This window comes from Schistocerca americana, chromosome X (genome assembly GCF_021461395.2).
Source record: "Schistocerca americana isolate TAMUIC-IGC-003095 chromosome X, iqSchAmer2.1, whole genome shotgun sequence".
In the NCBI taxonomy this organism is placed as follows: domain Eukaryota; kingdom Metazoa; phylum Arthropoda; class Insecta; order Orthoptera; family Acrididae; genus Schistocerca; species Schistocerca americana.
In genome coordinates this window covers 978849668-978993846 of record NC_060130.1, presented here as the reverse complement: position 1 = coordinate 978993846, position 144179 = coordinate 978849668, and positions in this window count along the sequence as shown.

Genomic DNA, 144179 nt, shown 5'->3' with positions numbered 1-144179 from the left:
ATTTTATTTTTAATTGATTCCATGTTCTGATGAAGGACTATTAAATTCTAAAATGTATTATGCTACTTTTTCGTGTGGTTCCTTTTTCTTTATAACATATACTAAATGTGCTTTCTGGTATGTCAGAATCTACATAATGAGTGTATGCTGCAGAATTGGCTTAATAGATACAGACACTCTTTAAGCAAAACAAACGGTTATCTGGATTTATCCTACGAAAGACCTACTTCTCCTACCTGTGACAATAGGTGTTTGACCAGGTAACTTCATTCAGAATGTCTTCTTCAAATGAATTGTGTTTAAGTTTACAAAGTTAGTCTGTTGAATATTTTCCTAGAATCTTCTACCTGTTACCATGTTATGGGAGAGCCAGCCCTGACAAAACTCTACCATCTGGTGAGCAAGATGTATGAGACAGGCGAAATGCCCTCAGACTTCAAGAAGAATATAATAATTCCAATCCCAAAGAAAGCAGGGGTTGACAGATGTGAAAATTACCGAACTATCAGTTAAATAAGCCACGGCTGCAAAATATTATCACCAATTCCTTAGGGAAGAATGGAAAAACTGGTAGAAGCCGACCTCGGCGAAGATCAGTTTGGATTCAGTAGAAATGTTGGAACACGTGAGGCAATACTGAACCTACAACTTATCTTAGAAAACAGATTAAGGAAAGGCAAACCTACGTTTCTAGCATTTCTAGACTTAGAAAAAGCATTTGACAATGTTGACTAGAATACTCTCTTTCAAATACTGATGGTGGCAGGAGTAAAATACAGGGAGCGAAAGGCTATTTACAATTTGTGCAGAAACCAGATGGCAGTTATAAGAATCGAGGGGCATGAAAGGGAAGCAGTGGTTGGGAAGGGAGTGAGACACGGCTGTAGCCTATCTCCGATGTTATTCAATCTGTATATTGAGCAAGAAGTAAAGGAAACAAAAGAAAAATTCGGAGTAGGAATTAAAATCCATGGAGAAGAAATTAAAACTTTGAGGTTCGCCGATGACATTGTAATTCTGTCAGAGAAAGCAAAGGACCTGGAGGAGCAGCTGAACGGAATGGAAAGAGTCTTGAAAGGAGGATATAAGGTGAACATCAACGAAAGCAAAACGAGGATAATGGAATGTAGTCGAATTAAGTCGGGTGATGCTGAGGGAATTGGATTAGGAAATGAGAAACTTAAAGTAGAAATGGAGTTTTGCTATTCGGGGAGCAAAATAACTGATGATGGTCGAAGTAGAGAGGATATAAAATGTAGACTGGCAATGGCAAGGAAAGCGTTTCTGAAGAAGAGAAATTTGTTAACATCGAGTATAGGTTTAAGTGTCAGGAAGTCATTTCTGAAAGTATTTATATGGAGTGTAGCCATGTATGGAAGCGAAACGTGGACGATAAATAGTTTGGACAAGAAGAGAATAGAAGCTTTTGAAATGTGGTGGTACAGAAGAATGCTGAAGATTAGATGGGAAGATCACATAACTAATGAGGAGGTATTGAACAGGATTGGGGAGAAGAGAAATTTGTGGCACAACTTGACTAGAAGAAGGGATCGATTGGTAGGACATTTCTGAGGCATCAAGGGATCGCCAATTTAGCACTGGAGGGCAGGGCGGGGGGAAAAAATTGTAGTGGGAGACCAAAAGATAAATACACTAAGCAGATTCAGAAGGATGTAGGTGGCAGTAGGTACTGGGAGATGAAGAAGACTGCACAGGATAGAATAGCATGGAGAGCTGCATAAAACCAGTCTCTGGACTGAAGACCACAACAACAACATCCATGTTTTTTACTGGATATACTGTTGAATCTTTATTACACACTGATACAACTGGATCACCATGACCCTTTAACCATCTTTTCACTGTGGTCCAGTTTGCATCTATTTTCTTCACTACAAAATAGTGGTCCCACGTCTAATTGACATTTACTTTCCCACCTCAGTATTTGCAGGTTTAGATCGATCGTAACTAATTTCTTGTTGGTTCCTGTGGTTGCCGGCCGCGGTGGTCTAGCGATTCTGGCGCTGAAGTCCGGAACCGCGGGACTGCTACGGTCGCAGGTTCGAATCCTGCCTCGGGCATGGGTGTGTGTGATGTCCTTAGGTTAGTTAGGTTTAAGTAGTTCTAAGCTCTAGGGGACTTATGACCTAAGATGTTGAGTCCCATAGTGCTCAGAGCCATTTGAACCATTTTTGGTTCCTGTGGTTAGTCACGTTCCAGTGTCCCCAGTCTCTGCTACGTACTCTTCTTCTACAATTTCCTGTACACACTATCTATTACTCACTTCCAATGTTATTATTTCTAGCTTACCTTGCACAGTTTGTGAGGGATTCTTTTGTGAGAACACCCCCCACCCACCCACTATGGTGTACATTAACAGAGTTCCAATTCTTTTGAGTTTTGTGTTGCAATCCCAAAACTAAGTTTTCCAATTATTCAAGATATTGATCTATTGGCTGAGTATGGGCATTCATTAAACCCCATTGCAACCTTTCAGCTACGCAACTTCTAAGGACTGAAATGTGTTAGAACATCTAATGGTTGTTTTGAATGGACCAGTTGCTTCCACCGACTTCAAAAACTTGTTTCATGGACCTCCCTGCTTTCACTGCAGTAAGACCCACTCAGGAACTCATTTTGAATTCATTCTTGTCTAGTTTCAGGTCAGAAATTGCTGAGAAAACAGTTTCCAAATTCAGAACAAGTAATTTTCTTAAAAATACTTTAGTTCCCATATGCCATATCTTCTCCATCTAAAGGTATTTTACGGAACTTAATTGACTGATTATCAAATATGCCACTACATTTCTCCTGTAGCACTCAATGATAGAAAACAGAGTGATACTTATTCTCTCCTGAGAAACGTTTTACAACTACATTGCCCACAGTCTATTATCACCACACTACTTAAGTAATTTGAAGTTGCAATTTTCCACCACCGTATTCAGTTTTTCTTAATATCTGCACGATCTCCATTTTGCCCTGAGTTGTTATTGTTTGCAGTTTTATTTAGGATTATTTTAATAGAAACCCAACGTATCTGGTATGTATACATTCACTGCGACTGGTATCTGTAGTTTATGGTTTTGTTTCTCTTCCCCTTGCCAATACCCTGCCCTTTATAGCTTTGAACTTTTTAATACTTTCTCCCGTTTAGTTAGAAAACTCTTCCTGACTAGTAATAACATCAGTTCTCAACCTTTCTTCTACATCAGCCATTCCCTGTGACAAGTTCTCCACCTTGGTTGATACAGTATCCACTTTCCCTTGTAGGTCATCCGTTAATGATTCAATATTCTGGCCTACACTTTTCTTCATTGAGATCATATTTGAGTTCGCTTTTATTACATTCTCCTACATTTGTCCCACTGTGTTGATTAAGTTTTAACTAAAAGAAAAATCTTCCCTTGATCTCCTTGAATATCAACATTAAACTCAGACACAGTGCTTTGTTCTCTTTCGTCATAGCTAGTTTCAGGTTCCATTTTCTCCTCTATCTCAGATATCGTTGCACCAAAATATTATATCCCCAATAACTGCAGAACATAGAAAACTAACTAACCTGGTTTTAGGGAGAAAAGGTTGTTTATTCGCTTATGGCGAGATACTGCGGTAGTTGGCATCAAATACATGTTTGTCAATTGCCATGCACATGTAATTGCCGGGATTCTCCTGAAAACGTACTTTCTCCTTGTCACACTTGAGAGGATTACAGAACACATTCGTATTTTGTCGTTTTCCTGGATAGTGTTCATCATAAAATAACCGTAGTGTAAAATAATCTTGGTATATAGGCAGTGCCGGACTAGCCACGTAGCAGGAGTTAGCAAATGCTACGGGCTCCCCCAACTGCGAATGGCGGAGGGGGGGGGGGGGGGGGCGCCTGGGCGTGAAAACTCTTGTGATGTTAGGGCTTTTTTCTTTTTTTCGCAGTCACTTCAAGTACAACATTTATTTGTTGCAAGTCGACTAGTGAAAAAGGTGAATTATCTCACCATTTGGTTAAGTTCGCAACATTCCGCCAATTGATTAATAATGTTTCTGGCGTCACGATTAAGACCAGGGTAATGGGTGTGTAGGAGATAACCTCGGTGGCTAGCAATAGCTTCTTAGTGACATTTAGTTCATGCAATAAATCCCTTGCACGCAACCAACGCTACACGGCTGAGCAATTAGAAATATAAAAGCGCGGGAGTGTCGACGTTAACAACAGATACGCAAAAAGGGCACTCGACCCAAGTCCCGGGAGATAGAGACATCTAACAATCAGTGCTTGGAGGCTAATCGTCAACTTCTTTTACAAAGTAGAACATTATTAAGTGGGTGACATCGATTTTATATAGTAATTCCGAAGTCATTGACTGAAAAGAGGGAACCACTGAAGCATGAGGTAAGGTCCTTGTTTGTTCATATATACTCTGTTTAAACAATAAAAAAGTATGTTGATTCTCAGTATGTAACTACGTAGGAATCAGCTATTTGTGTTTGATATCATCATAAAACACTTAGTTTTTATTTGGATGATTTCGAATGCAGCAGACATTTATTTAGCGCTCAGAGTTTGTTCACCCTTAGGACTGGTAGAGACTTGGTAGTTTTTAGTACCACAATGGAAAGTCATCGACTTGAAGTCATATTTTAAAGAGGAAAACAGAACGCTGGTGAAATAACAACCTTGCAATCGATTTTGCGCCAAAACTTGAGCAATAATTATGACAGTGCGCAGCTTTGACCCTCTGTGATGTACGTTTTAAGCATTAACACGTTGCAGTACCCCACTCTTTTGCTCTGAATGTTAAGCGTGAAGCATAAACGCAGGTAACGGGATAAGCAATTATTTGAATAATAACAGGTTAATAATTTTCGATTTACAAAACCGTAGAGTTGAAGAAAGCTGTAGCTCTTGATTCTGTGCTTCACATTAATACTGCCAGCTTTACACTTCAAAGGAAGTGTTCCCTTAACGGTTCCTCTAGCAATTCTTCAAAGGATGGTGATCTGGAGCGACGTCCACCCAGCTACTCAAGACATTAGCAGCGACAATAATTCAATATTGGACATAGCTTTGCTGCATATAAGCCGGTACCCTTTCAATCATACGCTAAGTAGTTTCCACTGCATTGTGAATTTACACATGTAACAAAATTGTAACTTCAATATGTCTGTATGTAGGAGATATTTAAGAAAACTAAATATGAGGGTGTTTTTTATAACAGCTATTTAAGCGGAAAAAATTGTGTTTAGAATTTTGGTGTGTATGTACTCGCACCACGCAAAAACTAATTCACTGAATTGGATGCGATTTTCAGTTGTATTTTTGCAGGTCTAACTTAAAAATGTGACAAAGCTTTCATTTTGACACGCCGGGTAGAATCAAAGTTGTCGCAGTTTTTCCACAAAAGCACGTGCTGCTACACGCCATAGGACATTGTCGCTTGCTGCAAACAATCAAATGTGCCGACAAGACGGCAAAGCTTTGTGCGCCGTCGCCCGTACCGGCGTCTTTTATGCGCGGACGAAGTCACGGGTAAAAGCCAGACGCAGTATAAAAATGTACAAATCAAAGATGTCTCTGGCACCAGTTACCGATTAATAAAGAACGTGAACAGTCTCAAAACTGTATTTCGCGGGAAGTGGCGAAAAAATTATTGTACTGGAGAACTGTTAAGCGTGCGCAGCAGTGCCTTTTTTAATGTCCGTTGAACGGAACTACGCACACAACTGTCACCATTTAGAAAATTTTTAGCGATGGGTGTTTATTAATGTGTTGTTTTCAATCATTCGAATTTCTCCGACAACAGAAGCAAGTCCGGGGTTATCTCAGACAGTCCCTCCCCGCAATGGACAGCCCTGGATGCGGTCAATGCGAAGACAAACCCGGAGAAATCCAGACTTGTGACAACTCTAAACCAGTAAGCAATCTTCTTCCACCTATTTTTATCGTCATTACGGAAACGGCAGACTCTTTAGTTCCATGTTCTTCGTTAACTGACAAGGATTTGTGACCTGAAAACTATTACGGAATGAAAAGTAATCTACTGTAATCTTGTATAATTTTAGACAACATTTCTTCTCGCAACGTCCGTCAGTATTTCTTGTCTATAAAATGACCTTTCCGCTAAAATATGATCCGCATAAAACAAACTTTGCTCATCTCGTGCCCCTAGTATGCACGTTGCTTGTTTTAAAAGTAGAAACAAGGGCGACAGGAAGTGTTGTTCTGCAGATACCGTTGGCACGTTGTGTAGCTTTATATGGTATTACTGACTCACATACTGCGAGAGTTTGTCGTCTTTCGCCCCTTTCTGATAGGAGGACGACCATACGTGATTTCCAAAGTGAAAATATGCTTATACATATTCAGTCTATTGAAAACACACATAGGCATAGTGGCAGGGTGTCGCTGAAAAATTCTTCACACGCAGTAAATATGACTGCTTACACGCGTGTGTAAATGTTTTGTTGTAGTAAGATGGGTTACCTTTGGCACCACAGTAGAGCTCTTATTGAATACGTTCACCCACGTAACAGAATATTTTAAAAAATTGGGCTCGCTTGTGTTTTGGGTATAACGCGCAATTGCTCAATATGTTAACGTCGTGTACCATCACGTTATTGTAGCATAGGATATTAAATTTTTGTAGGTCGATTATGTTGACCAATGAAAACATTTACACACACATACATCGGTTTCTACCCTATTTACTGTTAATTTACAGACTGTTTTTGATATAATAATTAAAACATTTTCTTAACAGCCCTGAAAGATTCTCTTCTTTTTAGTCTTCCAAAACGTGACGGACCGTTTCTCATACTCCTTCGCTATCATCTCGAGCTATTACTGATGATTTTAAATCTTCAGAACAGTCTTCATTATCACTTACCTCCTCATTTTAGTGTCCATTGTCCTTTCCACCACTGGGGGTTGTAAAGAAGCATCGAACGTCAATCCATTATTTGCATCTTCATTAAGAAAGTTGTCTATGGTATCTGCTACGAAACTGAAACGTATGAATAATAAGAGCGCAAAGAAAAGCTCATACACTTCAATTTGCATGTGAAATAGCCGGAACATAACGATTTTAGTCAGTCATGTCTTTACTAGCTCTCGCTATTTTACATTCAGCAGTTTCAATTTGACCGTCTTTTCATTAAAATCCAGGAACTGCCACACTGTAGGTCGTGGGTAGCTGGTAAGTCGAGGTTACGTATGTACCTCTCGCTTAGGCTTAAACTGGCAGCAGTGTGGCAGAGCGAGTGACGAACAACTAGCGCGCACGAATACAGTCATAACTGCATACTTTCACTATATGGCCCACATTCTCAAGTTAGGTCGTTTGTGGGAGCCTACATTTCGCCAGCGTGCTTCCCTTATTAAACATAACACTGGAAGCCAAGTGGATGATGTTTTGCTGACAGCGTTAATTACATTTAATTTAAAGATGTGCAAATGGTTCAGATGGCTCTGAGCATTATGGGACTTCACATCTAAGGTCATCAGTCCCCTAGAACTTACAACTACTTAGACCTAACTAACCTAAGGACATCACACACATCTATGCCCGACGCAGGATTCGAACCTGCGACCTCAGCGGTCGTGCGGTTCCAAACGGAAGCGCCTAGAACCGCTCGGAGACATCGGCTGGCTAAAGATGTGCCTGAGTTTGTATTGATGGATGGATAACAGCTGAGAGCTCACTCTCAATTCATTTTCTTCTTCTCCCTGCATAATTTTTATGGACAGAGATTCAATAGATCTCGACAGGCGGGAAGGCGCCTGTCGGTTTCGCCCCACTCTCGTATAGTTCTAGTGAGCAGACTCTCGTTCTGCTTACATGGCACATATCATTCGCAAAAGCTGTATGAGTGAAAAACACTCATACAGTATATATAGCTTAACATTTGCATTGTCAACTGGCACTAGCTTCAATAGAAAATGAAAGTATATTTGTTTATGATACTTACGCTTTACGCTATCCTATTAAATAGTTGTATTCCATTTTCTTTTGTAATTTAGATTCCCTTCTACACAGATCGACCTAACCACTATGAGCAGCAGGCAGAGAGATACCGGACACCACTACGCTTCTGGAAGTGTGAAGTGTAAAACAAGAGATGAAAAGGAGAGGAAGACACATACTGTTATATCTAAAACACCTGAACTGTCTGAGTTTTTTAATGTTCAGAATGATTTTGCCGAATATACAGAAACTGAAGTACAAAAGGTGTAGTTGATTGTTAGGATGATGGAAATGGAAATGCCGCGCGGGATTAGTCGAGCGGTCTCCGGCGCTGCAGTCATGGACTGTGCGGCTGGTCCTGGCGGAGGTTCGAGTCCTCCCTCGGGCATGGGTGTGTGTGTTTGTCCTTTGGATAATTTAGTTTAAGTAGTGTATAAGCTTAGGGACTGATGACCTTAGCAGTTAAGTCCCATAAGATTTCACACACATTTGAACCATTTTTTTTTGGAAATGGAAATGTCATGTGGCTAGGGCCTCCCACCAAGTCTTTCGACTTGACGCAACGTCGGGAACTTGAGTGTCGATGCGGATGAAATGAGAATGGTAAGGACAACGCAACATCCGGTATTTGAGCGGAGAAAATCTCCGACCCAGCCGGGAATCGAACCCGGGCCGTTAGGTATGAGTTTCCGTCGCGCTGACCACTCAGCTATCAGGGACTGACATAAGGATGATAGTTATACCACAGAAAATTCATCAGAATATGCCACTTTTTCCGATGTAGTTACGTTTTCTACAAGTGAAACAGCAACTGAACAGACGGCAAAATAATGGTTCCAATAGCTCTGAGCACTATGCGACTTAACTTCTGAGGTCATCAGTCGCCTAGAACTTCTACATCCACATCTACATGACTACTCTGCAATTCACATTTAAGTGCTTGGCTGAGGGCTCATCGAACCACAATCATACTATCTCTCTACCATTCCACTCCCGAATAGCGCGCGGGAAAAACGAACACCTAAACCTTTCTGTTCGAGCTCTGATTTCTCTTATTTTATTTTGATGATCGTTCCTACCTATGTAGGTTGGGCTCAACAAAATATTTTCGCATGCGGAAGAGAAGGTTGGTGACTGAAATTTCGTAAATACTGTAGATCTCGCCGCGACGAAAAACGTCTTTGCTTTAATGACTTCCATCCCAACTCGCTTATCATATCTGCCACACTCTCTCCCCTACTACGCGATAATACAAAACGAGCTGCCCTTTTTTGCACCCTTTCGATGTCCTCCGTCGGTCCCACCTGGTAAAGATCCCACACCGCGCAGCAATATTCTAACAGAGGACGAACGAGTGTAGTGTAAGCTGTCTCTTTAGCGGACTTGTTGCATCTTCTAAGTGTCCTGCCAATGAAACGCAACCTTTGGATCGCCTTCCCCACAGTATTATCTATGTGGTCTTTCCAACTGAAGTTGTTCGTGATTTTAACACCCAGGCACTTAGTTGAATTGACAGCCTTGAGAATTGTACTATTTATAGAGTAATTGAATTCCAACGGATTTCTTTTGGAACTCATGTGGATCACCTCACACTTTTCGTTATTTAGCGTCAACTGCCACCTGCCACACCATATAGCAATCTTTTCTAAATCGCTTTGCAACTGATATTGGTCTTCGGATGAACTTAGAACTAATTAAACCTAACTAACCTAAGGACATCACACACATCCATGCCTGAAGCAGGATTCGAACCTGCGACCGTAGCGGTCGCTCGGCTCCAGACTGTAGCGCCTAGAACCTCACGGCCACTCCAACACACAGCAAATCTTCTCAGTTCAGTCATATCGTCTCCAAGCCAAACTGAATTGAAAAGCATAGAAAGTCCTATCGGCCCAGAGGCCTCATCTTCAAGACAAAAAGAAGTCGAAAAAATGTTACAGGCTTCTGATGTTACTGCATATTGTACAAGCGGAACCCAAAGTGGAAGTAAAATGTATTCTAATATACTGGTGAGTGACAAAACAAGTTTGACCGAGATTATTGGATTATGAAAGGAAGAAGTGAAGTTCAGCATATAAACAGTAGTCTTTTGTTCAAAAATGGTTCAAATGGCTCTGAGCACTATGGGACTTAACATATATGGTCATCAGACCCCTAGAACTTAGAACTACTTAAACCTAACAAACCTAAGGACATCACACAACACCCAGTCATCACGAGGCAGAGAAAATCCCTGACCCCGCCGGGAATCGAACCCGGGAACCCGGGCGTGTGAAGCGAGAACGCTACCGCACGACCACGAGCTGCGGACAGTAGTTTTTTGTCTTCAATGAAAATATATGAGAAGTAAGATAAGCCAAGATTCTATAGAAAATCATTTTTCACATACAAACTAACGAATAAAACTTACATGAGAGATTGGTTGTACTATTCAGAAAGCAAAGGGCTACTGTTTTGTTTTGTTTGCAAAGTGCCACATTCTGTCGACTCGCCACGATTTACGAAAGACGTATAAGATGACTAGAAGAATGCAAATATTTTGCTGAAAAAACGTGAAGAAAGCAGTTCGCATTTAAAAGCAATAATTTTCCAGTTAGTTCTAAAAAACAAGGATGTACGTGTCGATTCTCAACTTGTAAACCAAACTGAGAGCGAACAAAAGTACTAGCGAACACCCTTAGTAGGAATTGTTGCAGTTATAAGTTTTTAACCTGAGCGAGGGCTAGCATTTCGACATCTCCGGCGGCACTCCGCAAGGTTAGCGCCCTTCGATTGTGCCGTTCCAGCACTAATCGAAGTGCTAGGTTTTTCAGGTGCCAGCCAGCCAGCCAGCCAGCCAGCCAGCCGAGCAGCAGCAGTAGCAGCAGCGGTCCTGGTCCTGGCCAGCAGCAGCAGTCCAGCCGGCAGCATCCATCCAGTCCTCCTGCAGCAGCAGCAGCAGCAGCGGCGGTCCAGCCAGCCCAGCAGCAGCAGCAGCAGCAGCAGCCCCGGCCCCGTCCGCGGCAGCAGCAGCAGCTGCGGCGTTCCTGCCACCCGCCGTCGCCGTCGCCGTCGCCGTCAGCGCCAGCAGCGTGGGACTCTGGTCTTCGTCCATCTTCGTCTTCCTCCGTCTTCGTCTGTCCCCAGTTTTTGTCCTTTCTTTTTCGTCCTGTGCGTTTTTGTTTCTCCCTGTCGTCATGTCCGCCCCCACCACCACTACCACCACTACCACAACAGCCATCGTTTATACTTCCCCCTCCGCCGCCACCACCACCATCACATGGTGTGCCCAGTCGCACCCCCCTCTTTCCATCCCGCCTCTTCTCACTCTCCCTTCGCCCTCGCTCTTTGTCGCCCCCTCTTCAGCTTCTTCCTCCCGCTCCTCTCCCTCTGATCCTTTCCCCCACTCCCCCAGCCTGTCACTGACGCTCCAGCTAGGGTGGTGGCCCGTCGGGCCACTGCCCATGCCCAACTCTCCCCATCGTCTTCGCCGTCACCGCCACCACCGTCGCCGTCGCCGTCGCCTTCACCGGCACCATCTCTGGCGCCGACTGCTGCGTCCACGCCGGGACCTGCCCCTTCCCGTCACCTCCCTATAGCTCCTGTCCCTCATGTCAACACCCACCCTTCTGCCGCAGTTAAACGCCCTAGTGGCTCCCAAAAAGGCCCCGCCCCATCCTCCTTCCCCCCCCTAGAATGCCATGGATGTCTCCCCACCTGGCCCCCCTCCCTCCGCCTCCTCCTCCTCCCCTTCCTCCTCCTCCTCCTTCCCCCCTCTTTATACAAATACCACCTCTCCCATCCCGATCCTTCCCTTCTCGAGGCCCGGAATCTCTCCCTCCTCCTCCGCCAACACTTCCCTGGTGCCCCCATCTCTTTCCTCACTCCCAGGCGGGATTCCGTTCTCATCTCCTCCCCCAGCCCAACCCTCCATACTGACATCCTCTCCCGCCTCCACATCACCCGTTTTGGCCCCAACGCCTCCCTCACCCCTGCTCCTTCTCCGTCCCCTACCCGCCAACCCCAACCCCCACATCACCCGCCGACCCTCACCACCGTGATCACTCGGCTTAGTCCGACGGTCACGGAGGAGGAGGTGTTGGCGGAGCTCAAGGCGCATCCCACGCTGGAGGTGTGGGCGGTCCACTGCATTTTCAACTCGGCCGGCCCCACCCACCTTAAGCGGGATTTCTCCGAGGACGCCCCCTTCATTGACCGTCTCCTGAAGGAGGGTGCCCTCCTCTTCAACCAGCGCTACAAGGTCGGCCCTTCCCGTTCCCCTCCTCAATCCCTGCGCTGCCAGAGGTGTTTGCGCTGTAACGCACACCCAACAGCCGAGTGCCGCGAGACCCCTACCTGCCCGCATTGTAGGCAGGCGCTCTTCTTCCAGCAGTGCCCTAACCTTCAATCCCCTCCCTCCTGCAATACCTGCAATCTCCCCCATCCCACCTACTCCCAGAAGTGTAAAGCCCGACCCCCTCCAACCACTCCTGATCTCACCGTCCCTGTCCATCCTCTGGACGCCCCCACCCCTCCCGGCTATTCGCTTCGCCCACCCCCTACCGCTGAGGACGTCATCTGATTCCTCACCATCGTCCTTCAGAATGTTCATCCCTTTCAGCGCCCCCACACTCTCCAACAGATGTCCCTCACCGCCCGTTCCATTTTCCAACTCAAAATGTATGCCACCTACTCCAACAACCAGGCCCATTTCACCTTCTCCCGTCTTGACACCCTTGTCTAAATCCATGACATGGCGCGACCGCACCATATCCGCTCCCTTCCCGCCAACAAGAACCTCTTCCTGCACACCCTTACCACCCACCACGTGGATGCCTTCCTCCTCAATGAAACCTTCCTCCAACCCCACCACACTGTCCACACTTCGCCCTATCTCCTCCACCGCTCCGATAATCCCCTCCCGATTGCTCGTGGCGGAGTTGCCATTGGTCACCACCGCCAGATCCCTGTTCGGCTCCAGCCTCTCCTTCCAGACCCCACCGAACACCTGATCCTTAGTCTCTTCTTCCCTGGCCTTAGCGTTACCTGCGTCACCATCTATGTCCGCCCTAACGCCCCTATTCCCTTCGACTTCCTCTCCCACATTGACCGTACCTTCTCCTCCTACGTGATCGCCGCCGACCTCAACATCCATAGTCGTTCCGCCGCCCAGTTACGGCGGTGGCATCGGTTCCTCTCCTCCCTTCAAGGCGACCTCATCCCCATCCCCCAGCACACTCGTCCCGAATCCAACTCCACTCCCGATGTTATCCTTTCCTCCCCCAACCTCCTTGGCCGCATAACGGTGGATGTCCTGGAGCCTATTGGTAGCGACCATCTCCCTGTCCTCCTCACCGTTTCAGACGGTCGTCGCCCCCGCCCTGACCCTCGTCATGACACTCCCCCTAAGTACATCCATGACTATTCCCATGCCAACTGGAATGCCTACTGGGATACCCTTTCCACCCAGGTCGATAGCCACCCCTTCACCTACCACCACCCTGACGATGTAACCCATGCCGCCTCCTTTCTCCAGCAGACATTGTCTGAGGCCGTGGAGGCCCACGTCCCTACTGTCGCCGTCCACCCCCACCGTCCTACCTTACCCCCACAGGCCATCCTCCTCCTCCATGAATCCCGCCGTCTCTACCGTGCTTTCCTCCACACGCGTGACCCGGATACTCTACGACGCCACTGGCAACTCCGGTGACACATTCGTAATTTGCTCGCGGCTAAGAAACGCCGGGACTGGCGACAGACATGCACCCGTTTAAATGCTACCCTACCTATATACTCGTCCAAGTTCTGGTCAGCCTTCCGAGGCCTTGCCGGAACTAAACCCTCCCCCTACAATCCTCTTCTCCATGAAGATAACTCCCTTAGTAAGGCCAATCACTTTGCCTCTTACCTCTCCGATGTCTTTTCTATCCCTGATGATCCCCAGTTCAATTACTCCGTCTTCCCGGATGTCCGCGATCGAACTGACACCTCTGTCTCTCCCCTCGCTCCTGGTTTCCAGTACTTGGACAACATTGCACACACGGAACTCAATGCCCCTATCACTACACAGGATCTCATTGCTACACTCCGCACAAAATTCAACACCGCTCCTGGTCACGATCGTGTCACCTACCGTCACCTTCATGTAGCTCCTATCTCTTTCCTCTCCACCCTGGCCAGGCTCTACAGTGTAGTCCTGTCCACCGATTACTACCCCGACCTGTGGAAAACCTCCCGTATCCTGATGTTCCTTAAACCTGGCAAACTGCCGTCCGCCGTCTCCTCCTACCATCCCATCAGCCTTACCTCGGTCTTCAGCAAGGTCCTGGAATCTACCCTCACCCGACGCATCCACCAGCATCTCCGCTGGCAATGCCTCCTTCCCGTTACCCAGTGTGGCTTTCGGCCGTCCTTCTCTTCCAGCGATCTTCTCCTTCACCTCACTCATCTCCTTTCCGACCAGCTTAATTCCCATCGCTCCGCAATCTTCCTCTCCCTGGACCTCAAACGAGCTTCCCATTAACTACGTCCGTCTGATCGGCTCCTTTCTCTCCCACCGTCCTTTCTACGTCACCATCCATAACACCGACTCCTACACCATTTTCCCCTCCGCCGGTGTGCCCCAAGGCTCCGTCCTCTCCCCCCTTCTGTACCTTTTGTATACGGCGGACATGCCGCCGCCGTCACCCCTCGTCCAGTTCGCCGATGACACCGCCTTCCTTGCCATTGCCCCCACCCTGCAGCACTACCAACACCTTCTCCAATCCCATCTTGACCGGTTCACCGCTTGGTGCAACCAGTGGCTGCTCAAGGTCAATCCCTCCAAAATCCAGGCGATCATTGTAGGCAAAACCACCCCTTCCTTCCGCCTCCTTGATTTGTATCTCACCATCTATGGCCGTCCTATCGCCCTCACTCCCACCCTTAAGTACCTTGGCGTCACCCTCGACCGTCGCCTCTCCTGGACTCCCCATCTCCAGACAATCCAAGCAAAGGCACGCTCCCGACTCCGTCTCCTCAAGCTCCTTTCCGGCCGTAAGTGGGGTCTGGACCCCTCCACCATCCTCCACACCTATAAATCCCTCATCCGCCCTATCCTTTGTTATGCCCATCCGGCCTGGATCTCCGCCCCCACTTCCTTTTACAAATCCCTGCAAATCCTTGAACGCCATGCTCTCCGCCTCGCCTATCGCATCCGTCTCCTCTCCCCCACGCAGATCCTGTATGATCTCATCCCCTTCCCCCACCTCCTACTCTTCCTTGAAAGGATACGGATCCTGTACACCTCCCGCAAATTCGATCCTCCTCATCCGCTTGTCTCACCAATCCTCTCCCACCCCCGCCCGCTGTCGCGCCTGTATTCCCACGCCCCACCTGGTCTCCATCTCTCCACCCTCCTTACCCTCTCCCAAGGTGGCTTCCGCCAGCTCCCCCTCCCTGATTATGCCCTCCTCCCCTCCATCTAGCCCTCCTATCAACTTTGATCCTCCCCCCACTTCCTGTGTCCTTTCCTTTAGGCACCCTCCCTCCATTCTCTTCCTTCCCTTCTCTTTCCTTTTCCTCCATCCCCTCCCTACTCCCCTATTCCCACGGGCTTCCCCTCACCCTTCCTCCCTCCCCCTATCTCCCCTGCCCATGGCATCTCTGCTCTCCCCTCTCCCTCTCCCATTCCCCTTCCTCCTCCTCCTCCTCCTCTCTTGGCAGGTCCCCGGACTCGCACACGCTCAGTGAAGATTCGCGCGCCGGAGATCATCGCCACCAGTGTTTCGTGTGTGTGCCTTCTTTTGTGTGTAGTGTTGTTCGCCGTCACGCCACCACCGTTCACGTGCCGTCGCCATCATCCATGTTATGTGCACCGTGTCACCTAGTGTTAGTGATGTTTCTCGTCCAGTGTGAACGGCTCCATGTTTTTTCGATTTTTAGTGTCTACATTTTTTGCCCCTCGTTTTGACTGTCTTCTCTGTGCCACCTTTATGTACTACTTGTTGTTCGAGGTAGTGATGAAATTGTTGGTTCACCCTACAATGGAGATTGTTTAGGGTGTTAGAATTACTGGGAAAATTTGATGTGTTTCTGGCCCAACATACACGTATTCATGCAAATAAAGGAAATGGACATATGTCATATTTGTCAAAAACAACGTGCGAGGAATTTATCCATCTAACTGCATCACCCATACTGGATATAATATTTGCGAAATTAAGAGATCCAAATACTATTCAGTCTCATTGGATTCTACTCCTGATATATCTCACGTAGACCAACTGACCCTGATAGTACACTATGTCCTACCATCCGGATCAGTGGAAAGATTTGTGAAGTTTTTGGATATGGACGGTCATACTGCTGAATAACTCTCCCAAAGCTTACTACCATTTTTAACAGAGAATGGCAGTAATATCAAAGACTGTCTGTGGCAAAGCTATGACATTGCCAGTAACTTGAGTGGCAGGTACACCGGCTTAGAAGCACGAATTAAAGATATAAATAAGTACGCTGAATATGTTCCCTGTTTTTCACATTCGCTAAATTTGATCGCCAAGTGTGCTGCAGAATGTTGTACAGAAGCATCCATTTTCTTTGATTTCCTTGAAAGCCTCTATACATTTTTTTCCTCTTGTGCCTATCTATGGGACCTTCTTTTGAAAGCAATGAAAAACGATAGTACCAAAATTGCGATTTTGAAAAGGTTATCGGACACTAGATTGTCGGCCAGAGTTGATGCTACAAAGGCGCTTTTATTTGGTTTTCATACGGTCAAACAAGTTTTGAAAGACATATCTACTAACACGCATCAAAAGGTAGAGTGCCGCAATCAGGCTTATGGGCTGGGTGTGAAAATGGATAAGTTGGAAACAGGAATAATGTGTGTCACATGGAACAGACTGCTAGAACGCTTGCAAGCGACTAGCGTTTTGCTGCAGTCGTCTGATCAAGATCTGAGCACCGGATATGCACTTTCTAAATCCTTACGTGAATATATCCAAACAATGAGATTCACATTTTCAGAAACTGAGGCAAAAGCCAAATCCCTGACTACTTGTGAAGAATATCAGCAACAAACTTCAAGATGACACGGACGAAATAAAAAGTACGACCATTTTAGTGGGTCATTGGAGAACATTTTGAATTCAAGGTATTTCGCGTGGTAATTGACAATGTACTGGCTGCATTAGCTAAACGCATGGGAAAATACCATCACCTGACTAATGGTTTTTGGAATATTACGGGACTTTAAATCTCTTACTGCATAGGAGATCTTGAAAAGAATTCCTAATATCATGAATGCTTACCCAGATGAATTCGAAGAGTCGCTATGCGACGAAATGATACAGTTTGCTGAGCTGCTGAAAACGGATATCGCTGCTGCCATTGACAGAAAAAGGAACGAAGCTTTGGAACTACAAATTTGCAAACTTTGAATGGAAAATTGGTAAGGATGGTCTTTTCCAAATGTAGAAATAGCCTTACGCATTTACTTATCTTTAATGATCACCAGCTGCAATGGAGAATGTTCTTTTTCAACGTTAAAGTGCATTAAAAATGAATTAAGAAATACGATGGGACAGGAATGTCTAAATGACCTCAATATAATGAACATCGAATACGATTTACTCAGAGACACTGATCCAACTTGTATTATTTGTGAATTGGCCGAAATTAAGTCGAGAAAAGTTTTATTTTATATCATAAACCACACAACCTAAAAACAACCTAGAGGCCCCTTGTCAGAATTTCCTACGGGCCCCGCGCTTGCTTCATCTGGCACTGCCTATACATAGTTCCCTGCTGTGATGTTTTCAATGCTTGTATCAATAATATAAATTCGCAGCCCCATTCAATGATACCACAAATCCTATTTCTGGATTTCGTCAGTATCGTGTGATGAGTGAAACTAGCAGCAGTCATTTCCAGGTTTACTTGCCCAGAAAACTGAGCGCACTAATGCTCCGCTTCCGGGATTCAGGGAGGTGAGCCTGTACCAGATCGTATCCGTCTCGTGAATTAACGACGATGGGTGGTGAGCCAGACAACCTGGATGAGGTATTTAGATGCTTTCCCACATCCAGCTAGGTAAATATCGGTCTGATACCAACGTCCCAACTCAGATAAACACAGTGAGAACGTTCAGAAACGTTATCACACTTGAGCATGGGATTTACTCTAGACACAGATACATAAGATACACAGATTCCACCTCCAGGAGAATGTTGGCCTCAGGAAAGTCATCTGGTCAGCAGATGTCACTAACGTTGCCAAACCCGTATAACACAGCTGAACTCATAGTGAAATGGGCAGGCCAAGGATGATGAAGAAAGACAAGAAGAAGAAGAAGAAGAGGAAGAAGAAGAACAGTCAGTTCCAATTTTATAGACCTACAGTTTGCTGTCAAGTGTCTATAACTATACACTATGTGATGAAACGTATCCGGACATCTCCAAAACCTTCCGTTTTTCATATTAGGTGCTTTGTGCTGCCACCTACTGCCAGGTACTCCATATCAGCGACCTCAGTAGTCATTAGACATCGTGAGAGGGCAGAATGGGGTGCTCCGCAGAACTCACGGACTTCGAACGTGGTCAGGTGATTGGGTTTCACTTGTGTCATATATCTGTACGCCAGATTTCCACACTCCTAAACATCGCTAGATCCACGGTTTCCGATGTGGTAGTGAAGTGGAAACGTGAAGGGTCACGTCCAGCACAAAAGCTTACAGGCCGACCTCGATTGTTGACTGACAGAGACAGTCGACTGTTGAAGAGGGTCATAATGGGTAATAGGCAGACTTCTATCCAGACCGTCATACAGAAATTTCAAACTGCATCAGAATCCACTGCAAGTACGATGACAGTAAGGTGGGAGGTGAGAAAACTTGGATTTCATGGTCGAGCAGCTGCTCATAAGCCACACTTCACGCCGGTAAATGCCAAATGACGCCTCGCTTCGTGTAAGGAGCGTAAACATTGGACGATTGAACAGTGGAAAAACTTTGGTGGAGTGACGAATCACGGTTTACAATGTGGCCATCCGATGGCAGGATGTGGGTGTGGCAAATGCCCAGTGAAGGTGAGTGTAGTGACAACAGTAAAATTCTGAGTCGGTGGTGTTATGGTGTGGTCGTGGTTTTCATGGCGGGGCCTAGCACCCCTTGTTGTTTTGCGTGGCACTATTACAGCACAGGCCTACACTGATGTTTTAAGCACCTTCTTGCTCCCCACTGTTGAAGAGCAATTCGGGGATGGTGATTGCATCTTTCAACATGATCAAGCACCTGTTCATAATACATGGCCTGTGGCGGAGTTACTGCACGACAATAACATCCCTGTAATGGACTGTCCTGCACGGAGTCCTGACCTGAATACTATAAAACACCTTTGTGATGTTTTGGAACCCTGACTTCGTGCCAGGCCTCACGAACCGTCATCGATGCCTCTCCTCAGTGCAGCACTCCGTGAAGAATGGCCTGCCATTCCCCAAGAAACCCTCCAGCACCTGACTGAACGTATGCCTGCGAGAGTGGAAGCTGTCATCAAGACAAAGGGTGGGCCAACACCATGTTGAATTCCAGCGCTCCCGATGGAGGGCGTCAAGAACTTGTAAGTCATTTTCAACCAGGTGTCCGGATACTTTTGATCACATAGTGTTGTTGTTGTTGTGGTCTTCAGTCCTGAGACTGGTTTGATGCAGCTCTCCATGCTACTCTATCCTGTGCAAGCTTCTTCATCTCCCAGTACCTACTGCAACCTACATCCTTCTGAATCTGCTTAGTGTATTGATCTCTTGGTCTCCCTCTACGATTTTTACCCTCCACGCTGCCCTCCAATGCTAAATTTGTGATCCCTTGATGCCTCAAAACATGTCCTACCAACCGATCCCATCTTCTAGTCAAGTTGTGCCACAAACTTCTCTTCTCCCCAATCCTATTCAATACCTCCTCATTAGTTACGTGATCTACCCACCTTATCTTCAGCATTCCTCTGTAGCACCACATTTCGAAAGCTTCTATTCTCTTCTTGTCCAAACTGGTTATCGTCCATGTTTCACTTCCATACATGGCTACACTCCATACAAATACTTTCAGAAACGACTTCCTGACACTTAAATCTATACTCGATGTTAACAAATTTCTCTTCTTCACAAACGATTTCCTTGCCATTGCCAGTATACATTTTATATCCTCTCTACTTCGACCATCATCAGTTATTTTACTCCCCAAATAGCAAAACTCCTTTACTACTTTAAGTGTCTCATTTCCTAATCTAATCCCCTCAGCATCACCCGATTTAATTTGACTACATTCCATTATCCTCGTTTTGCTTTTGTTGATGTTCATCTTATATCCTCCTTTCAAGACACTGTCCATTCCGTTCAACTGCTCTTCCAAGTCCTTTGCTGTCTCTGACAGAATTACAATGTCATCGGCAAACCTCAAAGTTTTTATTTCTTCTCCATGGACTTTAATACCTACTCCGAATTTTTCTTTTGTTTCCTTTACTGCTTGCTCAATATACAGATTGAATAACATCGGGGAGAGGCTACAACCCTGTCTCACTCCTTTCCCAACCACTGCTTCCCTTTCATGCCCCTCGACTCTTATAACTGCCATCTGGTTTCTGTACAAATTGTAAATAGCCTTTCGCTCCCTGTATTTTACCCCTGCCACCTTCAGAATTTGAAAGAGAGAATTCCAGTTAACGTTGTCAAAAGCTTTCTCTAAGTCTACAAATGCTAGAAACGTAGGTTTGCCTTTTCTTAAACTTTCTTCTAAGATAAGTCGTAAGGCTAGTATTGCCTCACGTGTTCCAACATTTCTACGGAATCCAAACTGATCTTCCTCGAGGTCCGCTTCTACCAGTTTTTCCATTCGTCTGTAAAGAATTCGCGTTAGTATTTTGCAGCTGTGACTTATTAAACTGATTGTTCGGTAATTTTCACATCTGTCAACACCTGCTTTCTTTGGGATTGGAATTATTATATTCTTCTTGAAGTCTGTGGGTATTTCGCCTGTATCATACATCTTGCTCACCAGATGGTAGAGTTTTGTCATGACTGGCTCTCCCAAGGCCACCAGTAGTTCTAATGGAATGTTGTCTACTCCCGGGGCCTTGTTTCGACTCAGGTCTTTCAGTGCTCTGTCAAACTCTTCACGCAGTATCTTATCTCCCATTTCGTCTTCATCTACATCCCCTTCCATTTCCATAATATTGTCCTCAAGTACATCGCCCTTGTATAAACCCTCTATATACTCCTTCCACCTTTCTGCCTTCCCTTCTTTGCTTAGAACTGGGTTGCCATCTGAGCTCTTGATATTCATACAAGTGGTTCTCTTCTCTCCAAAGGTCTCTTTAATTTTCCTGTAGGCAGTATCTATCTTACCCCTAGTGAGACAAGCCTCTACATGCTTACATTTGTCCTCTAGCCATCCCTGCTTAGCCAGTTTGCACTTCCTGTCGATCTCATTTTTGAGACGTTTGTATTCCTTTTTGCCTGCTTCATTTACTGCATTTTTATATTTTCTCCTTTCATCAATTAAATTCAATATTTCTTCTGTTACCCAAGGATTTCTATTAGCCCTCGTCTTTTTACCTACTTGATCCTCTGCTGCCTTCACTACTTCATCCCTCAGAGCTACCCATTCTTCTTCTACTGTATTTCTTTCCCACATTCCTGTCAATTGTTCCCTTATGCTCTCCCTGAAACTCTCTACAACCTCTGGTTCTTTCAGTTTATCCAGGTCCCATCTCCTTAAATTCCCGCCTTTTTGCAGTTTCTTCAGTTTCAATCTGCAGTTCATAACCAATAGATTGTGGTCAGAATCCACATCTGCCCCTGGAAGTGTCTTACAATTTAAAACCTGGTTCCTAAATCTCTGTCTTACCATTATGTAATCTATCTGATACCTTTTAGTATCTCCAGGTTTCTTCCAGGTATACAACCTTCTTTCATGATTCTTGAACCAAGTGTTAGCTATGATAAAGTTATGCTCTGTGCAAAATTCTACAAGGCGGCTTCCTCTTTCATTTCTTCCCCCCAATCCATATTCACCTACTATGTTTCCTTCTCTCCCTTTTCCTACTGACGAATTCCAGTCACCCATGACTATAAAATTTTCGTCTCCCTTCACTACCTGAATAATTTCTTTTATCTCGTCATACATTTCATCACTTTCTTCATCATCTGCAGAGCTAGTTGGCATATAAACTTGTACTACTGTAGTAGGCATGGGCTTTGTGTCTATCTTGGCCACAATAATGCGTTCACTATGCTGTTTGTAGTAGCTAACCCGCACTCCTATTTTTTTATTCATTATTAAACCTACTCCTGCATTACCCGTATTTGAATTTGTATTTATAACCCTGTAATCACCTGACCAAAAGTCTTGTTCCTCCTGCCACCGAACTTCACTAATTCCCACTATATCTAACTTTAACCTATCCATTTCCCTTTTTAAATTTTCTAACCTACCTGCCCGATTAAGGGATCTGACATTCCACACTCCGATCCGTAGAATGCCAGTTTTCTTTCTCCTGATAACGACGTCCTCTTGAGTAGTCCCCGCCCGGAGATCCGAATGGGGGACTATTTTACCTCCGGAATATTTTACCTAAGAGGACGCCATCATCATCTAATCATACAGTAAAGCAGCATGTCCTCGGGAAAACTTACGGCTGTAGTTTCCCCTTGCTTTCAGCCGTTCGCAGTACCAGCACAGCAAGGCCGTTTTGGTTAATGTTACAAGGCCAGATCAGTCAATCATCCAGACTGTTGCCCCTGCAACTACCGAAAAGGCTGCTGCCCCTCTTCAGGAACCACATGTTTGTCTGGCCTCTCAACAGATACCCCTCGGTTGTGGTTGCACCTACGGTGCGGCCATCTGTATCGCTGGGGCACGCAAGCCTCCCCACCAACGGCAAGGTCCATGGTTCATGGGGGGGTCACATAGTGTATGACATCTAAATACTGATACGTCAAAACATGTATCCATTATTACGCAAAACAATTCGCCAAATAATTTCACATTAACAGCACAAATCAGCCTTTTTTGCACTACTGACAGCCTACATTTAGATGACGTTCACACAAATTAAAAAAAATTGAATGTCTACATGAACTAACACATCTTCAGCTTGTAACGGTAACACCGACTGCCTTAAACGGCAATCGATGCTAGCGTTAAACCTCTGCGAGGAATTTTTGAGAAAGTTTTGATCGTGAGATAACCTAAGAGCAATGAGACTGCGATTTTTTTCCGAAACACTACAGCAGAGTATAACCAATAGTAAAGAGGTGGATCAGGAACAGACATTCTCCCAGCTCAAAAGCAAGTTGTAATATTATGTATTAATATCGGTCGCCAGCCTAATTAGGCATTCTTGTGTCAAGTAATAACCTCCGACTCAGAGTTGAAATACTGAAAGTTTTGGCTGGTTTCGTTGTCTAGGGGCTGGGATACGTAGTTGCCGCATTACAAGCCTCATACTGCTGAGTCTACAATATACAATATGAATATACACATGAATCGAATGGTTGAAGGTTCCTATCAGTAGGCAACTGCGAATTTTTAAAGCAACATAGTGGTTTATAAATGAAAGATTGGAATTAAATAAAATCTGCAGGTACTATCTTAACGACTTTAAATGATGAGTACGACAATAGAAGTACTATTTCTGCAAAACACTTATTAGTGTCGATGGTCCAGCAATTAAATAAAATATGAGTTGAGTAACAGGGAAACAATAGATTCCTGCTGCAAGTAACTAGCGATGAACAACAACATAGCTCGCGAGATATTCACTTCTAAACACGCAATACGTCTTCATTGTAGAAGCCACGGAAATCTCACAGGTGTACAAGTCGGCACTACAGAGTATTTCTATCTGCCGTGACCACGCGCAGACCGCTCCACACTCGCCAAGTACCTCTCACGACCGTCCGTCGCGCGGTCGCGTCTCTCACTTCCCGTGTCCTGTGTTGTACTGCCCCTCACGACGCGCTGTTCAAATCCCCATTCACGAGCACTGTGATTGGCAAGAGGCTCGCGTCCTGTCTCCAAGCCAATGCACACTCATGAACATATTGGAACACTTTCGAAATACTGGATTTACATTTAAATAACTTGAATTTATATGAACATTCCTACTGCTGGACCATAAACACGCTCTAACACACATTGTTAAATACACAATCAAATCAAATAAACATATATCAAATGAATAGAAACAAAGGTAAGCCAGTAGCCTAATTCCTCTGTGCTTTTAAAACACAGTAAATATTTAACCAATTTCTTCATAAATAGGATATATTGGTTGCAAACAAAGACATAGACAAATAAACATATTTATAAGCATGCTGCTACGGCTTTTTCGTGTCACTGTGGAGTACTTATGGCCTAATGCGATAGATAGTAATCGGCCACTTTGATCTCCAATAACTCATGTACTATTCACGTTACATACCTGTAATTTATACGAAGTTAGGTTTACACTAACAGCTTTCTAAAGACACGTCGAACGGCAAAATCGGATGAACCGTTTAGGGTTTGGAAATTCGTTGCTGGGTGTTACTTGTATAATTTACAGTCAGATACCAAACTTGAAAACTAATAAAGATATTGAAAATCTGATTACACCATCAGAATCTTCGTGCAAGTAATGGTAATGTACATATTTCTTTTTGAGGTATCATGATTCATCTGGCTACTATTAATTTCTATACGAACTGTGAAGTGTCTGCCATTAAGATTTCACAAAGTTCGCATTCCCGGCATGGCTCCTTCATCGACACAGCGTCACCATGGAATTCCCAGCCACACAGCTAGACCACGCACTGAGGCTACCCTTCATGCTCAGCTAAGCTTCGGCACCAAGTGGTTGCTGCCGGGCCAAGGCCCGCTGAGAGGCCAACTCCGAACTTTATTTCCAGAGCGCCACAACTCTCCTGTAACCTCACAACACTAAACTCTTTATTTATACCTGTTCACACTACAACACAGTAACCTAAGCTTGCAGGTAAATGTACTACTAACAAGGATGTAGCACAAATGGCCAATGAGATACCAAACAGTAACATACGCCTCTCAACAGCATGTACAGGCGTGCTCAAAAGTATCCGAACGACCTAAACTGCATTTCGCCTGATTCGCATACAACCCTCATAACTCAGCTGTCTAGCAGGTCATCTAATCGCTCCTCGGTACAGTCGTTTGACTATTGAAAATGGATCCAACAAATCACCACTAGAAAACATTGCTCTGTATCGCAATAACTCAAGATGTGAAGTAATACCACGATACTACAGATATCAGGGAACACCTTATCACAGATAGGACTATCCTTAAGGCTTGTAATCTCACATTTATTACAATAAATGACATGCATGAAATGTTACCACTCTCATTATAACGTCAGAAACTTAATGCACGTAGTAAGTTCGTTGTAGTCATGATTTCCTCTTCAAAGTAACACATAGTACTTATTATTTAACGCAAAATGTCATTAAAAATTTAACTTTTTCACTAGCTGCTGGTTGAGAATATGTATGAACTTCAAATGACACGGTGAACCGTCTCGTTCTGCATATGGATTCAAATCCAGGTCATGCAGACTAAGCAAAGATTTCGTGACTGACGGAAACTAACAGTCATTCCTGACTAGGCACACAGAGAGTGATATATCTCGATTTTAGACAGTATCAGTTAGGAAATATCAACTTTAAATTACATAAAGTAAACATTTTTAACGGACGCGAATTCCTACCCAGCATCTATTGTCCCTGTTAACGATCTACGAGAGATGTTAAATATTACTTCTTCACGAGTAACTTACTTGAAATGCCGTGAGGTAAAGCTTTGTGTTGGACGGAGATTCCAACCCAGAACCTAATCGGATTGTTATCGAAGCACAATCAACTGTGACATATCGGATTTTCTCGGCAGTAGCAAGATGTTTTAACTGAAATGACGAGACGAAATATTAATTTTTCCCTTCCCAGGACTCCAACCCGGCACCTATGGCTGTTATATTCTAGAGAAAATGAACGTTAAATATGGGTTTGTTACACCAGCAGCGACATGTGAGCATTTTTGAACTAGAAATAATATGACGAAGAGTTCAGTGCTGACTGGTAATCGAACCCCACACATATCGTTGTTGACTACACGCAAAGAGACGTCAGCTACTGAATTTTTTTCCACCAGCAGCTCGGAATGACAACTTACAGTGATCTCGCAAATAGTTCTGTGTCTCACTGGGAATCAAAAACGTCAGATATCGTTAGTGTTGACAACGAATGAAAATAAATTAAAGTCAAAATTATTATCCACCAGCAGATAGGTGTTCTCATGCTAGAGCTTGACAATACACAATGAAAACTTTAGTGCCGGGCCAGGATTCGAACCCATTCACGCGAAATATGTGGAGATGTTGAGGAATCTGCAGTTTTGAACAAACAACAAATTGTAGTCGAGCTGTATTGTCACGAAGGGATCAAATTTCGCGTTAAGGGCGGTCTGTGTTGCATTCCCAGTTCAGAACCAATTTTATCGACATACAGAAGCTCAAATGAAAGATGAAATAAGTGTCCTGTGACCCTACATAGCGTCTGTTTCGTCACTAGACATAAATAACTAGTAAAAGGAAGCTTACTGGTGATAGAGTTTCTACATGTCGCCACTCCTGACTTTATTGTGGTTCAACCTAATGTCTACGTGGTAGAGAAGGAATATCATGTTTATGTGAATTTCATACCACAATGCCATTATACTTTCTTCACTTGGCATAGCCAGAAGAGAACAGAATCTGTCTCTCCCTACCGAAAATCATCGGCAGAAGTTGGAATCGAACCCAGACCATGAGTATATGAATCTATCAGCAATCAAAAAGACCACAAAATCCTCTTCCCTGTGGCTCATTTTTCTGTTGTAACGCCGCTGCGCCACACTGGAAGAGAATTCTGACACACGGGCTCCCTGTAGTGGTTTGCAGCACGTTCAGTACATTCATTTACTCGGCTGACCGAATCGCCATGAACTAGCTACCTCGGTTGCCCATTGGATTCATTCGACTCTATTTGTAATGACCGAAATAAAATCACGTAACTGCCACTTACACAGAACTGCCAACAGTGGAGGATGCAGAAATTTAAGCAGGAAGTGTTCCTTTCCAATTGAGCTACTCTATTGAGCTATCTGTTTGTTGAAAACGTCGTGCAGTGCAAAAGAAAAGCTGTAACTGTCTGTCTCTCAGAAGTCTACGTGTGGCCATATGCATTATCTCACAACACTGTGGATGGTTCAAATGGCTCGGAGCACTATGGGACTCAACTGCTGAGGTCATTAGTCCCCTAGAACTTAGAACTAGTTAAACCTAACTAACCTAAGGACGTCACAAACATCCATGCCCGAGGCAGGATTCGAACCTGCGACCGTAGCGGTCTTGCGGTTCCAGACTGCAGCGCCTTTAACCGCACGGCCACTTCTGCCGGCAACACTGTGGAGTGTGGAAGTTCTGGAGGAATTGTTCTTGACCGCTGGACCTGCTCTGGCTGCGGTTCACCTAGCAGTCTCGCCGCATCAGCCGTTCTGGGCGGACGTGTGCCGAGTTGCATGCTCTGCGATCTGCTGTGCTTCGGTGTGGTAAGTCGCAGTGCTTCTTGCATCGTTGCAGAACTTCTACGCGTATTGAAATTTGAAATATGAATCCGTGATGGCCCACTTGAACAGACAAGATACTTTGAAATTCTCGTTTGATCGTAATTACGCCCGTCCTAAACTACACGAAATCGAAGATTGGTTGGAATACGAAGTGAAAGTTGATTCAGAGGATGTCGTTGGAATGCATCTTTCGATAGTGAGCAGCGTTGTATTTATGAAATTGAGGAATGCCAAATTATGTGACAAAATAGTTGAGTCTTGCTGAGGAATTATGAAGTTTAAACATTGTGATGGAAACGTAGGCGAAGTCATCGTAACACATGCAGGGTTCGGAACACGAACTATCAGGATATTTGAACTACCATTCGAAGTACCGGCGGAACAAACAAACGCAGTGATACCGCCGTACGGTAAAGTTCTCAGCAATGTTGCCGAACGGTGGTCCAACGCGCACAAATTCCAAGTTCTCAACGGAGTGAGACAATTAAAGGTCGATTTGCACAAACATGTACCGTCATGCATCAGTGTCTGTGGATACCGAAGTATCGTTATATACGACGGCCAGCCGAGGACGTGCGCGGCGTGCAACTCTCCCGGCCACGTCCGCGCGGCGTGTTTACAGTGGCGAGTGGCGCAGCTGACGGCTGGCGAGGAGCCGCGACCGCCGGCTATGACTGCGCTGCCAGCGACTTACGCTACGGCTGCCTGCGGCCAAGTCCTGACCCCAACCCCTGATGTGAATTCGGAGAACCATCCAACCCGAGACGAAGCCCAGATTGCCACCACTGACACAACAGAAGCTAGACCACCCGAACCTAAGGAAATCGTGACAGCTGTAACGGTTTCAACACAACAGACACCGAAAGGTATTGGGAGCCACAGCACATTCTCCGATTCCTCCACTGTTGAGAATGACGTGTAAGAACCATCCCGGAATGAGCAACCTCATAGTGAACCGATTTCTCTATTGACACCATCATCCACCAAGAGCACGGTCGACAATTAGGCTCGAAACACCACCCGCTTAGAAGATTTGAAGAATGCTGAGGAAGACAACATCAGACAGCAGCCTGTGAAACCTAAACGGCAAACACGAAAACAGAGCCCTGAAGAGAAATGGAAAACCAGACATCCCCAACCCGAATGAGGACGTAGAGATGAACCTCGCCCCTCCAATAGAAGAACCAATGGACACTGTTGATCGCTGCGGATTTGATACGGGGACAGCATGGTCTGACGACACTGAATGCGCTTAGTTGGACTACCGAATGATACAGGCGTATAAAATCGCTACGCTCAATGTAAACAGAATAGTTTCGGACGTAAAGTTACAATCTGTGAAGGATTACTTATATGCCGCCGACATTGACATAGCGATATTACAAGAGGTAGTTACGACCAAAATAGCGGATGTGTACGGATATGAGGCGATCTTAAACATAGGCAATGAATGTGGAACAGGAATATTGTTCAAACACGGCATACCATGCACAGCAAAAGCAATACTTGAATCTGGACGAGGCATAACTGCACAAATATATGATCTACTTCTTGTTAATATACACTCCTGGAAATGGAAAAAAGAACACATTGACACCGGTGTGTCAGACCCACCATACTTGCTCCGGACACTGCGAGAGGGCTGTACAAGCAATGATCACACGCACGGCACAGCGGACACACCAGGAACCGCGGTGTTGGCCGTCGAATGGTGCTAGCTGCGCAGCATTTGTGCACCGCCGCCGTCAGTGTCAGCCAGTTTGCCGTGGCATACGGAGCTCCATCGCAGTCTTTAACACTGGTAGCATGCCGCGACAGCGTGGACGTGAACCGTATGTGCAGTTGACGGACTTTGAGCGAGGGCGTATAGTGGGCATGCGGGAGGCCGGGTGGACGTACCACCGAATTGCTCAACACGTGGGGCGTGAGGTCTCCACAGTACATCGATGTTGTCGCCAGTGGTCGGCGGAAGGTGCACGTGCCCGTCGACCTGGGACCGGACCGCAGTGACGCACGGATGCACGCCAAGACCGTAGGATCCTACGCAGTGCCGTAGGGGACCGCACCGCCACTTCCCAGCAAATTAGGGACACTGTTGCTCCTGGGGTATCGGCGAGGACCATTCGCAACCGTCTCCATGAAGCTGGGCTACGGTCCCGCACACCGTTAGGCTGTCTTCCGCTCACGCCCCAACATCGTGCAGCCCGCCTCCAGTGGTGTCGCGACAGGCGTGAATGGAGGGACGAATGGAGACGTGTCGTCTTCAGCGATGAGAGTCGCTTCTGCCTTGGTGCCAATGATGGTCGTATGCGTGTTTGGCGCCGTGCAGGTGAGCGCCACAATCAGGACTGCATACGACCGAGGCACACAGGGCCAACACCCGGCATCATGGTGTGGGGAGCGATCTCCTACACTGGCCGTACACCACTGGTGATCGTCGAGGGGACACTGAATAGTGCACGGTACATCCAAACCGTCATCGAACCCATCGTTCTACCATTCCTAGACCGGCAAGGGAACTTGCTGTTCCAACAGGACAATGCACGTCCGCATGTATCCCGTGCCACCCAACGTGCTCTAGAAGGTGTAAGTCAACTACCCTGGCCAGCAAGATCTCCGGATCTGTCCCCCATTGAGCATGTTTGGGACTGGATGAAGCGTCGTCTCACGCGGTCTGCACGTCCAGCACGAACGCTGGTCCAACTGAGGCGCCAGGTGGAAATGGCATGGCAAGCCGTTCCACAGGACTACATCCAGCATCTCTACGATCGTCTCCATGGGAGAATAGCAGCCTGCATTGCTGCGAAAGGTGGATATACACTGTACTAGTGCCGACATTGTGCATGCTCTGTTGCCTGTGCCTATGTGCCTGTGGTTCTGTCAGTGTGATCATGTGATGTATCTGACCCCAGGAATGTGTCAATAAAGTTTCCCTTTCCTGGGACAATGAATTCACGGTGTTCTTATTTCAATTTCCAGGAGTGTATATGCTCCCTTCGGATCCAGCGGAAAACGAGCAAGGGGCAACCTGTTCCGGGACGAAATTGTCCCATTAATAACGGATTCTCGACTGCACATAATTTTGGGTGGAGTTTTTAACTGCGTATTGCGTCCAGAAGATCAAATCCCGAACTTCAACTTTTGTGAGGAGCTATTGATGTTAATTAACGGACTAGATATGATAGATGCTTCGCCCGCACACCCGAGGATACACGTACGTATCCAGTACTTCGGCAAGCAGACTAGACAGGCTGTATGTAACGAAAAGTTTTATCCATAATGTAACTGACTGTGAAATTTGGCCTCTTAACTTCTCGGATCACTGCGCATTTCATATAACCGCGAAGCATACTAAACAAAAAACATTCCTGGGAAGGGTCTTATGGCAGCTAAACGTGTCACTTTTGGAGGACGCAGTACTGAAACAGGAGATCCATGATACATGGCAGCGTTGTCTACGGATGCAATCCAGATATCCAACACGCATCATGTGGTGGCTACAGTCTGCGAAACCGCAGATAAAAAAATGCATCGCACGATATGGTCGCATGAAAGCGTACTGGCGAAAACGCACCTTGGAGTATCACTTTCTTTGCCTCCGCGAACTATGTGATGACCCCATGGGATTAGTAGCAAACAGCTCTAGAATAAAACGCACTAAAGCAAGAATAACAGCTTTGGTACGACAATCACTAGAGGGGAAAAAAGTTCGATCGCGTCCTCCGATTGAACTGACGCAGGAGAATACGTCCTTATATGACGTGATACGGGAAGCCAAGAGAGGTAAACAAAAGTTAATCCACACTCTCAGTGATGAACAGGGGAACGAATACGATCAACGAGTCACAGTAAAAAACTAGGTGGTGCAACATTATACAGATTTTAACTCCGCATCGGCGACTGATGCGATGGTAAGTGAGCCGCTTTTATCCAACATTCAATCCACGGCCCATCCGACTGACAACGCCGACCTTGTAGCCCACATAACTGAGGAAGAAGTATGTACCATACGCCTACAAGGAAATCTGCTGGTTTAGATGGCCTACCCATAGAATTTTATGCTTATGTTTGGCACGTCATAGGACCGGAATTCAACAAAATATGCAATGAATTATTGGGAAACGTGCAGATGCCATCGCAGTTTACCGAAGGAATGATTGTACTGATCCCCAAAAAACCACGTAGCACTACGCTGAAGGATTTTCGACCACTAACACTGCTCAATTCCGACTATAAAATCTTCACCCGACTCATAAACTGTAGACTGAAGACGGTACTGCCGAAAGTACTTGGCCCCTATCAAATGAGTGCTGTCCCAGGGGGTTCAATGTCGAATGCATTATGTGAATATAGAGACATAATATATTTGTCGTGGCTATGTAAATGCAATGTTGGTCTCATGTTTTTAGACTTCGATAAGGCTTTTGACCGCATCAACCACCACTTTCTACTTACTGTAATGCAACGGATGGGATTCAGTTCAAATGCTTCAAATGGCTCTGAGCACTATGGGACTCAACTGCTGTGGTCAACAGTCCCCTAGAACTTAGAACTACTTAAACCTAACTAACCTAAGGACATTACACACATCCATGCCCGAGGCAGGATTCGAACCTGCGACCGTAGCAGTCGCACGGTTCCGGACTGCGCGCCTAGAACCGCGAGACCACCGCGGCCGGCAAGGGATTCAGTGCTCATTTTATTCAGATCATACGCAAATGTATACTCGGAACTTCCTCTCGAATCAAAATTAATGGTCAGCTAAGTTCACCAGTCCCGATCAAGCAATCAGTGAGACAAGGCTGCCCCCTTTCTATGGCACTATACGCAATCGCCGTAGAACCATTACTGTTAAACCTGCATCACAGGTTACAAGGTCTACAGGTGTTGGGTACAAAAACCGTGTGTCACCCTTATACTGATGACGTCAGTGTAGTAGTTAACACGCACTCAGAAATGGAAGTTGTTCAACAAATAATCCACGCTCACGCCACTTCTTCCGGAGCCAAACTCAATGAACAAAAATCGAAAATTTTGCCTGTCGGACCCGATATGGAGAGCATTCAAAGAACATGGCTACAAAGGACAGAGAAGACGAACCACTTAGGTATGATTCTAATGGCCAACCCAAGAGAGATGACAGTAGCCGACTGGGACCATAAACTACATATATTCAGGGCTACTCTCCGTGAACACAAAACTAGAACGCTCAATCGGATACAGAGAGCTCTATTGATTAACAGCTATGCGCTAAGCAAAATATATCACATCGCAGCAGTGTAACCAGTACCCAAGGATACAGCGCAAAAGCTTTTAGCTGCAGCGTATGGGTTCATATGGAGCGGAAACATCTTTAAAGTCGCCATGCAAACCATAGTGTTAACCCGCGCCGCTGGTGGTTTGGGCGTCAAAGACATCAAGAACCAACGCACTGCCGTATATATGGACCGAATCCGCAAAATACTGCAGTCACCCCATCCGACAATTACGAAAACGTTATTCAACAGGTTAGCCCCAACGAGCAAAAAGGCCCCAGTCGATGTTGGTCGAATCAGCGCTCAACTCGATCACGTGCGGACTTACTACCTGGAAATGAGCTATATTCAAAATACTTCACAGCTGCTTGACACCAGAAGTACCTATTACCACCTCACGGGACACCATAGGCACCAGCGGTCAACTGGAGTAACGTCTGGAAAACATTAACAATCCCATCCTCCGCTCCAAAGTAGTGTACACGTGGTATGACATTGTAAACGAGAAGGTCCCCACAGGTGAAAAGCTGCACAATATCAAAATGAAGCAGAGTCCGTACTGCGATCATTGCCATACTGTAGATACCTTGGCACATATTCTCATCTGCCGAGACCAATACTACATATGGAACTGGACTAGAAAAAAACTCGCAATAATTACTAGAACCACAGACTCTGCTATAACACTTAAAGATGTACTTCAACCAGACTGCCATTTCTTTCCTGCAACAAAGCACAATAGCTACACTTGGATTATCGGCCAGTTTGCATATTTTGCAGTTACGAATACACTTGCGAGTATAGACGAGTACATACAGTATATAATGGAAGAGCACCACAACCTTAAAACGAGTCGGAAATACAAAGCTTTGTTTCAAAATTTCTTACTTCACACTTTGCCATAATGAAGTGGTAATTTTTTGGTTGGTGTACAACACTACAGCGAGTCAGTATTAATTTTGCTTCATTATAATTAAGCTGGCATTTATTTATTTATTTATTTTTATAGTACGGCAAGTCAAAGTGCCTCAGGAAAACTAATTTTGCCAGAAGCCGTAACATAAAACAAATCAGAAGTGCTTGATTGATCTCGTGTTCTTCTGTTTTATGGGTATTGGACAGTTTGTCACGGCAAGAAGATTTATTCAGTTTCTTTATATATTATTTTAAAAAAATAAAAAAGTAGGTTAAGTTAGGGTGAAAGTGGCGTGGCAACAGAGTGTTCTTTTTTATTTTCATTTTTTATTTATTTTATTTTTTTTATTTTTAGGTTAGATAGGATTTTGACGGTTATATGGTTGATAGGGGCCAAGGCCTGAAGTGGAAGAGGTCCAGGAAAAATAAAAATAAAAAAAGAAAAAAAAGTTGGTAGAGATAAAAAAAAGTTGCCCGGTGGTACCGCCCGTGTCTCGGGTCAGAACGACTCAATCAGTCGTCAGTTTTCACCGTGGTAGGGGCCAGCGTGTGCGAGCTTTTTTTTCTGATATATTTTACGGAGCTGCGAATTTCCAGAAAAAATTCTGTATCGCAAAAAAACAAAAAAAAAGTTTTTAGAGCACTTCCCCACGAAACGCAAAGGTCCCGAGTTCGAGTCTCGGTCCGTTAAAAAAAGTAGTATAACGGTAAGTCTATTGCACCATAGACGAAACGTCACGAGTTCAAATACGTTCACTGCTACAAAAATTTTAAAACTCAATTCTGCTGTCTGCTGAAGTTATCAGTCTAATGGAATTTTGAACATAATTCCGTTCACTTCTCAACCCAAAATAGTCGCATGTGGAAAAAGTGCCAACTACTGCGACATTTTGTTCTTTTCAGGTTTAATAGACGGCCAGGCAGCAGATGCATCTTGCAACTTTTGTATTATCGCGCCAAAATACGTCAGAAAGTGTTTCCTACATTATCTGCCGTGTGGTAGTGGCATTTTATTCTTCTTCAAACCTTGTTTGACAGTTATAACTTAGAACAAGTTTCTACATGTAATCAATAAACTGCATGTGCATTGTCAGACTGTTAGAGATAACATCAGAGAATTCGGATATATCGTTGATGACTAGTTTCTCTCTCATGTCTACAATTGTTTAAACAACACTAAAAGAAACCCTACGAAAATTTGCACTGCATTATAAGAAATGAAATAAAACTACCCATGATAACCTTACGACGAAAGTCTGTTTTAATAAACCTGAGTATCTGTACACAAGCGTGCCTCTACCGGACAGGATTAATAAAATACTACTCACTTAGATTTCGATTGGGTCTGTGTTTAATTGGTTTACCGTGTCATACTCAAGAGATATGCACATGTAGCAATTCTTAAATAAAGTTATGTATTCCTAGAAACCCAAAATTTGCTTGTCGGCAATGGAAAGAGGCGTTATCTGTTGTGCAGCATTGTAAGTTTTTCACAATTGAACTATGAGCCGAAAGTATTTTCTTGCGTTTTCCTTATCGATGTTTGATCTGACTGCTTGTAGCTCTTTCACAGAAGGGATAAAAAAGTCGCAGCCAGCGAGACTTAAAACGCGAACCAAAGCAGACGCTTATTTACAGATTAGCAGGTTACCACAGGGCTAGAGAAGTGGTATGTGTCTCTGCTTCCTGTTACGAGGCTAATTGTGACTAGAACTCGTAAATCGTTATTTAAAGGACAAGATTAGCTGGGATTTCCACGTTCAACGACTTTCCTGGGCCAAAAATCGTGATTTTACAAACTTTTGTTACACCTCAAGCGATAATAACTCAGATTATTCAATGGAAATGACAGGAAAAATCAAGTGAACTTTGAGGCCTAATTCCGTGCACATCAGAAAGTTACTCGTCGATCACAGAGTTGCCAAACATACCTTGCCTTGTTGCCAAATCTCAGTTACAGTACCAGCAGGACGAAGACGAACCAATGTGTTCCTACAGAGGGCTGGGAAGTGACCACAGCTGGTATCTCAAAAACGCGGCTGGCACGGCCTGGAATACGTAATGCGTCTGATTCGCACTTCTGTAACTAGGTTTAGGGACTGGAGCGTAATTGCTAGTAATACTCAGAACTGACTGGAAACTAAGCATCATAAATCAGTAACTGTCATAGTTGTTTTTATATTTGTTTCGTAAGTGTACTCAAAACTAAGAAACTCATTCATGGACGTTTTCTTGCCTGCCCGATAGTCGAGAACCACAACAAATAAAAATAAAAATCAATTGCGAGAGAGAGAGAGAGAGAGAGAGAGAGAGAGAGAGAGAGAGAAATATAAAAAAGAATGAGTGAGAGAGAGGAGATGGTATGTAAAGAGATCTTTCATTAAAATGTAAAATGACACGTTCCACATCATTACGAAATGTCATATTCATGATGTATGGAACAAATATTAATCGAATCAAATCTAATCTAATCATACTGCTGACTAGCCATGAAGAGTCATGAATTACCGAAATTTTCGCCAATATCAGTAATCAAATCAAAACTTGAAAATAAAAGACCACAGTTTTTGTAATAAATCGGGACTCCTATCAAGACTCTTTCGACTCTGTTAACTAACCACGAAATATGTCTGATATACCTCCATTCAGAAGTTACAAAGTCTGCATGCATTTAAAGATGAAGCGCATGATGTGAAGTTCTGTGATGAAGATCCGAACCCAACACGTAATCGACTTGTTACCTAAATAAAATAAAGTCTTATGTATCGGTTTTTCTTACCAGCTGCTAGGTCTTTGAATCTAAAATAAGGATACAAGATTTTGTGCATGAGCGACAATCGAACCGCACACCTACCGTCCTTCTTTATCTTCCACGAGTATAGCTTAAGTATCAATTGGTTACTCACCAACAGTAAGATGTGTGCGTGTTTGACCAGAAATAACGACACCTATTGCCAATGTTGGCAACACATGAACAGACATTAGAAATGCATGTTAATTTTTACTAGCAGGCTGGTGTGCACGTGACAGGGCTTGAAATTAAATTATGAATATTTTTGTACTGGATCAGTATTCGGACCCACATCTTATCTTTGGAGGAGACCCGGAGAAGATTGCAGTCTTGGGAAAAGGAACGAAATGATTGAACTATACTGTTCCGAAAGATTCAGATCCTCGAGAGAGGAGATACGAATTCAAATCAAAGTCCAGCACCAAGTTTATCAACGTCTGTAGATCAATCAAGTACAAGTAAAATAAGTGCCCTGTTCCTTTAAATGGCTATCGGTTCATCAAATAAAATAAAACTTTCTAATGTATGTAAGTTTACGCTGAACAATATTTCTGTTTAAAATGAATTCCGCCTATGTCTTTTCCCAACGTAAACCGACTCTGCCCAGTTGGTAATGAAGGAACGTGATGTTTAATGCGGAGTCTGAATTATAACGTCTTTCTCTTGAGGTACCAGAGGTAAACTAAATCTGTTTTTGCCTCTTAAGAGTAAACGCCTGAACCCACGCATTGCACCTGTGATAGTTCGTTCCACCACATCATTGTGGCCACATTTCCCAGCCCCAGGAGTGTGTTGTAACGGATCATATGTTTAGCTTACAAAATTAGTCACGGTGGAAAAAATGCGAGTCTATTAAAGGGTTAAGTAGAAGCAAGATTCTGACGTGGAGATTATGCTATTCTCACGTCAGCAGGATGTAAAGATTCTTCTAGGCATCACAGCCTCGATGTGAAGCCATTTGAAATTTTCACTAATTCAGCGAATTTCCTAGTTCGAGAAAATTCACTGTGATGTGTGAAGTTACCAGATAATTCGATCATTGCCGTCATTATTACTATCATTTTCTTCATACCGCTGCTGCAGCACATGTGTTTGAACATCATGTAATGCCTTTTGGTCATTGTAGAAGTAGTTGCCCAAGAACAGGTACCTTCCCTGTCTACGGAATTCTTTTCATGTTAATATCAAACATCAGCAATTACTCGTAGATTACATTAAAACTGAAGTAATCGATGACGCCGTCACTTGATAACAAAACAGCGCTGACTTTCTTCATTTACTTGCGCCAAGAGATGGCGTCTGTAATGTGGGAAAGTATTTCACAGTTGCAAAACCCGCATCCGACCCATTCATTGACCTTACACTAAAAGTCTCTCTCTCTCTCTCTCTTCACACACACACACACACACATACACACACATACACACACACACACACACACACACACACATTGATTTTTATTTTTATTTGTTGTTGTGCTCGACTATCGACCAGGCACGAAAACGTCCATGAATGAGTTTCTTAGTTTTGAGTACACTTACGAAACAAATATAAAAACAACTATGACAGTTACTGATTTATGATGCTTAGTTTCCAGTCAGTTCTGAGTATTATTAGCAATTACGCTCCAGTCCCTAAACCTAGTTACAGAAGTGCGAATCAGACGCATTACGTATTCCAGGCCGTGCCAGCCGCGTTTTTGAGATACCAGCTGTGGTCACTTCCCAGCCCTCTGTAGGAACACATCGGTTCGTCTTCGTCCTGCTGGTACTGTAACTGAGATTTGGCAACAAGGCAAGGTATGTTTGGCAACTCTGTGATCGACGAGTTACTTCCTGGTGTGCACGGAATTAGGCCTCAAAGTTCACTTGATTTTTCCTGTCATTTCCATTGAATAGTCTGAGTTATTATCGCTTGAGGTGTAACAAAAGTTTGTAAAATCACGATTTTTGGCCCAGGAAAGTCGTTGAACGTGGAAATCCCAACTAATCTTGTCCTTTAAATAGCGATTTACGAGTTCTAGTCACAATCAGCCTCGTAACAGGAAGCAGAGACACATACCACTTCTCTAGCCCTGTGGTAACCTGCTAATCTGTAAATAAGCGTCTGTTCTGGTTTGTGTTTCAAGTCTCGCTGGCTGCAACTTTTTTATCCCTTCTGTGAAAGAGCTACAAGCAGTCAGATCAAACATCGATAAGGAAAACGCAAGAAAATACTTTCGGCTCATAGTTCAATTGTGAAAAGCTTACAATGCTGCACAACAGATAATGCCTCTTTCCATTGCCGACAAGCAAATTTTGGGTTTCTAGGAATACATAACTTTATTTATGAAATGCTACATTTGCATACCTCTTGAGTATGACACGGTAAACCAATTAAACACAGACCCAATCGAAATCTAAGTGAGTAGTATTTTATTAATCCTGTCCGGTAGAGGCACGCTTGTGTACAGATACTCAGGTTTATTAAAACAGACTTTCGTCGTAAGGTTATCATGGGTAGTTTTATTTCATTTCTTATAATGCAGTGCAAATTTTCGTAGGGTTTCTTTTAGTGTTGTTTAAACAATTGTAGACATGAGAGAGAAACTAGTCATCAACGATATATCCGAATTCTCTGATGTTATCTCTAACAGTCTGACAATGCACATGCAGTTTATTGATTACATGTAGAAACTTGTTCTAAGTTATAACTGTCAAACAAGGTTTGAAGAAGAATAAAATGCCACTACCACACGGCAGCTAATGTAGAAAATACTTTCTGACGTATTTTAGCGCGATGCGCTCTCCCCATACATAATACAAAAGTTGCAAGAAGCATCTGCTGCCTGGTCGTCTATTAAACCTGAAAAGAACAAAATGTCGCAGTAGTTGGCACTTTTTCCACATGCGACTACTTTGGGTTAAGAAGTTAAGGAAATTATGATCATAATTCCATTAGACTGATAACTTCAGCAGACAGCAGAATTGAGTTTTAAAAATTTTGTAGCAGTGAAGGTATTTGAACTCGTGACGTTTCGTCTATGGTGCACTAGACTTACCATTACAAAACTAGGTGAACTGCGGCCAGAGTAGGTACAGGAGCCAAGAACAATTCCTTCAGAACTTCCGCATTCCACAGTGTTGTGAGATAATGCATATGGCCACATGTAGACTTCTGAGAGACAGACAGTTACAGCTTTTCTTTTGCACTGCACGACGTTTTCAACAAACAGATAGCGCAATAGAGTAGCTCAATTGGAAAGGAACACTTCCTGCTTAAATTTCTGCTTCCTATACTGTTGGCAGTTCTCTGTAGGTATCAGTTACGTGATTTTATTTCGGTGATTACAAAATAGAGTCGAATGAATCCAATGGGCAGCCGAGGTAGCTAGTTCATGGCGATTCGGTCAACCGAGTAAATGAATGTACTGAACATGCTGCAAACCACTACAGGGAGCCTGTGTGTCAGAATTCTCTTCCAGTGTGGCGCAGCGGCGTTACAATAGAAAAATGAGCCACAGGGAAGAGGATTTTGTGGTCTTCTTGATTGCTGATAGATTCATATACTCGTGGTCTGGGTTCGATTACAACTTCTGCCAATGATTTTCGGTAGGGAGAGACAGATTCTGTTCTCTTCTGGCTATGCCAAGTGAAGAAAGTATAATGGCATTGTGGTATGAAATTCACATAAACATGATATTCCTTCTCTACCATGTAGACATTAGGTTGAACCACAATAAAGTCAGGAGTGGCGACATGTAGAAACTCTATCTCCAGTAAGCTTCTTTATACTAGTTATTTATTTCTAGTGACGAAACAAACGCTATATAGCGTCACAGGACACTTATTTCACCTTTTATTTGAGCTTCTGTACGTCGATAAAATTGGTTCTGAACTGGGAATGCAACTCAGACCGCCCTTAACGCGAAATTTGATCCTTTCGTGACAATAAGCTCGACTGCAATTTGTTGTTTGTTCAAAACTGCAGATTCCTCAACATCACCACATATTTCGCGTGAATGGGTTCGAATTCTGGCCCGTCACTAAAGTTTTCATTGTGTATTATCAAGCCTAGCATGAGAACACCTATCTGCTGGTGGATAATAATTATGATTTTAATGTATTTTCATTCGTTGTCAACACTAACGATATCTGACGTTTTTGATTCCCAGTGAGACACAGAACTATTTGCGAGATCACTGTAAGTTGTCATTCCGAGCTGCTGGTGGAAAAAAATTCAGTAGCTGACGTCTCTTTGCGTGTAGTCAACAACGATATGTGTGGGGTTCGATTACCAGTCAGCACTGAACTCTTCGTCATATTATTTCTAGTTCAAAAATGCTCACATGTCGCTGCTGGTGTAACAAACCCATATTTAACGTTCATTTTCTCTAGAATATAACAGCCATAGGTGCCGGGTTGGAGTCCTGGGAAGGGAAAAATTAATATTTCGTCTCGTCATTTCAGTTAAAACATCTTGCTACTGCCGAGAAAATCCGATATGTCACAGTTGATTGTGCTTCGATAACAATCCGATTACGTTCTGGGTTGGAATCCCCGTTCAACACAAAGCTTTAGATTAGATTAGATTAGATTAGATTAGAATAGATTAATACTAGTTCCATGGATCATCAATACGATATTTCGTAATGATGTGGAACGAGCCAAATTTTCCAATACATGACATAATTAGGTTAATTTAACAACATACTTAAGTTAATATAACAACTTTATTTTTTTTATTTTTTTTATTTTTTAAAATATTTTTTTCTTTTTTTTCCTTAATTTATATCAAAAAATTCCTCTATGGAGTAGAAGGAGTTGTCATTCAGAAATTCTTTTACTTTCTTCTTAAATACTTGTTGGTTATCTGTCAGACTTTTGATACTATTTGGTAAGTGACCAAAGACTTTAGTGCCAGTATAATTCACCCCTTTCTGTGCCAAAGTTAGATTTAATCTTGAATAGTGAAGATCATCCTTTCTCCTAGTATTGTAGTTATGCACACTGCTATTACTTTTGAATTGGGTTTGGTTGTTAATAACAAATTTCATAAGAGAATATATATACTGAGAAGCTACTGTGAATATCCCTAGATCCTTAAATAAATGTCTGCAGGATGATCTTGGGTGGACTCCAGCTATTATTCTGATTACACGCTTTTGTGCAATAAATACTTTATTCCTCAGTGATGAATTACCCCAAAATATGATGCCATATGAAAGCAATGAGTGAAAATAGGCGTAGTAAGCTAATTTACTAAGATGTTTATCACCAAAATTTGCAATGACCCTTATTGCATAAGTAGCTGAACTCAAACGTTTCAGCAGATCATCAATGTGTTTCTTCCAATTTAATCTCTCATCAATGGACACACCTAAAAATTTGGAATATTCTACCTTAGCTATATGCTTCTGATTAAGGTCTATATTTATTAATGGCATCATACGATTCACTGTACGGAACTGTATGTACTGTGTCTTATCAAAATTCAGTGAGAGTCCGTTTACAAGGAACCACTCAGTAATTTTCTGAAAGACAGTATTGACAATTTCATCAGTTAATTCTTGTTTGTCAGGCGTGATTACTATACTTGTATCATCAGCAAAGAGAACTAACTTTGCCTCTTCATGAATATAGAATGGCAAGTCATTAATATATAATAAGAACAACAAAGGACCCAAGACTGACCCTTGTGGAACCCCATTCTTGATAGTTCCCCAGTTTGAGGAATGTGCTGATCTTTGCATGTTACGAGAACTACTTATTTCAACTTTCTGCACTCTTCCAGTTAGGTACGAATTAAACCATTTGTGCACTGTCCCACTCATGCCACAATACTTGAGCTTGTCTAGCAGAATTTCATGATTTACGCAATCAAAAGCCTTTGAGAGATCACAAAAAATCCCAATGGGTGGTGTTCGGTTATTCAGATCATTCAAAATTTGACTGGTGAAAGCATATATGGCATTTTCTGTTGAAAAACCTTTCTGGAAACCAAACTGACATTTTGTTAGTACTTCATTTTTACAGATATGTGAAGCTACTCTTGAATACATTACTTTCTCAAAAATTTTGGATAAAGCTGTTAGAAGGGAGATTGGACGGTAATTGTTGACATCAGATCTATCCCCCTTTTTATGCAAAGGTATAACAATAGCATATTTCAGTCTATCAGGGAAAATGCCCTGTTCCAGAGAGCTATTACACAGGTGGCTGAGAATCTTACTTATCTGTTGAGAACAAGCTTTTAGTATTTTGCTGGAAATGCCATCAATTCCATGTGAGTTTTTGCTTTTAAGCAAGTTTATTATTTTCCTAATTTCAGAGGGAGAAGTGGGTGAGATTTCAATTGTATCAAATTGCATAGGTATGGCCTCTTCCATTAACAGCCTAGCATCTTCTAATGAACACCTGGATCCTACTATATCCACAACATTTAGAAAATGATTATTAAAAATATTTTCAACTTCTGACTTTTTGTTCGTAAAGTTTTCATTCAATTTGATGGTAATACTGTCTTCCTCTGCTCTTGGTTGACCTGTTTCTCTTTTAATAATATTCCAAATTGTTTTAATTTTATTATCAGAGTTGCTGATTTCAGACATGATACACATACTCCTGGATTTTTTAATAACTTTTCTTAATATAACACAGTAGTTTTTATAATTTTTGATAGTTTCCGGGTCACTACTCTTTCTTGCCGTCAGATACATTTCCCTTTTCCGGTTACAAGATATTTTTATACCCTTAGTAAGCCATGGTTTGTTACAATGTTTCTTACGAGTATATTTAACTATTTTCTTGGGGAAGCAGTTTTCAAATGCATTTACAAAAATGTCATGAAATAAATTATATTTTAAATTGGCATCAGGTTCATGGTACACCTCATCCCAGTTTATCTGCTGTAGGCTATCCCTGAAATTTGCAATTGTTAAATCGTTGACTGAACGTACTACTTTGGAGGACTGTTTAGTATTGCTGAATGGAGCTATGTCATATATTGTAACTAGCTGTGCACCATGATCAGAAAGACCATTCTCAACAGGCTGAGCATTTATCTGGTTAAACTTATCTTGGTCTATAAAGAAGTTATCTATCAGTGAGCTGCTATCCTTTACCACCCGAGTAGGAAAATCAATAACGGGTGTCAAATTGAAAGAACCGAGTAATACTTCAAGGTCATTTTTCCTATTACCCTCTTTCAGAGAATCTACATTGAAGTCCCCACAAATAATAATTTGCTTCCCTCTGTCTGACAGATAGCACAACAAGGAGTCCAAATTTTTCAGAAATAGATGAAAATTTCCTGATGGGGACCTATATACAGTTACAATTATAAATGTGCCTTTATTTAATTTAAGCTCACAGGCACATGCTTCTATATGTTTCTCTACACAAAAATTTTTTGTTTCTATACTTTTTGCACAATGATAACTTTTGACATATATGGCAACTCCTCCTTTCTCCATATTTTCTCTCATTACATGTGCAGAGAGCTTATATCCACTTACATTTACCCTATCCATATCAGTAACAATGTGATGCTCAGACAGGCATAGTACATCTATTTCATTCTCAGCTTCTAAATCTTCTAAACAAACCAGAAGCTCATCTACTTTATTCTTTAAACTCCCAATATTCTGATGAAATATACTTACATTATTTTTAATTATACTTTTCTGAGAACCTTTCCTTATTCTAACATTTGCAGTACTCTCCTGTCTGAGTTTCTCATTGTGCTTAGGACTAGTTCCTATACCAGTGGTCACACGGTGTTCAGAGAGGCAGATTATGTCAACTGGGTTGGGTGACTTTAATTCATCAATGCAGTTACCTAGGACTGAGATACAACTTGGTGGAGATAAAATTTCTGGTGATTGGTGAAAATTTATAATTGATAGCTGTGATTGGTGATCCAATGTGCTAGAATTGTGCTGTTTAATTTCTTTCCTAAACTGAAGATTTGTTTCAATCCTGACCTCTCGTAGAACTTGACATCTTTCTGTCTTACCTATCCTAAAAAAGGTGCTGCTCCAACACCTGTAACCACTGGTATTTTACCATTCATGGCAGTGCCTCCCCCCCCTTAAATTTCCTGCTATTACCCCAGCCAGTTTCCCCTTCCCTTTCCTGTTGAGATGTAGGCCGTGCCTGGTATAGTCCCACCTACTGAGATCATCAACAGGAACCACACCAATATGAACCCCCGCACCTGACCCAAGCAGCCATTCCAACTCCAAATTAACTCTCCCAACAGAAGAGTTCAAATGAGGCCGGTCATGGCGTCTCAGGACAGATACAAATTCAACATTGGTGTGTCTCGATGCCGACGCAATCTTTACCAGGTCACACTCTATATTGTACCCAGGATCTCTGTCGATGCTGTTCCCTGGCCCTCCCACAATAACCACGGTGTCTTCCCTGGTAAATCCTTTACAGAGTGAACCTAAATCCTCTGTCACCTGATCCAGACTAGCACTTGGTTTGAAAAAAATTGTGACCTGGTATTCTGGTCCTAATTGCTCCTGCAGAAGTTGGCCTACACCTCTGGCATGAGAACTGCCTAACAACAAAACTTTCTTCCTTTTCAATGACTTTCCTACATTCTTTTTCAATTTCCTATTGAAAGTTTGTTGTGTCCTGTCTACACCTACCTCTGCTTGAGGCTCATCAGTTTCTAACTGAAGCAACAGGTCAAACTTATTTTTGACATTCACCACAAAACTGTCAGACTTAGTTCTAGGCCTGTTCCTTCTGCTACCTGTTGCCACTTCCCACCTCTCTTTGCCCTTCTCCCTCCTTAACCTGTCCAGATCTTCCCTAGCCTGATCTAGCTCAGCCTGAAGGGCAGCCATTTTCCCCTCCTGTTCCACTATCTTCCTATCTCTGCTGCAAATCCTACATAACCACTGATGAGCCTGATCCACTTTCCCAACACCCACGCCACTGCAGTCCCCCCAGTGAAAAAAACTACTGCATCCATCACACCAAACCCCGGAACTAACAATTCTACGGCATGTCAGGCACTTCTCACTCATGGCAAAAATAATACTTTAGCTACAATAAATCAGTTAAATTACCGAAAATCAAAAAAGACGTTACAAGAATTAAGCCTATTCACGAATGTATATAAGCAAGTTTCTGATTTCAAATTCCGCTGTTTTTCTGAGATCTGTATTAAAACAATGAAGGTATACGCTATTTATTATATATTTCACTCGATGGAATGAAAAAAAGGACAATTAAACGAGATACTTTAACTTTGATTCTCCAAAAACGTTACGAGAATTAGGCCTATAAAACAAATGTATATAGGCAAGTTTCTGATATAAAGTTACGCTGTTTTTCTGAAATCTGTATAAAAACAATGAAGTTATACGCTATTTACGGTAGTTTACTTATTTGTTACCGAGAAACTAGTTAAATTACCGTGAAACAAGAAACAAACACGTTTACAAAATTTAAGCCTAAGCGCGACTTCGCGAAGTTACGATCTTTTCGTGTTTTCTAAAAAAATACGCAAAGAAAAGTCAAACCTTTAATGGCAAGACTAAACGATACACTAATGCACGTGTTTAATTTGCTGTCGGCGTTAAACTAAATTATATTCCTGTCTAAATCACTTAACTTTCTGGAAATGGTTTCTGCCGTCACTTACTCGGCGGCCATCTTGGACTGACCTTTACCTCACGGCATTTCAAGTAAGTTACTTGTGAAGAAGTAATATTTAACATCTCTCGTAGATCGTTAACAGGGACAATAGATGCTGGGTAGGAATTCGCGTCCGTTAAAAATGTTTACTTCATGTAATTTAAAGTTGATATTTCCTAACTGATACTGTCTAAAATCGAGATATATCACTCTCTGTGTGCCTAGTCAGGAATGACTGTTAGTTTCCGTCAGTCACGAAATCTTTGCTTAGTCTGCATGACCTGGATTTGAATCCATATGCAGAACGAGACGGTTCACCGTGTCATTTGAAGTTCATACATATTCTCAACCAGCAGCTAGTGAAAAAGTTAAATTTTTAATGACATTTTGCGTTAAATAATAAGTACCATGTGTTAATTTGAAGAGGAAATCATGACTACAACGAACTTACTACGTGCATTAAGTTTCTGACGTTATAATGAGAGTGGTAACATTTCATGCATGTCATTTATTGTAATAAATGTGAGATTACAAGCCTTAAGGATAGTCGTATCTGTGATAAGGTGTTCCCTGACATCTGTAGTATCGTGGTATTACTTCACATCTTGAGTTATTGCGATACAGAGCAATGTTTTCTAGTGGTGATTTGTTGGATCCATTTTCAATAGTCAAACGACTGTACCGAGGAGCGATTAGATGACCTGCTAGACAGCTGAGTTATGAGGGTTGTATGCGAATCAGGCGAAATGCAGGTCAGGTCGTTCGGATACTTTTGAGCACGACTGTACCTTAAATGACCTGTATGCAGCAGTTTATAGAACCAATCAGCAATACACATAAAACGAATTGCAATACTAGACAGAGAAGAGCAAGAAATGGTTTTGACTTAATCAGGGGGTCTGTTAATGAGCAAAATCTATAACATCATAGCTTACTACAGGGTCTCTGAGCCTCTGCATTAACCAACTTACTGTAGAATATCTAACACAGTAAATATTAAAACTTCCTGGCAGATTTAAAACTGTGTGCAGGACCAAAACTCGAACATGGGACTGTTGCCTTTCGCCGGCAGGATCTCTATCTGGTAAATATTTCTTTCTTAAGCTCAGTTTGAAGCAATTAAACAGTATACAAGTCTAAACACTGTCGTTGAAGGAGCCTTTGCTTTGCTTCATTAACTAACTAGCCTAGCACATGAGGGCCCTTAAACTTTCATAGTTTGAAGAACCATGCTCATTTACAAAACTGTAGAAATATTTATGGGAGATGGTAAGTATTCTCATCAGTAATTATTAATTAAGTAAGGAATAGCAAACTATAAAGCTTTAAATAACAAATGTGCTTTGATAAGCAGTCTTTTCATCTACTCAAAATATAGTTGGCTGTGGAAATACCCCACACAACATTAAATTCGAGTTCAAAAACTTTCTCATGAAATGAACATTGATAAAACTTAGTAATTCTGATCAAAGTGCATAAATGCAACAATTAATGATATTTTTCACGTCAGATCGATGTTATTGTTCTTATAACTAACAACTTTATTATTTTCTGACAGATTTTCAAGTAAGATAAATTATTTAAGAAAATGACTGCAGATTGATTTAAAAATTCACTGGAAGTGAAATATTTCTCAAACTATAAAACTGGGTTTTAAACACTATAACTCCACACATTATAAAGCAATCACAACTTTTTTTTACAGCTGCCGAATAAGTCTTTCCATAATAAATTAAATTCACTCGGATAAGTTTTTCAATTGAGATAATCACGGGTGTAAGATAGAGCTATTAGCAACACAACAATTATTATTAAAATCAACCAGATTTCACAAATACCTGGTCCAACGATGCAGTCATGGCAGTACTGTTGGCCTCGCCCTGTTACAGATCTTCTTGGGGTCGGAATTATATTTTTACAGGGCCAAAACCCGTGACATGATAGTAGTATCACTAAATGCAGCACCCGAGGCCCATAAATGCTGCTCTTAAGCTCCTGTGGCCTCAACTCCAAGAACATGAGCCACAATGATTCGCTACTGGTAGCGAGATGTTAACCACCCCACTGCTCAATCCAGACTGCTTACCCATCACAAACAACAAGTTGTCACTTGTGGGCCAACCACACCTTTTCCAATCTGTCAGGCTACTACCGTAGCTATGCAACTTCCCCACACCTTTTACGTTCAACCCTACGTTCTCTAACTATGGACCAAGTCATTTACGCTACATCATATAGCAATCATTCTAGTAGTTACCTAAACCCACAAGCACGGCTTAAACAACATTGTTCAAAAAGTTCACATAACTGAAATATGTATACTAGTCAAAGAATTTCCATCACAGTACAACACTCTACAGAAGCAACATTAGAAATTGAAATGACATAGAAATATCGATGCAGATGCAAAATAGTCCGAAACTAGATGTTACGAGTTTACTCGGAACTGCGCTTTGGCGTCTGTCTGAAATCTATTTAAAAGATATCCTTCTTACTACTAGTTTAAGGGATGCCAAGTCACAGAATGAAATATAAATATCTACTTCATATTAGAATTAAACTGCCTGAAGGCTAATTTTATTTGAATATTAATCTGGTTGAATGTACAGGGTGATTATAATTAAAGGTAAACTTTCAAACCGCTGTAGAAATAATACCACTGGTCGGAATATTATCGGAGAAGCGGGAAAACGTATGGGAGAAGAAAAATAAATAGTTACAAAATGTAGGAATAGATGGCGCTGTAAGCACGATAATTTAATAGTGGTCGACTACAAATGACAAACGAATCATAAGACAATGATTAAGGTGTACGTTTGACTCAAACAAACTGTACTACTTAGTGTGCATGGGTGTACATGTGGGAAAAATCGGTTTTTAATCGTCCTGAGGCCAAATACCGCATAAAAAGCATGAATCAAAATCAAATCGGATTATTAATTTCCGTATGACTGGCGCAAAATATGTTGAATATGCTGTCCTTCGTTTTCTGCAACAAGTCGAAATCGAGAAACAGCGTGCTCCACAACTGATCGAAGTGTTCCCGGGGCCACGTTGAGAATGTGTTGCGCAAAGCGTGCCTTCAGTGCAGCTAAATTTACAGTCGGAACACTGAACACAATATCTTTCAGATAGCCCCACAGCCAGAAGTCACAAGGATTAAGATCAGATGACTGGGAGGGCCAGGGTGTAGGCAAATGGCGGCTGATAGTTCTAGCATTTCCGAAATGGCCCTTCAGCAGCTGCTTAATTGGATTTGCAATGTGCAGAGGTGCGCCATTTTGCATAAAAATGATGCCATCGGCACATCCTCGCTGTTGGAGAGCTGGAATGACGTGGTCGCGCAAAAGACGCACATAGTGTTTACCAGTGACGGTAGAGGTAAGAGGACCGGAAGCACCTGTCTCTTCGAAAAAATGTGGTCCTGTGATAAATGATGCCGCAAACCCGCGCCACACAGTGAACTCTTCAGGATGAAGTGGTACTGGTTGATTTACGTGTGGATTTTCCGTTGCCCATAATCGACAATTCTGTGTATTGACATATCCTGTCAGATGGAAGTGGGCTTCGACTGTCCACAATATCTTCCACCGCCAATCATTGTCCACTTCCATGTGGGCATGAAATTGTAAAGCAAAGGTCTCTCTTGCTGGCAGGCCAACAGGAAGCAAATAGTGCACATTAGTATTTTTGAGTGGATACAAGGGAGGATGTTTCGTAGGATTTTACGCACCGTGCTGAAGGGTATGTCCAATGTTCTGGCAATTCTCCATGCACTACACGTTTAAACACCATCACTCGTCTGCTCCTGCATTGCTGTGGCCACTGCTTCCACTGACGTCGAATCAATTCGTTTCTTCCCTCTACCAGGTTGCACACCGAAAGAACCCGCCTTCTCGAATTTCCGAATCATTTTCTGCAGACCCACGGCAGTCATCGGACCAACGCCTTTTTTCAAATCCTTCGGTTTGCGGAACTTCTGCAGAGCGACGTGTGCACAGTCCTAATTCTTGTAATACAGCTTTACAAGCAGAGCGCGATCCTGCATTGAGACAGTCATGACGATTGTCGCAGACTCCAAAGGAGGAAAAGCCTGTACCCGGCGTGTTTATACCAACTTCAATGAGTCGTGATTATGACAGGTATTTTCATTTACGTATTCTGACACAGAGAGTGCCATCTATTGATAAATTTTCACACTTTTCTTTTTCTTCTGCCATACGTTTTCCCCCTTCTCCGATAACATTCTGTTGTAATTTGACGTCATTCTGACCAGCGGTGTTATTTCTACAAGCGTTTTGAAAGTTTAACTTTAATTACTGTCACCCTATATGTAAATGTGGCAGTAAACATGCTTGAATCCACTGTTATTTCCAGAACCCTTTTTGCCACCTTAGCGAATTAAAGTAAATTTAATTTCTACAAAATTTTAAACCATAGCCAAAAGATGTGCAAAGTACCTCTTCTCAGCGAAATTTTCAAGCTGATTCCAAAACTGGTCTTAGATCTTACTCGCCTGTAATATTTTCAAAGTTATGGATAATTTGAAATTATGATTTATATTTTAGTAATATTAATTCCTGATTTGCTTGGATTACAGCGTGTGTGTAAAACATGATCGTTTTTCCTCCAGCATCGGCTGAATAGATGTTACTTTTCGAATCAGTCACTTAATCGATTTTGAATATTGCTGTACAGTTATCTTTGTTAACACGTGATACAGTTTTGGTATTAGTGAAATGAGTATGTCCCACATGAAACATATTATACTACTACTGTCTTTAGTTGTTGTATATCCTCAGATCACGATAAGAAAATATGGGGTGATCCATTTAAAAATTTTTGTGAATATGGTTACTGCATGCTACTATTAATTCAGCCCAATTATCCCTGGTAGCGGAAAACAGTGCTCCTGCAATGGTATTTGTTGCTTGGTACACAACAGGTTTCGACACTAGAAATATGGATTCCTTACAGCAAACCCAAAATACAAATTCAGAAGGCTTGTATGATACCTACGAAACCAGCAATGTTGAACTGTTGTTATGAATGCGTCCTAAGCAGAAGAAAAGAAATGGAATTCACGTGATACAAATTTAGACAAGAGTCAAAGAGTTTCTTGCTAGGTATTGAGATCGAATTTGTTTTAGTAATCAATAACCGACTATGAAATTATATCATAAGCTGTATATAAATATTAGTGTTGGTAGTCGAAGGAAAATGCTCATCCATGCTGTTCTGCTTCTGGAGTGAAGTGGCGCAAAGATTCATTATCATAAGGAAAGGTATTTCTTCTCGCATGGCGACTGAAGCGCAAAGTAGGATCCATATCTGTTTCCCAGGAGTGTCAGCTAAGAACATTGGCGAACGTTTTCTGGAAGCTGGGCATGGAAGAAGAACGTCGCCCACTGCAAAACGCCTTGCAGTGCCACTCTGACATTGTAGCGAAAGTTGATGGAGGCACAACGTCTTGCCCTTAAATGATGGCGATACGCCAGTGTCATGACCTGGAGGTAATAATTCACTGAGGTGTATCAAGGAGCTACATACAGGACCGACACCATACATCGTGATGTCCTATATCACAGCTTGTAGCGATCGTACGGCTCTAGTGTTTGTTGAACGATTACTGAACGGAACATGATAAACCAAGAACATCTTTAGCACTAAAAACCGCTTGTTCAACCCACATTGTCCTCGAATATATTCATCATCCCCGACGATCCACACAAAAATACCAATAATGAGATCCATTAATCGTAACTGGGACGAAGTGGTATGGCTCCTGCTTAAGCTCCCACTTGCAGCAGTATTACTTGGCTGTTTGCGACAAAAATGTAAATAGTTTGAATGATTTATCTCTCACGATGACACCCAACAGCTCTGCGATCGCCTGTGTGACTTCATAGCTACATTGCACCTAGAGCGAGGCTATACATGATTCAGAAACTGTTATCGAAAACAATCTATTCATAGGTATTTGACTCCGTGAATATGATAGTACAGAGTGTACTACCATATAATATGTGAGTTAAAAAAAATTCGTGGGACACCGCTGCAACAGGACATTAATTATTCACTATGCACAAGCGTTTTGTTACTTAAGATATTTTTCTCAGGGAGGCTAGCGTTGTTGTAAGAGGCCTGTTTACGGCAAGGCAACCAACAAAATATCTACCCGTAAGAGTAGCCACAAGCCATAGTCCGACAACATGCCTTTCTCGACATGTGGCATAAAGGACTGTCGCAAAGGTCTGAAGTACGAGGGCTGTCCCGAAAGTAAGTTACGATCGGTCGCGAAATGGAAACGACTATGAAAATCCGATAAAGCTTTGCAAAGATGTGTTGGGCAGTGTCTCTAGTATGACTCTAGGTAGAATTACGTCGCTCTTTTCATTCCTGAGCTCTTAGTGAGCGCGTAAAGATGTTAAAGAAAATAGTGTCTCCCGCCAAGTAGGAGGGCCTGGTGAGAATTTCCCCTGAAGCTATGCAACCAACATTACTTAACTATCGTGCGGTTTCTTCTTCAAGACAATTCTCAGCCTCATTCTGCAGGGGCAATGAAGATGTTCCTGCATGGTTTCAATTGGAAATGTTTGATTACCCACAATACAGCCCGTAATTGTCTCCCACTGAGTTTCATCTCTGCTCAAACGAACCGCTGGCTATGAAGACAACATTTTGGCACAGGCAACGAGCTTTAGGCCACCGTAGAGAATTGGCGGAAAGCACTAGCGGCTGCCTTCTATGATGAGGGTACTGGAAAGTTGGTACAACGCTAAGACGAATGTCTGAGTGAGAACTGCTACTACGTAGAGAAGTAGCTGAAATGTGTAGTTAACTATTACAAATGAAACATTTCTGATTTTCACTGTGATTTTCATTTCGCGATCAATCGTAACTTACTTTCTGGACAGCCCTCGTAGTTCTCGTCTGCTTACACCAGTTTTTAGTGTGGGTGGATGTCAGGAAACCATATGCTGTGGGGTTTAACTGAAGCTTCTCATTCTGTTTCTTCAGCTAGATACTACCTATGGCATTGCCGCCTGAAATACACTGTCCAGTCATATTAATGCGACCCGGGGTCACAAGCCTAAATCACCACCTTCTGTAGCGCGGACCGCTTCGAGACGTGCAGAAACAGGGTGAGTGAGTTTCTGGAAGGTAGAGACAGGGATATGGAACCTTGCCGACTGTACTGCAGTGGCCAGTTGCGCTAGGTTTCTCGGTTGAGGATCCATGTCGCGAACAGCCCGATCTAGGTGCTCCAACAGATTACCGACTGGGTTTAAATAGTTTGATGACCAACAGAGTACGGCAACACATCCACGTGCTCTTCGAACCACGCACATCCGCTGCCAGCTTTGTGACAGTGTTATTGTCGCATTGTCCTGCTGGCAGATGGTATCGTGCTAAGAAAAAGCAAACAGCATGTAAGGGTGGACACGATCCTCAGGGATAGATGCATATTCGTCTTGCAGAATGTTCGCTTTCAGACGTTTCATGCCGTAAAAACCAAGGGCCATCTGTCTGATGGAGCAAAAACGTGATTCATATGAAAAGGCTTCCTGTCGCCACTCACTGGACATCCAGTCGCGATATTAGCGTGCAGATTCCCGCCTTCGTCGCCGTTGAAGAGCAGTCGGCATTGGTGCATGAACCAGGCGGCTGCTGCAGAGGGTCATATGTAGCAACGTTTGCTGAATCGTCGTTGAGGAGACACAGTTGGTAGCCCCTTGTCTCATCTGGGTGATTAATTGACCAACAGTTGCATATCTATTTTCCCCTACATATCTCCGCAGCAAAGGACTTGGAAGAGCTGTTGAACGGAATGGACAGTGTCTTGAAAGGAGGATATAAGATGAACATCAACAAAAGCAAAACGAGGATAATGGAATGTAATCGAATTAAGCCGGGAGACACTGAGGAAATTAGATTAGGAAATGAGACACTGAAAGTAGTAAAGGAGTTTTGCTATTTGGGGAGCAAAATAACTGATGATGGTCGAAGTAGAGAGGATATAAAATGTAGACTGGCAATGGCACGGAAAGCGTTTCTGAAGAAGAGAAATTTGTTAACATCGAGTATAGATTTAAGTGTCAGGACGTCGTTTCTGAAAGTATATGTATGGAGTGTAGCCATATATGGAAGTGAAACATGGACGATAACTAGTTTGGACAAGAGGAGAATAGAAGCTTTCGAGATGTGGTGCTACAGAAGAATGCTGAAGATTAGATGGGTAGATCACATAACAAATGGGGAGGTACTGAATAGGATTGGGGAGAAGCGGAGTTTGTGGCACAACTTGACTAGACGAAGGGATCGGAGGGTAGGAGATGTTCTGAGGCATCAAGGGATCACCAAGTTAGTACTGGAGGGCAGCATGGAGGGTAAAAATCGTAGAGGGAGAGCAAGGGATAAATACACTAAGCAGATTCAGAAGGATGTAGGCTGCAGTAGGTACTGGGAGATGAAGAAGCTTGGACAGGATAGAGTAGCATGGAGAGCTGCATCAAACCAGTCTCAGGCCTGAGGATCACGACAACAACATCTCCGCAGCCGTCGTTCACCCCTGTCATCTATGGCCACAGTTGCCTCGGCGCCAGTTTCGGATAGCGTCATTTTGCCATGCACAGCGTTCCTTAACCATGGATACATTTGGAAAGTTTACAAACTTAGCCGTTTCAGATATGCTTCCACCCTTGTCCGGAAAGCCAATGATAATGCCCTTTTCGATGTAAGATGAATCTCTCCTTTTCCCCAGTACGACAACTACTACACTGTTTTCCGTGTCCCCAACACGCTTTATACACTGTCCAGTGTTAGTGCTGCCAACTACTGTCTATGAGGGCTTGTTACACCTATTTTCTATCTATTTCGTATCTGTATCGATATTTTTATGACAATTTGCAGCGTTGCTAATGTAGAGTGTTATAGCTGTCATGGAAATTCTTTGACTACGTATACATATTTCAGCTATGTGAATTTTTTGAACGATGTTGCATAAACCGTGGTTATGGATTCAGATAATTACTGGAATGATTGTTAGATAACGTACTGTAAATGACTTGGTTCATAGTTAGGGAACGTACGGTTGAATGTAAAAGACGTGGGGAAGCCCCGCAGCTACGGAAGTAGACTTGCGGAATGGAAAAGATGAAGCTGGCGTGCAAGTAGCAACTCGTCCTTTGTGATGAGTAAGCAGTCTGGACTGAGCACAGTAATGTGGTTAACATCTCGCTAGCTCATATTCTTGGAGTTTTGAGGCCAGAGGAGCTTAAGAGCAGTATTTATGGGCCTCGGGTGCTGCATTTGGTGATACTATTATCATGGCATGGGTTTTGGCCCTGTAAAAATATAATTCCGACGCCAAGAAGATCTGTAACAGGGCGAGGCCAACAGTACTGCCATGACTGCATAGCGACCATGTTAATAGCCACTGAAAATTACGCCACCAGTGCCACCAGCGTTCCACTAAATTGTTTATATTTGGCACTCTGTAAATTGACCAGGTATTTGCGAAATTTGGTTGATTGTCTTACACCCGTGACTATCCCAAAGCACATACCTGGACAGGAATCCTATACTAGTGAATTTAATTCCGAGTGTCTTATTTTATTACAGAGAGATTTATTCGGCATCTGTAAATATCTTTTTGATTGCCTTCTAATGTGTGGAGTTATAGTCTTTAAGGTTAAGTAATATATTTCAGAAAGACTCAACTACCTGTGCAGTTTGAAATCAATCTGCAGTCATTGTCGTAAATAATTTGCGTTATTTGAAAAGGTGTTTGAAAATAATAAAGTTGTTAGTTAAAAGAACGATCTGAAATGAAAAAGATTATTAATTGTTTCATTTAAGCACTTTGATCAGAATTACTAAGTTTTATCAGTGTTCATTTCACGAGAAAGTGTTTGAACCTGAATATAATTTTGTGTGGGCATTTGCACTGCCAACTATATTTTGAGAAGGTGAAAAGGCTGCTTATCAAAGCACATTTGTTATTTAAAGAATTATAGTTTGTTGTGCTTTACTTAATTAATAATTATTTCTCATAAATACTTGTGTAGTTTTGTTAATGAGCATGATTCTTGAAACCATGAACGTTTAAGGGCCCTCATGTGTTAGACTAGTTAGCTAATGAAGCAAATAGAAGGGTCCTTCAGAGCCACTGTACTTAGATTTGCGTTCAGTTTAATTGCTTCAAACTGAGCTTAAGAAAGAAATATTTACTGTGTTAGCTATTCTACTGCAAGTTGGTTAATTCACAGGCGTAGAGATCCTGTAGTAAGCTATCATGTTATAGATTATGGTCATTAATAGACCCCCTGATTTAAGTCAGAATCGTTTCTTCCTCGTCTCTGCCTAGTATTGCTATTAGTTTTATGTGTGTTGGTGACTGTTTCTATAAACTGCTGCATATAGTTCATTTAAGGTACATGTTGTTGAGAGGAATATGTTACTGTTTGCTATCTCATTGGCCATTTGTGTGACTTCGACTTTAGCAGTACATTTATATGCAAGGTTAGGTTACTGTGTTGTAGTGTGAATAGATATAAATAAAGAGTTTAGTGTGTGTGTCAAGGAAGGTTAGGTTAGCCTTAGCACTGCCTGCTGCTTGATTATATTGCTTAACACCAGAATGCCTAATTAGGCTGGTGCCCGATATTTTTACATAACATTACGACTTGCTTTTGTTCTGGGGGAAACTCTGTTCCTGACACACCTATTTTCTGTTGGTTATACTCTGCTGGAATGTTTCGTAAGCGAACCCATGTCTGAGTGTTCTGTTCTCATTAGGTTATCTCAAGGTCACAACTTTCTTTCCTCGCAGAGTTTTAATATTTGCATCGATATCTGTGTAAAGTGGCCTTTTTTACCGTTAATGGGTCATTGCACGCTGGCGTGAAACATAGGCTGTGATTACGTTAATGTGGCTGACCACGTACACTGAGGTGGCAACGGTCATCAGCTAGCGATTTGCACATATATAGATGGCGGTAGTATCACGTACACAAGTCATAAAGGGGCAGTTCATTGGAGAGCTGTCATATGTACTCAGGTGATTCATTTGAAAAGTTTTCAGTTGTCATTATGACCGCACGACGGGAATTTACTATGAACGCTGAATGACAGTTGGAGCTAGACGCATGGGCTATTCCATTTCGGAAATCGTTAAGAAATTTAGTATTCCGGGATCAGCAGTGTCAAGAGTGTTCTGAGAGTACCAGGTTTCAAGCATTAATACCACGGACAATGCAAGGCCGACGGCCTTCACGTAACGACCGAGAGCAGCTGCGCTTGTGTAAAGTTTCCAGTGCTGACAGACAAGCAACACTATACGAAATAACACAGAAATAAATGTGGGATGTACAACGAACGTTCTCGTTGGGACAGTGCGGCGAAATTTGCGTTAATGGTTCTATGCCAGCAGACGATCGACGCGAGTACCTTAGCTAACAGTACGACATCGCCTGGAGCGCCTCTACCGTGCTCATGATTATATCGGTTAGACCGTAGACAATAGAAAAACCGTGGCCTTGTCGGATGAGTCCCGATTTCAGTTGATAAGAGCTGATAGTAGGATTCGAGCGTGACGCAGTCGCCACGGCCGGCCGCTGTGACCGAGCGGTCCTAGGCGCTTCAGTCCGGAACCGCGCTGCTGCTACGATTGCAGGTTCGAATCCTGCCTCGGGCATGGATGTGTGTGATGTCCTTAGGTTAATTAGGTTTACGTAGTTCTAAGTCTAAGGGGCGTATGACCTCAGATGTTAAGTCCCATAGTGCTCAGAGCCATTTGAACCATTTTGAGCAGACGCCACGAAGCCGTACACCCAAGTTGTCAAGAAGGCATTGTGCAAGCTGGTGATGATTATGCTCTGTCTGGCGTCACTCGTGGGTTACCTGCTAAATCTTACGAGACGGTTCGTTTCGTCTTCTCCAATTTATGATCCCACCAACGCATATGGATGCCAAGCAGTCTACGCGACACAGCCTAGCAGTTTCATCATGTCCTGCCTAACACCAGTGACATGGACAGTAAGAACGGGGCAGGAAACCCTACTCAGCTGCCAGATACAAATATATACCGTATACATACAATTTCATTCAGGAAAAAATTGTGGGTAATTAATGTATAGTAAATCTTCCACAAAGGCCAAGATCTCTGATCATGTATAGGAAAATTGTTTTATTCCCTCATTTCATTGAAAAAAACATTTTGTTTGCATTAATTGCTGTGGTTCCATAACAGACGCTTTTCGTTCATGCAAACTGTTCCCAACCCCATAAATTTGACCATTGTTGCCATATTTTCAGCAAACGGCTTATAGGAGAAAACATGGCTGCCATTCACGCGGAGTCGGCAGAAGTAATCACGATGTGATACGTTAAGTACTTCACAGGATGGTGATAAAATTAAAAAGGAAAGGAAAAAGAAATAGAGTATACATAGGTTAAACATTTGCAACAGTGTGTTGGAGTAAGTTATAGATTACAGCGTAAGGTTTTAAACATTTGCGAAGGATTCTTCTACAGATTAAAAACAGTGTCATACAAGCAAGCCTTTTACTTAAATTTAAAAATAAGTGTTAATCATTCGAAGTATGCAGTTTTCGTAGTGTCTACTGAAAACGGACACTGAAAAATACTTGCATTTACATCGGTTAGGTAAATGTTACATAAGCGTAAGTTGTTACGCTTCCTTTCGTTTGCTGTTTTAACATTCCCGGAGTTAATACTACAGTTCCTTTTGTATGAATCTTTTTTATTAACCGCAAGTCCTTGGGAATGCTTTTACATGCTTTTACTTCTGATTTCGTGACACCGGGCTTGGCGAAGTTGGCAATCAGACACCTTAGATCTTCCTGGCCGACCATTTATGTGATTTTGGAATCTACAGACTTGCCTCAAAATGCGGTACCGTAATCTAACTTATTGCCTATTTGGTAAATGGCGCAAAATCTCCAGAGAATACGTGCTGTGTGCGAGAGCTTCTGGTGTTGAACACCTGCTGCGTTGTGATTGTCCTGTATCTTGTCTTCCTGGAGTAACTGCTTGGCACTTCCCGAACTCGTCAGGGTTTGAGCCCTCCAACTAACCATTCGATAATTGCCACCGATTTAATGTACCGTTGACATCGAGGTCATTAGAGACGGAGCACGAACCCGTATGGCGAAGGAAGTCGATCATGTTATTTTAAAAGAACCATATCAGCATTTAACTGGAGCGATTTAGGGAAATCTTGGGAACCCTAAATGTGGATGGGTGAACGGGGATTTGAGCCGTCGTCCTCCCGAATGCGAGTCCAGTGTGCTAACAGCTGTACCATCTCGCTCGGTAGGTAGATTTGAAGGAAGCAGAGAGGAAAGAAATAATTTCATATAGTTAAGGGAAAGAGGGGGGAGGGGGCGGGGGAAAAGAAACGATAAGGATCTGAAGGTTTATATTACAAGGCAATGAACTGGAAGAAACGAAAGAAAATTCACACAAAGTCCTATTAATGTTGTTGGGGACGATGTAAACCGTTACCATTGCTTGTAAAACGATAGACAATCTGGCTTATGGAGGAGTGAGTAAAGAGTTCGCAATCATATCGGAATAAGTTCGGACGAAGTACAATCAGTGTCGCTTAGAAGAACTTACTTGTTTGCTTCATTCGGTCCGTGATTACCCGCACTTTTGTGCGACTAAAACTCAAGGCCCGCATCATGCGTCGAGTTCTCCTAACGAGACGGTATTCTACTGAAAGACCCGGAAGCTTCTGGGGAGTTGTTATTCTTCCTCGCCTGCGCAATCTTGTTCTCAGAGGCGCTATCGTACTGTAATACCTGCAAATAAGTGGCGATGAACGAAGTATTTGCTCGTTTAAAAACTTCCCTACGTTCTAACGGAGTGATGTTTCAGTGTCCTGTAAAATGGGGATTAAAATCAACAAATTGGAAAAATACCAGATGATTATTGAACTAAAATATAGTTGTGCAAAATTTTTGTGAATAACTTTCGTGTATTATTAAGTTCACTATCTGCCCAAGAGCCTACTGGTAAGTATTAAATGAGAGTAAAGAGTAAAATTTAGCTTGATTGTTAGAGTATTCTGTTCCTTAGAATTAAGACGGCCACGAATTTTGTAGATGCAAAACTATGCATCTTTAAATTACCTAATTCCGAATAAAAAGGATATCGAATGTAGTTAATGAAGCTGGAAAATGTACATAGGTGGAAGAAAGCCGTTAATGTCTTATGTCTTTGTCCTTTTTCTATTTATTTATCAGCTTCCATGGTACCAATTGGACCCCCGACACCCGGTAATGGAACGGTTCACTATTCAATTCCCTGCACGCTCGTAAGCATTTAGTAACTACAATATTAAAATATAACATTAAAAAAGTTTGAGAGTGTTGATCTCTAATCCAAACCAAAAACACATTACAAGTTCTAAACTACCGTGACGTCCTCTATTACACAGATTGATTGAGATAGTTGTGCAGCTAGCCTCAGAGATTTCGTGAGCTGTTTAACATATCGTAATTTAGTTTACACCTAAAAGAGTAGTGGAATAGTCCTAAGTGAATAACAAATCTTCTACTTTCATAGCTATATTAATTACAGAGATATTGATTGCAAATCCTCTTTTTCTTATTGAGGTACATTAATTTCTGCTACCAGCATCGTAGTTCTAAAATAGACAAATGCAACGGTAATGCGATTAGTAATTTCAAAAGAATTACACTATTTAGAATTTGGTATTTGTTTTTTTGGTATGAAATAGCTTGCTATCTTACGCGGAATTTCATGTTGATGGACACGACTAGAACTGTCTTGTCAGGCTGATGGGGTTCTCCAGATTGACGCAGCTAAGACTGTTTACTCACGAAAGCGGAACAGTGGAGAAAAGTGTCATTTGAAACTGATACTAATCACTCTTAATCACATTTGGTTGGACCAACACATCAACTGGAACCAAAGGATGTGGAATCTAATGATGACTTACCAGCTAAGTACTATAACAGTTCTGCTCTATTTTTCCTTAGAACCAGGAAGGAAATGTGGACGTCAAAGACTGAATGGATGTCTAATACTAGTAACTGAAGTATCAAGAATGTTAAATAACAATCTTGCGTCATGAGATTACTGTAGAGATACACATTTACATTGCAAAATTACATCAGCAACAGGAACAAAAAAAAAAAAAAAACACAGAACATCGTGGTCTAAAACACTTCCTTAAAATTCCATTTATATTATCAAGTGTTCGAAATGCTCACCGTCCGCCACAATGCACGTTTGCAGGACGACTGAAAAGACTGAAGATATTACATCAATATAATTCCAAACGTTAAACAATCCTATATTTTAAGTCCTCTTGGGCGTCAACACTTGTGTATATAATTCACTTTTGTATTTATCCCAGAGAAGCAACTCCAATAGCGTCGAATCAGGTGAACGTGCAGTCCTACCTATAACGCCTTTCAGCAACCAGGAAAAAAAATGGGAGAGCGCACTCCTAGCCACAAGCTTGTGGGAGCCGGGCTCCCAGCCTATTGCCACCACATACATATATGCATTTCAACTGGTACTCACTGCAGAAGAGCCAGTAACATTTCAGTAAGAAGCTGTAAATATCTTTTACCCGTTAAGGTTTCTCCAGCGATGTAAGATCCAATTACTCAGTCTTCAATAATCCGGCATCCAACGTCCACACTCCACTGGCTCTTAAACTGAGCTAGTGCGGATTATCTGAGGCCCTATAATGTATATTTCTTACATTCAGCTTACAGTGATGTCTATAGGTAGATTCATCGTAAAACGTGTTTCTTTTAACTAATTCAGGTCCCATCTCCTTATTTTCCTACCTTTCTGTAATTTCATTAGTTTTAACCTTTAGTTCATGATCAATGTCAGAGTTCACATCTGCCCTTAAAAAGGAGATGAAGTTTAAAATCTTGCATTACCACTACATAAGCCATCTTCGAGTCTCCAGATCTCTTCCTCGTATGCAACCTACGAGAGCTTGACAAAAAGTAATTCGTCCGAATTTCAAATATGAAACCTCTTGAAGATTTTTAAATGAAAGAAACGTTATTATCACTCTACATCTTTTCCTTCATCTCTACATATATATATTTCTCAACGTAATCACCCTGGCGACGAACACATTTCTCCCAACGAGAGAGCAGTTTGTTGATACCCTTAGTAGTATTGTTGAATTGATGACGAAGCCACAACCGCACCACTGCTTACACCACTTCATTGCTATCAAATGTAAGTCCTCTCAGATGATCTTTAGGTTTGGGAAACAGATAAAAATCGGATGGCACCAAGTATGAAGGATGATCGATGACAGTGAACCCAAGGCGACAGATTGTTGCAGATGCCGCTGCGCTTGTGTGTAGTATGGCATTGCCATGCTGAAAGAGAGCGTTCTCCATGTTTTATGTGTGGACGAGCTCTTCGAATTAGATACTCGATTACATCACACTGTTTCTCAAGCACCGATATAGTTACGTTATTTCTCAAGCACCGACATAGTTACGTTATACTTCGCCATGTTACACGCTGCAATAGGCGCCGCCTGCCGTCAGAAAAGTGAAAACATGTAGACGTGAAGAATAAAGATGTACGAGTTTCCACATAAAAAATTTTGGACAATTACTTTTCAGCACGCCCTTATACCTACATGCCTCTCAAACCAAGTGTTATGAATTATTAAATTAGGCTCTGTGCGCATTTGTACCCGGTATTGCCCCAAATAATTCATTTCCCCTGCCAATTTTCTACAATCTTTCCCTTTATTCCTTTTTCTACTATCGAATTCCAGTGCCCCATCGCAATTAAAATTTCGTCTTTCTCAGCGATCCTAAAGATTTGATTCATCTCATTATACATTCTATCAATATCCTTAGCAGCTGGTGAGACTGTAGGCATATATACTTCTACTACTATGGTGGGTGCTGGCTTCATATGTATTTTGATAACGATAATGTTTTCAATAAGCTGTTCTTAATGACTGACCTACAGGTGGAATTTTTTATTCTGTATGATAGGTGCTCCTGCATCACATCATTAAGAAGAACATTTATGTACTAGGCGTGAGCACTGGTGCATTTTAGTCGTTTAATTTACTACAAAAAAGCGAAATAATGATATTAGGTATTATGAAGTTGATGTGCGTAATCAGTAGCGTAAACATCATTTCAATCAAGGCCGAGACGAATATAAACGCAATGGACGCTCGAATCACAAACGAAAGCAAGGACGTCCATATCGGGCGGATCACGGATCGAGGTACCGATCGGTCTTTAAGCATGCTAAGATTCACGAAAACCAATTAATCTAAATTCTGTGGCTATAATACGCCCAGAATGTGGCTTCACTGTCAACGGATAAAGAAAGTAATGCTACACCTTGACCCCAGCTCATCGGGATTGGGTGCTCACGGGCTCATCTTCACACGGAAAGGCTTTATTGACACCAAAGCTGTAACTGCGTCTCCGTGGCGCCAGAACTACTGTGTCCAACACAACAAAAATCCACGTGTTTCTGGTTCCCAAAGAGTTCTGTGCTTCAGGAATGTCAATACCAACACTGAACCTTTGCTTCAGCAGTTACTTTTTTCCTGATGGATGAGAAAGTACTAGAATATTGATGAAAATTAGTGTGTTTAATGTTTCTTGTTGTTCACACAGGCCACACAACAAAGTTTCACCACCCTGTAATCCATTCGAAAACTATTAGGTAGTATGTTCATTGTTACGCTAGATGACAAGGGGCCTTACAAAAATTTTTACAAGTATCACTTAAATTCAGTTTCAGTTTTTTCAGTTTCAGTTTACTGCCACGAATTTTTATCTGTTCTCTGTAAACTGTAAATCAATCGTACATAGTCAATAATCTTACATACATAGTCTATACTCAAGTTATATTTTGTATGTAGTAGTAAATTTTGTTATCAGCATCCACTGGTAATATCAGCGTAGAAATAAAACAGAAAATTGAAAATAAGAATCAATTAAAAAATAAAATAAATCGATTTAACTCAAGTTCCAAGTGAATAACTTCCAGTTTATATTAGTAGATATGATAGTGGCAACGTCGGAATAACTAATTACAATTATAACTGCTTCTAAACCTATTGTTGCTGATATGATTGTGCCTCGACAGTTCTCGAATCTACTCATAACTGTATGGATGACCATAACATTATTTCTTTCTGTCCTACTTTGTAAATGTTTCTTATTAATTTATATATGTACGCATTTTGAAGTTTCTCTTAGTTAAATTTATATGTGCGTATCACTGTCTATAATGGAGGAAACGCTTCTTGCGGTTTGGTGACGTTATTTTCATATTCAGAGGGTCCACTTGATCTTACAGATTGAAGGTTAAGCAACTGCCTTTTAGTTATTCTATGTGAAAGTATATGAACTGTAGTTCACAAGTTTTGGTCACTTAAAATTGTCAGTCACTCTCTATCTGAAAAAGGGGTCAACTGAAAACGACATGATCAGTGAAACCTTCCTCTTCACATTCAATCGCTGGTGTGTTACTACATCCCACTCTATGCAAGTGTTTGAGATACGAAACGTGACAACACTGCTGTGGAGACACTATGCAATGGAAACTACTATTGTCGCTGATAGCACACGTTGTTGACATACCTACCTTACCTCCGAGCAAATGGACTCGCCCGTCTCACGTCACAGGCGTGCTCACAATCGAGGGAAACAGTCCGCAGCTTCTGGTCTCGTGGTCGCCTTCTCGCTTCCCGAGCGTGGGGTTCCGGGTTCGATTCCCGACGGAGTCAGGGATTTTCACCTGCCTCGAGATGACTGGGTATTTGTGTTGTCCTAATCATTTCATCACCGTTCATGAAAGTGGCGAGACTGGACTGAGCAAAGGTTGGGAATTTGTACGGGCGCTTATAATTGCGCAGTTGAGCGCCCCACAAACCAAACATTATCGAGGGAAACATAGTCACTTGTGAGCGAGCTGTCTAACGACTGTGATGGTGTTATCCTAACGCATTACGTTCCTCGACGGCAGACCGTCAATGCACAGTATTACTGTTCGTTTTTGGATCATCACCTGCGACCAGCTTTACGAAAGAAGCGGCGACACTTTCTGCTCAATCCACCCATCCTTTTGCACGACAATGCGCGGCCGCATACAGCGCAAGCTGTGGCTGCTCTGTTCGGTCGATGGGTTTGGGAAGTATTGTACCATCCACAATGCTTCCCGGACTTAAATCCTTGTGACTTTGATTTGATTCCGAAGATGAACGAACCACTTCGTGGCATTCGCTTCAGAACTGTTCCAGAGATTGGACAGGCAGTGGACCGCTCCATTTGGACCATCAACAGAACAGGCCCTGCTAACGGTACACTACGCCTTCCAGATCGCTGGCAACGGGTTCTACACAACGCTGGTGACTAGTTTGAAGGACAGTTACAGGTGCAACTATGTAACTCTTTTGTATCGGTTGTAAATAAATAGTTGTCACTATTTAAGTTCCAACCCTCGTATAAGTGATATGAGTTCTTTTGTCCTCGTACACACGATCGTATTGTCAACGACCAAACCAATACAGCGCTGCCTGTAACGTACGACGATGTCCGTCGGACATATTTCGAGACTCAGCAGTAATCCCTCGGCAGGTCTAGTGCGAAGGGCACCGGTGAGCGCCAGAAGTACGCTCCGCTGAATTCCTCTCAGTATTGTTTCGTAGCTGCACAATCGATGACAATGTGACAGCGAAGCCCACAATGGCGTTGCAAATAACTTCGTGATATGGTCGCTCCATGTGCAACGGTAATTGATAGCACAGGCAATCTTATGCATAATTTTAGCAGCTCTCTGAGTAACAGGTTTTACGTGTTCTATAAAGTTTCTTTTCTTGTCCAGAAGAATGCCTAAACATCTGCAAACAGTGCTCTGATTTACGGTGATTCACTTCGCTGTCGAATTTTCTACAATTTGAGGAGCTGTGATAATCGCATCACCTCTAGACTTCCTGTTTCTGAATCCATATTGACAATGATTTAGACCCAAGAGCTCCCTGAACACCTGCAACCGGTCACTGAGCAGATGCTCCTGAACTTTGGTCAAGACGTTTAATAAGGAAATGGTTCTATAGAATTTCAGTGATGTATCTTTATCCTTTCCCTTTCAATCCGATGATATGCTATTGCTTCGTCATGTCGATGATGTAGCCTTGCTCAAGGACATATTGAATTGCTTCTGTCCTCTCTCTGTGGCCAGCATTAATGATCGGAAATGTACCCTATTATCATTGCAGGGTTTTCAACTCGTCAATCCATGGCCAACCGTTGTTGCCACAAATCGTTGGGAAATACCATGGATCGCTGCCCGATGAAAGTGGCTGCACTCAATTGCCGTTCCCTTAGCCTTCTTCACAATGTGCCGATCTTAGATTTCTACATGTTTAGCAAACTAAACTATGTTGCCCAAATATTCCCGCTCCCCGAGATGATGGCGCGCAAATTGATGCAAATCCAATCGTTTCCTTTGGAAAAGTCATATTTTTCTATTTCGGTATGAAGTGATTGCAAGGCACCGTCCCCTTGAAGGGTTGGCACTTACCAAGGTCAAAGTGAAGGCTTCGGCATTATTAATACGGCGTCCCGTTTTAACATGTACTAGAGCAACTCATTCTATTACGTCTCACTTATTGACGTGTCTTCAATTGGTCAGTCTTATTCCCCCTGCCGATGTTGGCTGAATCAACTCTAAACTTCGGCACGTACGCGAATTTTATGTTGTAATAAGTTGTCTGGGAGTTGAAATTTTATCAGTGACGCACCTTACCACCAGATCCTTGCTTTCTCGTTGGGGAGTACAATCATCCGTCTCCCCAGCTGACATGGTCGTGCCATTGGTATCCTGGAAAATAGTGTAGTTTCATGTTAGTCTTTCCATTCTCCCGATGGAAGTCGCCTAATTGTGGTATAGGGTCATTCACAATCTGACGCCTCCATCGTTTTGGTCTTAGTCCGACTGGTCTTTGCGTCACATGTCACCAGCCTGATACATTAGCACACAGGTTTGTCTTTTGTGGACGAGAGCACAGGCACTGGATTCGCCAACAACTGGTTTTCCTCACGCGATCAGCAGAAGATGCTTTCTCGGTTGATATTCTGTGTCCAGATTTTTCCGTTTTCCCTCGGAGCAAGACTAATGCGATCGTATAGCTCCTTGGACACCACTCCCACTATGTAGTCGGTGTAACAACGATCCCGACCCACTTGTCTTACGCGAAAATATGGTGAATGCTCATTGGAAATAGCAGGGATTTGCACGTTATCGTGTTTTATTTGCAAATACGTTGCACCTTGTCTTTAATCGTCAAGGAATTGGGTAGCTTTATTTTCTCTCTGGAGCCTTCGCTCATTGTGTTCTACCTACACAAAAACTTATTTTCCTTTCGAGTCCAGGAGTTGGGGAATTTTTGTCTGTCAGGTTTTCTTCTCAGAAAACAAATTACAGCCACAATGAAGAAGCAATTGAAGGTAATATAAAAAATAATGAATTAAAATAAAGTAAAATATAAAAGCGAAATACAAAAAAGCCACTAGTACCATGCCCATGTGAGGGACCAGCACAGTGATAGGCGGGGAGATAGGCATGGTGCTCAGGCCTCGACTTTCGACCCCTGGCCACCTCGTCTCCACCCGGCCTGAGGCTGACTGTGTCCTTTCATTCCTGTAAAAAAAAATGAAAAAAATACAATTAAGGAAACCGCTCGCGTAAAGTTCCAAGGGAAAGAATTATTCATTTATTTGCTGTTTACTTTCGTCCACTATGGATGTAGTGTTGAGAAAAACCCTCAACAAATCTTTCATTAATCCCTGATAAATTAATATTTTCATTTGAATCAGGCAATGGATAACGCTATGGCTTCCCCTCGACCATTTCCATGTGGTAAGCAATTATAACAGATTCAGTCACATAGCCGTTTCAGGAACCTGTTTGAGAAACAGTTCTTGGATTTGAATATTCTAAGACGTGATCTGATGAGTTTGAAGAAGGGCAGCAAGTATGTAAGGTGGGATCGAACATGGAATTACGCATAGCTGTTTACCACCACCATATACTTGTCACTTCACACAACAAATCGAACATTCCACCGACAAAACATTAACTGAAATTGGTCCTTTAACATACATGGGGGTTCTGTACAAGGTACTATAACCTATCAGCGTGATCACCTCACAAGAGGAACAGGGTAAGGACTTCAGAAGTCTCCAAGAGTAAAATATTTCTGCGTCATGTTTCGTTTCCTTATTCACACAAGGAAAGGTATTGTGATATCTACCAATTACACCATTGTAAGAAAACTGTTGGGCAGGAGATGGGATTCGGAAAGCTAAAGTTAAATTCAAATTACCTTACATTTGGTAAATTCTCATTTATGGAACCACCTCCCTGGAGAAATTTTGGCGGCCCAATAACAGGAGAAAACCCAGGTGTCGTCGTTATGAAAATTCCGTATGGAATAATCAACGGCGGGAGAGAGTGCCAGTGTTAAGAGAAAGGAGTGCGCCCACAAGTAGTAGATCAGCTGTAGACATGGCAGTAGAAAATACATTCACTGTCAGTGAGAACAATTTAAGTAGTGTTCCGGAAATCGATTATAAAGTGGCAGCTGTAACACCCACAGCGAAACTGGAGATTGAGTTTAAGAATGATTCGCAATTGTTGAGAGAAGATCAGATGTCGGATAACACGTCCGTCATCGAGCGAGGGGATGCAGAGAGGGATGAGGTCTGGTTAAGGCAGTTCGGTCCCTTATACGACGAACTAAGAGATTATAGGGGCCTGTACGGGAGAAGTGTTTATGGGGAGCTCGAGCTAGATTCCCGCAGGAGTTGGGTGTTGAAGTAGTAACGGAAAGTTCTGGCCCTGACCGGCAGATTTTACCGAAAGTTATAGCGGTAGAAATAGCTGACCCATCCGACGCAAACTCCAGTTTCAACAATGCGAAAGTATTAAGGAGAAAGATTACGAGAATTGTAGTGATAGCCGGACACGATTGATAGAAAAGCACGTAGATTAAAGCGTGTATGAGGTTAGAGCTAACATACGGTCGGACGGTAGCAGTGTGGGTTACGCAGATCCAGAGGAAGTAATTGCAGATACTACTGGGCACATGTCTCCAGGTAGATTGGCAGATGAGATCAATCTCACCAAAGAGGAATCAACGAACGTGACAACTAGTGAACTGATAGCAAAGCAACACTCACTAGTTGACGAGTTACAGGAAAAGATTTCGGTATTGGAGGCGAAGCTACAGACTAAGCCTCAGGACAAACGTGTTGAAATTCAAACTGTATGTGAACAGAGGCTGAAAAAGCCGCCAGATAAGCCGGTTTTAGGATCAAAGCTGGATTTTTTTTTTTTTTTTTTGAGTAACCTGGATATAGATGAGGATTTATTGTGGGAAAATAAAGAAACAGTCGAGGATAAGTGTCGACAGATAGTAGTGTCTGTTAATATGCACGGCCTACAACTAAACGTGTTAATTGATACCGGTGCAGAATTGAGTGCCGTATCTGGGAAAATATCTCAGTTACTGAAAGACAGACCTGGTATCGTAGTTATGCCAGTAACAGGAGTGAAAATTATCGGTGCTACTGGGAAGGCCAGTAAACCTATCACAAAACAGATTTTTGTCAACTTCGAGATATGTGGAGCACGATTTGAACAAGAGTTTGTCGTCGTGCCAGACTTAACTACGGAAGTAATTATCGGGTTAGATTGGCTATTAAAGTACCGTGCAGAGATTAATTGTGAAAGCAAAACTTTGACATGTACGTCACAAGATAAAACAATAGTAGTTAGTTTTGGCGAGGCAAGAGATGGTGTGCATCGGCAATACCAGCCTACACACATTGTTAACTGGCCAGATGCCATTGACGTAGGTATGAATTTGAACTACTGTAACGTGAGGAATCTCGGGCTTGACAATAGTGTAGAAAGTGAATTGGAAAGTGTTGTAGACGGTGTGTCAAGCGTAACACACGAACAAAGACGAGGCCTGTATGAAGTAATAATGAGGAATAAGAGTGTGTTTTCAGACAAACCGGGACTTGTGGAAAGATATAAATGCAAGTTGCATGTAATTCCGCACGAACCATTCTTTGTGAGACCGTATGCTATACCACTGTCGAAAAAGGAAGCAGTGCAACGGGAGATAGATAAGATGATCGAATGGGGAGCGATTGAAAGAAGTACGAGTCCATAAAATAACGGTTTGGTCATTGCAGGAAAACGGGATGGTAGTGTGCGTATTGTGATTGACGCACGCACGTTGAATAGGGTCATTCAACGCGAAGCAGACAGACCAGAGAGTACGGAGGAGATTTTGCAGCGGTTTCATGACGTTAAGTTCATGACTAGCCTCGATCTGAGAGCTAGTTACTGGCAAATAGAACTCGAAGAAGAATCTAGGCCATACACCGCCTTCTTGTTTGCGGGCGGGTGTTATCAGTGTAGAGTACTGCCGTTTGGACTTAATATATCTGTGTCCGTATTCATCAGGGCCCTAGATACAGTGCTAGGCCCGGTTTTGAGTTCAAGATTAACTGTGTATGTTGACGACCTATTGTTGGCCAATGTCACTTGGCATGACCATTGTGACCTGTTAGATGAAGTTTTTAGAGCTTTGCGCCGTGGCGGAATGACTCTAAAGCTAAAGAAATGCGAATTTGTGAAGCAAGAACTGAAATTTTTAGGGCATGTAATTACCACTGCTGGTATTACGAAAGACCCAGAGAAACTAAAGGCAATAAGGAATTGTCCTCCACCCAAGTCTAGGAAACAGTTAAAAAGTTTTCTGGGGCTCACAGGATTTTACCGTAAATTTGTAAAAGGACAGGTGTTTAATGATGAAAATTTGAATAACCTCTCACGCAAAAATGTTCCATTTGTGTGGACTGACGGGTCTCAGGCCGCTTTCGAGAGATTAAAAGACGAGTTGTTAAGATCTAACATACTATTTCATCCTGATTTATCGCTACCCTTCCATCTGGGGACGGATTCGTCGAATTACGGGGTGGGGGTAGAACTGATCCAAGAAGTTGGTGAAGGAGAGGATAAGGAACACCGGACGATAGCGTTCGCGAGTCGGACTTAAACAAAAAGTGAGCGAAACTACACGATTTCTGAGAAGGAGTGTCTCGCTATCGTGTGGGGATTCAAGTTCAAGGGATACCTATGAGACCGTAAGGTGATTATTCATACGGACCATAAGGCGCTCACTTGTCTGAAGGATTTTAAACTACTTCACGAAGGACTGACTAGGTACTCGCTGTATTTACACCAATTTAACTATGACATCTGTTACGTAAAAGGGACCGACAATTGCGTAGCGGATGCGCTATCGCGGTTGCCCGAGTCTAATCAAGATGTATTGAAAGATGAGTAAGTTGGAGTGGTCAAATTATACTATTTTAAAGAAGTTGAGGGACGTAAATTAATAGTGAACATCTGTAAGATTCTACGTCGTCATCAGAACGCGGTTTCATTTTTCACTGTCATTAAGATCGATAAGTGAGAGTGAGGGAGGAGGAGGAGACTAGTGTTTAACGTCCCGTCGACAACGAGGTCATTAGAGACGGAGCACAAGCTCGGGTGAGGTAAGGATGGGGAAGGAAATCGGCCGTGCCCTTTCAAAGGAACCATCCCGGAATTTACCTGAAGCGATTTAGGGAAATCACGGAAAACCTAAATCAGGATGGCCGGAGACGGGATTGAACCGTCGTCCTCCCGAATGCGAGTCCAGTGTGCTAACCACTGCGCCACCTCGCTCGGTGAGGGGGGGAGATTATAGGTTGTATGGAAGAGCCATTCTTCTAGTTTTCAGGATATGATGCTGGCCCACCCTAGAGCGTTTTAGGTTCTTTTGATGGCTTGGAGACGGGAGTGACGTGAGAAGTAGCAGGCGAACAATCGGAGAAGGTCAATTGTTCATTAATAATCCCTTAAACCTGAAGATTCGTTTGGGTGCGCTTTAGGCTTCGGCGTGATTTGACGTTAACTCGTGATATTTCCATGCAGCGCGGTGGACGAGGCATGTGTTTAGCGTCGTTTTGCAAGCATTTGTGTGTGTGTGTGTGGGGGGGGGGGGACGAGCTGCCTACATGGGGATGCGCTGACATGACAGTAGCATCAGGGTAGTTCAAATGGCTCTGAGCACTATGGGACTCAACTGCTGAGGTCATTAGTCCCCTAGAACTTAGAACTAGTTAAACCTAACTAACCTAAGGACATCACAAACATCAATGCCCGAGGCAGGATTCGAACCTGCGACCGTAGCGGACTTGCGGTTCCAGACTGCAGCGCCTTTAACCGCACGGCCACTTCGGCCGGCCCATCAGGGTAGTGGCTGCGGCTTTACTGTATACACAAGGTGATCAGCGGGGTCTTCCAGTCACGACATAAAGCTTGGTTCCCTTCAGCTCATGCCTCAGAGCAGGAAGCTGTGGAAGGTACGTCTGCGGGCGGCTCCATAGAGGCGGCGGCACTGTTGGCTACCAAGGGACTGGGCAGTCGGGCGGCGGGCGTTGCTTTGGATCGCATGGGCTGCGATGGCCTCTGCGTCATAGTTAGGTCTAAACTCCAAGACTGCGACAGGCACACACTGGACGCAGCAGCGTTGTCCAACTGGTCGACCATACTCGCCCTTGCCGGACGGCCAGCTTTTTAAATGTCCGGGCAGGTTTGGTAGCCGCAGAGGTCACGTACACAGGCTGCCAAGTGACATTTAAGTGTCTCGCAATGCCGGTTATTGCCCCAACGTCCTACTCGTAGTTGCTGAACCTCTGCAGGGCTTAAGTGCTGAGCTTTTGATGTCTGCGAGTGCCCATATTTCTGCAAAGTGCCCTACGTCCTACACTTCTGCCTTCTTGGAATAATTCAGCCCACCGAATTCATTATTGGGTAATTTAGGATTAAACAGAGTACGATGCATTTACAAAGCTACACTATTTAAAATCTAAATCAAAGCACAAATTCGTAGTAAAACCTTAGGTTAACTGCGGTATGATTATACCCTTCGTGTCATTTTTTATATTTACACAACTTGCAGTATCTCACAAGCACTCAGTTTCTGCGTCTGTTTTTGTACTTTCTTCACTTCAGTCTCACTTTCAGTGCTGCTAGCAGCTTTGTCATTCCACACAGTGGCCATGAAATGGAAATCAGGAAGGCATTGTGATCCAATAACTATTTGTATGCTAAAATTCGCAGTTCCCACATTCTCAGATTACTTACGACATACCCCTAATAATTCGAATGAAAGTCTCACATTCAACGTTAATTCATACGCTGCATTTACATAACCAGTATTACACACTCTCCAGCTATAACATCAACAGCCAGGCTCTTCCTCACCTGTACACTTCTCTTCCCGTTAATTCATATGCGTAATACCCTGTTATCATGATGACCTGTCAAACAATGCAAACTACCTACAAAAGGAAGCGGGTCAGTGTCTGCATTATTTTTGTCGCATTCTCAATCGTATTGACCGTGAACACTCTTAAGACTGAGTGAACGCCATTCGTAACGTCTACGTCTGTATACATACTCCACAGGACATCATATGGTGCGTGGCGCACGATGCGCTGTACCACTGGTAGTTATTTCCTTTTCTGTTTCAATGGCTCTGAGCACTATGGGACTTAACAGCAGTGGTCATCAGTCCCCTAGAACTTAGAACTACTTAAACCTAACTAACCTAAGGACATCACACACATCCATGCCCGAGGCAGGATTCGAACCTGCGACCGTAGCAGTCGCGCGGTTCCGGACTGCGCGCCTAGAACCGCGAGACCACCGCGGCCGGCCTTTTTCTGTTTCATTCGCAAGCAGAGCGAGGGAAAAATGACTATCTATATGCCTCCGTACGAGCCCCAGTCTATCTGATCTTATCCTCATGGACGTTAGGCGAAATGGTACGTTGGCGGTGGTGAATCGTTCTGCAGCTACCCTCAAATGCCGGTATTCTACATTTTGTCAATAGTGCTCTTCGAAAAGAACGTCGCCCTCCTTCCAATGATTGCTATTTGAGTTCCGAAGCATCTCTGTAATACTGCCGGTCAGAGTGCCCGAGCGGTTCTAGGGGCTTCAGTCTGGAACCGAGCGACTGCTACGGTCGCAGGTTCGAATCTTGCCTCGGGCATGGATGTGTGTGATGTCCTTAGGATAGTTAGGTTTAAGTAGTTCCAATTTCTAGGGGACTGATGACAGCATAACAAATCTACCAGTCCGCCTCTGAATTTCTTCGATGTCTTCCTTTAATCCGATCTGGTGAGGACCTCAAACACTCGGACAGTACTTAACAATGTGTCGCACTAGTGTCCTATATGAGAGACTTTACAGATGAACCACAATTTCCTAAATTCTCCGAATAAACTGAAGTCGAGCATTCGCCTTCCCTACTAAAGTCCTTACATGAACATTCCGTTTCATACTTCTTTACAATGTTACGCCTAGATATTTAATCGACGTGATCATGTCAAGAAGCACACTACTAATACTATATTCGAACATTATGGGTGTGTGTTTCCTACTCATCTGCATTAACTTACATTATTCTACATTTAGAGCTAATTGACGTTCATCCCACCAACTAAAAATTTTGCCTGTCATCTTGTATCAAAATGGTTCAAATGGCTCTGAGCCCTATGGGACTTAACATCTAAGGTCATCAGTCCTCTAGAACGTAGAACTACTTAAACCTAACTAACCTAAGGACATCACACACATCCATGCCCGAGGCAGGATTCGAATCTGCGACCATAGCGGTCGCTCGGTTACAAACTGAAGCGCCCTCAACCGCACGGCCACACCGGCCGGCCATCTTGTATCCTCCTACAGTCTCTCAACGACGACACCTTTCCATAAACCACAGCATCATCACCAGACAGCCGTAGACTACTGGTTACCCTGTCCGCCAGATCAATCATGTATTGGAGAAAATAGCGCCGGACCTGGGGCTCTCCTGGCGATACCATTGTCTCCGACGAACACTCTTCGTCGAGGTAAATATACTCGCTTGTGTTTCTTAAGAAGTCTTCGAGCCACTCATGTGCACTGCAAGCTATTCCATATGCCCGTACCTGCGCTAACAGTCGGCAGTGTGGCACCGTGTCAAATGCTTTACGGAAATCTAGGAAAATGGAATCCGACTGTTGCCCTTCATCCATCGTTCGCATGATATCATGTGAGAAAAAGGCAAGCTGTTTCGCACGAGCGATGCTTCCTAAAACATAGCATATTTGTTGAAACAAGCTTTTCCTGACAAGCATATTCATTACATTCGAATTAAGATTATGTTCAAGGATACTGTAGCAACTCGATGTTAAAGATATTGGTCTGTAATTTTGCAGGCCAATTCTTTTATCATTCTTATTATTGAGTGGTACTTAAGATAGGTAAATAAATTAGTGAAAGCAATGTGAAGTGAAGTAGAAATTAGAAAATAAATGAAAAACTTAGTTTAGTTTAGATGAGTTACACACTGGCAAACAGCAGACAGAGCAGCAGTGACAGAAGAGCCAATGACCATGACGTCAGCACGTTGAGAAGAAGCCATCGCTCTCCCCACATAAGCGGACGCTGTCGATTCAGCCGTCAGGGCATCACCCGACCGGCTCACGTGTTTCTCAGTTGTCACATGTGAGCAAAGGTCCTCGCCTACATTCCAAGAGCCAATGACCGACGTTAAGAAGATTCTTCGAGAAGCTTTTCAACGTGACAGAAGAGGCAATGACCGTGAAGTCGTTCACCTCCAGTGAACTGAAGTGAATAAATACGCGAGACGCAGTGGGCACGGAGAGAGTAGCAGTAGTTATCAGTCAGTTTCGGTACTGAAGACCGTCATGCAAGAAGAGACTACATCATACACAGATGCACCAAGTCCGCCGCTGTAATCGAATAGCAAGCAGCAGCCTCGGCGCCAGAAGACAGAAGTTAAAAGGTATTTGAAGTCTGATTTTTACGTACCCGGGTGACTCGTGAGAACGGGAAGGAGACGGCCTCACATCAGCAGTCACTTGTGAGCTGGGATGAAGATCTGACAGCCGAAGACTGGTAAGCGAGAGTCCGTTGTTCCAGTCCGGGACGCTGGCCTTCCCCCGCCGCGCCGCTCCGCTGGCTGACGCACAACACTGACACACGCGGCCGCTTAGAGAAGAGAACCACAGGGACGCCACATCCAAGGTATCACCATCCGACGCACGACTTGGCTCTCAATAATTAAACGGGCCACAGCGCGATGCGCGTCTCCAGTCAACTGGGCGAGACTGTGACACGAGATACACACCGCCACGCGTAATCAGACGCTGCCACTGCAGCAGCAGAAGGCTTCGCAAACGACACAGCTGCCACTCTCTGAGCCAGAACATCCAGTAAGGTAACAGTTGTACAAAACTTTCAATAAAAGATATCTCATGTAAAAATGCTGTTTCATTCTACCTCATACCCGAGCCAAGGAAGAAGCCACTTTGCCCACATGTTGTTAAGAGAGAAAAATTAATTCATTTAGTATTTTCACCCTGACATAATGCTTTAGAATCAAATGCCCTTTGCAGTAATGCTCATCCTGACAATTGACTAGCATCAAAAGAGAAAACCCAGTTACATTTAGTGTCAGAAGTGTTACATTTGGTGTCAGAGAAAAAACCCTTGGCTCAATATGAGGTGTGAATGACAGTGACTAAAGGTCCACAGTTAGTATCGTTTAATGTGTGAAAGGATAGGGGTTTGTATAGCAGTCATAATATTTTCTTTATTTGGATGTGTATTCTTCCTCATAATTTTAAGAGTTGGTCGAAAATATTTAAACATCTTTTTAATGCAGTGTACTAAGATTGTGTAACTAATAGTTGCTAAAATGATGACACGAAATCGTACAAAGTCAGAATCAGCACCACAAGCGGTTTCTACTGAGAAAGCTATTCAGATCATATTTAATCAAATAGCACAGCTTAAAAATGATAATAATACATTATTTGAACAGTTTTGTAAGGTTAGGCAAACCGGTTCAATCCATCCCACCCTAGATTCCTCAGCAGCAGCCTTGGTAACTCCTTTTTCAGGTAAACCTGGCGTGGACATAACAGCCTTTTTTGATGATTTAGTAGCAGCTGCAAAGTTAGGATCATGCTCAGATGAACAGCTCTTACAAATGACAAAGTTAAGATTGATAGGAGTGGCTAAAGCACACGTATTATACCGTGAAGAATTACGGAATGCTCCAGCATTTGAAGAACTGAAGAAAGGATTACATCAACGTTTTCAAAAACAGAACAGCTGTAGATTTTATAGGGAAAAAATTAAACATTATCACTCAGAGGCAAAACGAGTCGTTAGAAAGCTTTGTAGATAGGATTAGAAAAGTTAATATTAACACCTATCAATTGACAACTAGTCATGAAGCAAATAAAGTTACAAAATTGTTAAGGCTTTCGTGGCCACTTGTTGACAAACTGCCTATTGGCTTCTGTCTCGGGTTCTTCGGCCGACGTTCATCTAATGATTTTTCTGACGTTTCGCCAGCACGAGTGGCTGGTATTGTCAAAGCTTCACCCTCCATTGCCGGTGGTGAACTGGAGCCGAGCTCGCGGCCGCAGACTATATGTACCCGGCGCGCCAACGTCCGAGGGCTTCTCCGCGGTCATTTCCGGTGCGGTTCTCCTCTTGCTACCTGCGACGGTCGTTCGCTGCAGTACGGGAAGCCAGGATCCGTTTACCTTAAGGCTTTCCTCTTTCTTGTTGAAACTGTTCGCGTGTTTTTGTATTTCTACAGCTTCTCTGAACAAGCGCGTGTGATAGTGCTTCTCTACAGCCAGAATTTCCGTGTCGGCGAATTTTATTACGTGGTCGGTCTCATTCAGCGCGTGCTCTGCCGCGGCCGATTTCTCCACCTGCCCCAACCTGCAATGTCGCTTATGCGCTTTGATCCTGGTGTTAATTGATCGTCCAGTCATTCCGACATAAACTTTTCCGCATGTGCATGGTATACGGTATATTCCCGACATTGCAAGTGGGTCTCTTTTCTCCTTCGCCGATCTAAGACACTCTTTGATCTTCCTTGTCGGTTTGAAATTCGTCTTTACGCCATGTTTGCGCAATAAAGACGATTTTCAAACCGACAAGGAAGATCAAAGAGTGTCTTAGATCGGCGAAGGAGAAAAGAGACCCACTTGCAATGTCGGGAATATACCGTATACCATGCACATGCGGAAAAGTTTATGTCGGAATGACTGGACGATCAATTAACACCAAGATCAAAGCGCATAAGCGACATTGCAGGTTGGGGCAGGTGGAGAAATCGGCCGCGGCAGAGCACGCGCTGAATGAGACCGACCACGTAATAAAATTCGCCGACACGGAAATTCTGGCTGTAGAGAAGCACTATCACACGCGCTTGTTCAGAGAAGCTGTAGAAATACAAAAACACGCGAACAGTTTCAACAAGAAAGAGGAAAGCCTTAAGGTAAACGGATCCTGGCTTCCCGTACTGCAGCGAACGACCGTCGCATGTAGCAAGAGGAGAACCGCACCGGAAATGACCGCGGAGAAGCCCTCGGACATTGGCACGCCAGGTACATATAGTCTGCGGCCGCGAGCTCGGCTCCATTTCACCACCGGCAATGGAGGGTAAAGCTTTGACAACGCCAGCCACTCGTGCTGGCGAAAGGTCAGACAAATCATTAGATGAACGGCGGCCGAAGAACCCGAGACAGAAGCCAATAGGCAGTTTGTCAAATAAAGTTATTTTACAAGAGGCAGAAGACAGAGCTCTGTATACACTTTTACGTGGGTTACCTCCTGAAACGTCGCGTCGTGTCAGGGCAGAGTTTCCTAAAAATTTAGCGGGAGCTGTATCTGTGGCGACGGCTTTCGAAGAAATAGACATTGCCACCAGATACAAGGAGAAGCGAAACGTATTTTCAGCAGGAGTACGATGTTTTTGGTGCGATCGACAGGGACATATAGCAAAAAACTGCAGACAACCTCAATGCACTAATTGTCAAAGAATAGGTCACACATTCAAGGAATGCAGGTCTAAGGAAGTTTTTGGAAATAGAAATCAGTTAAACTCAAACGGGATTGTCGGAGCCGCCGCCAGGCGTTCCCAATAAAATTTCATGCCATTAAGGCGAATGTGAAGGCGGGATGCTGGTTATCTGCTACCATACAGGATAAAGAGGCAAGGATACTGGTGGATACAGGCACAAACGTATCAATAGTGAGTAATGAATGCATTGGAGAAAAGAAGTATGACCCTCCAAGGTATAGATTGAGTGATGTGGGAGGAGGTACAGTGAAGTCGTTAGGATGTACATAATTGATTTTCTATATTCACGGTGTACAATTTCAAGAAGATGTAGAAATGGTAACAAAGGTAACTGATGGGTACGATGCGATCCTAGGGCTGGATTTCCTGAATAAACATCACGCTAAAATCGACCTCAGACAGCAAACTGTAGAACTTAGCGGAACAGTGTTTCAGCTAGGTGACACCGCTGCAAAGGGCCCGCTGCCACAAGATTTCCCCAACCGGAAGGCGAAATCAACTACACTGCGTGCAATGTCCTTGAAGGTTGATTCGCGAGATAAGATACCATTTGGCTCAGGAAAACTTTTCTGGATGGCCGTTGACCCCGAGGTACCTACAGATACAATGTGTCTAATAGAGCCATTAGAGGAAAATGAGGAATTAGATGTATCACATTTTTTTGTACGTAGAAATGTTGTACGAGTTCAAGATGTTGAGGGAGAAAGAAAAGTACCGGTACATATTGACAATTTCGGAGTGGAGGACAAAGAGTTGCATAAGGGAATATTAGTAGCTACAGTCAGTACCTTTGAAGAAGAAGATTTCATTTGGTCAGATATTGCTGATGGTCAGAAACCAGACGCCTATAAAACCGCATTACGCCAGAAGATTGAGCATTTGAAAGGAAATGATAGAGACACGATTGAAGCAGTTTTAATTGAGTTCCAAGATTTATTTACTGCAGAAGGTCCACTGCCAGCAACAGACATCATATAGCATAGGATCCCAGCAGGAAATAGCCCCCCAGTTTATAGGAAGCCTTATAGAGTTCCGCATCACTCACAGCCAGTACTGGATGAATTTTTAGAACAGCATCTAAAAGAAGGAATTATAGAATATTCTAATTCGCCTTATAATTCAAATATTGTAATTATTCCAAAGAAGTCTCCCGACGGTACGAAACGATATAGATTTTGTTATGACTACAGACACCTTAACAAACAAACTATCTCAGATGTTTATCCTCTTCCAAACATTACAGATACCATTGACAGTTTGGGTAACAGTAAATACTTTTCAACAATCGATTTACGTAGCGGATATCATCAATTGGAAGTTGCACCCGAAGATAGACATAAAACAGCATTTTCTACCCCTGGAGGCCACTGGCAATTTAAAAGAATGCCTTTCGGTTTGAAAAATGCACCAGCAACTTTTCAAAGACTACTCGATGGAGTATTGCGAGGACTCAAAACTCAGCAATGTTGTGTATATCTCGACGATGTTATTGTATTCTCCACAGACATTAATGAACATGTTCTGCATCTGCGTAATGTTTTTCAGAGACTTAGAAAAGCTAAATTAACATTAAATATGGAAAAATGTAGTTATGCATTGACAGAGGTTACATACCTAGGGCATGTCATTAGTGAAAAAGGAATTAAAACAGATCCTCGATTAATTTCGGCAGTTAAGGACATCCCAACACCACAACACATTAAGGAAATACAAACTTTCATTGGTCTCGCATCGTATTACCGAAAATATGTTCAAAATTTTGCTGAAATTGCCCAACCCTTAACCCAATTATTGAAAAAGGGTGGAAAATTTCATTGGTCTGAAGATTGTGAATCAGCATTTCAAACCCTTAAATGGTTCAAATGGTTCTGAGCACTATGGGACTCAACTGCTGTGGTTATCAGTCCCCTAGAACTTAGAACTACTTAAACCTAACTAACCTAAGGACATCACACACATCCATGCCCGAGGCAGGATTCGAACCTGCGACCGTAGCAGTCGCACGGTTCCGGACTGCGCGCCTAGAACCACAAGACCACCGCGGCCGGCTCAAACCCTTAAAGATAAGTTAACACACAGTCCAGTATTAGCCTACCCAGATTATAATAAAGAATTTATTTTATCCTGTGCCGCAAGTGGTCATTCAGTAGGAGTTGTTTTGAGTCAGAATATTAATGGGGCGGAACACCCCATGGCCTATGCTTCGAGACAACTAACAACAGCAGAAAGAAACTATTCCACAACAGAGAAAGAATTGTTAAGTGTTATTTATGGGATCAAGTACTTTAAATGCTACTTGTATGGTAGGAAATTCAAGGTTATTACAGACCACGCAGCTTTAAAATGGTTACTTGGGTTAAAGGATCCATCTAGTCGTCTTACCCGTTGGGCCCTATATCTTTCCGAAATGGATTTCGAAGTTATCCACAAACCAGGCAAAAAACACACGAATGCAGATTGCCTAAGTCGCGAAATAGCACTTTTGGAAGCAACAGGTCGAGATACTGAGGACTAGAGAAAGGCACAAGATGAGGATACAGAATGCAAAAAATACGCAAATCAAAAACAGTTTTGCTTTGAAGATGGTGTATTATGCCGTAAAACAAAACTTGGACTGCGAATTGTTGTTCCCCAACACCTTAGACAAGAAATAATGGCAGAGGCCCACGATCATATCCTTGCAGGACATGGTGGACAGCAGACAACCGAAAGACGCGTAGAAGAGCGATTTTGGTGACAAACCAGAAAGCAGAGTGTTGCGTAGTACGTTCGTAATTGCATTGCGTGTGCACAACGAGCTGAAGTTTCTCGTTTAAAAATACCCTTATAGAGGCTCCCCGAGGCTTCATGTCCATTTCAAATCTGTGGACTGGATCTCTATGGCCCATTTCATAAAACACCTGCTGGTAATAAGTATGTTCTTACGATTATAGACCACTTTTCACTCTATCTAGCTATGGTGAGTCTCCCAGATCAGCAAGCAAATACAGTTGCCCAAGCTTTAGTTAGCAACTGGATACTTAAATTTGGCGTACCTGAAGCTATTATCAGATCTAATTTGATGTCTGAATTAATGAAACAACTATGCCACTTACTAAAAATACGTAAATTACGCACAACTCCGTTACACCCTCAGTGCAACGGACGCACAGAAAGAGTTCATCGGACAATTGACAAGATGCTTAGTTATTATATTAATGAACAACATTCTAATTGGGATACATATTTACCAATCATGGTGTCGGTATACAACGCATGAAACAACTGGCATGTCACCTTATGAAGTAGTCTATGGGAGAAAAATGCCGTCCCCTTTTGATGTAATCAGCCAGAAACACGGAAAAGTCGGAGAAACAGAAAAAGATTTCTGTCGAGTGATGAAGGATGTATGGAAAAAGGTTCAATATTCTAATACAAAGGCTTTGGAACGACAGGAAAGATTAGGTAATGCCCAAGCTAAATATCCAAATTACAAAATCGGTAAGTGGGTGATGCTGTCAACCCCAGACATTTCGAAAGGAAAAACGAAGAAATTTGTAACAAACTACAAGGTCCTTATCAAATTATTGAGATCACGTCACCAGTCAACGGTAAACTGCAACTGCCCACCCGAACTACTATTGTCCATGCAAGTCGTTTAAAACCTTTTAAGGGCGCTCCAGATGTAATTCCTTCAACAATAGTGTCTGCTTTTCTGAAGGGTGGAGGAAGTTCCCAAAAAGGAAAAAGAGTGGCCACGCCAGCACAACATAGAGACATGGCACCATACAATCTCCAACCAAGGGTGCGAATGTAATAGTTGAATCATAGTAGACAGTGGATAGTATACAAATGTAAATAATTAATAAATGATAATGGTTTATTTTCTTAAGAAAAAAAGATGAACGTAGAAACATGTAGATATTGTAGTTAACAATATATTCCTTCTGTTCTTTGTTTTTGTTTTACAAGCATTTCCTACACAAAACCTATCCCACCTCAATGACTCCCTTGACAGTTCCCTTCTGAAGTCATTAGATATGTTCATAAACTCACAGCAAGGCAAAATTGATGCCAATGCTATGATGCAACATGTCTTAAAATTAAAAAAGTGAACACAAAACTAAAATTATAATGCTAGGAACGGGTATATCTGCAACCTTTGTGTTGGTGTTTCTGCTTTGTAAAGTTTTGTTTTATTTAAGACGAAAAAATAAGCCAAATAATAATATACCACTTCGTCAAATCCCTGTTAACTGGATACCACACGCTTAACTGGTATACTTCAGTGGTTACCTTTGAGCATTAGTGTATTAATTTTGTTTATTGTACTTCAGTCTGTATTAAACATTCTCATCTTAAAATAAATAATACTGTAGACTAGATATTCTTGCATTAAAATAGGGTAGATTAAACAGGTGTTGCTATGTAATTGTGTAAGTGTAAATCTATTTTTGTTTATTCATTGTCATCAAGATTTGTTACACTTATTACAACGATTTATGTGTGAACTATGTGATTCATGAGCGTACAGTGCTCTAGTAAAGTGATAAAGTCTTTTCAACATACTTAATGTGAAGCGTGTGTAATCTTCTAAGTCGAGAGTTTTCATTGCTTGTGTTAGTGCTTTTGCCGTATGAAGAGTGGAGGAATGTTGATGGTAAATTCGAGGGCGAATTTCTTCGAAGAGTGGAGGAATGTTGAGTGGTACTTAAGATAGGTAAATAAATTAGTGAAAGCAATGTGAAGTGAAGTAGAAATTATAAAATAAATGAAAAACTTAGTTTAGTTTAGAAGAGTTACACACTGGCAAACAGCGGACAGAGCAGCGGTGACAGATGAGCCAATGACCATGACGTCAGCACGTTGAGAAGAAGCCATCGCCCTCCCCACATAAGCGGACGCTGTCGATTCAGCCATCAGGGCATCGCCCGACCGGCTCACGAGTTTCTCAGTTGTCACATGTGATCAAAGGCCCTCGCCTACATTCCAAGAGCCAATGACCGACGTTAAGAAGATTCTTCGAGAAGCTTTTCAACGTGACAGGAGAGGCAATGACCGTGAAGTCGTTCATCTCCAGTGAACTGAAGTGAATAAATACGCGAGACGCAGTGGGCACGGAGAGAGTAGCAGTAGTTTTCAGTCAGTTTCGGTGCTGAAGACCGTCATGCAAGAAGAGACTACATCATACACAGACGCACCAAGTCCGCCGCTGTAATCGAATAGCAAGCAGCAGCCTCGGCGCTAGAAGACAGAAGTTAAAAGGTATTTGAAGTCTGACTTTTACGTACCCGGGTGACTCTTGAGAACGGGAAGGAGACGGCCTCACATCAGCAGTCACTTGTGAGCTGGGATGAAGATCTGACAGCCGAAGACTGGTAAGCGAGAGTCTGTTGTTCCAGTCCGGGACGCTGGCCTTCCCCCGCCGCGCCGCTCCGCTGGCTGACGCACAACACTGACACACGCGGCCGCTTAGAGAAGAGAACCACTGGGACGCCACATACAAGGTATCACCATCCGACGCACGACTTGGCTCTCAATAATTAAACGGGCCACAGCGCGATGCGCGTCTCCAGTCAACTGGGCGAGACGGCGACACGAGATACACCCCGCCACGTGTAATCAGACGCTGCCGCTGCCACAGCAGAAGGCTTCGCAAACGACACAGCTGCCGCTCTCCGAGCTAGAACATCCAGCAAGGAAACAGTTGTACAAAACTTTCAATAAAAGTTATCTTATGTAAAAATGCTGTTTCATTCTACCTCATACCCGAGCCAAGGAAGAACACACCCTGCCCACATGTTGTTAAGAGAGAAAAATTAATTCATTTAGTATTTTCACCCTGACATAATGTTTTAGAATCAAATGCCCTTTGCAGTAATGCTCATCCTGACAATTGACTAGCATCAAAAGAGAAAACCCAGTTACATTTAGTGTCAGAAGTGTTACATTATATACAGGAGTCACCCTCGCTTTTTTCCAGTCACTTGGTACATTGCGTTGGGAGCGAGATTCGCAACAAATGGAAATTAAGTTTGGGGCCAATAGTGTGTACTTTTTGTAAAACCAAATTACGATGCCATTAGTACCTTTTGACTTATTTGCTTTCAACTCTTTCAGGTGCCTGTCTACACCAGCGATGCTTATTATTGTGTCGTCATACGGGGGTCTTTGTGATGGTCAAACGACGGTACGTTCGTGTGATTCTCTTGAGTGAACAGTTTCTTAAATGCAAAATTTAAAACTTCGGCCTTAGTTTTGTTATCTTCAGCTGCTAAACCAGACTGGTCAACGAGTGACCTGACAGAAACCTTAAACCCACTTAACTATTTTGCGCAGGACCAGAATTTTGTCGGGTTCTCGACATGATCTATTGCTAAGATATGACGCTGGTAGTTCTTATTAGCTTCACGCATCGATCTTTTTACGGAAGCACTAATTTCTATTAACTTTTGGATTTCGTCATTCGCGCTTTCTCCTTTGAAACGAGAATGCAGGAGTCTTTGCTTCCTCAACATTTTCAGAATTTTCGAATATATTGTAAAACAGTGGGTCTTTTCCGTCCTTAATCCTAATACAAACATCACCCTCACAGTTCATCAATAAACGCGCCTAATATTTCACACTCCTCAGAATTAAACCTCCATGCTTCATATGACACCTCATTACGTCCACTACCCGTTACCTCCCACCCCGAGAGACCTTAAGTACGAGGGTCGTTCCATAAGTAATGACCCACATTCTTTTAAAAAGCTATTAACGTACATAGACAAACGTCCTTGTTGGTGCTTCACATCTGATGTTTTTTCTGTGCGCCGGCGAAGTTTTGAACCGTTCAGGCAGATGGCAGAGCCGTAGTACAGCGTCAGAATGGCGTCTACGTACGATTCACGTTACTAGCAGCGTGCTGTTATTGAATTCTTGTGTGCAGAAAAAGAAACCGTGGTGAACATCAATAAACGTTTGTGTGAAGTGTATGACGATCCTGCAGTTAATAGGAGAGCAGTTAGGCGATGAGGAAAGAAAGTTACAGCCTCAGGAAATGCAGAAATAGAACTCTATGATCAGCCACACTCTGGACGTCCTGCCACAGCCACTGCTCTAAACATGCTGAATTGTGCGGATGCTATTATTCGTGCCGACCGGCGCATCAAACTCGACAATTGTCACCCACACAAAAGTCTGAGAACCCGGGAACATATCGACAAATTGGGTTGGACATCATTGCCTCATCCACCTTATAGTCCAGACCTGGCACTCTCGAACTTCCATCTCTTTGGGCCGCTTAAAGATTCTCTATGGGGAACACACTTTGAATATGACGAGAGTGTCAGTCATGTAGTGAAAACATGGCCACGCTAACAGGACGAGAGCTTTTACCAGCAGGGAATACATGCTCTTCCACAACGTAGGTGTACGGCCATAGAACGTGGTGGGGACTATGTAGAAAAATATGAGATGGATAAGACATGATGCTGTATATTGTCGCCAAATTCTGACTGTTAACAATAAATATGTTCTGAGAACAAAAAGTGGGGCATTACTTATTGAACGACCCTCGTATTCTAATGACCCTACATTATGAGCTCACTGATAGCAGGGGTTTATTTCCTTGGTCACAATCGCTTTTCAGTTACCCCCCTGTGCCCATAACACACCTTTCCAAAAGTCCATAAAAGTTCCTGTAGTACCCGAAATGTTTTTCCGCAACTTCAAAACTCTGCCGATTTCTTTGGCTGGTTGTCTCTTATCTTATGCGCTGTGTTCTAGCAAACATGGTGTAGTTTAATTTACCTCATCAGTGTCAGTGACTGGTCTCGCATCTGTATGGTGCCTCAGTATATTGGTGCCTTGGGCCAATGTCGCATTAGGTAAAAAAAGGAAATCTGAACCATCCGATTCCGCTGCAACTTATAGCCCATGCTCTAACTGGTGAGCACTTGACTACCGCTGATTACCTCTACCTTATTATTAAACACGTTAGGTTCCAATAATTCACATATTCCATGTAACATATGTCTAATGTAAAAGCTCCTCTAATCTCTTACCTAAATTTTACTATTTATAGTACTCGCTCTACTTTACAAAATTGTTATTTACATGAAAAGTACGGTTACTTTGGTCTATCCGTGAGTTCTCTCGGTGTCCATGATTCCTTGTGTCGCAGCCAGGTATACTCACGGTAATAGCTTGTCTTATAACGTTTGCTGTAGCAAGCCCAAGAAATTATTTTGTGCGATTTCGTGGACGGGACTGTGTGACCCGATAAATCAGTTTGCGTATATGTTACCTGAGTAAGTGGTTCTACTCTCGGGCCTTATATAAATAAAAGCGAGTGTAAACTATACATTGTGAGAAACAAGGATAGAAGAAACCAAGAATAAAGAAGATTCAACGCTTCCAGACAATATGGACACCACGAGTGAAATATAAAAGTCTTCACTGCTACTCACATATGTTGCAGTCCCAAATGGTTGCCGGCCGGAGTGGCCATTGAAGACTGCTGTCATCAGAATGAAGCATGGCTTTCTGTTAGGGGAAACTCTTCCCCCACTGGTTCCAGAATACAGGGGGTAGCAAGATGGACGGCGGCATTCACGTTCCCTGTAAGGTGTCAAAATGGAGCGCCGCGGTGGGGCCCTGAGTTGGGTGCCAAAACGAAGCGGGTGAAAGGTGCAGTGAGCACTAAAGATGACGGAAGAGCGAATGTCCATGTTTTTGGGAAGCATGGGTCCTCCCACCCTAGGGCATTGAGGGATCTTGTGACGACTTGGAGATAGTAGTGACGTTGTGGAAAGCTGGAGACAGACAGTTGGCGAATATAAAAAGTTCTTTCTTAACCCAGTAAATCCGAAGAGTCATTCGGGTGCACTCTCGCCTCTGACGCAGTTTGGCAAAATTCAGTGTGGCGGACAGGGCAGGCTGCTAGCGAAGTTTTGCACGCTGCTGCGAGGCAAACTGATTACAAGGGGATGTATTGCCTTGGCTGCGGCAGCTGGAGCACTGGTCGTGGCTTTACTACTGATACAAGGCAGCCAGCAACGTCTTCCCGCGTTGCAGTGGTCACTGAGCTGGATGCCCGTCCGTTCTTGCCTCAGAACAGGCGGCAGTGGCAGATCAGCGAGCTGTCCTGTAGAGGTGGCGGCAGAGCAATGGCTGCCAAGGGCCTGGGCACGTGGACAGTCAGGCAGCGGTCATCGGTTCGGAGCCCATGGAGGCGGTGGCATATGCATCGTAGTTAACACGTAAACTCCAAGGCTGCGACTAACAGAGACTGCATGCGGCAGCGTTTCCCAGCTGCTTGACCACGATCGGCCTGACCAGACAGCCATATTTGTATGCGCCCGGGCTGGTCTTGTGGTGGAGATCACATACGCGGCCGGTCAAGCGCCTCTGAACTGTCTCGAAACGCCGGTGATCATCCCAGCATCCTGCCCATCTTGGAGAGGCGCTGCATGGCACAAGTGCTCAGCTTACAGTGCAAGCAGGCGCCCATACTTCGGAAACAGACCCTGAATCGATCCCTCGTCGCTACAAAGCATATTATTCTAGCTAAAGTGTTTTTTCCAATTACAGAATATAACGCAGACAATTTATGTGTGGACATATTTAATTAAAGGATCAATTGTAGCCTCCAAAAGTGTGGTACAATAATCAAACTACGTTCATTGATGGGCAACGGCCTTGCCGCAGTGGATACACCGGTTCCCGTGAGATCACCGAAGTTAAGCGATGTCGGGCGTGGTCGGCACTTGGTTGGGTGGCCATGCAGGCCGCTCTGCACGGTTGCCATTTTTCGGGGTGCACTCAGCCTCGTGATGCCAATTGAGGAGCTACTCGACCGAATAGTAGGGGCTTCGGTCAAGAATACCATCATAACGACCGAGAGAGAGGTGTGCTGACCCCCCACGCCCCTCCTATCCGTATCCTCCACTGAGGATGACACGGCGGTCGACTTGTAGCCTGAAGACGGAGTACGTTCATTGACAAGAGCAGCTTAACCTGTGAGTCTGATCAGTAGTAGTGTCATATGTACTTTGATAAATAAGACAGACACTTAAGATCTGATAATATTCAATTTTAGCATTGCACTATACCTTGCAGAAAGTGTGGTATAAAAAGCGAAATATTCCTGTTGGTAAGTGCAGCTTGAACTATAAGTTAGATTGACAGTGGTGGGACATGTATTTTGATAAACAAGACACACAGTTTGGAGGTATAAACATAAAACTTTCGCGTTCCATTGCGACTTGCACCAGGTATGATACAATAATCGAAGTATGCTTGTTGACAAGGGGGAGGTAGAGGCAACATAGATATGGTTAGGCTGTTTCATTTTAATGACTGGTAAAAAACTGGGATGTGATTGTCTCATTGTAATGGTTGCTAAAAGTACGGGGCTCTGATCGGGAGATCTAAATGTGTGTGTGTGTGTGTGTGTGTGTGTGTGTGCGTGCGTGTGTGAGTGCGTGCGTGAGTGCGCGCTCGCTCGTGGGAATATTGTATAGTAATTGGGTTCACGCATGTTTGGTAAATAATCAAATACTTTTGAATGTGTCGTAAAAATTCAGATCATTCGGATACTTTTGAACATGACTGCACCTTGGACAGAAACGTCAAACGGCTTAAAAATCACAACTGGGCTAATTCACCATGTTGGATGTTTTTTTGAATTTTCTATTATTTAAGACTTTACATAACTGGTCTTGTTCCGCCATCTCGGATTTCTTTTTAAATTTTCAGCTACTGCAGCTACTGGCATCTTGAATCTTTTACATTTCCTGCCACTGTTACCATGGATTTTTGTAATTCACCCCCCACCCTCTCTCCCCACTCTTCCCCGCCCTTGCCATCTTGTATTTCAGCGACTGCAGCGCCGATTAGCTGCGGGCATTTGAATTGTGTGCTAACGTCAATACAGCCATTCTACTCGTATGGTAGGGTCTCCATTGGAATCTCGAAGCAAAGTTTGAGTACATGTTTGAAGCAACACAAAAGTCTTTTTACAGCTAGGGAAAGTAGATAAATCAAGTGTCTCAGAGCACGCTCTTCAGTCAGGAAACCATGAAATGAAGTTTCGAGATTGGGCGTTGAAATTTCACATGAATGTTTGAACTTCGTTGACGTTTTGTGGTAGATTCGTATTGATAACACCAAGTCTCATCACGTGTGGTGATTTTTTTTTTTCAGAGATGAATTTTTCATGTTTTGCGTTTCAGTCAAGTGAAGGTGGACGTTCACGTAACATTGTTTTGGTGCAGGAGTCAAGGTGTCTGGAACAGACTTTACACACACTTTTCATTTCTTCAAGACATTCTGAAGAATCCTGACCACTTGATTTACGGATGTTGCTCCATTGCGATTTGTGACAAAACAATGTTGACACTGTATGTCCACTACTAAACACTGCCTGCTAACAACTCACTGCTTGAATGCACATTTGTTGTTTACAGTTGTTAGCTGCGAGCTAACATCCCAAAGATGTTCGGGCGCACATGCGGTTTCTCTTCGTCGAAATGACTAGGCTCAAACTCGCCTAGGGGTTGAACCGCACGTGTCGCATTACACTCCTTAAATTAGACACTTGTGACCCTTTTGTTAAATTGTCTGGCTGATGGCAAGTTTGTGAAACCCAAAGTTAATATAAGGTATAATAACAGTAATAGTGATAACGGGAACTAAATTAACGACCCATAAATGATGTACGACACACAGTTGTGATTTGGTTAGAGTAATGTTTATTCAGAAAGCAAACTAATAGCTAAAGCGGCCGTATTTAGAATTATTATTACACTCGAGCGCATATCCCTTTGACACAGCTCGATCGTTCACAATCTCATCTCGAATTAGAAGTCCAATACTTCACCTCGTTGACTATGCGAAAAGTTAATTCACACCAGGCGCGCGGCTCAGAGACTAAGTCCCGTGATACCATACAACGCGAAATTTTCTAAGCCGTTTCACTTCCTAGCTGCCTAAAGACCGACCGTCTGCCTTCGCGTCTGCATCCGAACTGTACCCTTTGGTGTCTCCAGCTGAACTGTCCACTTTCGAGCACTGTCCTCTGCCCGTTCCCGGCCGCGTTTTCCCGCGCGCCGATCATTCTCACTGAACTAACTAGTGCAGATCCCTTTCCTGAAGCCGTCCATTTGATTGGCTACAGCTTATTCTACATTATTTTACATTTTAATTTATTTAAATAATCAAAGCTTGACCACTTCCACGTTCTAAATAAAGTAACAGCAATAGCCATTGCTAAATTCTTTTACATAAAACCAGTACAATTTCCTTCTTAACTTTGAAAATCACGGCCAGTAGCCTTGAACCAATGTGCTTTTTGATAAGTAAATGAAGAAGAAAGGTAGCTATTAAGCACTACACTTTACAACAAATATTCTATCACCCGATGGTTCAATAAGGTGTCATGCTGTCATCGTTCAATGTGTTTTGTGTTAAGGAAACGATGATCTGATGCTTAACTGAAAATACTGATAATTTAAATTTACTATATCTTTTAAACAAATGAAGATACAGAGTTGATTTTTACAACATTTGTCATTTTAATGATGCGCTTCTATACGAAATGCCCATCGTTAAGATCGACCAAAGCGTTCGTTTTTTAGCATTCAGGTCTTTGTTACAAGCACTTTAACAGTAAAATTTAAACTATTACAGAAAAGATCAATATTCAAGTTTTATTGGGATCACCATGAAAATTTATGGAGGATGGCGAATTAAAATTACTGTGGCTTCATTCCCCACATTAGTACAGAATTAAATAGTTCCCATAAATGCTTCCCTTTATAGCCGATAGTAGGTCCGCCATATTTACCACTGCTACGTCTCCTCGGCCACAAACGGATTCCACCGGGTTTTCCTATGACGTAGATTCTCGTCTGTCTCGCCCGCACACTACAGCGCTTAGGTCTCAATAGACAATAGGCGCCTGTGAATTTCCCCATCTCGTGGTGAATCTGCGCCTTATGTGGCACACGGTCCTCGGCGATAGGATTCGTTTCACAATTCCTGTAGGCCGACTCTTTCGGCCATATATTTAAATGAGAGCGCAATGCTCGTTAACTCACATAGTTCAAGCTGGCACGCTACTGCGGTGAGTTCGCTTACACACCACGAATAAAACCAGTCTCGGAACTCTCTGGACGGTGGTGTATATTAATTATTGTACCATTTTCTGTGTTAGGATTATTTGTCATAATTTCCTATATTTAAAATTTAGGGTTCGTGATATTTTTAATTATTGTAATTAAGATTTGGTTTCGATCGGCGCATCAGTACTCAACCAATGATGCTATTGTCATGTTTCCAGAATAATTTTATCAGATAATTATATGTGTAAAGACATGGAGAATAGGGGTCCATTAGCAAGAGATATGTTGGGAAAATGCTTCAGACAGGCTATGAGAAGGCAGTTTAGCGAGTCAGTTCAGGTTACAGTTGCACTTGGGTCATGACGTACTGTAGTGTGGGCGCCGATAATGTCTCTAGATTTCACCACAGCAGGCACTGAGTTTAGTTAAATAATGGTGAACGCTTAACAATGTGAGTGTGAACAATTTGCGAACATTCCTACCACAAAAAATGTTCAGATGTGTGTGAAATCTTATGGGACTTAACCGCTAAGGTCATCAGTCCCTAAGCTTACACACTACTTAACGTAAATTATCCTAAGGATAAACGCACACACCCATGCCCGATGGAGGACTCGAACCTCCGCCGGGACCAGCCGCACAGTCCATGCCTGCAGCGCCTGAGACCGCTCGGCTAATCCCGCGCGGCTTCCTAGCACAGATTAGGCAGACATATTCAGCTCAGATGCTCTGAAATGGCTGATTCGCTATCGGGTCATGCCACTACAGTTAATGCTAGATGGAATTGAATAAATAGGATTAATTATGTAAATAAACTATTGCTGATTAAAGCAATTCCACGCATGTCACCTTCACCAATAGAAGTTTCATTTGGCTGTTGGTAAAACCTAGATATTAATAAATCAAGATTGGGTACAAAATTATGCGTGCCTCTTATCATCATCATAACCACCAGATGATGACAAAGAGTAGACAACATTGCGTTCAGGACGTTTACACCTATGAAAGCACACGCGATCTACGGAGTTGACCACATTATGTGTAAGTGAATTAGAGATTTTTTTTCGTCCGCCTACGCAGCTGAGAGTCAGCGCGGCTGACTACCATGCTGGGCTCCAGGTTCGATTCCCGTTACTGCCACAAATTTATCCTTGGTGGGAGGACTGGTACCGGATGCACTCACTCTCCTGAGGCCGACTGAGGAGAGGGGTGTGCAGATCACGAACCTTTCCATACCGCATCCTAATACGCTACCTCCAGAGAATAACACTGCGGTCGGTAGGGACCGATTGGACCATCTAGAGCTAGAACGTGCGAATGTGCAGTTGACAGCAAAAAAAGTGGGTCACTGCCAAATACAACCAACATAACGTAGCTGTGTTGCAGGTCCGCTAAACACCAAAACTCCGTGGGATACAGTCTTTTGACTACACACAATGGGTACTGCAAGAGACTGCTAGAGACCAAAGATCTTTATGGCAGTCAGTCTAAGTGTCAAATAATATCGTCATTCAATATACACTCCTGGAAATTGAAATAAGAACACCGTGAATTCATTGTCCCAGGAAGGGGAAACTTTATTGACACATTCCTGGGGTCAGATACATCACATGATGACACTGACAGAACCACAGGCACATAGACACAGGCAACAGAGCATGCACAATGTCGGCACTAGTACAGTGTATATCCACCTTTCGCAGCAATGCAGGCTGCTATTCTCCCATGGAGACGATCGTAGAGATGCTGGATGTAGTCCTGTGGAACGGCTTGCCATGCCATTTCCACCTGGCGCCTCAGTTGGACCAGCGTTCGTGCTGGACGTGCAGACCGCGTGAGACGACGCTTCATCCAGTCCCAAACATGCTCAATGGGGGACAGATCCGGAGATCTTGCTGGCAGGGTAGTTGACTTACACCTTCTAGAGCACGTTGGGTGGCACGGGATACATGCGGACGTGCATTGTCCTGTTGGAACAGCAAGTTCCCTTGCCGGTCTAGGAATGGTAGAACGATGGGTTCAATGACAGTTTGGATGTACCGTGCACTATTCAGTGTCCCCTCGACGATCACCAGTGGTGTACGGCCAGTGTAGGAGATCGCTCCCCACACCATGATGCCGGGTGTTGGCCCTGTGTGCCTCGGTCGTATGCAGTCCTGATTGTGGCGCTCACCTGCACGGCGCCAAACACGCATACGACCATCATTGGCACCAAGGCAGAAGCGACTCTCATCGCTGAAGACGACATGTCTCCATTCGTCCCTCCATTCACGCCTGTCGCGACACCACTGGAGGCGGGCTGCACGATGTTGGGGCGTGAGCGGAAGACGGCCTAACGGTGTGCGGGACCGTAGCCCAGCTTCATGGAGACGGTTGCGAATGGTCCTCGCCGATACCCCAGGAGCAACAGTGTCCCTAATTTGCTGGGAAGTGGCGGTGCGGTCCCCTACGGCACTGTGTAGGATCCTACGGTCTTGGCGTGCATCCGTGCGTCGCTGCGGTCCGGTCCCAGGTCGACGGGCACGTGCACCTTCCGCCGACCACTGGCGACAACATTGATGTACTGTGGAGACCTCACGCCCCACGTGTTGAGCATTTTGGCGGTACGTCCACCCGGCCTCCCGCATGCCCACTATACGCCCTCGCTCAAAGTCCGTCAACTGCACATACGGTTCACGTCCACGCTGTCGCGGCATGCTACCAGTGTTAAAGACTGCGATGGAGCTCCGTATGCCACGGCAAACTGGCTGACACTGACGGCGGCGGTGCACAAATGCTGCGCAGCTAGCGCCATTCGACGGCCAACACCGCGGTTCCTGGTGTGTCCGCTGTGCCGTGCGTGTGATCATTGCTTGTACAGCCCTCTCTCAGTGTCCGGAGCAAGTATGGTGGGTCTAACACACCGGTATCAATGCGTTCTTTTTTCCATTTCCAGGAGTGTATACTCGAAAACACGTTCTTAGCGATGAGACACCCCATAACACTCATAAACTAACCTTATTTACAACAAGTGACATTCCAAAAGTTCTGAGAAAACGGATTATTTTACATATATCGTACAGTAATCCTTAGTCAAAATTAAATACTTGAGACAATATATGGAGTTACAAAGCTGTACCGCAATTGGAAAAAAGTTTTTCACTCTCGAAAAGGTTTTCCATCCACATGCTGAACGTCGCTCAAAGGCGAGTGGTTCTAGAAACTGGATATTGGACGAACCAGTAAAAAAAGTGATTAACGGCAACAAACACTCTACAGAAATCTCAACATTAACAGCGAATCACCAGTAATATCATTGTTCTCGTAACACATCAATAGCTACGTGTACACAAATTTGAACTTTAAATGACATGATCAACGTCGTCGTTCTGGACCTGGATTCAAACCCAGCACCTATAGCCATTGCTAACTAAGCTAAGCTTTTTTTGTGCCTTATTGAGACCCGATCACTAGGCATAAAGAGGCGTGAAGAATAGACGTTTGCACCAGTATCAGTTATCAATTTTGATCCTGAAAATAAAAGACGAAAATGTTTGTACTGAATTGGCAATCCTGTCATAACAGTTACCTTCCTGGGAACTGCCCCCAACGTCGTTTAATATGGTATCATTCACAAGGAACAAGGTATGCTCATGTTTAAAATTGAAATGCCATCATGTAAAGCTTGTGACAGGGATGCGAATGCAGCACCTAATCGGATTATTAATGAAGTACGTACAATGAGAAGTTAAATATCAAATGTTTTCACCAATAACGAGATCCTGGAACATTAAATGACGATAGAATTGTTTTTGCCTGACTGGGATTCGAACCCAGCATCTAGCGCCTTCGTCTTCTAGTCAGGAACAGACGATAAATAGCTATTGTTGCTTCACCAGTAGCGAGATGTGTGCATGTTTAGCTAGACATCAGGCGACGAAAAGTTCTGTGCTGAATGGAATTCAAACCCCGCACACGTGGTCATGAAGACACTTTAACTATCAAATTCTTTTCCAATAATAACTGGGAGTGGCATGTTTGTACTCTCAATGATGTGATGGAAAATACTCTGCTGGCTAGAAGTTGAATCCACAACATATCGCCGGCCGGGATGGCCGAGCGGTTCTAGGAACTACAGTTTGGAACCGCGCGAGTGCTACGTTCGCAGGTTCGAATCCTGCCTCGGGCATGGATGTGTGTGATGTCCTTAGGTTAGTTAGGTTCAAGTAGTTCTAAGTTCTAGGGGACTGATGACCTCAGAAGTTAAGTCCCATAGTGCTCAGAGCCATTTGAACCATTTTGAACCACAACATATCGTCGTTGGTGATCACAACGAACAATACGTCAAACCCAAATCCGTTTTCGCCAGTAGGATGGAGAGGAATGTTTGAACTTGAAAAGCTGTAAGAAAACGTTTCATCTTGTAATGTTGTGATAAAAAGCTCATCATGTGGCTGTGAGTTGAAACGAACACGTTACAGCTGACAACGCATGAAGAGACGTTGAAAATGCAACTAGTTTTCACTAGTAGTTCGGAGTGCACATGCTAGGGCTTGAAATGAAATAATGAATATTTTGTGCTGATCAGGATTCGAAACCAGATAGGTGCCTTTCGAGGAGGCCTAGAAGAGTTTGCAATCTTGGGGAACACAGTGAAATCGAATTCGAACCCCAGTCCAGCTTCACAATTTTGAACGTCTCAGTTTCAAATAAAGTAAGAGCCTTGTGAACTTACGTGGCCATTGGTTCATTAAATGACATACGTTTTCTAGTTTACGGTGGCTTGCTGGTGACAGAATCTCTGCCTTCCGAGGTTTCTCCATCTGTCACAGCTCAAACGAATGCCGCTCTGCCCCAGTCGGCAGCGAAGGGGTGTTATCTTTACTGCGCATATTGAACTACGGAGCTTACTGGCGTTCTGCACTTGGCGTTACTAGGGGGTGAAGGAGAGTTACTTGTGTGTGTTAAAAATCTACGCCTCACGTGAGATGTGAACCTACACGTTTTACACGTCAATACAAGATTAATCCACCAGACCACAGAACCCCTTGCCAAGCACATAATTATGAATTACAGAGTATTCATTTCGATGTAAATTCAGATGTCAAGGGACGGTAACAGGAAGGAGGGCGGGATCTGGGAATGGATAGAAGTGCAGAAGTGCAAAATATAAGCGTAAAATGCTTGCAAAGTATTGCGTATTAGATGTGTGGCACAGTTCGTTTTATCTTAGGACCGAGAGATAAGGAAGGACTGTTTTCAGAACGAAGAATGGGTTATAGGGAAGGGGAGATCAAAGAATACGGTGTCATAGGTGTTGAGAAGATTGATAGAGAGTAAAGACAGCAGAAATTAAAAGAGAAAATGTAGCGTCAATGGAAACCGCTAGATTTGTTTATAAAGTTTTGGGGGAATGGAATAGAAGGGCACTTGCGGCGAGAGTGTCAGAGAGAGAGAGAGAGAGAGAGTGTGAGAGAGAGAACAAAGGAGATATTAACAACGAGTAGACACAATATAAAATCGTTTGCCTATTGTGTGGAGGACGGAGGGTGTATTCATGGATGGAGGGGAAGAGAGAGATGTATTTGAAATAACAAAAACTACTGTGAGAGAGTCCATCTACGCTGATTAGTTTGAAAGTATCTAGACAGGGTATAAATGAAATCAAAATAGAATACTTAACAAACTGTATATTCCAAAGAAACCCACTAGAATTAAAAAGGCAACTCAAAGGAAAACTAATCCATATTGTATCTTTTCTGTTGCCAAGCGATCTTCCACTAACCTCCAATGAGGAAAACTGACGAAAAAGAAGACATAACAAAACATTTTAAGGACTCTAATATTTTATCCAGAATCCTTCATTATTTTGTACTTCTATCACGAGTCTTGGCATAGAATGTATAAGCCGTCGGACGTAACAGCCTGAAGAAGCAACTTCCTCCCAGGCTTCAAGGACGCAGTCCCAAAGAACGTCCACAGTAGTTGGTAGGTTTCGTGGCCAGTTCTCTGTTAATGTTCTGGCGACCTCAGCCCACATGTTTTCCATGGGGTTCATATCAGCCGCCCGTGGCGGCCAGTCCATGATGTTCTACATCTACATCTACATCCATACTTCGCAAGCCACCTGACGGTGTGTGGCGGATGGTACCTTGAGTACCTCTATCGGTTCTCCCTTCTATTTCAGTCTCGTATTGTTCGTGGAAAGAAGGATTGTCGGTATGCTTCTGTGTGGGCTCTAATCTCTCTGATTTTATTCTCATGGTCTCTTCGCGAGGTATACGTAGGAGGGAGGAATATAATACTTGACTCTTCGGTGAAGGTATGTTCTCGAAACTTTAACAAGAGCAAGTACCGAGTTACTGAGCGTATCTCCTGCAGAGTCGTCCACTGGAGTTTATCTATCATCTCCGTAACGCTTTCGCGATTACTAAGTGATCCTGTAACGAAGAGCGTTGCTCTCCGTTGGATCTTCTCTATCTCTTCTATCGACCCTATCTGGTGCGGATCCCACACTGCTGAGGAGTATTCAAGCAGTGGGCGAACAATCGTACTGTAACCTACTTCCTTTGTTTTCGGATTGCATTTCCTTAGGATTCTTCCAATGAATCTCAGTCTGGCATCTGCTTTACCAACGATCAACTTTATATGATCATTCCATTTTAAATCACTCCTAATGCGTACTCCCAGATAATTTATGGAATTAACTGCTTCCAGTTGCTGACCTGCTATTGTGTAGCTAAATGATAAGGGATCTATCTTTCTATGTATTCGCAGCACATTACACTTGTCTACATTGAGATTGAATTGCCATTCCCTGCAGCATGCGTCAATTCGCTGCAGATCCTCCTCCATTTCAGTACAATTTTCCATTGTTACAACCTCTCGATACACCACAGCATCATCTGCAAAAAGCCTCAGTGAACTTCCGATGTCATCCACAAGGTCATTTATGTATATTGTGAATAGCAACGGTCCTATGACACTCCCCTGCGGCACACCTGAAATCACTCTTACTTCGGAAGACTTCTCTCCATTGAGAATGACATGCTGCGTTCTGTTATCTAGGAACTCTTCAATCCAATCACACAATTGGTCTGATAGTCCATACGCTCTTACGTTGTTCATTAAACGACTGTGGGGAACTGTATCGAACGCCTTGCGGAAGTCAAGGAACACGGCATCTACCTGTGAACCCGTGTCTGTGGCCCTCTGAGTCTCGTGGACGAATAGCGCGAGCTGGGTTTCACACGACCGTCTTTTTCGAAATCCATGCTGATTCCTACAGAGTAGATTTCTAGTCTCCAGAAAAGTCATTATAGTCGAACATAATATGTGTTCCAAAATGTTGACGGCAATCGAAGAGAGCCGCTGCTGAACAAATGCAGACTTGTGAATGGGAGAATGGTCCTCTTGCAATGTGACGTCCCCTTCTGCGTACAGCATTCGCACTGACGGAAGCATCACGTTTTCCAATATGTGGACACACTGCACGCTGTCCACAGTTCCTTCTATCCTGTAAAGAATTCCCGCTCATCTCGCAGAAATCCAACCCCAGCAGGTAACAGATAGCCAGCCACTTCTTCTCATCGTGGTTACATATTCGCGTCGATGGCGAGTCCCTTGCGGCCTGTAAACGATTCGTGGACCGTCGTTACTGGTGGAAAACACCTTCCCATCGGTGAAAATGACGTTGTCCCACGACGCCCTCAGATGAAGCTCCGCAAATTCTAGCCGGTATAAAACGTCTTCGCTGAGCTCTTGTTTCACGGCGGATCGTTGTGCATGCAGTCCAGCGTCCCTCAGCCTTCGGCGAATCGTGTCACTGCAGCCGGGGAAGTTGGTCTCCCGCCGCAACTGCTTCACGTTCAGAAAGGGATTTTCTCTGCTCCTGGACAATAGGTCCCTGTCTTCCTGCTGTGAGCTCACTCTCTTCCTGCCTGAGCCAGGAGCCCTGTTGGTGGTGCCTCTTTCAAGGCAGATCCTCCACCATATCGTTGCAGGGGTGTGTGGTACGCCACACCGTCTGCCAGCTGCTCTGATGGAACGTCCTCCTTCTTCAATGAGAGCGATGACTGTATCTCGAACAGACCTCTCCCAGTGAGCCATTACGGCAGACAGCCTGATGCGTATTTTTTTTTCCTTTATTGTATTTCGATTCCCCCCGAAGGGGGCGGGCTGGCAGCAGTTTATTCCCTGCTCTGCAGCGTACAGACTTTCTAAAACGTACGAAGAAGTTAAGAAACAATAAAAGCAGGCGATAAAACGGGGACTTAAATAGTAAAACGGTGGAAAATTGTGGAAAGTTAAAACATAAAGCAAATGGTTGGCAAAGCGAATAAAATACACAGGATGCAGACAGATAACATAGTAGACACACAATTAAAAACATGGTGACAGTCTGGTTTCTGTTCGCAAGAGATATAAAAGCATACCCAGCGACAGTATTATGGCCGTTCGCAACACTTCAGAAAAGACACACAACACTGTACACTCACTGAAACACTGCACTAAAATGTGGGCACAAAGAGGACACACCATAGCCTAGGGCAGATGGGGGGGGGGGGATGGGCCTGGACAGATGAGGGGGACCTGAAGCGTATTTCTGCTTGCCGCTATTATACTGACGCCAGGAGAGGAGGTAAACATATTTACGAAAAGCGGAGTGGCAGAGGCAGAGGCACGCAGCGCAGCCGTGCTGGCTCGTCCCGGGCTGTTGGCCCACCATCGCCACCGCCAGCTCGCTCACTTCCGTCTCGCCTCGGCCAGTCTGGTTGGCCCGTAGATCCGAGCCGCGGCTAGTACAGCCCCGGGCCGCAAGGCCACGATCACCCCTTGAAGGATCAAAAGTTACACCTAACCTACCCAAGTCTGTAGTATAAACTAACGCAGCTACAGCTGTTATGCTATAACGTGTGCAGACACACCTGCGGTTGACGATTCATTCAAATATTTGACGAACAATACATTCAAAAATACATTCATTTTAAACATAGCTACCACAAAATATTTCACCTAGCTAGCAATAGCATGAAGTAGGAAGCTATTCTATCTTGTAAGCGCTCTGCATTAGATGTAGCCTTAAGAAAACGTGTGGCCGGCCGGTGTGGTCATGCGGTTGTAGGCGCTACAGTCTGGAACCGCGCGGCCGCTACGGTCGCAGGTTCGAATCTTGCCTCGGCATGGATGTGTGTAATGTCCTTAGGTTAGTTAGGTTTAAGTAGTTCTAAGTTCTAGGGGACTGATGACCTAAGATGTTGAGTCCCATAGCGCTCAGAGCCATTTGAACCATTAAAGAAAACGTGTATTCAACCACGACAACTAAGCGGAATGTAAAAGTAAACAGGTTTGGCGGCAGCTTCTCCAAATAATAGTATTTACGTAGTACATAATACAAGTTTAGTGCACTTATAGCACGTACTCAGTGTCTCTGAAACAATACGTGCTGCACGACGGAAATTACTTTCTGCTGAGGCACTTCATTTACATCTCCATGATACACGACTACTAGAGAACATTGCTCTTTACGGCAGTCAATCAACGACTAAATTAACACCATGATATCGCAGATATTAGGCAACACGTTACTAGAGATGAGAAAGACCTTAAGGTTTGCAACTAAACATGCTATTCATAGCTACTACTGAATAAGAATTTGATTATTAACGTGTCTTCATAACCATGTGTGCGGCGTTCGACTCTCAGTCAGCATAGACGTTTTCGTCGCCTTATTTCTAGTTAAACGTGCGCACATCTCGCTAATGGTCGACCAACATTGGACATTTCTCGTCTGTTCCTGGTTAGACAATGACGGCGGTAGGCGCCGGGTTCGAATCCCGGTTAGGCAATACAACTTCAGTTGTCATTTAAGGTTCCAACCTCACTAATGGTGACAAACTGTGATATCTACATTCTGATTTTACGTACTTATTCAACAATCCGATTAGGTGCTGGGTTCGCGTCCTTGTCACCAACATTACATGATGACATTTCAATTTTAAACATGTGCATCCTTTGTTCCTTGACAATGCAACAACCTACAACGTCTTTCGAGGTTAATTACCAAGAAGGTAATTTTCATGTTAGGGTTCCTGGTTTCGTACAAACATTATCGTCATTTACGTCCAAGTTGAGAATTGATAACTGATACTGGTGCAACGTCAATATTTGACGTCTCTTTCTGCCTAGTGATCGAGTCTCGATAAGGCACAAAGCTTTGCTTGGTTAACAGTGGCTTTACGTTCTAGGTTTGCATCATGATCCAGAAGACGTTGGTCATGTCATTTAAAGTACAGCTTTGTGTACAAGTAACTGTTGATGAGTAATGTGAACAATGATATTACTTGTGATTCTCTGTTAATGGTGGAATTTCCGTAGAGTGTTTTCCGCCGTTAATCACGTTTTCTTTTTTTTTTTTTTTTTTAACTGCTTAGTATTACAAAAAGTTGATGCGAAACCACTCCCCGTTGAACGTTGAACGACGTTCAGAATGTGTTGGATAAACCTTTTAGACAGCAAAGAACTTGTATCTAATTGCCATAGAACTTTATAAATCCATATACTGTCCAAATATTTCATTGTGCCTAAGGATTACTGAACGATTTATGTGACAAAATTAGTTGTCCAATAACGTTTGAAATATCACTTATTTTAATGAAGTTTGGTTTACAAACGTTAAGGACTGTCTGGTCCCTTCTGCACTGTCGTGGTGTTACTTTACGTCTGGACGGACTGTCATAAAGACCGGTGTTCTCTAGTAATCTGTAGCGGTACCCATTGCCTATCTTACAACGACCGTACTGTGAGGGGTTGCGGCGATGTGCAACACAGATATGCTATGTTGGTTGCATACATTCAGGTGCAGCCTACACGTTGGAATTCAGGCGTCACCCACTTCTTTGCTGTCGAGTGTACCTTACTTTATCGTTTTCATTTTTAGACACGTTACCCATTGTGTTGTTTCCTCGTTAAAGTTGATAGAAATGGGAAAGCATTCAGACTTGTCAATATATTTCGATATCTATCGGTTCAGTTTCTCCCAGCAACCACCTCGGCAAGAGTCTTCTTAGATTTTACGTGCTGTACTTATGACCTCCCTTTCTCACACTACTCACCTCCAACACTGGCATGTCAGGCAGTGTAGCCTTAGGTTATAAAACAAACACCACCACAAGATATTCTCCAATCATTAAGTGCAACGGCTGTGTTTAGTTATTAGCATGTTCCACAGGTCACAATTGTAGTGTCTCACTAATATCTGGATCGAGTCAGTTTCACATTTATAGTAGAACTTCTTGGAGAAAAATACGGCAACATGCTGACTATTTACACACACACACATACACACACACACACACACACACACACACACACACACACACATACACACTCACACACTATTACTATATATTCGAACGTTCTCCTACGGTGCGGAACGAATTGCCAGCCAGAAATAATTTCAATTTGAAGATCGTTATTTTTGTTTTGTGTGTATTTAAGGCTGTTTATATTTGAATATTAGGTCCCTGGAAAGGTTTTGTTTTCGTATTTATTTTTATACGATCAACATATAAATCTAAGCACAGTCAGAAATAAGGTGACATGAAAATGCACGCAGTATATGTGTATGGTACAGGAACTAGCTAATGGTGCACACACCGTTTCACGAGAAGATGACTTGTAAATTACACGCATGAATGTGGGTCAGCTATATTACGAGCCGCACACCGAGGAGGACCGGGAACTGAAATGCGGCAAAAACGTGCTCTGAAGCTTCCAGATTTCATTTTCAGCTGCTAGAACGTGACGCAAGATGCCGGAAAAAACGAGCAGTTTTGAAAACGAAGCCTACCAAAGCAGTGAATACCGCACCGCGTAGCTCAGAACGCCGTTATGTACGGCGAACACGTAACTCCACTTCCTCGCTATCAAACTGCGCTGTTTGAATTTGGGACGGGCCTAAAAAAGGAGGGGGCAGGGCGGAACTGTGCTGGAGTTTTTAATTTGGCTCGCAGCCGCGTGGCGTGGACTTCTCCGACATGGAGTCTGCTGTGGCGTACGTGCAGTGCTAACTGCGTGTAGCGTCCAACAACATGCTGAGGAGCCAACGAAGGAAAGCCAGAGCACTTCTGGTAACATGACGCAATGAAACGGATTTCTTTTATTTCCGCAATAACAATACACTAAATTGATAGAGGTACTATTTTCTTTTGTGTATTTATAGCCTACTGAGTACACAAGACAAATCACTTAAAGCTTGCACGCCAAATGCTTATAAAGTGGAGGGCGCTATTGATGTGCTGTTTTCACTGAAATGAAGCGTAATCACTAGAGTGTTTATTATAGGAAGTCGCATTTTTCTTTACATGGCGTAACGTACGGGGTGTAAGACAGGGATGTAGGCTTTGCCCCAACTGTTCAATCTATACACCGAAGACACAATGATGGAAATAAAAGAAAGGTTGAAGAGTAGAATTAAAATTCAAGGTGAAAGGATAGCAGTGATAAGATTCGCTGATGACATTGCTATCCTCAGTGAAAGTGAAGAAGAATTACAGCATCTACTGAATGGAATGAACAGTCTATGAGTACAGAATACGGACTGAGAGTAAATCGAAGAAATACGAAATGAATGAGAAGTAGCAGAAATGAGAACAGCGAAAACCATAACACCAGAATTGGTGATCACGAAGTAGCTGAAGTTAAGGAATTCTGCTACCAAGGTAACAAAACAATACCTGACGGGCGGAGCAATGAGGATATAAAAAACTGACTAGTAATGGCAGAAGGCCATTCCTGGCTAAGGGAGGTCTACAGGCATCAAACATAGGTCTTAATTTGAGGCAGACATTTATGAGAATGTACGTTTGAAGCAAAGTATTGTATGGTAGAGGAACATGGACTGTCGGAAAAACAGAAAGGAAGAGAATCGAAGCGTTTGAAATGTGTTGCTACGGGAGACTGTTGAAAATTAGGTAAGGAATGAGGGGGTTCTCCGTAGAATCGACGAGGAAAGGAATGTGCCGCGCGGAGTGGCCGTGTGTTTTGAGGCGCCATGTCACGGACTGCGTGGCCCCTCCCGCCGGAGGTTCCAGTTCTCTCTCGGGAATAGGGTGTGTGTGTTGTTCTTAGCATAAGTTAGTTTAAGTAGGTTTAAGTAGGGTGTAAGTCTTGGGAGCGATGATCTCAGCTGATTGGTCCCTTAGGAATACACACACATTTGAACATTTTGACAGGAATGTGTGGAAAACACTGACAATAAGAAGAGATAGAATGGTAGGGCATCTGATAAGACATTAGGGTATAATTTCCATGATACTACAGGGAGCTGTAGAGGCTGAAAACTGTAGAAGAAAACAGAGATTGGAATCTATCCAGCAAATAATTGAGGATGTTGGTTGCAAGCGCTACTCTGAGATGAAGAGGGTGCAGGAGAGGAATTCTTGTCAGGTTTCATCAAACCAGACAGAAGACTAATGACTCAAAAAAATGCACATTGACATAAACAAAATCAAACTGGAGTAAATTAAACGGTCAGTGACGTTCCATTCAGAATTCTAGTACAAGTAGTCTACGTACAACCACAGTTTCAAAGCTGTGAATACCGGCTGTTGTCTGCTTAACTTAAGGTAAAAAGTGAACCAATAAACGTTTTAGTTTCTGAAGAAGAAACAGAGCTACTTTACGGAGATGGTGTTCAAAATGATAACCATCAACATGTTTACAAGCTTCTGCCATGTAAAGATAAATTCACACGTTCAGCATTCCATCAGAAATTTAAGCGCAGGCAGTAGGATGAGATCGTTTTACATCATCAGGTGTAGGCGGTATGTCGTTGTAAACTGTTTTTCACCTTTTCCCAGAGGAAAAAGAAACTGTAAAGGGGTCAAATCCGGAGAACGGGAGTGTTGCGACCAGGCCGTTTCTAGCACAAAGTACCGCTATCCAAGAAGGCGGCGATGACGTCATCCAAGATGGCAGCAATGACGTTATCCAAGATGGTGGCCGTGACGTCATTCAAGATGGCGGATTTTGGCGGGAAGTTTCAATTTTGGCGGGAAACTGCCACACTCCCCTCCTCAATAAAAATCGCGCGGAGTTCTAATTCCAACATGATAATGCGGCAGCCACTGTGTTCACCGCGAGCTCCATAGCCCAACTGACTTAGTTCATAACGCCAACACCAGAGTACGCCACCGCGACGTCGCGTGATGACGCAAGATCATCTGCTTGTTCTCACGCGCGCGTTATAACCGAACACGCGCAACGCCACCGACCCGCGGGCGTCCGACCGCTTACGTCACACACACTCGGCCGTCACCTCCATACATGCGCCGGACATAGTCTATTGTAAATATGCTAACACTCACATCGAGCATCTAACCTATCAATTACCTAAGTAATTACTTCCATTTCAATTTTAATCATATTCAATAATTCAATTTACAATTTCAATATTCAATGATGAAATTAGAAGTTCCACGTTTTCCCACTATCAGCGCGGCGTTCAGTCATGACCTAGCACCCCCAAGGCCTAGAATGCTACACCAATAGTCACCTGACTCAACGTAAGAAAATTGTGGGAAAGAAAGGACACTTGTACTAACTTCAGCCACCCGACCGCAGCCACATCCTAGGAACTGGCGCCAAGTTTGAATTCTGACACCAAAGAAAGCTCACTTGCGCTTTCGCTACCAACGTAAGAAAATTGTTGCAAACGAAGCTCACCACCACCACTAACCTAAGCCTCCAGGACGCAACCTCTTCCTAGGGGCTGATGGTAAAAGGACTGAGCCCACACTAGGGTGATGGAGAGAGGAAGGAATGTACGTTATTTATTTGGGAGCGTTTTATTTAGTGATGGAGTATATGTATCACAGAACACGTGCACTGACATGCCCCACAGCATACAGACCTGCAAACCACTCCTATATAACTCATTTATAAGGCTCTACACATATGCTTGCTAGTTGTAAACCATCAAAAGTAACGCTGCCAAACTATTCTAGTTTCCTTATGTTGTAAGTGTGTTTTATTTAAAAGTCATTTAGTGTTATGCTATCCGCCGTAATAATATGATTTACATAGTGTGATGTCCAGTTTTCTGTGAGAGGTTGTGGATCAGAGCGTCTTAATGCCAGTTTATAATCTGACATAGACCTCGAAGTCGTGGCACAAAAACGAAATGTTTGGCAGTGTACAATGCGCGTTAGAAAACAGTGTTTCAAACAACTAAACAGGGCCACAGGGGGCGTTTCTTGCGATTTACTGTATAGTACGTGTGATAAGACAATTCTCCTAGAGTAGGGGGTGATGAAACTTTAATCTATCCTTTTTAGTGTATCAATACGTGTGTATTTAATAAGTTCGTTCTAAACAGGGAGCAGTAGAAGCAGCAGTTTGAGAGGTAAATTGAGTGAGGGACGAAGTATGCCGTTAGAATGCCTGGAGAGCTGCACGCTATGTTATTCTGGGAAGCACTGCGAAATCTCTATCTCTATCTCTCTCTCTCTCTCTCTCTTTGTCTGTCTCCCTCTCTCCGCAGCATTGTGTCATCGTGCGAGTAATGGCGTCTATGTGAGTTCTATATCCGATGAGGTTATTTGAGCTTCTATAGTTGTTAAGTTTTGTCTGCTGGGGAGTAGAGAATAACGATGACAGCATGTTGGGCTTCTAGATTTGAATGGACGTGGATCTGTAGCACTTGTATGTAGTTTAGGAACGCACCACAATGCTCGCTTTTCCGCCGAATGGTCAAAACACGGTCCTGTCGCAGTAACTCAGTTCGCTCCGTTTCTAGACTGGCTGCAGAAGGTGGTGGATATGGCTTTGTCCGACGTTTGCTCATTTACGACTTAAAATGGCGTGATCACATGCGCAAAGCTGTAGAAATGGAAGCAGTTGCACGATGTGTAGGGACTGACTATGACCATGTTGGATTTTTACTTTAGCAGATACGTTCGAGAAACGTGACTCGTTTCGAGATATGAGACCGCTAAAAATATGATTCACTGGTGGCTGTCATCCAGCGCAGGTATGTGGACGAATGGGAGCACCTGATTCCAAATCGTAGATATAATTTCTAGCTGATACTGTAACACTAGAGGTGTGAAAAGCTAGTGTACGTATCTTACGACCTCAATAAGCATACGATTTAGTAATGTTTGTTATCCTTGTCAATCAGTCATCGCCTTTAACTCAGTGGATATATAACGGAGCCTCTGACTTGGTATCTAGACAGAATACGTAACACATACTGGATAAGTATCTAGCGGTATGAGGGAGTTGCAAATACCGGTCACATAACGCGTTCCTTAGCCGAATCACTTTCAAAATTCACTGATTTTATCACGAAGTTGGATTGTCTGTTTGATTCTAGTTATTGAGCTGTCTAGAGCAGGCTCCACTTAGCTAAAGTTTCGTGTTTGTAAAGAAATAATTCCCAGTCTATATGTTCAGAATTATGTTGCATGAGTGACCAGTAGGATGCTGCCTGGTGCTTAATATCGAGAAGTACAGCTAAAATGGCATAATATTATAGCGAGAATATGGGTGTTCTTGAAATTGGCAAGTCTGGAGATGTCTGTAGAAATGCGAGCAAGAATGCTAAAACCGTAATGCGTTTGTGCCGCGGGGAGACGACCCTCTCCTTGCTGCAGGTTCGAATCCTGCCTCGTGCATGGATATGTTGAAACGTCCCCTTAGTACAATTTATACATGACTGTGCTTACCCTGACACACAATATTTTTAGCGCAACGCAATCTGACTTTCAAAATTCCCTACAAAAGAATGGCCCTGACTAACATTAAACTATACCTTTCACAAATCACTTACCTCACAAAAATCTTCGCTGCTCAAGCTACTGCAATACAGCGAGCGCCACTACTGCCAGCTAAATAAAAGATTCTAACTACGGAAGGCACTAACCACTGATAGGGATAGTTAGCAAATGAAAGATATTAATAGAGAACAAACAATGTATTTACCTTAATATCATCATATATAAATATAGCAGTTCATGACAAATTACAAAACTCCGCCATCTCTCTCCCCACATCCACCACTGCTGGCGGCTCACCTCCAACTGCGCAACACTACGCGCTGTTCACATCCAGCTGCCGCTGCCCAACACTACAATGGCGAGTATTACAACAATGCAAAGCAGCCACAGACTGCACACAGCACAGCCAGTGATTTTCATATAGAGGTGGCGTTACTAATAAAAAACCTAAACAGCCTACTTACATAGAGAAAACATAAACAGCCTACTTACATAGAGAAAACATAAACAGCCTACTTACATAGCCCCCATGCTCCCCACAAAAATTTTTACAAATGGTGTTGGGCACTGGCCAATACAGATTTGACAAAAATTTTTCACAATTACAGTAACAAAGATATAAAATGCACACACTTATTGATACATTGTTGGTCAAAAGCTAAAAATTTCTCACAGTCCATAAAGACAGTCCTAATCGTACATAACAGGAGAATAGCAGTGTTTTTCTCAAAGTCTGAGCAGTAAAAGAAAATGCACACAGAAGTAGTGGATTTCCATGCAGTCTTGAAGAAGTAGTGTTGTCCTTCCAATGGAAAGACAGTGCTAGGGGACTGATGACCTCAGAAATTAAGTCCTATAGTGCTCAGAGCCATTTCAACCATTTTAACCTCTGAGAATGACTTCGGTTCGCTGACGTAAAGGGGATGATTTGGTATGGTCAGGGATATGAATTGCATGTTTGCTAGATCGAGACGGTACTCAGTGCTATATTTCCTGGTTGGAGATCGGTTTGACATTCCAATATTCCTGCGAGTCTGGTATGTATTTGATAACCTGTAGACAACATTGCGATGTTTAGTTGTCGGTGCAAAATGCTGATCAGTGTAAAATAGTTTAATGCCGTTGTGTGTAGCGTCTGTACAAAGAAAGAACGGGATGACAGTGCTTCCCTAGGACTGTGGGAGCATCGTGACATACAGGCAGTGTTAGTGTGGGCATACGATAAATTTCTTGGGTGCTTACAGATATAAAAGATAAGTGCGCTGTTTGTGTAGAATTTGGATGTATTGTATTTTAAAGTTAGTGTGGCTTACACTGTGTAAAGTGTGTATATATTGCATTGTAAAGTCACTGTTGTTTATGTTATGGGATGAATAGAGAGGATGACTTCGTGTCCTATCGTGAGGGACGTATAGATTGAGTACATGGATAATGGTGAGCGATTTTTTTACGTGGAAAACTATATGTGCTATAGACACTGAGGTGCAGTCATCAAGAGGAGAGATTAACTGTGCATTGTCCGGTTTCAGAATGTAGCAGCAATGGTAATATTTAATTTTAGTTACAATGGCAAATGTCTTCCTCTCTTCCAACATTCTTGTGAATCTGGTATGTATTTGATAAGGTGTAGGCATTTTGCGTGTTTAACTGTCAGTACAATTTAGCGATCTGTGCAAAATAAGTACAGATAGCCTCGGAAAGAAAAAGTGGATCATTCTTCGATAACGGCTGCATCACTAATTTGGCTGGTAAATTCGATAAGAGCGAATCAGATTGCTGACTGATTGTGGTGGAATATAGGAGGGAACATTTGCGTATGTTGAGAGCTGGAAGCGTACCACGTTAGGAGCGTTGGGAAGAGTGGATTGGACGTTATTTTCGTCAACAGGTTCTGTTATGGGAAGAATTTCCGTGCACACAATTTGAGACATCTAGAAAGCGAGCGTTAACTATTTCTGGGACATTATACAATTTCCGAGAGGTTGACTTGTGTGTTATTTTTTTACAGTGCTATGTGATGTAAGAATAAAATTGAGAATGTTTTAGATGACGAGTGGTGACGGAGACGTTTTGCGGCGAGGCGAGAGGCATGCTGCGTGAGTGTGTATCAACACGCCCTGTGCTATTATGCCTTCAATGGTAGAGACAAGGGCACCTGGAGATGCCTGGCATATGAGACTGGCGTGAGCGCTGCTTGGAATGCCACTTTCACCGGTGTTCGACGACGCCGGCTCAGGGAGTGTGACGGAGCGTGCGGGACCTGGGTTGCAGCTGCCTCACGTTGCGAGGGTTGGGGCGCGCGCAGACCAGTTTGCGCTCGCGTCATCGTAGGCGTCTAGGTGAACACGTATTTGGATAGGAATTTCACGGGCGTGAAGTATGTATGCGGCTGTAGCCATCTCATGTTTAAGGAAGCCGAGCAGGGACCTGTGCGCGGCTTGACAGCTGACGGGCGTGTGGCTTCGCGGGGTACAGGGTGTGGTGGAGAGTGCTTGCACGCGTCTGTTGCGTTATTTTCCGAGCAGCCCTGTAGTCTGTTGTATGAGTTATTTGGACAGTTTATTCGTACTGAGCGTGTTTGCAGATATGTGTGCCCGCAGCTCGTGGTCGTGCGGTAGCGTTCTCGCTTCCCACACGCCCTGGTTCGATCCCCGGCGGGGTCAGGGATTTTCTCTGCCTCGTGATGGCTGGGTGTTGTGTGATGTCCTTAGGTTAGTTAGGTTTAAGTAGTTCTAAGTTCTAGGGGACTGATGACCATAGATGTTAAGTCCCATAGTGCTCAGAGCCATTTGAACCAAGCCAGATATGTGTACTACAGTATTTAGGAGCAGTTTGCTATTGCGTACTGAAATTAGGAGTTGTTTGCGTGTCTGTGGGCTGTGCAACATGACCCCAGGCACACCTGGATGGGTGTTTTGTGATAGTGTGATAAATATAATCCATGCCTGAATGAAATGTTTGAAAATAAAGAGAGTACAGTCATTCGTTGCTCTTCCCAGCAGCACAGAGCAGGCTGAGTGGTTTGCCCCCACCATCTTGGTTTACGTCAGGAAACCGTTGACGGCGTCCTCTGCTGGTGATACTGAGTACTAGACCTCGTGGACAACATACTGTTTGCCGCCATCATGGATAACTGTACATGCGTCATCAGCTGGTGTCACGGTGGCGTCCTCTGACGGCGACGAAATGTACTGAGCCAGTTTGGATCTGGAGCTCGTGGTGAACCCACTAGGTCGCGCCATCTAGGATTAAGGTACTTGCGTCATCACCTGACGTCACTACAGCGTCCTCTAGTGCCATCGATATGAACTAAGTCAGTTGGGCTATGGACTCAGTAGCGAATATACTTGGTGGTGGTGGTGCCTCTAATTGATTAAATAATGAGTGGTGTATGATTTCGACAGTTGACGATTAGCAGGAAGAGTGTTTTGGATGGATTATTATTTTGACAATTTAGGAGTTGTTTGGCTATCTGGAAGTATATGTATTGCATTATTTATGAGTGGCTCGCATGTCTGTAGGCTGTGCAATGCACTATTTTTGACGGTTAGCAATTCGCAAGCGTGTGTGTAGAGCCTTATAAATGAGTTACGCAGGAGTGGTTTACAGGTCTGTATGCTGTGGGGCATGTCAGTGCATGTGTTCTGTGATACATATAATCCATCCCTGAATAAAATGCTCCCAAATAAATAACGTACACTCCTTACTCTCTCCATCAACCTAATGCGTGCTGAGTCCTTTTACCAGCAGCCCCTAGGAAGAGGTTGCGTCCTGCAGACGTAGGTTTATTGTGGTGGTGAGCTTGGTATGCAGCAGTTCTGTTAGGTTGGTAGCGAAAGCGCCAGTGACCTTTCTTTAGTGCCAGAATTAAAACTCGGCATCGGTTCCTAGGATGAGGTGGCGGTCCTATCCTCGAAAAGTACACTACTGGCCATTAAAATTGCTACAGCAAGAAGAAATGCAGATGATAAAAGGGTATTCATTGGACAAATATATTATACTAGAACTGACATGTGATTACATTTTCAAGCAATTTTGGTGCATAGATCCTGAGAAATCAGTACCCAGAACAACCACCTCTGGCTGTAATAACAGCCTTGATACGCCTGGGTATTGAGTCAAACAGAGCTTGGATGGCGTGTACAGGTACAGCTGCCCATGCAGCTTCAACACGATACCACAGTTCATCAAGAGTAGTGACTGGCGTATTGTGACGAGCCAGTTGCTCGGCCACCATTGACCAGACGTTTTCAATTGGTGAGAGATCTGGAGAATGTGCTGGTCAGGGCAGCAGTCGAACATTTTCTGTATCCAGAAAGGATGGTACAGGACCTGCAACATGTGGTCGTGCATTATCCTGGTGAAATGTAGGGTTTCGCAGGGATCGAATGAAGGGTACAGCCACGGGTCGTAACACATCTGACATGTAACGTCCACTGTTCAAAGTGCCGTCAATGTGAACAAGAGGTGACCGAGACGTGTAACCAATGGCCCACTATGCCATCACGCCGGGTGATACGCCAGTATGGCGATCTACATCTACATCTACATCCATACTCCGCAAGCCACCTGACGGTGTGTGGCGGAGGGTACCCTGAGTACCTCTATCGGTTTTCCCTTCAATTCCGGTCTCGTATTGTTAGGGGAAAGAAGGATTGTCGGTATGCTTCTGTGTGGGCGCTAATATCTCTGATTTTATCCTCATGGTCTCCTCGCGAGATATACGTAGGAGGGAGCAATATACTGCTTGACTCTTCGGTGAAGGTATGTTCTCGAAACTTGAACAAAAGCCTGTACCGATGAGGACTACATGCTTCCAAGGTGCGTTCACCGCGATGTCGCCAAACACGAATGAGATCATCATGATGTTGTAAACAGAAGCTGGATTCATCCGGAAAAATGACGTTCTGCCATTCGTGCACCCAGGTTCGTCGTTGAGTACACCATCGCAGGCGCTCCTGTCTGTGATGCAGGGTCAATGGTAACGGCAGCCCTGGTATCCGAGCTGATAGTCCATGCTGCTGCAAACGTCGTCGAACTGTTCGTGCAGATGGTTGTTGTCTTGCAAACGTCCCCATCTGTTGACTCAGGGATCGAGACGTGGCTGCACGATCCGTGACAGCCATGCGGATAAGTTGCCTGTCATCTCGACTGCTAGAGATACGAAGCCGTTGGGATCCGACACGGCGTTCCATATTACCCTCCTGAACCCTCTGATTCCATATTGTGCTAACAGTCATTGGATCTCGACCAACGCGAGCAGCAATGTCGAGATACGATAAACCGCAATCGCGATTGGATACAATCCGACCTTTATTAAAGTCGGAAACGTGATGATACGCATTTCTCCTCCTTACACGAGGCATCACAACAACGTTTCACCAGGCAACTCCGGTCAACTGCCGTTTGTGTATGAGAAATCGGTTGGAAACTTTCCTCATGTCAGCGCACACTTTGTGTGAATGCTTTGAAAAGCTAATCATTTGCATATCACAGCATGTTCTCCCTGTCGGTTAAATTTCGCGTCTGTAGCACGTCTTCGTGGAGTAGCAATTTTAATGGCCAGTAGTGTAGTTGAAACTACGTACTTGAACGCGTAGCGAACCAATTTTCTTAGCTATATGACAATTTAGGAGTTGTTTGGCTATATGGACGTAAATGTATTGCATTATTTACGAGTGCTTCGCATGTCTGTAGGTTGTGCAATGTGTTAGTTTTGACGGTTTACAATTAGCATGAGTGTGTGTAGAGCCTTATATGTGAGTTATGTTGGAGTAGTTTGCAGGCCTGTATGATGTGGGGGTGGGGGATTAATAAATTGCTCCCCTGTAAATAAAGTACACTTCTTCTTCTCTCCATCAGCCTAGTGTGGGCTGAGTCCTTTTACCAGCCACCCTAGGAAGAGGTGGCGGCCTGGTGACCTAGGTTAGTGGTGGTATTGAGCTTCATTTGCAACAATTTTCTTATGTTGGTAGCGAAAGCACAAGTGAGCTTTCTTTACTGCCAGAATTCAAACTTGGTGCAAGTTCCTAGGAGGAGGTTGTGGTCAGGTGGCTGAGGTTGGTGCAATTGTTCATTCTTTCCCACAATTTTCTTACGTAGAGTCAGGTGACTATTTGTGCAGCATTCTAGGGCTGGAGAGGGGGGGGGGGGGGGTGACTGAATGCCGCGCTGATGGTGGGAAAATGTGCAACTTCTAATTTGATTATGGAATATTGAAATTGTAAATTGAATTATTGAATATGATTAAAATTGAAATGGAGATAATAATTTACGAAATTGACAGGTTAGATACGCAAATGTGAGTTTTAGCATACTTACAGAAGACTATGTCCAATGAGTGTATGGAGGTGGCGGCCGAGGGTATGTAAGGCATCATCACGGGACGTCGCGGTGGCGCACTCTGGTGTTAACGATATGAAATAAGTCAGTTGGGCTATGGAGCTCGCCGTGAACACAGTGGCTGCCGTGATCTTGAATAACCGTACTTGTGTCATGATCTGACGTCAGGAGAGCGCCCTCTGGTGGTATCGATATGAACCAAGTCAGTTGGAGGCCAGACTCAGTGGCGAACACAGCTGCCTGAAATTCGTTAACTAATAAATACAAGTCTGTTTTTCCTTCCATTATCGTAGGTGTGCCGTATTATCATGTTGACATTTGAACTTCGCGCGATTTTTATTGGGGAGGGTGTTAGGTTAGTGGAGGTAGGCCAAGTGTCCAGTCTTAGACCACGTGGTGGGAATACTGGGTGCAGTCATCTTGATTGACGTGACCGTCACCATCTTGGATTACGTCACAGTAGCGCTCTCTGATGGCGACGATATCAAACTAAACCAGTTGGGCTCTAGAGCTTGTGGTGAACACACATGCTTGAAACTGGTTAAATAATAAAGACATGTCCCTTTTTCCCACCATTTTTCTTGGTGTGACACATTATCATGTTGGAATTTGAACTTCCGACCATTTTTCTGGGGGAGGGGGCGTGGCACTTTCCTGCCAACATTCAAACTTCCCACCAAAATCCGCCATCGTGAATGACGTCACGGCCGCCATATTGGATGTCGTCATCGCCGCCATCTTTGAAGACGTCATTGCTGCCATCTTGGATAACGGTACTTTGCGCTAGAAATGACGTAGTCCCAATACTGAAGGGATGTCCGAGTTATAAGTTCCTTTCGTCCATGTCAACCGTTTGGAAATAATGGGTGAAGATAAGCTTTAGTACATCAAGCACTATGTGCTTTAACAGCCATCATGCTGATACATGTTCCTCCTAGCCTACAGTGGAACGCCTTCGATTATCTGTGGAAGCTCATGTGTTAAGAGGTTGGGTGGTTGGTTTGTTGGGGTTGAACGGATCAGACTACAAAGGCCATCGGTCCCTTGTTAAGAGGTTAAGGTACTTCCTACAATACAGTGTTCCCTCTATGCAAACAGACCCCTTTTTTTTTAACAAGAGGTGTAGAAAGGATTGTTCGAGTGTCTCGAGTTCCTGTATAGTCGTGTGGCGTGTTTTTTGAACCATTTTGATCTGTGATTGAGGTGGTCAAGGCAAAATTTCGGCGCTCTATTGAGTATGCTGGGTTACAGCAGTGGTATGTGAGTGAGCGTTATCCTGTTGGAAAACACCCCCGTGAATGCTGTTCATGATTGTTATCAGAAAGGTCGAATCACCAAATTCACGTGCAAACTCGCAGTCAGGGTGCATGGGATAGCCACGAGAGTACTGGTACTTTCAAAATCGCACCTCAGATCATAACTCCAGGTTTAGGTCCAGTGTGTCTAGAACACAGACAGGTTGACTGCAGGCACTCAACAGGTCTCCTTCTAACCAACACACAGCCATCAGTGGCACCGAGGCAGAACCAGCTTTCATCTGAAAACACAACAGAATTCCTCCTGACCCTCCGGTGAGCTCTCGCTAGACAACATTGAAGTCGCAAATGGCGCTGGTTTGTCAGTGGAGTGCACGCTGCAACGGTGTCTGGCTCGGAGCTGTTCTTGTAGTAACCGTTTTGTAACAGTTCGTTATCTCACTGTGGTGCGAACAGCTGCTCAAATTGCTGCTGCCGCTGCAGTACGAGCCGTTCGGAGACCGATCGTCTTGCGACCAAAAATTCTCGCGACCTTCGCTGCAGCTCCGCCAAGTCTTCCTGCAGTATCGCGGAACGAAACTCCAGCTTCTCGTAGCTCTATTGCTCGACCTCTTCGAAACTCAGTGAGGCGTTAATAATAACGTCTTTGCCACCCTAGAGGCATTCTTGATTAACATCAAGTTGTCACGTCTAATCTCAGACGTAACTAACGCTCACGACCGCTATAGCGTGTATCTAAGGCAAACATAATTTGCATCCTCATAGTGTCGCTACACCTTCTTGGTGTTGCGATTTTTTTTCCGTCAGTGTATGAAAAGTGTTTCATTTCAAAAATTGTTCGCAGCTGCTGGTTTAGTGGTGTGCGTCGCTGCTGCCAGATCGCTTGTTGCCGGGTCCCGGTTCCGATATCCGGCCGGGTCGGACATTATCTTCGCTTGGGGACTCGGTGTTCGTGTTGTCATAGTCATTTCGCCTCATCTTCATCACAAAATCGCCTACGTTGCCGAATTGGTGTCAAATAGAAAGACCTGTCCCAGACGGCATAACAGTTCCAGACAGGGTCTCCCGTACAGTAATGCTGTTCCATCACTTCATTCACTGAAAAAATTAACAAGCGTTTTGTCATTCTACTACTCCTCCCGGAATTTTCGAATGTCTTTAAGGAAATGAACATCTGTCACTTAAAAATAACATAATTTACGGATGATCTCACTAGATAAAGTAGTTAATAATGTTATACACGAAAATCTGCGTCCTTTGGGTGCCATGTCTGGTTGAAACACATTGTATGCGTGCAATGCCAGAATATAAAATAAACGTTTGTGCTGTATCTATTTTGAGAGTACCTAGAAAGTTTTTCCGTAACAGAAAGGCATTTCAAAGTCGGATACACTTTACTCATTTTCGTTTAGAGTCGGTCCCTCTCGCGGTATGCGTTTGCTCCTGCCAGTAAAAATGTTTTTCGCTTACATTATTCGGATAAGGGTCGGGATCGACAGGAAATATATTCTGAGAACGGAAACGGCCATCTTCCACGAAGTTGTGAACTTTGATTTATGTATTTTCTTAGCTCGGAAAGTATTTTTGAACGTGGGTGGAATACCGCCGAGCCCGCGAAACAGTCAAACAACAAGGAAACAGGCCGGGGAGGGAAGCCCTTATTTCTGTGACAGGCCGTAATGAGCACAATATTTGTACTCTGACTTGACGATCCCTCCCGAGACAGAATCCAGTTTGACATAACAGAGAAGGCACGGTCGAGAGACCTAGGGGGGAGAGAATACAGCGTCTGCAGCGGCTGCCTATGACGGCGTGTAACCGATTTGCTGGCATTGATAATCCACTCTGAATAAATTATTATGATTCCTTATGAACACAGTAATTCATCTTGTGGTTGAAGCTCATTTTTAGTCCGTGTTTTCTTCCAAATATGTAATTACGGAAATACAGTTGGGCTCTGAGGAAGCAAAAATTCTTCTTGTTTAACACCCAAACGCGTTCAGGAGAATTTTCACCATCGACACTGGCTTCATTTTTTTCTATCATGTAACTTGTAAGGCATTTTCTGTAATAAGGTACATGGCGAGGCAACTAAGACAGGCTACCCCAAATCGCGGTGCGGATTTTGCTAAGTTCTAGCGGACAATATTGTGAAATATCTGACGTTTGCAAGTAATTTTTGCTGTTTATGGTCGCCAAATTACTACACCAACTTTGTCTTTTTCTAATGGAACTGTATTCTATTGTATGTGGTATTTTAAAGAAGCTTCTAAGAGAACTTAACAACGTAACAGGTATGGACTTGGTCAAATAGTAGCAAGTAAACAGCGCCACCAGCCACTATGCAGCCGTTAAGAGAAGAGGCTGCACAAACGTTTGCCCTGGTGTAACAGATATGAGCAAGCATGGATCTCAGGTATGGTTCGTGTGTTTATTATCACGGCTGTCATACGAAGTGCTAAAAATTTTGACCGTGAGCATTGTGATACCCTATAAAGTGACTCTGGAAGAACAATACTGCACGTTGGATTTCATCTGAAGTTAACGGTAGCACAGGAACGTCTTAGAAGGCATTTCATGCCATCATGGGCCGTCAGTGTTTCGTAACAGATCTATTGTTTTAATTTTCGCCACAGACAAAAGTAGAAGTGTTAAGTTAGGTGAGTGTATAGACCATTTTGCGTTACCTAAACGGCTTTTCCAACGCTCTCCAAATTATGTCGTAAGAGGCTCTGTCATTACATGTGCGGGATGGGTGGGACATGCGACATGTTAGTGCCAAACTGACAGCCTTACTCCCAGTGCGATGTCTCCCAACAAGTGCGGTAGCAGCATATCTTAGGAACTCGAGACACTTAACTGTATTTACAGTACCATCAACAAAGAAGGGATCAATGATGCTGGCCTTGAAAAACACGCACCAAATGCTGACAGGTCAAGAGCGTTGTTTTTATCCACTTCTTTGAGTCAGCTTGGATTTTCAGCTGACGATTAGTGCACATTGCGAAGATTGACTTGCACTTAGTTTGTAAACGATGTTTCTTCCTTAAGCAAAATTTTGCATAGATGTGCCACATGACTTTGGACTTTCCGTAGATAACATTCGGAGAACTATAACCAGTTTCGGAAGTCACTGCCATGAAGCTGTAGATACAGCTAAATGTGGAGGAGGTGAAATGCGACGGGATTTAGTTTTCGCAGAACACTAATTTTGACAATTCCTCCGTACTTCCGAGATGCCTCTTACAGACATCGGGATTGTGTTACTGCTGCTAAAATGCTAGTTTCATTTCTTGCTCTTCTGTTTTACTCTCCATACTTTCACTTTCTAGAACAGTTTTTTTTATAATAACTGCAAAGGCAGATTGTGAGGGCTTGGAACGATGTAGATACTCTTAATCATACAACCTCACCGTTGATCTAATGGTTTGGCGACATTCGCAATAACCAGTATTCACATTTTCGACTGTTGTATACATCTGCATCTATATCTACATACATACTCCGCAATCCACCACACGGTGCGTGGCGGAGGGTACCTCGTACCACAACTAGCATCTTCTCTCCTTGTTCCACTCCCAAACAGAACGAGGGAAAAATGACTACCTATATGCCTCTGTACGAGCCCTAATCTCTCTTATCTTATCTTTGTGGTCTTTCCGCGAAATATAAGTTGGTGGCAGTAAAATTGTACTGCAGTTAGCCTCAAATGCTGGTTCTCTAAATTGCCTCAGTAGCAATTCACGAAAAGAACGCTTCCTTTCCTCCAGAGACTCCCACCCGAGTTCCTGAAGCATTTCCGTAACAATCGCGTGATGATCAGACCTACCAGTAACAAATCTAGCAGCCCGCCTCAGAATTGCTTCTATGTTCTCCCTCAATCCGACCTGATAGGGATCCCGAACGCTCGAGCAGTACTCAAGAATAGGTTGTATTAGTGTTTTATAAGCGGTCTCCTTTACAGATGAACCAAATCTTCCCAAAATTCTACCAATGAACCGAAGACGACTATCCGCCTTCCCCACAACTGCCATTACATGATTGTCCCACTTCATATCGCTCTGAAATGTTACGCCCAAATATTTAATCGACGTGGCTGTGTCAAGCGCTACACTACTAATGGAGTATTGAAATATTACGGGTTTCTTTTTCCTATTTATCCGCATTAATTTATATTTATCTATATTTAGAGTTAGCTGCCATTCTTTGCACCAATCACAAATCCTGTCCAGGTCATCTTGTATCCTCCTACAGTCACTGAACGACGGCACCTTCCCGTACACCACAGCATCATCAGCAAACAGCCGCACATTGCTATCCACCCTATCCAAAAGATCATTTATGTAGATAGAAAACAGCAGCGGACCTGCCACACTTCCCTGGGGCACTCCAGATGATACCCTCACCTCCGATGAACACTCACCATCGAGGACAACGTACTGGGTTCTATTACTTAAGAAGCCTACGAGCCTCTCACATATTTGGGAACCAATCCCATATGCTCGTACCTTAGTTAGGAGTCTGCAGTGGGGCACCGAGTCAAACGCTTTCCGGAATATGGCATCCGTCTGATACCCTTCATCCGTGGTTCGCAAGATATCATGGGAAAAAAGAGCGAGATGCGTCTCGCAGGAGCAATGCATTCTAAAGCCGTGCCGATGCATGGGCAGCAACTTCTCTGTCTCAAGGAAATTCATTATATTCAAACTGAGATTATGTTCGAGAATCGTGCAACAAACCGATGTTAAGGATATTGGTCTGTAATTTTGAGGATCCGTCCTTCTACCCTTCTTATACACAGGCGTCATCTGCGCGTTTTTCCAGTCGCTCGGGACTATACGTTGGGCAAGATATTCGCGATAAATGCAAGCTAAGTAAAGAGCCAATGCAGTAGAGTACTCTCTGTAAAACCGAATTGGAATCCCATCAGGACCTGAAGATTTATTTATTTTCAACCCATTCAGCTGCTTCACAACCCCAGGGATGTCGATCACTATGTCCTCCATACGGTAATCTGTACGAGACTCAAACGGCGATATGTTTGTACGATCATCCTGCGTGAAAGATTTCTTAAATGCTAAATTTAAAATTTCAGCTTTGGTTTTGCTCTCTTCCGTTGCCAGGACAGACTGATCAGTGAGTGACTGGATGGAAGCCTTCGAGCCGCTTGCCGATTTTACGTAAGACCAGAATTTCCTTGGCTTTTCTGCAAGATCTTTTGCTAAGGTATGACGGTGGTAGTGGTTGAATGCTTCGCGCATCCCTCGTTTTACAGCAGCACGAATCTCTTCTAACTTTTGCCTCTCCTCATTCTCCCGATCTTTCTTGTACCACGAGTGCTACTGCCTTTGCTTCATGAGCATTCTCCGAATTGCGCTGTTAAACCACGGTGGGTCTTTTCCGTCCGTAACCCACTTTTTCGGCACATTCTTGTCCAAAGCGTGATTTACAATGTGTTTAAAATATGCCCATAATTCTTCCACGTCCATCGTACCGGAAGTAAATGAAGTCAATTTATTAACGAAGTTTGATGCTAACAACTGCTTATCTGCTCTTTCTAGTAAGAATACTCTCCTAGCCTTCTTGATTAACTTTTTAACTTTCGTAACCATAGTCGTAATGACAGCATCATGATCACTAATCCCTGTCTCAACACTGGCATCGTCGATCAGGACTGGTCTCTTCGTCGCTACCAGATCTAAAATATTTCCATTACGCGTTGGCTGTCAATTTAGCTGCTCAAGACAACTTTCGGGTAATGTGTTCAAAAGTAATTCACACGACAGCTTGTCTGTACCACCTGTAATGAATCCATAGACATCCCAGTCTATACTAGGTAGGTTTAAGTCGCCTTCGACTAATATAGCATGATCCGGGTACTTCTGCGACGTCCGCAGCTGGTGGTCGTCCAGTAGCGTTCTCACTTCCCACGCCCGAGTTCCCGGGTTCGATTCCCGGCCGGGTCAGGGATTTTCTCTGCCTCGTGATGACTGGGTGTTGTGTGATGTCCTTAGGTTAGTTAGGTTTAAGTAGCTCTAAGTTCTAGGGGACTGATGACCACAGATGTTAAGTCCCATAGTGCTCTGAGCCATTTGAACCATTTTGGGCTTCTGCGATACAGAGTGTATACTCCCTTTGAATGATTCTAGAACTGTCACGGTGGAACCTGGTGGCCCGTAATAACTCCCAACAATTAACTTTATTTCTCCTAGCCCTGTTAAACGCCTCCAGATAACTTCACAATCACACTTTACTTCGACCTCAGTAGACACAATATTTTTGTCAACTGCAATGAAGACACCACCTCCTACAGTGTCTAATCTGTCTTTCCGACACACGTTCCAACCCTCACTAAATATTTCAGAACTTCCTATCTCAGGGTTCAGCCAGGTCTCAGTTCCGAGAATAATCTGCGCGCCACACGCTTCCTGGAAGGCAGTAAATTCAGAAACTTTATTCCGAACACTCTGAAAATTTACTGCTAAGATCTTGATAGCTGAAGTGTCTTCACACTGAGCGCATCCTGATTTCCCTGCCTGCACGTCGACTGGTGAGGGTGTGGGGCGGCGGGTGGAATAATTGTTAATGTTCCTATTATTTATTTAATGCTGTTGTTTGCCATTCTCAACACTGGCTCTCTAACTACAATATTGGCAACCAGAAAGTGATTAGCAAAACGTCAAGCCTGTAATTAGAATTCCTAGTGCCCACTTCATCTGAGAAAAACATTTATAGCTACAGCTTATACCTCTGAGGAATTAGGAGATCGTCTGGAATTCATAATCAAAAACCATTCTCTCTAAAATGTTCACTATATTCTGAAAGTCACAGACGAAAAAGAATCCACACAATCCAACTACCAGAGCAGTTCAGAGTCTAATGCGCTGATGCAACTATAACTGTTCAAATTAAATGTTTAAGTGAATGCTCGCCATAATTTGATGATAATGTTCATCAAACGCCACGCTAATAATGGTAGAATGTCTGTCCTGTGGCGGCACGTGAAAATACGACATACGCATACTAAAGATACATCATTAACGTCATCCCAAAATTAACACTTCCCGCGAAAACGATTTCATGGCTACGCATATCCCAAGTAACTTATTACTGCATCCGAGGCTGTTTATATCAACGATACCTACGCGACGCGACTCCTGGCACAGGTGGTGCGCTAACCAGCGTCTGGAGAGAACTGGGGCCTTCCTTCTTTTCGTGCAGCGTTCTTACATATAAAGCCGCAGTGCGGACGGCTAAGGGAACGCCTGATCAAATCTGCTCTCCCGACTAGCCGCTGGGCTAGTAATGCACCACTTTAAGTTATCGAATAAATCATTGCTTCCTTTGCTGATGGTCGATGAAGCTTTCAATTTAATTGTGCAATCAGCACACAAGTAAGTAATCATAATAAAAGTCTGACGTGGCTAAGTCAAATATTTTGGGCGAGGGAATTAATTTAATTACACTACACACAGTAGACGAGCTCTGAACTTGCTCTTTGGAGATACGCTATACCTATAGTTTTATTGTTATCCTGTTGAAACTTCTCACATTTTTATGGTTATAGCGGATCTCCCTTCTACTTAAATTTAAAGATCCTAGCTTTATTTATTCCCCTACTTAATCAATCTTGCTTCTTTAATTTCTAAGAGATAAACCTGAAAATCATGAATTTTAACTAAAATTTTAATTTGTGAGATCCGGAATACTGTTTCTACTAAATTATTATGCAAAAGGAATCTAAATGTAAATTTTTAAGTTTCTAGGTCTTTTCTGTTGCGCCAATGATTTTTACAGAAAAACATCCAAATTTCGAAAATGGTTAAAGTTATTGAACTGATATCCAACACATATTGATTTTGTATTACTCCTGACATGCTAGAAACGTTTCAGGTTATTTAGTTCATTTTAAAGTATTGCGCAATATTTATGATGTCAGAGCTAGTTACAACGGACAGGCTGGCACACAATGGGAAGACTGATGTGAATTTTATAAGGCGTGAGTATGCTGCTTCCCTACATCACCCTCTACTTAATTTTTTTGAATGTAAGTGAAAAAAAATTAATTACAAAAAGGGAAGCAAGAGTACAGCTTAACTCCCTATGAAAATTAAAATTGAAATGTAAACATATAGAAATATTAAAAGAAAACTTATTACCTACTTCAATTATTTAAATTTCTGGCATGTTTACTGCCTCTTAAGCAACATTATCACTCAAAATTTAAGCAAAATCAATGAAACACTTTGGCATACATATTGCCTTAGACAGACAAACACATAAAAATATGTAAAATTATGAAAATCTTAAATCCATTAAATTGTCTGTAAATATTTTTACATACACAAATTCAGAGAAAATAACACAGTTATTCATGATACATAAATAGATAATTATATCTTAGCAGTCTTTTCTAAACCTGAAAGAAAATTTCACAAATCATGACAATTTCATTTTTACTAACGTGGTTGTAGCCGCTTTGGCTGGTGTTCTACACTTCCATTCACATGGGTAGACGAGGGGAAGTTGCTATGGTGTGCGTCCTTCACGTTCACTCTAAATTACATGGGGAAAGGGGAGGGGTCACTGTGAGTTGTGTCCAAGTCACTCCACGCTTTCACGCAGCTACCAGGCTACCATTATCTGGTTTGTCCTGTAGAACAAACAAAAAGAGTGCCTCAACTCTGTTCACTTAATATCTAAGGGTGGGTCACAATGAAAAGGGGGTATATACATTTTATCCTTCAATAGGTTACTGGAACAAAGTTAACAGAACTTTTTCAATTTTACTGTCGCGATTACTTAACTGTCATAAAATCGGTAAACAAATGGCTCAAAACGCCGTTAGTCACGTACTAGGGAAAATTTACGCTCAAGGCATACAATCATAGATCCTATTTAATCTCAATTTGTTATTTCTGGGCCAGAACACTGAACCAATGCTCGGTACATTCTTGATACATTTGTATTTTATTCACTTAGCTGACTCATCTTCGATTACCTTATTCTTAGAGATAGTATGAGTATATTTGATCAGTAGTTGTCTTCTCAGCTTCTTTGTACATGTGAGTAACTTGTGGTAATAGTACAGCTCTGAGTGTTCAAAACACACTATGTTTAATTGACTACTAAATCCACTTATTGGTCTTCTGCTGTTGTGTCAGTTCCACATCTGCCATTATGTACTTACTTACTTTGCTAGTGTATGAACTTAAGTAATACTCACTCCATTAAAATTTAAAGCATAGGATAGCACATTTATTTCATATCTATAGTGTATTGCAGCTGATCAGTTTGCTCACGTGGCAATCCATTTCCACTCGATCGGACGCTGACTCCACAGGTAGTCTCTCTCGACCTACCACTAAAGTGCATTAAGTAATTATGGCCGAATTTAATGCTAAATTCCTTAAACGTATAGGACACCATGAGCTGTTCTGTCTCATCTAACATAAGAGTACCTATGGTCGCATTCACGCCTCCAACTCATAACCTCAATACGTGTAGGTGTGTCCTGTCACACACTACACCAAATAACGGCCAGCTCCAACCTTATAAATGTTTCAAGGACGTGTCCTTTGCGTCTCAACCACAAACACTGTTCAATTCTATTACACCGCCATTCCTTGCTACACAAGGTGAGTTCATTCTTACAACTTATCTGCATATTTTTCATAACACTAAGCAATCTCTTTTACTATTTATTAGTTAGCTCTACAGCATACAATAGATTTCACTGCCACTTCCGATCCTGCTTGTACACGAATTTGTATATCTTTCTACATTACTGTTGGTGGACCATTTCCAATAAAACAACAACTTTGTACTTATAATATTACCAGGGCTCTATGCATACTTGTTACTCAAATACCTTTGTATCTGAATTACATCATACTTCTCTGTTGTTTATGTCACTGTTAGGTTTGTCACATTAGGTATTTTCTTCACTAATCGGTGGATAGAATGGTTACAGAACTCATGGCTTGATAGCCATGACGGAAAATTTTTGTATTGCAAAGAAGGAGTCGAAACTTTGGTCGATAGGAAAGATGAAGATAGAGTGAGACCTGAAATGGGAAAGAATATCTCACCCAGCTAGGACTGCACAGCTGCCACACTGTGCAGAGGTTACAGAACAACCTCCTCCCTACAGAATTCATTCGCTACCTATGAACTTCTTTAGGCCGATCACGTTCCTGAGACCGAATAGCTTTTTACTCTTAGGGTACTCTAGCCTATATGCATTGACATGTGGTTTTCCTATGATCCTAAAAGGTCCTTGGTATACGAACATGAATTTCTTTGTTTCTGCATTTATTTTCTTTGATTTTTCCTTGGTTTTGACAAGGACTAACTGACATATTTCAAAACTGGTGGGTACAGCTTTTGCGTCATGACGCTTCTTACTTTCCAATGCTCTTTTTCTTATATTTGACCTAGCCTTTAACTTCTTCTCGTCTGTGGATATTTGCGTTAGAATAGGGAATTCTACCATATCTGCAATCACATTGTGCGGTTCTTGGCCAGACATCAATTCAAAAGGCGCAAAACCAGTTGCATCATGCCTTAAGTTGTTAATTACATTCTCAAATGGTCCAAATGGCTCTGAGCACTGTGGGAGTTAACATCTATGGTCATCAGTCCCCTAGAACTTTGATCTAGTTAACCCTAACTAACCTAAGGACATCACACAACACCCAGTCATCACGAGGCAGAGAAAATCTCTGACCCCGCCGGGAATCGAACCCGGGAACCCGGGCGCGGGAAGCGAGAACGCTACCGCTCGATCACGAGCTGCGGACTTACATTCTGAAAATACTTCATGTGCTCTGCCCAACTTGAGTGTTTCCGAGCACAATAAGTCCTGCAAAGGCTATTCAATTCTCTCATAATACGTTCACTCATATTTCCTTGGGGGAAATACGCAGATATTTTCAGACGTTTCACTCTGGCCTTATCCAGACATTCTTTAAATCTATCAGAAGTAAATTGAGGCCCATTGTCTGACAGCAAACTCTTCGGAACGCCAACGTTCATGAAGAAATTTTTTTCCAACTTTTCTACCAACGTTTTTGCATTTGCTCTTTTAATTGGGTATAGCTTAACGTATTTACTAAATCCAACCACTACAACGAAAACATGTGTGCACCCACCTCTCGAAGCAGGAAGAGGGCCAAACAAATCACAAGCCAGTAATTCTAGGGTTTCAGTTGGCTCTACTGAATGCATATCCCCTTGTATTCTGGTGTTGGCAGCATGGACTTTCTGGCACACTACACAAGATGCTAGACGCTTGGCAACACGGCGGTACATGTTGTCAAACACAACTTTTGCTTTTAATTTTGCAATGCACTTCTTTGCACCGTAGTGCCCATACCTCAGGTGTACATAGTCGATTAGTAAGTCTGCATGTTGGGAGGGAAAGCATAGCTTCCACTCAGAAACACCTACATTTTTCCTCCTAAACAGAATACCTTTATGCAGACAGTAGTATTGCGAAACCTTATGATAGTTCGCAGCTCCCAAATAGCTCTTTACTAATTTCAGCTGGTCATCTGCATTCTGCTCACGTCTCAAGTTCTTAATCATCCTCTTTAATGCACTTTCTTCCTTTACTTCATGCAACGCAAACATTCGTACTTCACTTAGGTCAGTTGCTATAATTCCCGCGTCATCACATAGCTCCGCACTTCTAGATAACCCATCAGCTACCAGATTGTCTTTCCCTAGAATATATCTAACCTCAAGGTCAAACTGCTGGAGATACAATGACCATCTTACCAAACGAGCATTCCTCAACTTACAGGTCTTTAACAAGGTCAACGCCTTATGGTCACTGTAAACAATTATCTTGTGACCTAATAGATACTGCTCAAATTTCTGTACCCCTAATACAATTGCCAATGCTTCCAGTTCTGAGATGCCATAATTTCTCTCTGCTGCCTGTAAAGATCGACTTGCGAAAGCTACAGTGTTGTGCACTTCTTGTTCGTTCTCTATTTCTACTTGGAATATCTCCACAGCTATACCATAGCCACTAGCATCAACAGACATACAGAATGGTGTTTCAAAATCAGGATGATGTAAAATAGGACTATTAATTAAATATTGTTTAAGCACCTCGAACGCCTGTTGGCATTCTGCTGTCCAAACCCAAGGGATATTCTTTTTCAGCAGGAGATGAAGACAGGGCGCATTAAAAGCCTGATCACTAACAAAACGCCTATAGAAGCCGAAAAGACCGAACATCGATCTCAACTGCTTCTTGTTTCTGGGAGCCTCAAATTTTTCAATGACTGCTAGCTTACCTGGGTCAGGCAGAATACCTTTTCCACTTATCATATATCCCATGAAACCTATTTCCTCTTTAACGCACTCTGTCTTTTCAATCTTTAGTTTCATACCACCTCTCTCAATAGCCTCTAACACTTCCTCTAATAAAACTATGTGTTCTTCCCAGGTAGGAGTTGCTATTAACAGATCATCTACGTAGACTGTGATTTTATTAATTAAGGCTGGTCCTAAAACATGGCACATCACACATACAAAGGCACAAACAGAGATATTAAGTCCCAAAGGTATCACACGGTATTGGTATCAAACTCCTTCGTACAAGAAAGCTGTGTATTTCCTTGAACTTTCCGCCAGTGGCAAGTTCCAATATCCACACGTGATGTCCATAGAAGTTAAGAATTTTACTCCCCGGAACTTTTGCAATAACTCGTCCATGTTCTGCGGTCTATCACTTTCCCTAACCACTATTTCATTCAACCAACGAGCGTCCAAGACCAATCTGATATTCCCGTCTCTTTTTGGAATAACAACAAGAGGATTATTGTACTCACTGACCGCTTTTTCAATCACACCCCACTCTAGCATTCTCTGTATCTCCTTTCGAACCGCCTCCTTCCTAGCTACATGCATTTGGTATGGCTTCCTGAAAAACACTTGGCCAGGTTTCACCTTTAACTAACATTCATAACCTTAGACCACGCCAGGTCGATTTGAAAATACCTTATGATGCCTTTTTAAAACCTGTCTCAGTTCTTCCTTCTGATTAGCTGGAATTTTATCGATTTCCTGCAATTTAGCTTTTATCTTGTCCAACATAATTGCTTCTTCTTCTTCTTCTTCTGTGTTCAGCTTACTTTTACTACGATTAACACCTTCGTTCCAATATCTCCTATTTTTCAGAACTCGTAAAGGCAGCTCCCAAGTTTCATCATTGGTTACTACATGTTTATCAATAAAAGGTACCGTTATTACTCCGGTTATCGGCAAGACCATTTTTACCTAGCTTCTTTCAAAGTCAACAACACTCTGATATTTTGACAAGAAATCTATGCCAATTAAAACCTCAATACTGAGATTATTTACAATTAAGCATGGATGATCAATTAAATTACCATTAATATTGAAGGGCAGCAAAGCTTCTTGTTTTACCGTTTTTGACACCTTGACAGTAGCACCAATTATTCTTAGTCCTGATACCCTCATTACAGTAAGCTTGTCTTTACTAGGTAATGCATCAAAGAAGGACTGAGATATCGCACTCACCTCACTTCCACTGTCTAAGAGACAACGTACATTGATACCCAACATATTCACTATTATTATAGGGTGGCTTATTTTAGGTTATACAGGTGGTTCCTCAAACTCATCCAATAGTTCCTTTTGGATTTGTCTCCAACTAAAGTGATCGACATCTGTCTTCATTACATTTAGATCAAAGTGTGTAGGGGTTTCCTGAATTACATTTTAAGCTGCCTTTTCCAGTCGGTCTATTAATTTTAAATCGAAACACCGCACGACTTCATTACATTTAGTTTGCTGAACATGATCCAAATTACTGTAGTCTGAGCGATTCTGCGCCTCCAGACCGGGCATAACACTAGTTACAGCTAAACCATTTTCACCATTATCGTCGGGTTCCTTCTCAAGTGACAACTGGTCACAGCTACTGGGTTCATCGACCCACAACAGGCTATCCTCTGCATTCTCACTTACCTCCTGTCCTAAATCTATTAGTACAGTATCGACATCCTGCACAGGCACTTTATATAAGAGCACATCATCCTTATCGTAAATATAAGCAAGAATTTATTCTGCTTCTTCACCTGACACTTCGGTATTTTGTAGCTCTTCCCACTTAGAAAGCGTCTCTAACACGGTATCTATTAAATACTGTGAGTGATCTAATATTTCTACTGTATCGTTAGATGCTACCGACCCCTCATCCACATGTTCAGTCTGAGTATTCTGATCTGTCTTACCAGTTACTGTAATTACTGGCTTAGGAAAAGTAACCGCCTGGCGAGCGCCAGTGTCCTCATAGACGGGAACTAGTTTTCCTGCCTCGGCCTACTACTGTTTCCTTTATTTCCATTATAGTTAACTGGCACAGCATTGCTTTCCGCACTGTTGTTTACCTGCATAATTTTGTTCGGAACAATACTACTATCATTTGGATGCCATTGTTGGTTCTGATAATTATTTCTCCAATTCCTACCTCTCTTAGGATGGCGAACACCTACTGTTCTGATGTTAACATTGCCATTCTGCTCGTTCTTAAAATTACTACTAGTGTTATTACCATTTCTGTTATTACGTGCTTGCTCCTCATTGGCAGCAACACGCTCTACACGTTCCAAATACTCAATGAAACGATCAAGGTTGTCTCTACGGGCAGATATAATTCTAGTTTGCCAATACCATGGACGTTTGGCTTCAAGACCTAGTATTATCATTTCAGGTTTCAGCTTTTCCGCCAAATGTGACAAACTTGAAATTCATGACCTAGCAAGCTCTTTAATAGATTCCTTGCCTGCATTGAAGCGCTTTCCACTCCAAAATTCTCTCAACACTTCATTTTGCTTATTGCTAGACCAATACTCATTAATGAAAGCTGTTTTAAACTCCGCTAATGTTTTACACTTCAACATAACATCAGCTCACCAACGCATGGCGTCACCTGCTAAATGGCTTCTAATAAATGAGATTTTCTCTCGTTCAGACCAAGTTGGTGGAATCACATCTTCAGAATCGTTCCAGAAATCTAGCGAGTGGATATTTGTATCTGGATCGAACCGCAAGAACTGCCGACATCCGATAAATGCGGCGTTGGCAGCTACAACTTGTTGTATACTACCATTACCAGAAGTTACTGAAGCTACTTTACTCTCAATGTTAGCAATGTTAGTACAAATATTTTCTACTCTCATTTCCACATTATCTACTCTTTGCACAATTTGAATAGTATCAGATTTGCTTGCATCTACTTCTGCTTGACATATGTTTACTTTTATATTAACATCGTTGAACCTATCTGAGCACAGTTCAGATTCCTCCTCGATCTTTTCTGTTAACTTGTGCTCTAGCTTCGCATCTTCTATTTGGAAGTCTTTGCGAACCTCAGCAACTTCAGATTTTATTGTTTTATACATTTCAGAAAATTGTTGAGCAACCTTTTTCTTAATATCCCCATGATTGTAATCAATTTTATAATTCAAACTGTCCAGATCCTCTTTCAATTTATTGCAACCAGCCTTGAAGGTATTGTCCATTACCTCCAACCGTTTATTAAAATTAGTTTGGCTGGCCACAATCTCATACTTTAATTCAGCTGTCATTTTAGCATTACTGGTAGCTATTGCTTGTAATATAACATTTAAATCAATAGCCCCAGTATCTTTGGGTTGCTCACTAGCTGGTTTTTTCTCACACTCAGGTGACGAAAAACTAGCTCCAATACCAGAATCATCAAAACGAAGTGAAACATCCGATTGATCAGTCAGATCTAACTTATCCTTTTTAAACTCTACCACCTCTGATGACTGTTTCGTTTTTAACTAATCAGATAAACTATCATCCAATAAATTAACAATTTCTGATTTCTGCTTTACTACAGGGGCTCTATTATTGAATCATTGCCCCTTTTGACACTACTGACAGGAGACGATACTTCATATTTCACTTTAACATTACTATTTTCATGCATACTTACACTTGGACCGTTGTCTGGATTTACAGTTCCCTCAACAGACATAGGTTCTGATTTAAGTTTAACCTCAGTTTCTTCTGGCGGTTCCATCGCCGACAGTCTTTTAGTGCAGTTTAGTAAAAATTTTAACAGCTTTTCATTTAACTTAGTTCCTTCTGCACGACGTATGGTGTTGCTGGCGCGGCATACGAGTACTACTGATGCGACGCGGCGCGTTGAACTGCAGACGGCACTTCGACGGCTGCTGTGTGTTTGCGTGGCCCGAAACTGCAGGCGCGGCTCCGGTTGCTCAGGCGGACGACTGCGGTGAGGCGAAACTGGCTTCTCGCGATGCCGGCAGCGCTGCTAGACTCAGTGCCAGCTCCGTCAATCCAGATGCGTTGTTAATCCAATAGCGTCGCCCACATGCACACGTAACACTATCACTGTTCTATTACTCAGCTGCGTGTCGCATTTCACTCCCGAATCCGAATATTTAAAAATCACTTTCACTTTTACTCAGTTTCTTTCCCGGCTGATGCACCATATGTGGGGCAGCGGGTGGAATAATTGTTAATGTTCCTATTATTTATTTAATGCTGTTGTTTGCCATTCTCAACACTGGCTCTCTAACTACAATATTGGCAACCAGAAAGTGATTAGCAAAACGTCAAGCCTGTAATTAGAATTCCTAGTGCCCACTTCATCTGAGAAATACATTTATAGCTACAGCTTATACCTCTGAGGAATTAGGAGATCGTCTGGAATTCATAATCAAAAACCATTCTCTCTAAAATGTTCACTATATTCTGAAAGTCACAGACGAAAAAGAATCCACACAATCCAACTACCAGAGCAGTTCAGAGTCTAATGTGCTGATGCAACTATAACTGTTCAAATTAAATGTTTAAGTGAATGCTCGCCATAATTTGATGATAATGTTCATCAAGCGCCACGCTAATAATGGTAGAATGTCTGTCCTGTGGCGGCACGTGAAAATACGACATACGCACACTAAAGATAGATCACTAACGTCATCCCAAAATTAACACTTCACTCGAAAACGATTTCATGGCTACGCGTATCCCGAGTGACTTATTACTGCATCCGAGGCTGTTTATACCAACGATACCGACGCGACGCGACTCCCGGCACGGGTGGTGCGCTAATCAGCGTCTGGAGAGAACTGGGGCCTTCCTTCTTTTCGTGCAGCGTTCTTACATATAAAGCCGCAGTGCGGACGGCTAAGGGAACGCCTGATCAAATCTGCTCTCCCGACTAGCCGCTGGGCTAGTAATGCACCACTTTAAGTTATCGAATAAATCATTGCTTCCTTTGCTGATGGTCGATGAAGCTTTCAATTTAATTGTGCAATCAGCACACAAGTAAGTAATCATAATAAAAGTCTGACGTGGCTAAGTCAAATATTTTGGGCGAGAGAATTAAGTTAATTACACTACACGCAGCAGACGAGCTCTGAACTTGCTCTTTGGAGATACGCTATACCTATAGTTTTATAGTTATTCTCTTGAAACTTCTCACATTTTTATGATTATAGTGGATTTCCCTTCTACTTAAATTTAAAGATCCTAGCTTTATTTATTCGCCTACTTAATCTATCTTGCTTCCTTAATTTCCAGGAGATAAACCGGAAAATCATTAATTTCAACTAAATTTTTAATTTGTGAGATCCAGAATACAGTTTCTACTAAATTATTATGCAAAAGGAATCTAACATGGGGAGGCCGCCAATTGTGAAATTCAGATTCGATTCATACTGCGCATAATAAAAGTTCATGGCCAGAGGTGTACTGTGGCAAAGCACCAAGATGCACTTCTAAGCCGTTGTCGAGAAAATCCAGTTAAAAGAAACCGTTTCGGTGAAATACTCTCTACAATTAGTAATTTTCTACGGCGTGGTAGTGCAGCGGTAAGCGCTTGGGTTCGTAATGCGAAGGTCGCCGGATCGAATCTCGCGACATTCAATTTTTTTTATTAGTATTTGTTTTTTGTAATTCAAATATATATATATAATTCCCGGCAATCTGTAGCAACAATTATGCATATAATAAGATGTTGAAAGTCGTTTGTCGTGGAAAAACTGGCGACTTCGAACATCATTATGTTTTCCGCAAACAAAGATGTATTTCACAAATGTTATTATCTTCATAATGTTAACCACGAATAGTTAACGGAAGATGTAGAAACGATATTCCGAAACGAATACGAATAGCGTAAGTCAAATTAGAATAGAGACCCCACTAACACAAACTTGCTGTGGCAGGTATGAAATATAAACTCCGTTACTCGCTCGTTACACTTGAAGGACAGATGTTGAATGGGCCGAAACGAGCCGCCGCATAACAGCGTAGTCGCCTGCTAACTTCGAAAGAAGGTAGATGTGGTCCCTAGCGCAACTTATAACATCGTCGAAAATGAATGCGGAAGGGAGAGCTTTTGTACACCCTGTTAAACAAACGGAAAAATGGAGGCGGTACAATTGGAGAGCGATCCGCTTTCACCAACATGCATAAGCAATTCATTAATAGTTTATATATATATATATATATATATATATATATATATATATATATATATATATATATATATATTTGATAATAAAAAAATTGCGTGGCGCAAGATTCGATCCGGCGACCTTCGGATTACGAACTCCAGCGCTTACCGCTCCGCCACGACGCTGCAGAAAGCCATTGAATGTACAGAGTATTTCACGGCAACGGTTTCTTTTAACTGTCGATTTTCTCGACAACGGCTGAGAAGTGCATCTTGGTGCTTTGCCACATTACACCTCTGGCCATGAGCTTTTATTATGCGCAGTATGAATCGAATCTGAATTTCACAATTGGCGGCCTCCCTTGTAAATATAAATTTTTAAGTTTCTAGCTCTTTTCTGTTGCGCCAATGATTTTTACAGAGAAACATCAAAATTTCGAAAATGGTTAAGGTTATTGAACTGATATCCAACACAAACAGAGGATGACACGCGTAAAGCTGAAATACTAAACACCTTTTTCCAAAGCTGTTTCACAGAGGAAGACCGCACTGCAGTTCCTTCTCTAAATCCTCGTGCAAACGAAAAAATGGCTGACATCGAAATAAGTGTCCAAGGAATAGAAAAGCGACTGGAATCACTCAAGAGAGGAAAGTCCACTGGACCTGACGGGATACCAATTCGATTCTACACAGAGTACGTGAAAGAACTTGCCCCCCTTCTAACAGCCGTGTACCGCAAGTCTCTAGAGGAACGGAAGGTCCAAATGATTGGAAAAGAGCACAGGTAGTCCCAGTCTTCAAGAAGGGTCGTCGAGCAGATGCGCAAAACTATAGACCTATATCTCTGACGTCGATCTGTTGTAGAGTTTTAGAACATGTTTTTTGCTCGAGTATCATGTCGTTTTTGGAAACCCAGAATCTACTATGTAGGAATCAACATGGATTCCGGAAACATCGATCGTGTGAGACCCAACTCGCATTATTTGTTCATGAGACCCAGAAAATATTAGATACAGGCTCCCAGGTAGATGCTATTTTTCTTGACTTCCGGAAGGCGTTCGATACAGTTCCGCACTGTCGCCTGATAAACAAAGTAAGAGCCTACGGAATATCAGACCAGCTGTGTAGCTGGATTGAAGAGTTTTTAGCAAATACAACACAGCATGTTGTTATCAATGGAGAGACGTCTACAGACGTTAAAGTAACCTCTGGCATCCCACTGGGGAGTGTTATGGAACCATTGCTTTTCACAATATATATAAATGACCGAGTAGATAGTGTTGAAGTTCCATACGGCTTTTCGCGGATGATGCTGTAGTATACAGAGAAGTTGCTGCATTAGAAAATTGTAGCGAAATACAGGAAGATCTGCAGCGGATAGGCACTTGGTGCAGGGAGTGGCAACTGACCCCTAACATAGACAAATGTAGTATATTGCGAATACATAGAAAGAAGGATCCTTTATTGTATGATTATATGATAGCGGAACAAACACTGGTAGCAGTTACTTCTGTAAAATATCTGGAAGTATGCGTGCGGAACGATTTGAAGTGGAATGATCATATAAAATTAATTGTTGGTAAGGCGGGTACCAGGTTGAGATTCATTGGGAGAGACCTTAGAAAATGTAGTCCATCAACAAAGGAGGTGGCTTACAAAACACTCGTTCGACCTATACTTGAGTACCAGATTGGGTTGACGGAGGAGATAGAGAAGATCCAAAGAAGAGCGGCGCGTTTCGTCACAGGGTTATGTGGTAACCGTGATAGCGTTATGGAGATGTTTAACAAACTCAAGTGTCAGACTCTGCAAGAGAGGGGCTCTACATCGCGGTGTAGCTTGCTCGCCAGGTTTCGAGAGGGTGCGTTTCTGGATGAGGTATCGAATATATTGCATCCCCCTACTTATACCTCCCGAGGAGATCACGAATGTAAAATTAGAGAGATTCGAGCGCGCACGGAGGCTTTCAGACAGTCGTTCTTCCCGCGAACTATACGCGACTGGAACAGGAAAGGGAGGTAATGACAGTGGCTCGTAAAGTGCCCTCCGCCACACACCGTTGGGTGGCTTGCGGAGTATAAATGTAGATGTAGATGTAGATGTAGATATTGATTTTGTATTACTTCTGACATGCTAGAAACGTTTCAGGTTATTTACTTCATTTTAAAGTATTGCGCAATATTTATGACGTCAGAGCTAGTTACAGCGGACTGGCTGGCACACAATGGAAAGACTGATGTGAATTTTATAAGGCGTGAGTATGCTGCTTCCCTAAAAGTGTTCATCAGGACACCTCGTACTACTGCCTAGCCTATAAAACCCCCATGTACACGCCACAAGTACTTTACTACCCGAGTAGCTACTTCTTTTGTGTAACGCACCCGTGATCTATCTAGCGGTTTCCTACAATTCCCCACCCAATAGCGCAAGTCTAGTAATCTGTAGCCAAGACCGTCATAGAGTCGACAAAGCCTCTGGTTGAGACCCTCCACTCGGCTTCAAACCAAAGGACCCCGATCCACTCTGGGAACGATGCTGCAAATAGAGAGCTCTGCTTGCACCCCGCGTGTGAGGCCAGCGGTCTTCACCAAATCCGCCAGCCGCCTGTACGAACTGAAGATCGCCTCAGAACCCAAGCGACAGGCATCACTGGTGCCGACGTGAGCAACTACTTGCAGACGACTGCACCCCGTACGCTCGATAGCCGCAGGCAAGGCCGCCTCCACATCTTGGATGAGACCCCCCAGCAGACAAACCGAGTCACGTTGGAATTCTTTCCAGTCTTGTATGCTATTTCCCTAAGGAGCTCCATCACCCGCTTAACGTTGGAGCTCCCAATAACCAGCAAGCCTTTGCCCCCGTGTGCCTGCTCGGGCCCTGCTGAAGGAGCGGCCATCTGCCCACTGACAGGATGAACGGGCGAGACCAGCCGGACAGCCTCCACATTGACCCTCCGCCTCAAGCAACGCGAACGTGTTGTAGTCCGCCACTCACCCTGAGGTGAGGGCGGCCCCAACGCGCCGGGTACACTAGAAGCTGCCTCGGCGGCTGAGTCAGCGGACGCAGCAAGCGACACCTGGGGTGTCTCAAGCGACGCGCCAGACCCTCCGCCGTCTCTGCACCTCGAGGCAGCAGCCTGAAGGCGGCTGACCGTGGCCACCAGCACGCTCAGCTGTTCGCGAACCGCGGCCAGTTCCTCCTGCGCCCGCACACAGCACGCACACTCCCTATCTATCCTACTTCTTATATCTAACTACTCCGCAAATTTATGCTCTACTGCTATCAATAAGCAATATTACTCCTCTCAAGTACGAGAATACGCAAGGATTTTATGTAATTAAATATGCAAGCGCACAAACACTCGGAAAGAAATCAAACTATAAAACAAAGACGAAAGCTAAATATGCGACTCGCTACTGCACTGGTGCTGCACTACTGCGCCGGCCGGGGTGGCCGAGCGTTTCTAGGCGCTTCAGTCTGGAACCGAGCCTCGGGCATGGATGTGTGTGTGATGTCCTTAGGTTAGTTAGGTTTAAGTAGTTCTAAGTTCTAGGGGACTGATGACCTCAGATATTAAGTCCCATAGTGCTCAGAGCCATTTGAACCATTTTTTTGCACTACTGCTGCACTGATACTTCACCAGCGGCTGCTAAAGGCTCACTGTGAATTTCTCAATATCTATCATTTTACGAGCAAGTTAAACGGCTGCTGCAACAGCAAAACACAGACTAATGGGCTTCAGGCGCATAGGTAGTCACAACAACCATACCTCAGTTACGTGCTTGTTTGCATTTGGTAGAATAGGACAGACTGTTGAGGAACCTGACAGTGTGACAGTCGTTTCCAGCTCTGTTACAGTTATACTATTTGGTCAAGTACCATACATGTTGTGTCGTTGAAGTTGTCTCAGAAATTTCTTTCAAATGCCACAGAAAAACTGTGTAGTTCTATTAGAAATAAACAGAAATTGGTTACAGAATTCGGCTGCTATATAGGACAGAAGTTACTTACGAACGTCAGGTAATGCATCATATTGTCTGCTATAGCTTAGGGTAAATCGCATCTCGATATATTTCTTCTTTCTGGGTGTATTTTGGGTGGCCTGTGTTACCTGACTCACCCTGTATGCAGCTGTGCGATTATACTATTTGCATTCATAACATTATTAAGAGAAAATACTGTAGTGATCTCGAGAAATCATTTTGTGACATGAGATACCATGAAAATTACCAATCAGGTCACCCCACGTTGGGCGCCAAAAATGTTGTGAACACTAGTCTTCTCTCTGCTGTCAGACATGAAATGACGAGCAAATGACTAACGAAACTGTCCCACGTAGGAGCCAACAATTAATTGATAACAATAATTAAATGACATCAAACATAAAGGGTACAAAATTAAGGGGTTCATGTATGAATGTAAAAGATTGCTTTTATGACCAAAGCATGAAAGAAATGTATTTATTTTCGTGCTGTTTACACAAACCAAAACAAAATTGTAAATCTCATGGTCGAGTTTACTGGGCGTGGACACGACTCAGTTATTAAGGGGAAGGAGGAGGGAACGAATCGTCTCACCATTCTTCGTTATCGTTCGTCGTGTAGGCCCCGCTGCTGTCGGCGGCAGGCGCTGCGTCGGTATGGCGCGACGTTTCGGAGCTGTGTTGCGCGAGTCGGCTGGCCTCATCAGCGTTGCGGCGGCGCCCAGGTATGATCTCCGCGTTGTCTGACAGGCGTCGGTCGCGCGTCCGAAGCTGTGCTACCACGGTGTCGGAAGGCGGATGTTGGCAATCGGTGGAAGAACGTCCATCTCCTCTCGCTTCCGCGGTGTCTCCACGACTCCCACTTTCTCGCCTGTCATCCATCTCCCAACTCAAATCCTCTTCGAAATACTCTTCCTTTCGGCGTTATCATTGGTGGACGAAATTTTCAATGCAGCCCAATGACAAAACGCCGTTTCATCGCCACGCCTCTCCGTTAGGGGGGGAAATTTTCTATGTGGCGTGGGCTGACGTGTGCCTCGTGAATTGACCTCTTTCTCACGATTTCACATTCTTAAGATGTTTTCCTGCATTCCGAGGCTGCTGGGAGAGCAACTACACAACACTACTTTACAGCCGCTCTCTCCGCGTGAGCTCTGGACAGATTCATGTTTGGGCTCCGTCTCAAAATCTGCCGGCTCCCTAATTTATAAGGAATGTCCACACTGTCGAGGGAAACATCTTAATAAGGATGCTAGCTTCTTTCACATGCCTCCCTACGCCAATTTGCCGCAAAAGTGGCAGCGGTCGGACGTATTACAATGCATACTACAGTGCAACATATTGATGTTTGTTTGGCTGTTTGGCATTTGCAATACAGCTGATACTTTTTACCATCTACAATTAATTAGAGCTGCTCAGTGTTATATTGCATATATTTACCGAAATATTAAACCTAAAACTAAACTATTACTTTTATCATTTCTGTGCTTTGCTGATGTTAGATTATAGTAATTTCATCAGCCCATATATTGTTTTTCAGAACCGATCTGTTATTTAATTCTTTAACTGTCGCTTGTTGGATTAAAGAAGTGACTTTCGAAAATGTTGTGGGGATCTGTTATTTGTGAACGGGCCTTTTAATGGCGAGAATGGGGTTGGGGATGGCTGCGTATATAATTTGTATAACTTACTTCTGTTGATTCCGTATTTTCATGCCTTTATGTAAACTGTACTGTCTAACGCGCGCTGTGTCACTCATTGTCAGATATTGTCATGTTCCGACACCTCGTGACACGTGTTCTAGGCTGGAATTTCAAATTTTGCAATGACAGTAGGCTCTGTGGAGTGTTTGTGTGTGTGCTTGTATCTCTCTCTCTCTCTCTCTCTCTCTCTCTCTCTCTCTCTCTCTCTCACACACACACACACACACACACACACACACACATACACACACACTGTCTCCATGTCTGTGTGTTGTGTGTGTGTGTGTGTGTGTGAGTGAATGAGTGACTTGGGATCTGCTGATTTTTAGAGCAGTGTTGTGTAGTCATTCATTTTTTCTTTTCCTTCCGTTCTTTTTGTTGATAGTAATTTTACTCTGTTATATGTTTCTATGGAGGGACGCTGCTGCATTTAAGAGTTTTTAGGTCAGTTTTATGTCTGTGGGCCTGTGGTTCATATCCATAAAGTGCTCTGCAAATTTAGAGTGACTACTTTCTTTTGCTCCTAAGTACCCTCCGGTGTTCAGTGTATGTAAGGCTATAATTTGTGCCTGGCTGCTGCGCGGGATTAGCCGAACGGTCTCAGGCGCTGCAGTCATGGACTGTGCGGCTGGTCCCGGCGGAGGTTCGGCTCATCCCTGGGGCATGGGTGTGTGTGTTTGTCCTTAGGATAATTTAGGTTAAGTAGTGTGTAAGCTTAGGGACTGATGACCTTAGCAGTAAGTCCCACAAGATTTAACACACATTAGAACATTTGTACCTGGCTGTCCAATATAAGTGAAATAGTCTTAACTTGTGAGTTAATAAATTGCAGATATATTGTGGTTGTTTGACCAATCTATTGAAATTTCAAAGACTTTCAGCAAGATGCAGCAAACCAACACGTAAAGGGAACAGGTAATTACAGCGATATGCAAATAACCTTTAGAGTCATAGAATTCAGCACACGCAACTGATTCACCTGAAGTAGTAAGTTTCGTAATTTTCTACTCAGTCTGGCATGTCAGCAGGTACTATGGGGGCTTGTACTGGATTTGTCTATTGAACTAGCTAACTAGGTTGGCAGACCCGTGAAAAAATTGGTGGACCAGCTTGGTCACAATTACGGTATTCAGTGAGACAGTGGGAGCTATCGAAAGGCGATGCTTCAGTGACACGGGATCGGAGCGATCATCGGCGGCAGAGTCCGTAGTAGCGCGACTTTCGTCACGGCGAGAAGCATCACGAAGTGGGGAGCACGCGAGAGAGCGTCAGCGGCGGGAGGCACTTTGCGTGAGACATGAGTGACCAACTGTGCGCTGGTACTTCCGTGTTGTTTTTCATTCTCGCTAGCCATGGATAACTGCAGCAGAGACACGTTGAAAGATGAGGGAAGTCTGAATCGGCGGTGGATGTGGTAACAGAGAGTCCATTGGCAGTAACCATGAGTTCTTTCGCAGGATTAAATTATATATCGAGGGGGATGAAAATTAGCGTGTGTAAAGAAATGAGAGAGATGAAGAATTGTGCGAGCAATGAAATTGGGAGGTGCGTGTGGAACACGCGTTGGGGCGCAGGAAGTGGAATGCGAGAAGCGAGATAAACAGGTGACGTCTGTTCTGGCATGTGTGAATGATAGAGTTCAAGTTTGCGAGAATGATATAATGACTGGTTTTATGGGCGTAATGGGGCAATCTAGCGTATAGGAAAAGAAAATCGAACGGGAAGAACTAGATTACCAGGAACCGATTTCAGAGCAACGTAGCGTAATGAACAATGTGGCAATGCGTCAGGTGGGACTGTAAATGGGAAATATAGTTGCCCAGCTTCAGGATGTGCGGTAGTTCTCAGGGGAAGGAAACTATTATGAAACTGATTTTACAGATACTTGTAAGAATCATTTGGCTGCAGGAATGGCTAATGATTAAAAATTTAAATTTGTAAAATGTAAGTCAGAAGCTTATGTGCAAACGTGAGCGAACCATAATGCGAGCGCATTTTGCAACTTCATCACAGTATAGAGACTGTTGTTACATAAATATTGAGGACAGAATAAGAGGGTAACGTTACGAAATGAATTTTTATGGGTCAAAGTATAGATGCGGTATAGGAAGCATAGTAGTGTTTGTCGATAAGACGAATCGGATGGTGCACCTGGATCGGTCTCTGGATGTACTGATGAATATTTCAATTTAAAAACGAATATTGCCAAATGATCTACAGTGGGAGCTGATCCATAGCCCAACAGATTCGACAGAAGATTTTACTGATGTTGTTGACTAAATGGATAACGCTTTGTGTTACAAGAAGTGATCGGCAGAGCACTAATTTAACAGAGCAAACAGGCAGAATGAACTTTGAAGACGCAGTCATCGAATGAATGAGAACTGGTGTGAGAATCAGCCAAAAAAGAATGGTAGAATCATTGGGGATAAACACGTAGGAAGTCATAATCGCCGTCTCAGCAGGGAGGACGGGCCTCAACTCAACCATGGTCCGAGGAGAGGGAGATAATGGTCTCACGAAGCTGATGAATTGGAAGATACCACCCAGAGTCTGTAAAAACCGAAATTCCACATCTTATAGCTCCGGTAGGGCTTCTGAAGGAGTTTCCTAGATAGGAAAACCGGAGAAAATCCAGATCGTTACCCAACATCTACTGCCAGGCACTCCAGCCTGCTATGGTTTCCGACATGGGAGTTCTGACATTGAAGAAACACTAGCCAATTGGTTCACATATATGCCATCCATTTCACACCTTATTCTCAGATTCTTAGTGTGTGTTCCATAGTGCACAGTACGCTTAGCGATGCCATCAACACCAGCTGGTAACTACGACAAGAAGGACACTTGCAGTTCAAGGTGAAACAGCCAGCAGCTGATGCCAGACGTTGCTATCCATAGCTGCAGGACTCTGCCTGAGTTGAAGTCTGTGCTCAGTCAACTTAGCGCCGTTACATCATTTAGTGACTGGCTTTCGTCGATGCCTATCCTACCCATGGCTGCCTGTCTGTAGCATGCCTCTCCTACCCATGGCTGCCTGTCTGTAGCCTCAGAACAGCTCCTAGGAATGAAATATGTTAGAAACGTCTGCCTATATTTTGGCTTCAGAAATGGTACGTGCATATATTATACTGAAATGCGTAATTATTACTAACTTAATACGGGCGTTATAGCTCATTATATGCGTAAAGTTCAGTTTTAAGAGAATTACGCATGACAGTTATCGAAGCCAGGACATCCCTGGCTGTGTTCAGAGCCATCA